This window comes from Lipophrys pholis, assembly GCF_963383615.2.
Source record: "Lipophrys pholis genome assembly, chromosome: 3".
Taxonomy (NCBI): Eukaryota; Metazoa; Chordata; class Actinopteri; order Blenniiformes; family Blenniidae; genus Lipophrys; species Lipophrys pholis.
In genome coordinates, this window is record NC_137627.1 from 5434632 (window position 1) to 5578810 (window position 144179).

Consider the following 144179-nt stretch of genomic DNA (forward strand, 5'->3'; position numbering starts at 1 on the left):
GACAAAAAAGTCGGCTGGATACCTAGTCATTAACTTCGATTTACAGTGCTTGAACGCAGAGTTTAATAGATACATCTATGTACTGTATATACTGCAGGTTTTATTCAAATTACAATGCATCTGATTAAAACATCAAATATACAAACATTGTTTAGGACAGCAAAATAGAAGAATTCAAATAGTCCAGTAGTTGCTGAGTTGTGGTTAGTCTCTCACACACACACAAAAAAAAAAAATTGTATTTTTTTTTTTCCAAAGTTATTACTCTACAATTTTCCAAAAATTAGCTTTTTTTTTTTTTTTTCTTTCTTTCATTCAAGTACTTCATTCCAACACAAAGTTAAAACAAATAGGAAACTACTGTATCTACACAAAGTTTCTATAAGATGGGGAGAGAGAGTGACTGCCTGGACCACCGCCTGCCGCGTTCATTCCTGAGAAAAGTCCCATTCAGTTTCCAATAGACACTCCCAGCACTTCTCGGATCTACCGGCTCCTCTTTACTCATTGGTCCTTGTTGAATGGGGGAGGGTGAATTCATTATAAATAGCACAACACTATCAAGGTCAGCAGATTCATCACAGGGAACCAAAGTCTGCTCTAGAAATACTCAGAGAAATGAAGCCGTGTTGGGTTAATTTCACACTTTTAACATAAATGCATGCAAAATGTCATAAAAGCGTGGCAAGCAATGATACACGAGGTAACTGAACCACCTTAAATTGGTATGAGTCATCTGTATGGAGACGAGTCGGATTTAATCGAAGTGATTCAAGATTCGTTTTCAATTCACATTAGTTGTTTTCAAGCTGCAGTATGTGCATTTTCTAATGCTACTTCTGTGCACTGGGTGGCAGTAGTGAGTCAATGCTGAGTCCATTTCACCTATTTTTACACTTTGATCTTTAGTGATTATTAAAAGATTCATTATTATTCCCGAGAGGATTTGTTAGGAGTAACTCACTCCACCTTGTGGTAAAAAGTGGTATTACAACCTGGTGGTTTCTCAGCGAAGGTCTCACAAGATGTCAGTTGCCATTTTCCCCACAGCATTTCCATTGTTTAATCCATTTTTAATTATGAAATATAGCAAATTAGGTCAACTTTTAAGTATTTTAAGTGCCAAAACCTTCTGATAGCAATCAAAAAGTCCCAAACGTTCAGATCTTTTAAATCTTAGTCGGTTGTTGACACTCTCCTGCCACAGTACATGCGCTGACGTTTTTAAAATGAGACTTTTAGGTTATATTAGTTATATTCAGCTGTTGTATCAATCCTTTCCAACTAAAGGTCGCCAACTTTTTTGCCGTTTTCATTGGATCTATAACAATAACTATTACTATAATAAATCATTGCGACAGCTATGAAGCCGTGACAAATTTGGAGTTAACAGTCCAAAGCAAACAGCTTGAAGCCAGAACACTATGGGCTCTTCAAATAAGAAAATAATGCAGCAATTACCTAAACGCTAGCTTTAGTTGCTTGATACTGAACGTGAGATAAGCCAAAGGGAGGAATGTCTTGACCCCATCGGTTACTTCAAAGAAAAGCTCGGTGAAAGGACCTTCCAACGTTTGAGAGATTTAATACTGGACCCTTGGTTCTGCTCAGTCGGACTCTGATCACGAACACACAAGCTGAAGGACGGAGCGTGAAAACACTGGTCTGATTCTGGATTTGAAGCAAGCGGAGTCTTAGATGCTGATCTTTGAACGCAGCCTCGGTGGCGGAGGCAGTGACTTCCCCTCTCCATCGGGACTTATGTCTTATCAAAGAGTGAAAATCGACTAACAGTCAGGTAACCCTTGGCTATTGGCAGGGCTTCGTAATACAAACAGATCATTTCAAAACTTCAGGTGGATGGAAATGTCTGAGATGAGGGATGCGGGGCGGGTGGGAGCCGTCTGTGTGTGTGTGTGTGTTTATTTTATCATTTAAGTATAAAAGCTTGAGTGGACATTCAAGTGTTTTTTTTTTGAATGCATCCAAACATGTAACCAGAAAACACCCGGAGGTAAACAAAGCCGAGTTATTGAGCTCAAGAGGTAGAGACCAACACGGTGAATCCTTTATGTACATATTCACACGGTGTTGCTATGATGAAATAATGAACAATAACAGAAAAAGGGAAAAAAGAAAAAAAGAAAAGGCTTCTCTTTAGATATATCTACAACTCTGCTGTACACACAAGTTACAGTTAACATGACTGTGTATTCTGTGAGTCGTTTACAGGATCCGGTTGTCTCCTACACCTCCTGGCCGCAGGGTAAAAATCAAGAAAATATATACATTTTGTATGCAAGTTTTAAAAATAAAATTAACTTCACAGCCTTTTCCAAATGTGCAGGCTAATACAATTTCTATACAGTGGTACTGGGTTGTGTGTTTTATTTTTTTTTCCTTTTTAGGTCAGTGTGTAGATTTGCTTCTCTATTTAACATATATACACAATCATACTTTGAGGTGAGAGGAGGATGCATGCCATAGGACACAAGGACAGTAATAGAAAACAATTCTAAAAATATATTAAATAATTTACTTCAGAGCTCTTTTTCTTTTCTTTTTAATTTTGTCGTTGACAGTGTACATGTATGAGGAGGAGTCGGGGGGGGGGGGGGGGGGGGGGCACACTTTAACACTGGATTACCCGTCAGGGAAACAAAAAAGGTGAAACCATTTACATTTATATGCTACTTGTTTCATGTCTGTGATGAGCTGCTTGGATTGGTGAAGTGACGAGTTGGTCTTTAGATTCAAGTAGACAGAAATAAGAATCAAACACCCTTAAAAGAATGATATTGCTGGTTTGACTGCTCCTTTACCTCGGTCGCTTTTCTTTTTCGTTTTTTGTTCGCTCAGCTTCTCGGCTCTTCCTCTAAGCTCAACGTGACACTTCTTTCTCACCTGAATTCTTGAAGATCTGGGTCTTTATTTCGAGATGACGCGCAGCTTTTTTTTTTTTTTTAACCAACTCGTCGATTATGAGAAAACTAGTTGGGTCGATTAAAAAAAAAAAAAAAAAAAAAATACAGCATGACTGGTCCAAAGTAGTGATACTCAGACGTACAAACGTCTTGATCCCCCGAGCCGGAGCGAGAATTTACGACGTTGAGTAGCGATAAATCAACAAAAAATAAATAAATTCTTTGTCTCACTATCGTCCTACTACGTCTGGTTCATGCACTCAGTGCATCACGATCGAATTTTATGCGTTTGTCCTCTTCACAAAACTTTTTTTTTTTTTTTTTTTTTTTTTTAATAAAGGCAATTTATAGTCCAGTAAATCCAGTATGGTCCGTAGCTAATCCGGTAAACCTTCGTTAATGTTCAACTTGGTCACAGCACATCGAGTGGTCAATGATTTCTCTGGGACACGATGCAAAGTTAAAGAAACACTCATGTTGGGTCTTTAAAGACGGACCAAACGGAGATCCATCAGTAAACACCTCCACGTGACAAGTTCTTCCATTTTTCTACAATCTCATCCGGCCTTTTCTAGAAAAAAAAAAACCCACGTTGGTCCATCTTTGGATTGATCAGGGAATTATGCCGAATGCGACACTATTCAAGCAGGCTAGTTGAAGGTGGAAAACCTCAGCGTGCAAACCGGCGGCGGCAACGCACAGAAGAAAACCAACACGTCATAAGAAGACTGAACTGAGGATTCTCTTGATGTTTGAGTTCAGATTTTAGCAGAAAAAAAAAAAGCAACTTCTTGCAGCATCAATATTACTCGCTTAAAATTATTTCCAAGGTTTAATTCATTATTTCATAATTTTTTTAAATAATTTCTGTGTCGCTTTGCCGATTTAGGCATCTTTTCTGGTAAAAGGGACGTCATATTTTGCTCCAAAATTGGTTAAAATTATTCTGCTCTAGTGCACCCAGAAACCATGGTAGACAATCTGTTTAATCCACGAGCCGTATTCACAGATTGACGGGTTTTCAGATGCTTTTCTGAGGACGTGATGCTTTTTTGTTGCAGTACGATCCGACAAACATTTCACATCAGATTCGTGTTGCATAGACAATTTTTTTTTATAAAATAGCATGTTATGGTAAAACCAGGTGGTGTCGTGGCGAGTCTTCTCCTTCCATAAAGACAAAAGTGTCTATCTGGCTTTTCTGTCGGCAGTTTGTATTTTCTCCTCACGGTTTCTTGGGGGTTTAATTTTCCCAGCGACTCAGTTTTCCTCTCGCAGGACAATAACTTGCATTTGAGGCAAACTGGGGAAGCTAAATTACTCGTAGGTGTGAACATTAAGCTGGGATCAGCTCCTGAAATGGATCGATTATGATAAAACCAGGGTGTACCTTTGCACTCAGCAGGAAGAGTTTGACTCTCAGAGACTGAGTATTTCTAAAAGACTCGGCGTTCTTGAGATGCACTTTTCACCGTCATGTAACTTGTGCTGCTTCTCAAATTCATTCCAATTCCCCAGTATCCTCTTTATGACATGCGGCTTTAGTGGGGGGTTTTTTGTTTAGTTTTTTAAAATATAATCGCCGACTGATTTCTACATCATTACAGTCTGTTTTCATTTGTTCGCCGTAAGAATAAGACCCAGATTTTAAAGAATTGAGGATCCTGACACGAGCCGGAGTTTCCCTTCTCCTTCTCTTTGGGGTAAGTTTCATCTGAGTGTGTGAGGAGTTCCCTTTCTGTCCAAGCAGGGACTTCAGGAGGCACACAAGTAGACGACACACATTCTTTCATCAAAAACAACAACAACAACAACAACAACAAGACGGGTTTCAGTTTGCCCGCAGGCTAGTAATGAACTGGAGTATGAGCACTGGGATTAAAGGCTGGTCAGAGGAAGGGGCCTTCTCGATGGTGTGGTCTGGATTGGAAACGGGACGTCGCTGTAAGTCGGAGCCAAACCTTCACCTTCGACCCTGAATGATCTTTCCTGAGACAGAAATCACTCTTCTCTACGTTTCAGGACTTCAGCCACAATAATAATAATAAAAAAGAAGTTGAATTGAACCAGGCGTTTCTTCATCCGGAGGCCTCGTGTTTATGCATCATCACTGGACTCGCTGCGACACGGCTGGGGTAAACATGGAAAACTTCACGTGTCCCGATATTAGGCCCCCGTTTACACGACGGAGATTCAAGTGAAAACTCATCATTTTGGCATTTTCGTCCCGTCAACACGGCAAGGCTTACACAGAAACGTCGTAGTTGGCGTGCCAGGCCACGAGTTGGCTGTTTGTTTGTTTTTTTACAATGAAACCACACAAAAGGTGTGCGGAGAACAAATATACTCTGAACAACGGCGAGCACACGGACATTCTTATAGACGGGCGACGGAGTTGTATTGTGACTCTCCACTATAAAACAACCAAGTCCCAGTGGACTCTGGACTGGGAGACACGACACTCCGGAAGCCGCCATTGTTTGTTATTGTCCACCTACTCGCGCATGTGCAGAACTATTTACCGTGGTGTGCATGCGCCGCAGCAGCAGCGTTTCAGGACAGTTGAGTTTTCCACCTTGACACGGTGCATTTTCAAAAAGTTCCAGTTTGGTAGGAAGTTTCAAAAAAGTTGCATTTTTAATGACGCTGACCATCGGTGTTGTGTACATGGAAACTCAAAATGCAACGAGAGTTGGGTTTTTTTGCGTTGTCGTGTAAACGGGGCTTTAAACCAGATCTTTGCAGGTATCGTCTATTTTTGCTTTGTACATAATCTCTTCTAGTGTATCTCTTCTAATAATTTCAAGTGAGCAAGTGATACTTGTTGACTTCATGATGCTATTTTGGAATAAAAAGCTTCGATTTTACAATAGAAGCTTCATATTGAAGATTTAAATAAATTTAAAATTCATTTTCAAAGGTTTTTTTGGGCTATTAATTGGGAAAGTACACCAATAATTGGTTAAAAGCAGTTATGCCATTCAAGAAGGGAGATAAATATTAAAGACACACATATCAGCCATAACTTTATGACTACCTGCCCAATATAATAATTCTTTTCTGACCCACCGGGACACGGACTCCAGTACTTTTAAGTGATAACAATGAAAAAATGTCAAGATGTCCAGAGCAAAAACAAAACAAAACAGTGATGATGCATAATTCCTACACAAGTCTCACAATCTTTGGCAACCTAATTATTTTTGGGAGGGGAAGGGACAGCTTCAAACAAAGCTTTCCAAAGGTTATAACATAAATGTGGGATAAGTGGGGTATCTGACAATCGATTGTCTGAGGAATAAGCAACGTGAGCAGAAATTCATCTTCGAGGTGAAAGGAAGGTGTTTCAGTGCAGGGAAGCAACAGTGTCTAAAAACTAATCGGCTTGTGATCGAAAGGAATTTTTTAAAATACACATCTTTTAAAATTAGTATTAGTATATATAGCAAAACAGATGTACTTCATCACCTAAGAGTTAAACCTTATCTACCTAGAGGTGACTAAGGGTTTGTTTTAAACATTCTCATTTGGTCTAACGGAGCGTTCGGACTTTTTGCATACCGACTGTTCAAACAAACAACTCCCCGCCCCCCGTAAAGCCATCGAGCAATGGATTTTCTCTTCATTTGTTCCATATTTCAGCAGACCTGCGAGTCCCCGCTCTCCAGTGAAATGCTACACAGATGATAGAAGACTTTAGAGACGCTTTTCTTGTTCCCACTTTAGCAGCTTGTCGGTTGGAAAAAAAAAAAAAAAAAAAGACGATGACACACAGCGGCGGCGGCGGTTATTCCCACACCAGCGGAGATGGAGGCATTTCAGACGGCTGAGCCACGGTGGAGCTGTGCGAAAAGCAGGCCAACAAGTGGGTGAAGTTAATATTAGCTGCCCGCCTGCTTATTAGCTCAAGGCATTTGTTGTTTGAATGTCTGGTGGTTAACTGGTGCCGCATTCCACACGGCCATGTTCAAAGCTTTGGTCGATTTATGAGCTGAAACAATTTGTCTCATACTTGAATCGACCAAAGCCATAGCTATTTATTTATTGAAAGAAAAAAAACACAGAATAGATGCATGGGAAAGGTGAAAACCACTAAAAACTGCCCTTTTTTTTTTTTTTTTTTTTTTTTTAAAGGATTGAAAGATCTAATGCAGGGGTGTCAAACACATACAGCCGCACCAGTGAACTGGTGCCATAATAACCCTTAAATTTAAACTTTAAAGTCTTCTTCTGTTGAGTAAAAATACAATTACAACCAAAAACGAGTCCAAAATACAGAGGTAGCGAGCTTTCTTTGCAGCATCACTGATATCTCAGCTCGGATCTTAGTGTTGCTCGTGTTCACTTAAGAGTCTTCAGAAATTTAGTTCAGAAAAATGACTAATAAAAATAAAACAATGTTGTCTTTTAAACTTTGACCATTTTTTTTAGGGAGCCTCTCGCGGGGCCGTTTTTTGTCCCACGGCCCTGATGTTTGACACCCCTGATCTAAAGTGAAGTCGTGGATGTCTTTGACTTTGACACGGGATTTTAAAAAGACGCTTTTCTAAACACGCCTCGTGTTGACCGACTGCCCTTTGTGAAAATCTCAAACTGCATCACAGGACCTTCATGTTTCTCTTATAACTGTTGCTGCGTGGCTCTAAAAGCAGGTAGCGATTGCACTAATTCAACCTGAACAGGACAAAGTGTTCTACAACTGCTACAAGAGCTGCCTGCTGAGTTTGAGTTTTAGAGGCGTCGTTATGAATGAAACACTTCTTCTGGGCTACATCTGCTGTGGGGTTCAGCCCTCTGCGGCCTACAGTGGTGTCGTTATTAAGTTTGGTAGGGCTGCATGAAATCCTCCAATTCCACACACTTGACAGAAATTCTGCAACTTTTCCTGCAAGAATGTTTTCACAAATCTTTCCGAGATTGTTTTCCCCTTTACCCTGTAGCCAACATGTGTATAATATTTAGAACAGTCAGAAAGGAAAAAGTGTGAATAATCATGAGTTATTCATAAAATTGTGGAATTATCTCATTAAAAATCTATTTGAAATTCTATGTTTAAATTTGCAGAACTTGAATACACAAAGCATGGAAAGACAATTTAATGTTAGAAATGCTTTTTTTTTTTTATGTTGATATCATGATTAACATTGAATTTGTGATATATTGTGCAGTTCTGATGCACTTTTGTTTCACAGCATGATTCAGGCCATGGTATTGCTTTGTGGAGTTTGCATGTTATCCAATGTGCACGTGTGCATTCTGGTCTGATTTCTTAACTTATGCTCAACAGGACAGCCCTCGTCCTATCACTAAACGGCAGTTGGAAACTTAACTTGGATAACCTGGTTAAAATAAGTAAATAGACAGATGAATGGACGGCAAGTTGAAGTTCTGTGCAAAGCAGCAGCTGTCATCTTTTGCACATATTTTAATCAAAGTGAAATATTGAAAAAAAAAAAACTAATCTGAGATGTCGTTATATCCCCTGCCAAGCTCAAAAACATCCACAGACTTTGTTGTGAAGGCCTCACGCGGCTCTTTAGATCTCCGTGTGAGGCGTCATTAAATTAGATTACAAGTAAAACACATTGATGAGAGCAGTGAACCAAAGCAACATCCAGAAACTCTCCAATTCTCAGATCACTAATGTTATGTATGCTGAAGTAACGATATCTGATACACAAATATACAGAAGAAAAGAAGATGTTACCTGATGAAGCTTTTGAACGCAGCTGACTGAGGGTTTATGCAGAGTGGTACTCGACTCCCCTTCTGCTGTTCCAAAATGAACTGATGGATGATCTCTGTGAGGGAAGCACAGTACATCTTACTGATCTCCAAATTAAACTCAGACACGTTAGACACAGCGACTTCAAAGAGGCTCATTTTCTTAAATGTCTTGATGGTTTCAGTGAGTGCCGCTTCAGAGAGAATCGTATTTCCAGGAGCACGTTCAAGTTCTTGTCAAGCACGAAGACGAGGAATGAATTCCTTTAACAGCTGGGGAAATAAAATGGATCCTTCTCCATCAGTGATCGACGCTACTTCATCTGCCGACCAGACAAATAGGTATTAAATTATATATATATATAAAAACTATGCCCATTTACACGGAAAAGGCAGAAATGATAAAAACGATGTAGTTAGCATGTTGGGCCACCAGTGGGTGCTCTTGTTTGCGTAGAGAACAATATGCTGTAAACATTGGCAATGGGAGAGACAGTACACAGACAGTCTGTGGACATTGAGACGGAGCCCGGGTATTTCATTCCCTCGTTTCCAAGGAAACAGAGTCCAAGCATTTTCAAAAATTTACGTTTTCAGTGACTCTGAGCGCCGTTGTCGCATAAACAGACACTCAAAACGCAACAACAATTTTCTGTGTTCCCTTATAAACGTTGTGTAAACGGGGGCCTTAGTATCTAAACCTACACACAGTTTGAAGATAAATAACTCCTGGTTGACCTGCAGTATTTTTCCAATAGAAAATGTTATTTCGAACAGCTGATCCCGATTTGTTAGGCTTTTTTTATTTATTTTTTTTAATACCAGTTACGTTGATGTTCATGCAGTATACCTTACGTTTCCCTCTTTTTTCCTGCTGTTGGTTTTTCTTATTGCTTGTAATAATTCTGTTATATAACCCTTTGTGTTGCAGCAGCTGTGAGTTTTGTCTCTCGAGGTTGCAACTATTTATACTGTTGTTCGCAATGCGAGTAGCCTGTAGTAGTGACACTGTGTCGTCTCTGCATCTTATTTATGTCTCCTTACTTCTTGCACAGTGAACTTGTAGTGATGAAATGTGTTCACGGGTAATTCTTTTTTCTTTTTTTTTATAAGTTTTAAAGACTCCTCATGAGCCAATGCAATGATTTGCACAACACTTTTCTTGTTCAGTTGTCAACAGCTCCTTTCCCATCAGACTCTCTCTGGAGGAAGGTAATTACAGCAGCTCCAACATTATTCAGATCGACTATGACGGCAGCTCGTGGCCGGCGGACGTGCGTACCTTTGACGTGTCTGACAGAGCTCAGGTTCTTTTCAAACCCGTCGTCAAACTTGGGGTTGGTGACCGGCTCGAAGTCGCTGGTGTAAACCCGGCCGGACGACGTGGTGTAGCAGCATTTGCACATGCACGTGTGGTAGCGCAGTCGACCCTCGTCCAGGTACGGGTGAGCCAGGGCGTCCTTGGCTGAGATCCTTTTTGACTGGTCAGACACATTAGAAAGAAGCGATTTACATGAAACGTGGCGCTAATGGCACGCTGTCAGGAGGATGGCTGCGAATGAATGACGAGTTTATAAGTGTTAATGTCGGTCTGAAATAATATGCATGAAATTAATTTGTGAATGAGGTCAGATGAGGCGGTACATGTGATATGCGCTGGCTTGTAAGTGGCAAAGATTAAAATTAAAAAAAGACTAAGCAACTAAGAATGCAAAGCTAATTTCATTTGATTTGCAGATTATCGAAGCTTCAAGGACTTTTCAAACCTTACCAAATCATATGTAGGAGGGTCTCTTCCAGATTTGGTGATAGCTAGATTACATTTAACCGATTCTAAAGTAAAAACAAAATCTCCTCTGTACTTTTATGATTTTTCCCTGGCACATCTTTGACCTGTAAAATCCTTCTTTTGTCGTGAAACACTTGTGTACAGTCTGTGCGCCGTCCCACACGGAGGTGGCGTTGCACTGCGGTGACTCTGAATGGCTTTTCATTCATTAACAACACATAACGCAAAGCGGCTGCGGTGACTCACCGGATCAAACACCAGCATCCTGCAGAGGAGGTGCACCGCCTCGTGTGTCGCTTGGCTAGACAGTGTGTAGAGAACAGGAAGTGATGGCTGCAGACAAAACAAACATCCAATCAGCTTCACAGTGCTTGAAAGAGCAAGGAAAATCCATTTATCTGCTTATTAGACCTCATGGATATTCATTCCAGATCAAAGTCTGAACTGGCTGCCAGCTGCCCGGAGTGCTGCATCGATGATGTTCAGGATTTGTTGCTTCAATTGAACACATTCGACAAAGTGTAATAAGGTTTTATGCATAATCATGGTTCCTCTATGACTTCTAATGCACATGGGACACCAATGCTATTTAGGTTTTTGCATAGCGAGAACCCCTCGAATCTCTCCGATCTCCAAATATAAACATAAGTGGGACCATGAGGATGCAGACATATCATGTAGACGAGGGACGGGCCAATTAAATTTTATATTACCCAGTTAATTGTGACCTAACATGTGTACAACAACGCATATATAAACATCCCTCCCTCCTTCGGAAAATCAGATCGGCACAGGAATTCCTTCATCCAGGTGGAATACATTTTAATTCAGGTGCCACATATAGTTAAATTTCTTCTCGACTGGGCCAGAGCAGTGAATTAGTGCCATGTTTGCGTTCGTCATTCACTCCAGCCCTCAGCATCCATCATTAAATTAACTATGCTCAATAAAAAACTGATTATCGTAATTTCCGGACTATAATTTCTCCACATGCGAGATAAATAAAGGGATATCTTATCTTATCTTATCAGCCGCTACTTTTTTCACACGCGATGCAGCGGCTGTTACATGCTGTTTTGAGCACCTCTGCTTCTCCAAAACTCGCTCTAAAAGTGATATTTCTGCTCTTCGCGACCTCGTCTTGTGCTACTTTCCGTGGTCAGGAACTCCAGCAGCTGACGGCCGTGAGTGATGCGTTCAGGTGCATCACGTAAAGCCGCCCTATTGGATTACATGGCTGAGAAATCTTCCTCCTCAGAATCACAATCAGCAAATAACCGATCAAATACTTTATCAACAGATATAAAAACCCTCGGTGACCCTGTCATGTGCGGCCTGTAGATGTACCCTTTTTTTTTTTTTTACCTTTTTAAAATTTTACGGGTGCGCTCAATAGTCTGGAAAATACGGTACCTGCTTGTGAGGTCCTCTGAGAATGTGTGCACGAGCGCCTTCGCACGCCGTCCTCATCGCCTCCATGGAGGGAGTCCCCAACAGGTCAGTGATTAAATCCAGCTGCACACAAACACATTACAGTTAAACATTACAAGAGAAAATAGCGCGGTGTTACGGTTGGATTGGCTGAAGGAACAACCTGCTGGATGGGACTCTGGGCCTGGAAGAGGATGCGTCGACCCAGAAGCTCGGCGAAGATGCAGCCCACAGACCAGATATCGATGGAGTTGGAGTAGTGGCGGCTCCCCATCAGGATCTCTGGAGCTCTGTAGTACTGCGTCACCACTTCCTGAGTCATGTGCCGTGACTCGTCCGACTCCTCCACTCGCGCCAGGCCAAAGTCGCAGATCTTAAAAGGCGAAAGCATTCAGAGACTCCTTAGAGAAAAGCCACCTCAAAAGGATAAGTTCCGTTTTGTCCATAAATGTAAGGTAACTCGCACCAAATTTAATTTGATCTTAAAAATCTATTTTTTCCTATCAAAAAAAGCTCTATATCTTATCTAATGCACTAAATGTCTTTAGAATACATCTACTATATAACTCCCATTAAAAACTAAAATTATCTTAAGGATTATAGACTAAAACTTTAGCTTTAATAGTACATCATTTAAAATTGCATGAGGATAAAGCCCCTGTCACAGAGCTTAAAACACATAATTCCAGCAAATGTACCTTTTAACATGTTTTATAATTGCAAAAAGTAATTTCTGGTTGAATGTTAGACATCCTGATGTCTTTCATATTATAAACTGTTAGAAGAAAAGCAAAAGAACAGCAAAAAGAATCACTAAGAGTTTATATTTGAAATCTATGTTGAGTCTTCAAGCCTTTTTTTTTTAGATTTTAATTCATCTGTATTTCACTTAAAATATGTTTTTTATAAAACATAGTCCAGGAGTATCAAAATAAAGCCCATGAGCCAAATTTGTTCAAACTGTGGATGTGTACCACTGAGCCTTTATGCCACATGCTGTATATGAACCATCAACTCCAGACTGTTAAAGCACTGTGAAACCGAGACAAATCCTTCATGACACGTTCTCATCAAACATGAAACACTTGACGCTTAAACATGCTATTTATAGCCGGAGTGTTTCACCGAATTTGCACAGACTTCTCTTAAAGTGACGGGCTGGAGCTCGGTGGATTTTAAGAATCGGCGCTCCTAAGCTCACGTACCTTGAGCACACAGTTGCTGTTTACCAGGAGGTTGCCAGGTTTGATGTCTCGGTGGAGAATTCCAGCTGAGTGAAGGTATTTAAGTCCTGGAGATGACATGCAGACAGTAACAGTGCGTGAATGCACAGGAATTTATCACGAGTCAAAGCAATACATTCTCATTTTGAAGGGTAGAAAACACTGTTCGAGTTGCTGCTATTATTGGACTTGTGCAGGAGTTCAGAGGACGGCAGCCCGGTCAGTTCTTAATTGAAAAACTAAATACTTTAATGGGATTTTCCCACAGGGGGTGGCAAGTCACACCAAGCACTGGAGCCTACTCCAGTGTAAAGCTTTTCATGTGAACCTGCATGCACTTCTTGACCGTTTCATTCAGTAAATTAGCAGCTGACATAAAGAAAAGCGCTGGGAGAGAAAACGAGTGAAACTGAACTGTAAATAACAGAAATTCCGACACGTCTTCCTAAACTAACAAGGGCAGAATGTCTCTAAAACATTGTAATTATTATTATAGGCTCATCCCCATTAATGGAAATGAACGATATTCTCAACTTTAGTTTTGGAAAGAGCTTCTGTGTGGATAGACCCTGGAATATTGAAGTCAAGCTATACATTAACCGATGAAAACAACGACTGTCGATTTTGATTCTACGTTGATCAAACCATGACCAAGCACTCCTACATATACAAGGAAAATATGGCCAATTAGTTCATGAAAAGAGGTAATTATGTATGTAAGATAGGTTTAGTACATCACATGGGGCTTATCTTTTACACAGGAGATGTGAATTATACAGTTATAGAGTATTTACTGTTAATATCTGGTTTCAATGATTTCAAAACAAACCCTCCTTTAATTCTAACTTGTGAAATCATCCTGCAGGCCGCAGAATGGGGGAAAAGCCGTTACATGACCACCTGTTAGTTGCCCACGTCTTGTTAAATTAGGGCCATCCTGTTCAGATTCGACAGCGTTCATAACAGCTTCCCTGCAGACACCGAGACTCATTTTGGGATCAGATATTCTGCCGATGGGCTGAATTTATTAGCAGCTGTGTGAAAATCTAAACTAATTACAGAATTCTGCTCACAGTGGGGGGGGGGGGGGGGTGTTCTTATAATTTTGAGATATTCAAATCTAAAAATGGTTGGCCACACACTTTCATAATCTTTCTTATAGAGATCTTGAAGATTTTTTCCATGACTGGCATAAACATCAACCGCAAACAGGACGGCGTAGTTGAAATATCACTTCATAAGGTTAATTTACACCCAACCTGAAACCCTAACTTGACAGATTTTTAAATGCTGGAGCTCAATGGATGATTTTTTTATTTATTTATTATTCTTAAAAGATTTATGAAGATTGAAAGAGAAATATTAATGGCAAAAAGTCTGTTTCATGTGTCGGCCAAACGATCAAATAGTCCAAATTTGTCATAAAGCACTTTCCCCTCCATAGTTTTCACTAAACAGTAGTAATTAGAAGGACCTACCTCGTAGAATCTGATAAAGAAAAACTTTGGCGTGGTCTGAGCTCAGAGGCTGCGGTGATACGATGATCTTATGGAGGTCACTTTGCATCAGTTCAGTCACCACATAGCTGGACGAAGACGAGTTAAGGTTTAACAGCAGCAAGAAACACGGCACAAACGTGGATCTAACTTTGTGTTACTTCAATGCCGAGGTCGCTCTGAATGAGACTCGTATCAGACACCGCATGAATTAGCAGGTTTGCTCCATTTCCCTTATGCCACCAAGTGTATTATTTTCAACCTTGAAGGAAGTTAGAAGTACACTGAAGTGGTAATTGGCATATTTTCACACAATTTGCGTTGCTTTGGGACCAGAAAGCGCCACAAAACAGGCTTTAATCGCTGTAGTGTGCAAACACCCACAGTTCCAATGTGCAAAAGGAAATCTACAGTGTTGTTTGTCTGCGCGGCCTCGGGGCCACATTAGCGGCAGTTTGCTTCCCTCGCCTTAATTCCATCTTGAGTGGAAGGTGCTGCGATGTGAAGGGAGATGAAAAGAAGAGGAGAGCTGGAAAAGGAACCGTGGCGAGGAATAGAAAAAAAAACCCAGAGTTAGTGCTGCTAATCGTCAGTCTGCTCATGTCAGGCTGTGAGCGGATGGTTTAGAAACAGAAAGAGTGATCAGGACAGTTTTACACACCAAATATCAGTGGCGCCATTCACATTTCGCAAAAGTCTGAATGTGTATTTAACACGAAACCATACCGTTATTTCAATATTCGACAAGATCATTACATGTCCATGTAATATTGTACGCTGATACAAGGAATTACTCATTCAAATATAAGTTTGAATATATTAGCTAACTGATGTCAGTCGGTGCAGATTAATTAAAAGGAGTCATCATCCAAAAAAAAGCGTGAAAACACACATCATGGTGTTGGACCTCATTTGAAACGCCTGAAAATTTGGAATTTGAAAGTGGCTGAGTTTTTTTTTTTTTGTTGTTGTTGTTTGGGCTCCTTGTTCAAACCAGGATGTATTTTAAAAGGAGACTACCCATCATGAACATCAGCTGCTGCTGGATTCTACAAAGCTTTAAATAGTCTTTTTCCCCCCCTTGAACAATGACAATAAATTCTATTTCGAGCACAGCAGTTGTAAATAAGTGCTCGCTAATCGCACCATGAAACCATGCAGAATCGGTTTCTCTCCAGAGTAGAAACACTAATACTTGCCAACACAAAACTAGAATTTTTAGATGGAAAACAAGACAAGCAAAGTGTTGCAATAGTGATGTTAAAAGAAAACGCTATGTGTGATGTAATGTGGTCCCTGCACTGTTTCTCTCCAAACTTTTTGAAAACCTGATCTGAAATGACAGAAGGCATCCTTTAGTTTCCCTCTGGAAGGGGTTGGTGGTCCAACACTTCCTCAAGACTACCAGCATTGGAAGGTAATTTGATTAATTTCTCCAAGTGTTTGAGAGACCACACTCAGGAGGGTTAACATGAGCCGAACAACATCACTGTGGACATACTGGAGATACTGCATGAACAACAAACACTGGTAAAACTCACAACTTCAGAAGAACTCTCAAACTAATTTAACTCATTTCTGCTTTTGAAATATGATAGAATATATCAGCGATTCAACTGCTTGCTCCCCTGCATGGTGTCCCTAATGTAGTGGGCCAGTGAGTGCAGATTCACAAATCATTCGGCCTTGGGTTTCTGGTTCCTTGAAGTCTCAAAACCGCAGATTTGGTGCAGAGATCCAGCGTCACCTGTGAAGTCCTGCACAGCTTATTGCGTTTGGGCTCACCAGCAGATCCGACAGCTGCACTCTAAAGCTGTAAAAAGACACTTTGCCTCAGCTCACAAGGTTCTCGCTCTATTGTAAATCAGCGAGTACAAACCGAGACTGAAGTCAATAAACCCCCCCCCCCCCCCCCCCTCCTCTTTTTTTTTTTTTTTGTTGTTTTTTTAAAAGCAGGCCTCTCTGTGCATGCACCACTGAAGCTCGTAGTGCTAAAGCTTTCACCTCTGGATGCACGAATTAGCCAAAATCCATGCAGCACTTTCCCCATACGGGACGCTAAGCCGCTTCGTTCTTTGTATGAATAATGAAGCAAGCTCAATAAAACTAATTGGAAGACAACGTTTCAAAGGGCCCTAATGGCCGAAGAGTGCTCGGCGTGCAGAGCGCCTCGGCCAAAGAGGAGGAAACTACCAAATGAGTCGATGAGGGACATATCCCGGCTACAGAGAGTCACAGCGAGCGCTCTCTTCGTAAACAGCATGTGATCGTTAGTGTGGCTGTTTGGATACCAGATCATGGATGTTAGATTATCGAGAAGTGAAACGCTTGCTGCAGTTGTGAGGCGAGCGAACATCTCCAACAAAGAGGTTTGTTTTCATTCGGTGGAAACAAAACAAAGGATGAAGACTGTTTTTTTTCCTGCCTTGTTGAAGGGAAAAATACAGAGTGGTCTCTAAACATAAACACTCCCAGACAATAAATAATATACTTCTAGTATTAGGTTGGGGTTAACCTACCCCGAACCCTGGATTTAGCTTGTGCCAATATTATTCAAAGGTCTTGTGACAACGACTGAAAATTTTACTCATTTGGTAAGAAAATTCAGTAAGAAATATAACATGTATTACAAGTAAATGCTAATGTAATGAAGTAAGTGAATTCTCTTCAGTTCTTGAAGGATATATACAAGTTTCTATTTGTGGTTCTCAATAATATATCAAACCATTTCAGTGTACATATAAATATGTAATTACACTAAATAGCTTTAAAAGTTTAGTCATTAACATACAACTTTATCAGTTAAATGCGTCACGATCAGTATTTATAAAGAAACAGTAGTGATCAAATATTTGCTTATTTCTAAATGCATCTGTTAATGCTGCTGAGGGTGAGCAAAGACTATCTGAACCTCATCGAACTGTCAATAATGCTAAAGCCATCCTGAGGGGATCCTGAGGGGAAGTTTGGCCGAACGCCGGAAATTCAGAAGTTTCAAAGTGTGAAGACATAACTTATTGATTTAAAATTCTAATGTGGACCAAAACTTGTGAACTCCCACTCCTATACATGAGTACCAACATGATATGATCCAAGACGGAAGACATTCTGCAATATGTTGTATTAAAAACACTACAGATCATTTGCTACCTTTTCTTTGTAGATAGACTCCCTCCATAAGATGTTCTGCTCTACAGATCTGCTCATGTACATCCTCACAAAGTGCCGTCGCCACAGTAAGCCAACTTCTTTAAGCGACTTCAACTTAAATTGTGCAGATATGGTCAAAACTGAGCTTTTGGTTGAGCTCCTAAAAAAGCCCAAAGTGCAAAGCCAAACTTAACTCTGACATCAAGCAAGAAACCCTCAGAGCGGAATTAAAAGGGTTAAAATCATAACTGCAGCAAAAGGATACATTTCTTCAAAGTAGTCGATGTGTGGAGGTTGTAGTATGTCCAGAGCAGAGAGCACCTGAGGATCAAGTCAAAGCAGAGGTCAGAAATAATTCCCTTCGATTTCTGCGAGGTCGTCGTTTGGCCTCGACTGCGTACTTACATTTTCATGTTTGAAGAAGCACAGCATCTTCAGCTCCCGGAACACCCTCTTGCAAGAAACAAGGTTTTGGAAGACATTGGGCATCTTTTTGAGAGCGACTCGCTTTCCGTCTCGGGGGTCCGTCACTGACCTGGACAAGTTGGACAAACAACATAACAATTTCCCGTTAATGCTTTCATGAGGCCGAGTGAATTTGGCCCCTTTTGTTGTCACGCAGCGACGTCTTGGTATTTGATTTGGTTTGGTTTGTGTTCGCGGTGCGAGTCAAGGCGAGAGTGTTTGTTTAGTAGCTCGTTATGGTTCTCTCTTTGTTTTCCCAAAATCTAAGAAATGCCTGTAAGTTACACCTTCTTTCAAAATGTTTTGCCTCTCTTGAGACAAGATTTGGGTTTTGGTGCCGATTTGAGATATATTTTTTCAAGAGCTAAGCTAAAGTAAACGTCTCGATGTGCGAGTGCTCTAGAGCAACAAAAGGGCTTCACAGTGACATTAAGATGTGTGTAGTTATCAATACTACCTGACAATGTTCAACTGAATCATACAATGTCTCTTACATAAGCTTTCCACGAGAGAGAATTAAAAAAAAAAAAGCAGTCAAAATCACTCTGTAAAATAAAAGTATGAGTGAAAATCTGAATTTTTGAAGAAATAGTGACAGAGTCGCCATCTTGGATCACTTAATTTGGTGTTAAATCATCAAATAAAACGACAAACCAAAACTCAGAAGGAGTCTGATAGAGGGGAGTGGCAGGACAAAGTGGAATTTTTTATTTTTATTTTTAAATCAGTCATGTATTTCTGCGTTCGCATTACTGTTGACTTCCACTAGGTTTCATAAATAAATTCTGCTCAGATAACGTGATAATGCGAGGGACTTCCCACTGTGACGAGATAATAAATGACCGAGCCTGTACATGGTCTCTCCTGTTTAAAGTTCCTTCCAGTTTAGTTTGGGCAGATTGACGAGCTTCAATGTGGCTTCCTTTGAAAACCCAACTTTAGGTAAAACCTGAACAGCTACCGATACCTCAATGAATGTGAAACGGGAATAAAGGTTGCAACTTTCTCATCATCCCGATATGAACGTGCATGTTTTACCAGACTGATTAAACTTGTTTCCATGTGCTTCACATTCATGCTTCATCTGTCAACGTGTTTGTCCAATTAGAAAGAGCCACTATGTAGAGAAGAGTCACTGAGGCCGAGGAGCGCTCGGAGAGAGCTTAGTGAGCGTCGGGATGGTGGAAGGAGACACTATCAAGGAAAATCTGGGCGACGGACAACTCATGCGCTCACCCCGGGCAAGGCTACGCTGCGGGACTCGACATAATTAGCAGTCGTTTCAGGATACGCTTGTGGTTACACCTGGAGCAAATCGATGTTTCCACTCTGTGGACAATATGGTCATTTTGGAGAGAAGCCACATCAAGACACCCACAGAACATCAAGCTAGAATGGAAATTTCCCACACAAAAGGAAAAATTAAACATCTCATGTGGTCAGCTGATCATATCTCAATTCATGTAAGAAAAAAAAAAAAGAAAGTTTGTTTTTTAAAAAGCTGCGGGTGGGAACAGCAGACATCCATGTGATGGGGGAAAAAGAAACTTGTTCCAGTCATACTGGCAAGCAGAAATGTATTATACTTAAATAACCTAAAGACGATCAGACAGCGCTCTGACTGTCGGGCGAAGCCAGAAAATACCCTGGAGTGAGAGAGTGACCAGGTGATTGACAGATCAGGCGAGTCAACCTCAACAACTGCAATTGGCTGAGTGCCGGTCCCGCCGATTAGTGGGAGAACCTTTAAGAGCAGGAATCAGGAGCTGGAGGCCTCGTGAGGAACCCGGCAGGTGCAAGAGTAACTCCACCCTGCGCACAGCTCTCTGCGGCGCAACCTTCAGTGAACCTTCTCAAATAGGATCAGTCGGAGCAAACAGATGGCCGTGGACTAAGGCCCCAGGTTTCACTGAGACGGTGATCCAAACACACCAGCGATAAGCTCGCCGGCTCAAAGCAAGGCAACTCCAAAGAAAAAAAGAAAAGAAAAAAAACAAAACACCCAAACAGCAGCACTTTTGTACGTTTAATCACGAATTACTGGACGTACTTTTACTGACGGTAGTTTACAGATTTGCAATGTTTCGATCCACTAGTGTAATGACTGGGGACTATTCAAAGATTTGAATATACTACCCGTGTTTTGTTCCTTCTTGTATTATTTTTACGTTTGTGAGGTGACCATTAGCAGTTTGAAAAGTGCCCAGAAATAAAATACATTATTCCGATCTCAAAAAATGAATAACTGGATATCGCCACAGCGACCGATTTAACATAGCTCACCTCCTAAGCAGGTCAAACGTGTGGAATGCCGTCGTGATTATTGGACAGTTATTAGAATTAACTGCAGAAAGTGGTGATAAAATGAATGGCAGCATCTCGCACTCTCCTCATGGAGGAGTCGCAGTTCAAAGCCTTAGTTTAGAAGTTTAGAAGATTGTAGAGAGATCTTGAGAAGAAATGCTTGATGTTTAAATATGTCATGTTAAATATCCCTCAATTATTCAAACCTAATCTGGAACCTGTGGTCCCACATATGTGGATTTTATGGCGCGAGAAGGAGAAGATTACGTAAACGCATTTTTAATTTATAGACATAAATGTCAATTTCATGTTCCGGTTGTTCTTAGACAATGTTAAGGACAGGATCAAATGTCTCATTGTCCAAATATTTCAAACAAACGGCAGTTTTGGTGTCCTTTATCATTTCCTCTACCCGAGCTGTGGCCTCGGAGTGAGACGGAGGATTTACAGGATCAGTGGACAGGGACGAGAGTACGGAGCCGGAGGCAGCTGTCAAAGTCAAAAACTTTTATGCGAACAACAAACTCACACTTTGTCATGTCACATTTTCCAGACGCGACCGTCTTTTACAGTGAACAACACGTCGCAGAGCGTGACCCACAATCTGATGAGAATTTTCATGTCGACTACTTTGATATAATGCAACTCAGTTCAGGTTGCACTGTACTTTGGCAGAAAGCTCTCGAAGCGTCCTCAATGCAGCTTGGAGTCACGGAAGTTTACCAGCACAATTCGCCAGATCATCGTGCTTTTCATAAAATTCATTCTCTAAGCACCTCTTGTCCCTTTAAGTTGATATTCTACATAACCAGGCTTTCTCCTTCAACTCTAGTGGCTGTCAAGCTCTTCAAGCATCATGACCAACTTGAACATGCAGGTTACAGACAGTTCACCACTGAATATCAGGATGATTTAATATATTACAGACAGCCATATTGTACATATTCTGTACACTGTGACAGTGGATAGAAACCTGGCCAACCAGCATGGATCATATTTTGAGCAAAGCCATTGCTCCCAATAATCTTCTAGTCTTAACTCTCTGACAACCTTTCAGACATGTTGAGCAGCTTCAACAAGCATTTCATACATCTCGATGAACTCTTCAAGGTAAGAAACCAGCTTGGTGACTGAACTTAATGACCGCAGATGGTTTAAAGCTAAAACTGGTGTCTGTTCGGTATGTAACTGCTACTTTCACGCTCTTCGTTTAAAGCTCTTGGCTCCAGCCTCAATGTTTCCTAAATGACAAAAGAATCTTGGAAACATCTAAAAATATGCTTCACAGTGACGTCGTTTTAAAAGTCCCAGCTTTGTAAAGAAGCTGGCCACTCTCGGCGGAAACGATGCATTTGTTGGGGACTGTTTTCAGGCGTGGATTAATCCTAATTTGGTGCTCTAGTGAGTATTTGGGACAGCGGGACAAATAAACTGCAGTGTGTGTGTTCGGGGTAATAAAGGGCCATGTCAGCCGGTGTAACAGGGCGGCCCGCTGATGTCTCTTCAGTTTTGTTTTGGTTTTTTAGGAGGGGGGGGGGGGCAAAAGTGAAGCTCCGTGGAGCGGAGAAATAAGACGCATCAGGCTTTGCGCAGCATTCAGCTCCGGTTTCAGATCTGCACACAGGACGTGAAGAAATCAGCTCACCCGAGTTATCATTTAAAGAACTTCAAAACAAATACAGAAAGGCTGGTCGACCACAGCAAACCTCTCAAGTTTAATATAATTTTGCCATTTAACTGGGCATTTACATAACTGTGTGCCTGACCAATCTAAAAAAAGACGCAAATGGCAAAAGAAAGAGTGAGCAATAGAGAGAAAGTAGGAGGGAAAGTGAGAGAAAGCTGCATGTGAGGAAGAAGCTAAAGTGAAACTTGTTTTACGTAAGACAGAGTAATTCTGTGCTGTGCGTGTGTGGTTCACTGAACTCAAACCGAGCGCAGAGTGCGATAGGAGAGACTGAAACGCAGCTGTAGTGTTTGTTTATTAGGCCGCATCTGACGGCAGGTTCATACCGGAAAAAGATATTAATCTGTCTGGAGCTGCTTGGGGGGGGGGGGGGGGGGGGGGGGGGGGACGACGACCCGGGAACACACGGCTTTCTTTACCTGCCGCCGAAGCCAAAAGCAAATTTCACACAACCGTATTCCTAAAATAGAATGAGGACTGAGCACAAAATATAAAATGAATAAAAATCTAATTTTACAAGAAATGTGGGGTTTTTGACTCGTAAAGTCGTCACCATACTGAAATGACACATCGAGTCAATTTCCACAGAGTGCCAGAACAAAATACACGTCGATTGGTACTTTCCGGAGGGCGTAATCACACCTAAGTAACACTTAAAGTCACTTAAGAGCAGCAGCAACATTTGTATGGGACATTGTGCCTCATGGTTACAAGAATAAACACGTTTGTTGTGTTCTGAGACGGCTGCCATTTGTTTGGGTTTTGGGAGACTAAGCTACGAGAGGACCTGTCCGTCCTCAGCCGTTTTATTATGTTCATTACAAATGTATTTCTGTCCATATCATGGACGCTTAAGGACAATTACTAAGACCCCGTTTACGCAACAACATTTTCAAGTGAAAATGATCGGTTGACGCAACAATGGTGTTCGGCGCCAATGAAAACAAAACTTTTTGAAAACAGCTTCCAAGGTGGAACCTATTTAAAATGCACCGACTCTGTGGAAATAGGGGAAAGTAACATTTCCTCCAGTGTGTCAAGACTCCCAGTCTATATTCTCCTGGGACTTGTTTCACTACAAAAACAGCCAACAATACCAACTCATGGCCTGGCATCCTAATCACTTTGTTGTTAAAACTTTGCCGTCTCAATACCAAACTTTGTTGAAACTTTGCTATGAGCAGTAAATGCTTGGGCCTTACTGTAACACCGACTTCTTCCCTGTAAAAAACGTCAGGAGACCGAGTACAACTCTGGCACCTGAAAGGAACACTGTGTCCTGAAAAAGGCAAATTACTCTGTCAGGTTCAATGTTTTTGTACCGATTATATATCGTATCACAAGATTCTTGCCCACAAAAAGACTATGTTGTTAACATTTCCTGTTCAAATTGAGATTCTGTATATTCCACCAATCGCAATACCATACTCTACATCAAGAGCAATCCACCGGATATTAAAGAAATAGAGAAAATACAAAACAAGGCAGAAGTCCAACCATTTGTAGGATTATTGAAAAGTTCTGTCCAGTTCAGGTCCAAAGACATCTGTGGTTTTTTTTCTTTTTCACTGTTTTCATCACGGTCAGCATCGCACGGCACAATAATAAAGCTATAATTGTCAGTTTTCACATGAAGATGGACTGTGAGGAATAATTTAGCTCAAAACAGGCATGAACCCATGTGTAAGGATCAATACAACTAGTGGTTTGATTGTAAAGGATCCCAAAAAAAAAAAAAAGGTATGAATATTAAAAGCTCATGAAAAGATATTTGAACAAAGGTGATTTATGCGACGGTTTTCCAAAGAAGGCAATATAACTAAGACTTGATGGTCTTCAAAACACAGACGCCTTTATGTCATAACTTGAAGGCTGTGCTGAGTTTCCTCTTGTGTTACAGAAACTGACAGACGCACAGTCGTGGCAAATTCTTCAGCTAATTGGCGTCATTGGTGACAGTTATTGTTCAAAAAGAGTTCAAAAAACTGGATGACTGAAAGCTTTGGCTACATTTCGACTACAAGACACCAAACATCGAGGTGCTGCCTTGAAAAGCAAGTCAGCACGTAATTAATATCATTGATAATAGAAACAGTTGGGAGTGTGGAGAGTTGGAAATGTAATGGTTATTTGCAGTACTGCAGCCAGCCACTGGGGCGTACCCGGCTGACTCACTGCATTATTCCCTGCTATTTATACACCTGTGATGTAAACAATGTGGGTTCCTCACATTTTTATTTTTAAAACGGCCATGATGCTTTTATTAGAAAGGAAACGCATCAAACACATGGGATGCATTCACTCTGGGCAGACAGGAAATGCAAGAAGAAGACCTCCTTATCTATTCTCGTTCAGTCTCCTTTGTTTCGCCGTTTCTTGCCTTCACCTCAAGCATCCTCTCGTGCTCTCCCCTCCCCGTCTCTCGACTTGTGTTTTCCTTGCTAATCTCCCTGCCCAGTGATCTTACGTTCCTTGGCAACATTGCAAATCCTCGCGGCTACATTCACCCGCATGACAGCTTGTGTGTGAATGCAGGACGGTTGCACAGGTTTCCTGACAGACAAAAAAAAAAACTACCTTGTTATTGTGCGAGACATCGACACAAGTCCTGTGCTGCTTTGCTTATCGTGCTCCTCCAAACTTATTCAGCCTGTGCTGACGGTGACTCGATCACAGATCGCTGGTGTATGTTTGAGAACCACTTCAGAGATGGATCGTACTGTTCAGCTGGATGGATCCAGTTTGTCAGGACGACTTTTAAAAAGAAACTAGAAAGTCAGTCCCGTGAAGCGACGCAAATTCATAATTTAAATTTTACAAGACGCAGTCTATGGAATTCAACATTTAAAATATGTGTCATTATACTGGAAAAACCCTTATAGAAACAGATCCAGAATTGATTCTTCTCAGGATTTCCCCTTTCAGAAACTATTTCCTATGGACCAATAGTGACAATAAAACTTTGGAAGAAAGATGAAGCACGGCCAGTGAGATCATGGATTACTGAGTTATCTGCCTTGATTCCCAAGATAATAGATTGGGTCATTATTTATATCATAAAAAAAATAATAAAAATCATAAACCCAAAGATTAAGAGTGAAACATTCATTTCTCTTTTTCCTCTTCAAGGTTTTTCTCTCTTCTTCTACTTTGTAAATACACTAGAATTTGAAGTATTTCAGTATTTGGTACCAACACTTCCTTCTGATTAACATCCCATTATGAAGCTTGAAACTAAACGTTAATGTTGAGTAAAACAAACCTTCAAGACACGAAACTTCACAACTCCTTGGTAGCATCTTCTTTTAGACTAGAGAACACCCACATCATCCAAACTCAAAGAAAAACCAGTTCTCACAAGCAAAGTCTGCACCCCGACAGTCATCCGCCTCTCCTGCTGCATTCAACAGGTGGCATGTGTAACATTTCAATAAAACGACTGGAAACAAAAACAGGAAAAGCAACATTTGTGATCCCATCAAGGAAATCTCTGAGGTGTAAAGGGAAGTTTTAACCTTAAGTTGTTTCTATACATGAAGACTTTCAAGTTAGTGGAAAGATCAGTACATGATCAAAAAAAAAAATCTAATGTAAAGTGGTGAAAAATGTGCATGTTTTATAGTGTATAGTTTAAACGGTTTGCAAAAGATACATACATACATACTTAAGTAGTACTTTTCTATATTGCTTCAATGGGGGGGGGTGTTAAGACTGTGGTATTTATACTGTTATTATTAATTCTACACCTTTCCCCCATAAAGTATCTTCAGTCTACCATAGAAGAAAAAGTGAGAGATGCACAAGTTGACGAAGTGTTCTAACGGGCTTACCAGACCACCCCGAACGCTCCGTAGCCGATGGGCCGGTCGGGCTCGATGTCCAGCTGCGGCTGCAGGTGGTGCGCGTGCGGCTGCTGGTGGTGGTGGTGGTGATGGTGGTGCGCTTTGACGGCGGCGGCGGCCGCGGCTTGCACCTGCGCGGGAGCCGCCGCCGCCGCCGGCCCGGGGGCCTGCCCGGGGGCGGGTGAGGGGAAGTAGGGCTGCTGCTGGCCCGGGTTGAGCATCACCGCCGCGGCCGCGGCCGTGGAGGTGTGCTGCTGGACCGTGTGCACGGCGGCGGCGGAGCCCGGGTGCTGCAGGTGATGCTGGCCGGCGTGGTGGTGGTGGTGCATGTGGGGGGGCGGGAGGTGCTGGAGCTGGTGGTGGTGGTGCGGGTGATGCGCGGCCACTGCCGAGGAGCCACCGTTGTACGCTGCCATCATTTTTGGAACATTGGCGGCAGTCGCGCCGCAAAGAGCCATGCGCTGGGGCAGAGACTGCCGCTCCTCCCGAGTGGTGAGGCTGGCTACCAGGCTGCAACACTCCGGCTGGTGAAACTTACCAAAAACATGCAGGAGACAGATTCAGGGGAGGAGGGAGGTCTGGATGATCCAACACCAGCTACTTTGACTCTATGGAGAGAGAGAAACTCTTCGGACGCGCGTCTTTATCATAATGCCAGCAAGGATCTGACCCACTTCCTCTAAATTAATTCTCCTGCCTGCACACCATCAGACTCCGACAGCCCGGGGCGAATGACGGGAAGCTTATCGTGAGCATATGCAGCTATGACCACCCCAATTTAAGATCTGTGCTCAACTCAAAGAAAAAAGAAAAAAGGAAAAAGAAAAATAACCCGCTTCCCCCCCCTGAATAAATAAAAAAAAAAAATGTCGGTGGCCCTAGATGTCCCTCATGTTAGAGGTGGTGCCCCCCTCCCTTCTCATGAAATTCAGCAGTGAGATCTGAAGCATGTCACATGGAAAGCACGACATCCATCTTTCTTCAAAGAGTCCAAGTTTCCCTCCGGTCCGGCGCCCGGAGGAGCTCCGTGCGGCTCCCAAATCGCATCTATTAATCCCAAACTGATTGCCCCACCATCACCTCCTCCTCCTCTTCCTCCTGATCGTCCTCCTCCTCCTCCTCGTCTTCTTCTTCCTCCTCCAGCAGCGGCGGCACCTCCACCTTCCACCGCTTCAGATGTGCGCGCAGGCCAGACAGTAAACAGGGCTAATCTCCAAGCCGTAATTAACGCCGCTGATCCGGTGCAGGAGAGGTGTATCCCAGCCCAGGCCACGACACGACAGCGCACGCAGGCAGGCAGGCCCAGGCCTCGGCCATCCGCTCCACAACTCACATAATCAACACCGCCGCTGCTCGGAGCCGCGCGCCGGGACACAAACCCCCATCACGCTGCTGACGGAACGGCTCAAAACACGGGGAGAGAAATCCGCGCTCGCGCTGCCGGGCAACTTCATTCCACCCGCCTCCAGTCCGTTAAGTGCTCCCGCTACACTCTGCGGTGTCCTCCCGCGGCGAACATCCAGAGAGAAAGCTTCTTTTTTTATTTTATTTTTTTTAAAGAAAGTTAAAAATCCAGTGGACGCGGGGTGAAACCCCCCCGGTCAGCCCGGGAAGCTGCGGGAGGAGGCAGCGGGGTTTGAACCTGACAGCTCCGAGCTAGCTAATAAAGGAGTCCGCCGCGTCCAAACAGCTAGTCCCGGCGGGGGGTCGTGCTGTCAGCGGAGCAGGGAGAGGAAGCCGCCCCGGGACTCGAACCCTCCACACTCGGGGCCCACGACGCTCCGGTGCCGCTTGACACGGGAAAAAGTGTTGATCACACGGCAGCTGAGCCGAGCAGTGGATCCAACATGGTTGAACGCAGCCCGAGCTCGCACGGCGGTGAGATTATGCAGGGCGGCCAGCCAATCGCAGGCCGCGCAGCGCTGACGTCAGAGAAATCTCCGCGATTGACGGGGCGAGCAGCCAATGGCGCGCCGCGGCAACGGGTTGACAGCGAGGTTGACAGCTGCTCGGAAAGGCCCCGGAACGTCCCCCAGCGAGGCGCTGCATAACAAAACTGCTCAATCCGGGCGAACATGAGGAGAACAAGTGCAACGCAGCGCGGATGTTACGGGAAAGTGACACCGAGAGGAAGTTCAGACTCAAGACTGCGTGCATCGAGGTTTTCTGACAGGACTTCTCAATAACTTCACATTAAAACCACAATCACTCTTTGACTTTGCCTACTGACACTCAATATCAACTAATGCACATGATGCATCACTGGTATATGTAGTGAGCAATAGTTACACACACACACACGATATCAATATAAAGAAGGGGAACTTGGCTTTACAGGTTGTGAATTTATTATTTAGATTAAAAAAAATAAAAACTATCTTTTTTAAATTACAAAAATAAAATCCAAACATAAATTACTCTTATGCTTGCTGTTATGTGCTCCAGTCCAGTGAAGTTTGGATGTTCTCCATGTGTATGACATTGGGGCATTTCTGTATGGTGTTTGCATGTTCTCCCTGCGCATGGATTTTCTCCCACGGTCCACGGACAAGCATTTTAGGAGAACTGGCGCGATTGTCTTTCTGTGTCCAGTCTTTAATTTACCTTTTCTCAGATTTTGAGAGGCTCACAACAGTGTTCAAACACAATTTCTGAAAAGTTCATACCAATATTGGAACGTATTTTTCCCAGTTGGGTGTCTCTCTTCTTGTTTTTATTTCATACCTTCTTTGCTCCTCTAAAATTGTATTTTGCTCTATTCCAGTACAGGTCTGTTGTTAACTACTCAGATTATCTCTGTCTTTACTTCCCAGAGACTCTGTCTTCATATCTTGTTTTCTTCAATGAATTTTGTACTCTAAATAAATACATCGCGACAAAATTCACTCCTGTATAACACCACCAGAGGACGCCATAACGGCAAAATTATATAGAGAACGCTCATGGCCTCGAGTAAATTACTTTAAAGTTAAAGAACTTCCTCACTTTGTTTCTAGTATACGATTTGTGTTTTATTCATTCACCAGTAAAATGATCGATGTAATAGTCACTGGAGTACTTGTGTCAATGGTGACCTATCCAATTACACGACTGACATGTTGGAGCCTTGAACTACGTCCTAACCAACGATTGGATTTTGACTCCACCCAATTCTCAATATAGAAATATTAGTCAGACATTGTAATATGAATTTAAATAATCTTTCATATTATAGAAAATATTATGTAGCGGTTGATCAGAATGTCTCAGAAAATGTCATCATCTTGAAGTACACATTTTGAAATAGCGTAAGTTATTCAAGACTGAATAAATAAAGAGTTTAGGCGGGTTTCTGCATTGAAAATATACCTGCTGATCAAGCACAACGTGTCTTGAAAAACACACAGCAACTTGGTAATCTTGAAAGTTCTCAGGAGACAGCAAAGATGAATGACTATCATATTTTTTATGTTGTCTATGGTTGAATTTTAAATACATGAAATGGGGGGGAAAAAAACACATGGTTTGCAAAATATAAACATTAAAAACTGTCAATTTGTGCAGCAAATTCAGCTGAAGAGCAAATCATCTCGTGCAAAAAGAAGCTTCAAAAGCCACCAAACTGTCGTCACAGGATCTGTAGGCAGCATCATTCAGCAATTCGAGAGATTGGATAAATTCTTAAAGTCTTAAAAGCAACTATTACACAATCCAACCAACCATGACATAAATATTTAGAGAAAAAAAAATAGTCTGTTTTGGGTTTACAAGGTATTGAGAACATTACTTCACAGCTTAGTTCAGACAATATACCGAATGGAATTCCACATAAAATGACACAAACAAAAAGTACAGTTGGTGATCCCAGTATACAAAAGGCAGATCATGCGTGATCGTATTGTTGATGAGTAAGACAGTGAAGTCCCTGACCTCAGATAATAGTCACACTTATGAACATTAATCTCTTTAAAAACAATCTCATAAAAAACAGAACAGAAATAAAAATGCTCTCGGATGTTGAGCTCATCTTCCTCTTCATGATTTTGTCATTTGATTCTTCGCTCATCGTCATCACAAGAAGACATCGGTTGTTGTCTTTGACGGCTGTAAAACAAACAACATATACCCGTTTATTTACAGTAATCGCATGCAATTCACGCTTCAATTTGTTAGACGTGTATATATAGTTATTGTTGATTTCCCATGCATGTGATACCATAACGCGAACACGTTTCACATCCATATCTGTGGACCGGTTTTAGCACGAGTGTTCAAGATATTTGGTTAAACATCATATGTAACTAAACCAAAACCCTTTGCAAACCTGTCATCACAATGGAAATATGCCACAATCAGGCCTGACAGCCTGTGCTAATGCTCACAGTCAGCTCTGTCCCCGGGATAAAGAGAGACGGCAGCTCTGCGGCGCTTCAGCCGTTTACATGTTTGACAAAAGTCACAGGCCCAGTGAAACTTCTGCAGTTATACTTTCCTAATTTTATAGTAGCAGTCGGGTGATGGTACAGCACTGCCAAATGTATCGACAAAAGAGTACAGAGTACTATTCCCAACACGGCTCATACCTGTGTGTTTAGACTTCCTGAGTTTTGTGTGACACCGTGTGAGTAGAATCCTTCTTGGCCTGATCCCACTGAGTGATCGGTGGCGTTTCCCCTCGGCTCTCCGGACAGCGCAGAGAAAACTGCTCATGGAACGACAGCGGAGGGATGTCTCTCTGCAAGAGGACAAAGGTGAGTTTAAAGTTCTTCTGGAGGACAACACTGGACACATTCAGTTTACACGAGTCAACTTACTTCTCTGTAAAATTCTCTTCCAGGTATTGAGATAGTGGTAAGGGTTACTTCGTTGCCACTGAGTCTAACGGTTTTGACGATGTCTTCATGCAGTGCAGTCTCAACCAGCTCCCCGTTGATGGCCAGGAGCAGGTCTCCGTCCTCCATTCCTGCAGCCTCAGCGGGACTCCCCACATCCACCTCCCTCAGGACATGAACTACACCCCAGGGGACAGGACAGGACAGAGGCTTTACGTCGACTCACCCGGTTATTATTACTGACACTTCTGTTCGGGGTTACATGTATTTTTGGAAGTCTTGACACACCGGTGCTCAGATTGTTGGATTTATTTAAAAAAAAAAAATGTAATATGTAGTTGTAAGACTATATTGACTGTAGATTTACTTGTTGGGGGAAATAAAAACTAATCTCATGTCTGTAAGGAAATGCTTTGTATCTTTGACCAGTCTCCTGTTGAAAGTTTCTAGATCTTCTCCTTTATTTTCGTTCTATAATAGACAAACACTTCCGCTGTATGATTCTGAACCTCCGCATCATAAGATAATTGGAGTCCGGCAAAGAGACTTCTGTTCCCATGTGGAAGGGGCAGGTGCTCCAAAACGATCGGGAAATAGTTGGTTTTTTTGGCAATGCGTTGCCCATTGCTCAACTGTAATGTTCACATTGAGTTTAATAAAGTTGTCTGAGTGATATATCTCTTTAGCTGTACTTCAGTAGCCTGTTCCCAGGTCTCGTTCAGGCTTTGTTTAGTTTATAAATGTAGATTCTGGTTCATGTTTGGAGTTGAAACTGATATCTGTGTTTGAGTTTACTAACTTCCCTGCTTTGTTTATGTGTGGCGTCATCAGTAATCGGTCTTGTCCTGCGCGTTTGTTTGTCCTTGATCTCGTCTTGTTCTGGTCTACGCCTGTTTGATCTAGGTTTAGCCGTGAAAACAGAAAAAACTTTTGTTTAGTTTTGAGTGTCCGTTTGCACGACCACAGCGCTCAGGGCCACTGAAAACTCAACTTTTTTGAAAATGGCTCCAGAGGTGGAACTTTTTGGAAACTTTTTTTTTTTTGGAACGCTGCTACAGGGCATGCACATCGTGGTCACAGTAAAAACTATGGTTCTGCACATGGATGACTAGATTGAAAATAACAGCTATTGTTAATTTATAGAGCATATTGTTCACTCTGCATGTGTGTATGGTTTCATTACAAAACAGTAAAGCGCCATCTAGTGCTCTATTATGGTAACTACACAGTTGCCAGTTTTTGCGCCATTTTCTTGTAAACAGACATAGTTTCTTTTAAATAATGTTTTCACTTAAAGCATTGCCGTGTAACGTTGCCTTGCACGGCCTTACCCTGAGAATAGCACGATAAACAATAAAATGAGTTTTAACTATCTGTTACTGGACTGTATCTCGGGTACATCATATTGTCGATAAAATATATCTTTCGTTTGTCTCTAACTATAGGCTGAGTCATAGCTTCTCTTTGGTTGAAGAATGACACGCTGTGTTAAAATAATCTCTCAGGACCACACGATCTTTTCAAAAAGACATTGTATCTGCTGTTCAGCAACCATTTAGATGCTCTGCTGTTTGTGTGTGACACGTGTTTTTGGGAAATTAATGTGTACACCATGTTCAGGTCAACTTTGGGGTTTCATTCTTTTTTGTGTGTGAGTGTGGATATATGGGAAAAGAAAGGAATAAATACATGATAAAACTAATGTGAATTTTACTAAAACATTTTTTTTTACATTCCTGAATGTAATGTAAATACAATTTACACAATTTGAAATATAATGTGAATGATAAAAAGTTGTCCGGTATACTCGTACCTATCCATTGTAATGACACCAGCTTCTCCTGCCTCAACAGAAAGCCGTATCCGTCGGGTCCTTTCACCATGTGTATGGTTTTAGCAGTGTGCGGGAGGCCGCTGCTTTTTGCCAGTATGGGCAGGATGGGCATTTTTCTCCTGGCATAGCAGTACTGAGTGTCACTGTCCACAACCAGCACCGTCACCGAGCCCCCGCTCCTCTTCAGCTGGGAAACAAACCAACAAACCAACACCACACAATCAGAGGCACGCTCAGCTTGATGAGGCAGATGTGAGAAGATGTGATGGAGATGGATTCACACAGTTCTGTTGAGGGTGGTGTGTGGGAGCGTCGACACCGTGACTCCATTGATCCACATCAGTCTGTCTCCAGTGAGAACTCCAGCTTTCTCCGCCGGGCCGTCTGTCACCGTGCTTATGATGAACCGGCCTTTCTGACCTGGTGGCACATGCACACTGACATCGTAATCCCGGTCGTTGTTATCACTCTGCAGTTGTAGGACATTGTTATGGTTCGTTACTGGATCGGCTGCAGCTGATCTGGTTTGTGAAATTGCCAGACTCAGATGTTCTCATGACGTTCTCATGGAATGCTCAGAATAGGCTTTGAGTTGTTTTATTAATAGTAAAACTTACTTGCATAATTTTGTTACTTTTATTTGTCTCTCATAATAAAATGTTTGATTAAAGTGCATAGCTGCGTTATTTTAGCTTCATTTGAGTGCACATGTCTGTTTTTGAGCGTACAATGGGCATAAATGAGTCTATGGCTGACACTTAGACCCCACAACAATGTTTTCAGTGAAAGCATATAATTTTTCAGTCTCCGATTCACAAAAGTTTACAGTTACAGTGCGTTTACACAGCAACGTTTTGAAAATGATGCCCATATACACAGAAATAACAGATGTAGTTTTCATGTAAGGCCACTAGTGGGTGGTGTTGTTTGTTTTTGTAATGAAACCACTCACCCATGTGGGCAGAGAACAACATGCTCTAAACATTAACAGTGGTGAGTACACAGGCATTCGTACGGACAGACGATGACGTTGGATTGCTATTCCCTCAACTGGAAACGTACAAGAATTTGGACTGGGAGTCATGACACTCTGTATCCATCGAACTATTTACTGCAGCTTTACTGTAGCAGCGTTTCTTCCATCTACACTGGGATGCAGGTGGTTTTAGTTACTGATAAAGAGTCTGCTAAGAGAAACAAGACGAGAGTCAATGATTTATAATAAGTGGATCATTACATCTTGAGTGTTTTTTGTGACACATTTTCCAGCCGCAGTGTCTGATTATTAACCTCTAAATGCTCAGTTTGCTGTGAAACAGTCAAAGCAGTGTAAGGTACCATCCACTGGGAGGACGGTCATCCCCAGGCTGTGATCCGAGTCCCTGATAACGTGGCACAGTCTGGGTTTGGACCAGCCCTCTCCTTTGGAGGCTTTAGCCAGAGCCTGCAGATCCACACCTGAACACACTGCCTGGAGGAAGAGAGATCAAACTCAATTACTTTATAACACAGTACAAGAGGTAAGATTCGTTATGTATTTTCAGTATCAGCATGTGTGGTTAAAAGTCAACCAATGTAATTATATCTAATAATATAAAAGCGCCTCATGCTGTACCTGTTCGTACTCTTCTCTCCTCAGAACCAGAAGAAACAAGTGCAGGCCACATGCTTGTATCGTCCTCGCAACCTGTAATATCAAAATCCATTCATGTTTTTCTACAAACCAAAGTTGTTGTTTTTTTTTCCAACAAAAGGTACTAATGTTTATAGAGCTGTGATTTTCTGACTAATAATAAAAACATTCTATGTCCGATTGTCTTTTTAAACCTAAAAGCAGATTGAAATACTTAGTTATTTATTAATTTCACTTTCAAATATTTATATGTAACTTCATTTACAGCCTTTTAAAACAATAATAAATCATTCTTACTGTTATTATTTTGATTATTATTATTGATTTAAATTTCTTTTTTCTAAAAGATGAGGGCTTTTATTTTACGGGTGACTCTGGACATTGTTGTTTTAGTCTGTCTACTCGTGCAAGCACAGAAGAACTGTTTACTACAGCCGTGGTGCGCAAGTGGAGTCCCAGTGTTTTCAAAAAGTGACAAGAGCTGTTTTCACAAAGTTGCGTCTTCAGTGGGTTTGAGCACCGTTATCTTGTTTTTGCTTGAAATTGTTGTTCTGTAATCTGAAATTGAATCTTTAGAAATGTAAATGATCAGACTGAACTGTGAGTTCAATCTTCTCGACACAATATAAACAGTAGTTTTGTCACAAAAAGCTCCAGGTCCATTATGTCACTGTGAAAAGCAAATGAACGGGACTGAATGTGACTGGACACCGACCCTGGAGAAGTCCACGCTGTCCACAGACTCCTCGTTGACCTCCAGCACTCGGTCACCGTCTCGGAGGCCGCTCTGCTCTGCGGGACTCCACGGCCTCACGTCCACAATCTCGTACAGGCGAAGCGGCCTGATCGAGTCCATCCGCAGCCGGAAGCCGAAGTTCTGATCCTTCAGACGCTTCAGCTGGCAGAGCCGGGGAACCACACAGGGATCGGGCTCTGCACATAGAGGGGGAGGTTAACGTCGTCCTATCTTTTTAAAATGTTATGATGGTTGTAGTGTGAGTCAGCCCTCACCAGGGTCATCAGTGATGACAAGCGCTGGATTATCAATCCCTTCCTTTGGATTGAAGATGAAACTAAAAGAGAAATGAAGATCAGCTTGACACGGTATAAAAACCTCCACAAACACCATGGATTAAAGCAATTTTCTTAAAACTGGAATAAAGACACCAAATCAAATGTAATGGGGGGTGATGGATGACTTCAGTAAAATTTTTATTACAATTCTTCTTCACTATTAAATAACTATCAATATACGCATCATTTCAGAAAAACATTCGCGTTACACAGCATTGTTTTGAAAGCAGTGTCTGTTTACACGGAAATGGCAGAAACGCTGAACATGATGCAGTTTTCATGTTACGTCACTAGTGGGTGCTGTTTGTTTGTTTTTCTATTGAAACCACTTTGGTCCACCTGCCATTGTTATTGTGCACACAACTGTTGACAGAGTCAGAACGTTTTCAAAAAGTTGCACTTTCCTTCGTCTACACGGAGATGGAGTCGGAGCGTTTCAGAAAAGTTGGGGGGGGGGGGGGGGCATCATTGTCGTGACATCTCATTGTGTTATGAGGGCAACTGGACTGACGTTTTGGAAGCAGTTTTGCAACAATCCGTCTTTAAAAGCTTCAAGCTCCCATTACATCAGGATACAATAAGATATAGTCATGGAACAAAATCAAAGAAAGGTCTGAAAGTACTGAAAGGTCTTGTCTGTTGACACAAATGGACATGAACAACATTTGCGCTCTCGACATTCCAGTTTCCAGCATCATGAGCAGAGATAAGGCTCCCTCCACATGGAGCTTACAGTTCAGCTCTTATCAGTGCTATCAAACTTTGGCCATCAATGCATGGTGCTGGCAACAAAACGTGCTGTGGCATGCTTGCATGTATCTTTCGCTCCACGAGTGATACTGAGAATCAGAGTGTTTTCATTGCTGGCATTCTGTAGATTTCTCACAGAAAGGCCATTTTGTTGGAGGAGTAAAACTCACCGTGGAAATTCCATCGCATCCTGGCAGCCTGTGGAGAAGACGGCAACACTGTGAGTTACTTGTACTTTCTATTCAGCCGCTAATTAAACAGTTCACTCCTACAAGTGTATCTGTTCTCTAAACTACTGTTTCCCTTCCCTTTTCTCACATGGCCTCATTCAAGAAACCAAACCGTCATGCAAAGACGCAATGTTTGCATTCAAAACGTAGTTTTTCTGTGGTGATTGTGAGCCGGAGACCAAGGGAAGTAATATAACCTTTATAGTAATTACCGGCCTGAGTAATTCACAAACTGTTGATCTACTGGGATTTTGTACATGCAACAGAGAAGAGTGCGAAAGAGAGGAAAACATCCAGCGAGCAGCAGCCTTGGTGATGTCAGAGGACAGACAGGTTAGAGATTATAGAAAGACAGCAGTCACTCATTGAACCAAGGAGAGGATATGTGTGCTTTTCCAACAAAGTGAAGCTTGAAGCTACAACAGAATATAAGCACACTTTAAAGGCCGCAGCCTACGTGACAACGTCCTTTGTGAGCACAGTGTACGATCTTAATGGCTACTTTCATCGGGATAACGCCCCGCGTCACGAAGCTTAAACTCAAACTTATTTCTTAAACACAACCACGAGTCCTCTGCTTTCCAATGGCCTCCACTGTCAACAGATCTCAGTCCAATACAGCTTTTTGTTCATGATGCGGCTTGAACAGGAGATTCGCTTTATGAATGTGCAGCCGAACAAGTCTGCAGCAACCAAACGGGCGAAAACGCAACTTTTCTGAAAAAAAAAAAAACGCAAAAAAAAACAGAGAAGTTCTTGTGTAAGTGGGACCTAAAATTGACATTTTCTGATATTTCAAATGTATTTTTGTTGTTGTTGTAGGAAACTGAATTTGCTCTACAAAGACTTCATACACTGTTGAGCATCAAAGTTAGAAGGAGCAGATGGCGGCGGTCCCCCTCCAGCCCCCGTGTTCACGCTGCGAGAGGAAACGGAGACGGTGGACCTGGCACTGATTCCTGAAATAAAGCACTGAGTCATCTACTGGAAAAGACAGAGCAGACTTCTCTTATCTTCACAGTTTGTATCACACTCAGTGACTGTACTGATCCCTCGTGTACTGTATTTGTGAGAATGGACCATCTGGCTGTTTGCAAACACAGAGATTCAGACAGAAACGTAGCAGATTGTCTGAGTTCAGCGTGACTCATCCTGCACCCGTCCTTACTTACACCAACATTTTCTGGCAGCTCGCAACCGAGGAGATGAAAATTAATCCAGAATGAGATCGACTTAGATTCAACAAGCCGTGCGTCACTTTTATCACTGCCAGGTAGTTCACGCCGGGTTAAACCGCTGCGTTCATGGGAATGATGATCTGACATAAAGGCGAGACGAATGCAGCGTGAGCATCGTATCCTTATCAAGGAGCGTCTACAGAGGACTCAAAGGTGATCTTCGTTAGGACAAGGGGACATTTCCACTGATTGGGCTGATTCTACAAGATACAAAGTAGTGGTAAATAACTCAAAACAATGCTGACGGATAAACAATCATGAATGAATGAGTGTGAGAGAGGGCTTGACGAGACAATGGTGGAAACACTCAGGCACGGAGCACACAAGGGCAAAGGTAACAAACAAGAGACAAGATGAGGACGTCAATATGATTACATCAAGAGATAGAAACAAAACTAGGAGTGAAACAAATCATACAATGTAAACAGACGGCATGAAACAAGGACACGGGCGACAAAACCAGAACCATCAACACAAGGAATGATAAGAGGATGATAAAGAGATACAAGAATAACAACAAATAGAAGAGTCATTAAAACTAAGGCCATGAATATCTCTGGTTCGTTCACTCTGGGAGAGACTTGGAGTTCCCCAAGAAGAGTCGGAGGGAGGAGGTGGGGGGTGGGGGGTGGGGCTTGGGAGGGTGGGGGGTATCTGAGTGACCCCACATCCATTTTCCATTACTACTTTATCCAAGTTGGTGCAGATTGCAACTGACTGAACCAAGGTAGGATGGGGGTTGTGTAGAGTAATCAGAAAGTTTACTCAAGAACAAGTATTGTTACTTTAGCAAGTAAGAGTCGACATCTAGCATGAGTTGAGTAAGAGTCACAAGGTACTCAAGTACTGCTGAGTAATCTTCACACATTATTTTCTCAATTCGGATGTGCAAACTTCCTTAAAATGGAAATCAATACATCTTAATGAAAACACACAGTCATGAACCTTAAGCAACAAGAATTTGGTGATAAATACTCTTATCATACGGAGGACTATCAGTGACTTTAAACAGACGCCCAAATCACAACAAATGTTTTCTGTTTTCTCCTGAAGGTTTTGTGTAAATGAGGCCACGGAGTCACCAGTTCACCTCAAATCAATCTTTTTATGACTGGAGTAAAGGCTCATAGGCACAAGGGGAACATGAAAACTCCCCAAAGAGGAGGGGGATACTCTCACAGCAGAGGCGAGAGAGCCAAACACACCACCAGTTTGGCCCCGAATGAGCCTTTCATTGGTACTCTGGGATAAACAACAATGAAACCAGTCGATCTCCATTCCTGAGTTTGATACTCTGAACTTTGAGAGAATACTTATATCATCAGTGAGAACTCTTCGGAGTATTTACAATCTAAAATTATGACGCAAGAGACATCAAGTGGATAGGGTAGTGGTGTGAATCATACAGTCCGCCGGATGGTACAATCCAGTCTGCATAATGCTAAAGGTAACAGCTATTTCTGATTTATTTATGATGTGGTGGATCTTATTGCCAGCAGAGGATTTACCAAAGATTACACAAGCATCTCAAATTAAACAATTTTAACATTTCCTTTTTTTTTTTAAGGTTATTATTCTTTGACACTGGTCTGGTCACCTTAAGATCAATTTAGGCTGTATGTGGCCATTGAACTAAAATTAGTGTGACACTCCAGCTTCACTACATTTGCACTCAAGAAGAAAACCCGGCTTGTGTGTTCAACGTTTCCCACAGCCCTATGCAAACACGACACAGAAACCCTTCAGATTCACCAGCGATGCAGCCTTGGAGAGGCCGACGAGCAGATTATCTAAAAAATTAAAAAAAAAAAAAATAAAAAAAAAAAGGGAGTGAGGATGGGCAATGTTTAACCAGGAACAAAAACAACCGCAGCCACAGTTTGATTCAGTCGTCCAACAGAGGACTTGTAGGAAACAACAAGCCAAAGCGATGCAGCAGAAAACAAACGCAGTTTACCTTCAGTTGAAACTCAAACATGAGAGACTTAACCCCGCAGTCATGAAGACTACTAATGGAGACTGACACCAGAACTAAGCAGCACAGGAGTCAGAATTTGAATAGACAAAGCAGCATAAGCCTGAGAAGCAGAGAGAGAGAGGGAGAGAGAGCGAGAGTGGAGAGACAGGAGCTTACCTGTGGAGGTCCTCATGGAGTCCTGAGAGGAAAATGTTTTCCCCCTTGGAGAAGCCGTGGACGGACAAAGTTCAGAGACAATAAAGGGAGTCCGTCAGCAGGTGAGATGGCGACTCCTTTCTCCACGGCCGTCTGGGTTAAACATTCACTCACTGATGTGTGCTGAACGGGACACTTTGTGATGGGAAAGTGCTGCACTGTTACAATGTCGCTTCGAAAAATCTCGGCAGAGCGACTCGGCTGCCGTCACGATTCAAGCCGACGGTCGGCCTTTTGGAAAGATGTACAATTCGTATATTTGCATATAATTAATGAACCCACCTTCACAATGCTTGAACCAGTGCAGGGTTGTAGTCAAGACCAAGGCCAGGGCATCTTGGATTACCAAAGTACCAACGACCAAGAGTGCACAACCCCAAGTCGTACACTGCATGGAGGAACCTTTGTTTGGACGCCACAACCCTGCATGGTTTGTTTTCACATCACAAGAATGGACTGTGCTCCTCTGGAAGAATAACGTCTCTTACCTAACAAGTCTTCATAAACGGTCCGCAACTGCTGTAACTGTCACTGTTTCTTTGAAAAAACAATACATCCTCTTTGGAGACTTATTGAATCAATAGAAAAGAACTATATCAGTGAACTTTTGACCATCGGATCCCAAATCTGAACTTAGGAAAATGTCATTAATGAGCTACCTGACATTTTCATGCTCCCGTTGGTTGTCAGAAATAATAATTCATTACAACTACGCAACAGTAAATAAAACATTGACTTTTTTCTTTTTTTTTAGTTTACATAGTTAACATTACAAAACAAAACAAAAAACATGCTGGGTCCAACTCTCAACAGAAATCTGGACTTTTCCCATCAACTGTTTGGTAGTTTTTAAATGTATTGCCGGCTTCATATGGAAGAAAATCATTAATGAAGTGAAGATAGAGCATACAGGTATCTCACATGTGAACCATCATTAACAGGGAGACGACAGCTTGCATCATAGCATTTATTGTTTACTCCGGCTCGAGCCGGTTCACTGCAGCACACAAGACACACAATGATGAAAAATAAGGCAGCAGTGCACCATTAGGAATCCATCCCATAATTACTCGTCACCAAATCCTTTTTAATTGAACATTTTGGACTCAATCTGGGTGACAGTGCTCAGACTGCCTCCCCCGTGACCCGGAAACGGATAATCTGGAGAAAATAGATGGATGGATGGATGGATGGACAACCGACTCCGTCTAAAATGTTTCCATAAGTGTTTGTTTTTTTAACACACAACCACATCAGCTCGAAAAAATGGATAAACATTCCCCTCAAAGAGGCATTTAACTTTTTTTATTTTTACTCTCAGGGTCTCTGATTGCAGAATAAATATCAAACTCTGGACATTTGATGCCCGGTTTGGTTTCCTGAGAATTTCCTGTGCAAGAAGGGAGACAGAAATAAGGGTAAATACGCAACAAGCGAACGTTATGATGAAGGCGCTGAAATAAGTGTGCAAATAAACAAGACATTTAAACCTGCTCAAACCAGCAGTTCTGCAGACAAACACTACATTAAAGACGAGAGATAAAGCAAAAATCCTTTTTTCCGGTCTCTGTTTACAGTTTTAAAGGCAGAAAAATCTGTATTCTATTCCGTTTAACAAATAAAAATTCTTAAATTTGATAAATGTTCTTATTTTGAGGGAAAATGTCAATGAAAACAGCCTCTTCTGAGCAGAACTGAAACACAGAGACAGGCTGTGAGAATGAAGATATTTCAACAAGAACAAACCACACACACACAGATGTGATTAATGGATCACAAAACCAAGCTTGGATTTGCTGCAAAACAGCAGAATCTAGATTTTCAAGCTGCTTTTATGGCTTTGTGAAGGCGAAGGATGAATATCGGTTGAAGAAACACAAAAACCTGTAAAAATCTTTCAGTCAGATCCATCGGACTGATCCCCGAGTCAACAACAATAAACCAGACTTTAATTACTGTCCACACTTTTCAAAATGGGTTTCACCAAGCCGAGTTCCCACTGAAGGAGTTTAATTTACTGTGGGTTTTAGTTTAATCTTTTTAAAGGTCAAACTAAAGCCACACACAGGTATTTCTGCTCGCTCTCCACCAGCTAAGTGCATTTTCTCATTTCAAACCCCGATTGACGTCAGATTTCTTGAACCACACTGGTTCCAGGCGTTGCAGCCTCGCGGGCGAACAAACCGAATGTGGGCGTTTTAATACGGCCACCCTGCTTCAAATCTGCGCTCTTTTGTCCGGCTGCCACAACATGCAGCTCGATTGTCACACATTACAGAACAACACTGGCTCAGATTTATTAACAATTTACAGAAAAATAACTCATTAATTCCATTTAAAAGGGTCCTGAAGGATAAGGCGGATGACAAAGGTTAACAGGAATTGAAAGCCCTTTAAAAAAACCAAAAAAAACCAAAACCCACACTCCTTAGAAGTTGTTTATAATTCTAAATTTGAATCTAACGTTTTGGCAATCTCAGAGAGGAAATCAGCCCTATATTTTTTCTCCTTCTCTTCTTTTTGTTCAGCAGTTTAGACTACTGGAACTTTGGCGTATGGCCTCGAGTATGATTGAAAACTACTCCAACAGCACCACCTTGTGGTGTCCTGAAGCACTGCAAAACTGTTCCGGGAGTCACATTAACCAGAAGGATCATAGAAAAACAGGAACGCTGGTATTCGCTATATGACCATTGGGAGATAATCTAATCCAGACCAGCTCAGAGCAAATAATCTACTTGTTACAAAAGTATATTGTCTAATTTTACATCATAAACTTTCATATTATACATTAATGGTTTTTTTAATTGCCTTTACTGTGATATGTTATGATAATTTCCCTCATATTCATGCTTTATTATGAAACGCTTCTTGTTGTTGAGATGTTTAAACATTCTCCCCACAGAAATGTCACATATGTTAAAGGTTTCACTATTACTTATCGAACTTTCTTGAAATGATGACGGATGAAACACCCAGTGGCCGCAGGATTCTTGTCACCACTCCTGTAATGTCTCCCGCAGGATTCCACAGTTTGAAATGTTGCACCTGTCCCGGTCATATTCTTCTCTGGGATGTTTGGGTGGGGTGGGGTGTGGTGGGGTTTACTTGCTGAATCACTTGGATGGGAAGAGAGAGTCCTTCTCAAGCATGCGTAAAGTCCGCCGGACACCTTTCTCCACCCTGCGGAAGTGCAGCCGCTTCCAGATGCTCTGCTGCTGCTGGCGGCCCCACTCCAGGTCCCGGAGGAAGACCTGCACAGAGGAAGGACGAGTCACTGACAAACACACATATATCATCCCTCGCAATCTGTGTCACTACACTAATGGATCAATGCTAAATTTTCAGCTACTTGTCAGACCTTCCGCCTTCACTGGATGTATGGAAAACGTCACCGTTTCCATGGCAACCACCATTTTTCCGGTCAAAATACATATTGGTTTTGGGTGTTTACACGCATGTTGGGAAGGGGAGCACTGTGTGAATGAATGTATATGAATGCAAACTTGACATTTTGTGTTTATATATGCAAGTGTGTATCTATACATATATATAAGTCTTCTATATTAGATAACATTCTTACTGTTATATTTACATATATAATACTATTTTTAATACAGAAAGATAATTCTAATATATAAGTATTAAATATTGTAGAAGGGGTAGGATTTGATAAGTTTAGTTCTTCCTACCTAATCTAATTCTTAATTTGACAAGATGGAACCAGAAACCAGAATAAATAACTAAAATACAAAATGGTTCAAATTAATCTGGTAGAAGACAATAAAAACTGTATATATATCTGGAGAGACTGGCCAACTAAGTGGTATTAAGTTACTACAAGATGCTAATTCAAAGCTAATGTTAGCCTTAGTGGGGTATTACCTGGTACCATATTTCCGAGACTATAAGTCATTTATTTATTTGGTTTGGCTGCTCATGTCACTTAAGAAGCAACTTAATATGTCAAAATATACAGGTACATACCATCTACCACCACTAGATGGCAGCAGAAAGCTTCCGCAGCATCACAGAAACATCCATCACAACTGTATTTGATTGACGGAACAAGGAAAGTGTGTGCAAAAAGAAAAATCTACACGGCAGGATTTATTGTAAAAAATAATAAAACGTGAGAGAGTGTTCAGAGTGCGTGAGAAACTGTTATAAAAGCAAAATACAGTACTGGATTGTTGTTTTCTTTGCTCACGTCGTGTTTATGTGGAGTGTACCTGGAGCTGCTGCTGGACGCGCTGGCGGTCCCAGGACGAGGCGTTCTCCCGGATCACGTCGAGGATGGGGTGCCAGTCCTTGGAGACGTCCGAGCCCTCAGTGACGGAGGCCAGGACCCTGACCCGCCGGTCGCTGCCGCCGGGGCTCTTGGGAACACCCCGCACGTACAGGGACTGCTTCCCCACGTCGCTGAGCTGGTTCAGGTACAGACTGCACATGGAGAATCACAAGGACCCTCAGGTTTGACACTCTGATATCATCAATATTCGATAGTATTACAATGAGCTGTTTTTAGTTGTAATTTTCCACAGATGTCCCAAAAAAGTCAGCAACTTCTATAAAATAACCTTTTTTTTTGTCCTGACGCATTATTATGCAAAAATGGTATTAGAACATATTATGGGAGATATAAAATCCCAGTGACTGAGTCAAAAATTAAGTCACATCTGAAGTCCATGAACAACAGGGCAAACAAAGGGAGGGGAAAAAAAATTATAATATATATTATATATGTATATATTTGATAGATCTTGATCTCTCCTCACTGACATCACAGCCTGGAGAATAAGTCCAACCAACGAAAGGAACTTCCATGTCTTTGAAATACCATATTGATATTGAAAAAGACTCCAAGTTCTATTTTTCTTTTCCTACGCCGTTATTTTCTTTTTGTTAAGGTCAGTAAAGTCAATAAGGTCTTCCACCTTAGTGCTCACAGCAGATAAAAAGGATGTTACACCTTCAGGCCACTTTCAAACAAATAAAAATCATCTGGAGCTTCAAAACGTATTTATCCTTTAAACCGTGTTCAGCTGAGCATTCTTAGCGGTTTCAGCATCGTTTGCCTTTTTCAGGAATCAAACTACCGACCATAGAGCAACAATATGTTTGATAGGCTTCCAACAGTGTTTTCTATTTGGAGTGGAGGTCGATACAGTCTGAGGTCTTCTGAGGTACAAGTAATGAATAATATATATATATATATATATACACGATCTGAACACTGAAAGCATTCACAGACAGCCTTATGTATTTTGGAATACTCATAAAACCATAAAGCCCAGACTGTATATTGACAGATTTATGCTTTTTGTTCATTTTTAAGTCTCTTTCACGATAAAAACTTCTTTACTCAGGTTATCAGTTGTTGTAATTATAACATCAGTGACACACACTGAAGAGATTTATGTGATTATCGCTAAAGAAGATTATGGCACAACAAAGTGGGAGAGGAGCCGAGTTCACACTCGGTTCTGCTCATTAACATTAAATAATGACTGATTATCTGTAACAGATCCTGTAGTTACTTCCACGTCTCGGTAACGTGAGCCGTCATACAGACCGAGTGAATCCTGGCTAACAGAGGTGAAACTTAATTATTAATTAATCTATTTCTGAGTACTAGATTTACTCTATTGTGTCTATTAATTACACGGGGCTGCATGAACATGTATGTGAACTGTAGAACAACTGCACATATCCCCCAAAACGACAATGTGAAAAAAAGTATTTTGAGTGCACCGTAAGAGAAGCCCCATTCAGAGTGTAAGCTCTTACTGCACGGTGTGAATGCTGGGGTGCTCCCTGCAGGCGTCCACGAGGGCGAGCGCCGCGTTGTCCCCGATGTTGTTGTAGGCCACGTTGACCTCCTGCAGGCCCGCGTGGCTCTGCAGATTCTCCGCCAGCTGCAGCGCCGCGCGGTCGCCCAGGCCGGTGTGCATCAGGGACAAGTGGGTGAGGGACTGGTTCTCTGGGAGGGCCTCCAGCAGGGTGAGGGCCCCCGAGTCCAGCAGGGGGTTGTCGCACAGTCTGAGGGCAACACGCAACGGTCAACACGAGGTAAAGGCGTAGCGCCGTCTCGGGCGATTCTAACAAATTACTGTTGCGTCAAACTTGCAAACGAACGTTCAGATTTTATCTGCCTGTTTTGTACAAATCTTAAAAAGCAAGAGTGACAATTAGATTTGAGCAACATAGCACATAAAACAGATCATCAACATAAAAAAATAGTTTTTCTACCATCTATCTTACATCGTCTTTAGAATCAGTCGAGGAACAAAAACGTACTTAGTTTCATGTCACATAGTGACTAAAGAAACCAGGAAATATTCACACTTTATGAGCTGCGATATGAATTCAAAGCAGAACTGAAATCGTTTTGTCAGCTGTGAATTCATGTTTCCGGGTGTTTCTCGAGCCTGCGCGCGCGACTCCAGGTGGTTCCACAGTTGCTCTCATGTTTGAGCGCTGGGTTGAAGGCGAGGATTGAGCGGTGGTCTTACTGTAGGAATTTAATGGAACTCTTGGGATCTAGGAGCAGATCTCTCAGCAGGATGCAGGACTCAGGACCCAGGCTGTTAAACTGCAGGCTGAGGACGACAGAAACAGGCAGGTGCAACAATCATGAACACACACACACACACACACACTGCAATCACATGCTGGATGAGCAACGTTGCTGTTTTCGTGCCTTTTTCATATAAAAATATGGACAGTCAGTCATCATATTCATTATTAAGGATGTATACAGCATACTTGTTTTTACTAATTTATTACATGATCGGCATGTTATTATTGACTTAATTCCAGTCAAAATGGCTAAAATCATTACGGTATCAACAATATTTGTATTACTAATGTGGAAATGATTATATTAGAAGGTGAATCAGAATCCAACATTATAAAACTAAATCTCTGTAGTTTTGGTTTAAATTACAATGCAGCTAATTGAGCGTAAAAAGGAACATTTACATCTTTACACGCCTTTTTGTCATCTATTTGACTCATTTAGATTGAAACTGCACTCCACAATGTTAATAACACATTCCTCTGTGGTGATAGGAACTGCGTACACACATTTATACACACGGTCTACATGACGTAGCAGGACTGCAGGCTCATAAAGGCATCATGTCATTACAAGGAGTGTTTTATAGAGACGATAATCAAACAACCAAAGTCCAAAATGCAGCAATATCAACCTTCACCTCATGCATTTACTCACTTCTCTCCATTGTCTGTGGCACTGATATAATAATTAACTTCATATATTTACTAATCAACAAAAAGAATGACAGATTTACACTTTTGTTTATTTTATATCTGAAGGTAAAAGGTTTAAATCTCCCATAAAGGGTTGCAGCAGTGATAAATCCAACAATGTGATATTACAGAATTGATCTCGTCAATACAATCCCCAATTCCAAAATAGTTGGGACATAGCATCAGTTCTGTAACACGTAAATAAGAACTGAAGACGGTGACGTACATGGTGGTGCAGTGGTTAACACTACAGCCTCACATGGCAGGAATTTCTTGAATTTGTTTGCCGTTTACCGGGGCAATGCGGTGTGGAACCGGATGGCTCTGTAGCTCCGACTAGTGGCAGGTAGCAGCATGACAAGCAACGATTTATTCATGGATAAATAATGAGACTGCCTATTTTGAGTGATTACTTTAATAGTAAATGGTGATCTTGAGTTGATCATAGATGTAAATGGGACTGTCACTGTGGGACAACGCAATGATTTATTTTTTTTAATCCTATGATAAAGTTTAGACACAGAGAAATCTATTGAATTATCATAAACACGCTAATTTTCACTCTATTCAATCAGATCAGCTGCAACCTGAACTTTACTAAGCCAGTATTACATCTTTACCGTTTCTGAACCACTTACATTCAACTGTTCAAAGATTGATTGTAATCTTTAATCTGATCTTCTGGGTCCTGCATAGATTTCATAAAAATCCAACACACGAGTTATTTGAAACAGAAATACACCAATCAGCCGTAACATTATGACCACTGACAGCTTGTGCAGCAACCAATATTGTAATAATGACCGATAATGTCATAAAGCATACGTCAAAGAAAGAGCCTGTATTGTGAAAACATTTTGCCAATAGCTTAATAACAACTTAATTTGTAAATAATAAAAAAATTTAATTTTAATATGTAAATTTCAGAAAATAAAATATTTTTCTGTTTTTGTGCAGTTTGCTTATCAAAAATAAGCAAAATCAGGATACATGTGATGCTACTGTCTAATTACATTTAAACATTAATTGCATTTTTGCCCAGTAATACATTATTAGTTGCTACGAAGTGCTACGATCAAGAGAAATGAACATTTTCTACTGGAGCATTATAAGCGGAAAAAAGGAGGAAAATGTAAGAATTTGTTATGGCTGATTGGTTTACTTTGAATCTGGTGCAACGGTGGTGGTAGTATCACACATACAGTGTTGAACAAAATGCAGAAAGACATTTGTTCTGTGTGTGTGTGTGCATGTGTGTGTCTCACTTGAGGGTGTGTGTGTGTCTGAAGGCAGGCCACAGCATCTGCAGCATGTCGTGAGTGAGTAGACATGAGGACAGGTCCATCTCCTGAAGCTGATAGCTGCAGGAAAACATCAGCACACACGTTAAAAGAACAAGAGCAATACAAACCAACCCCAGAGTATATTATCAAAACTGTGAGCATCCGAATTCTTATTTTACACATTCATAGTTTATGCTTTACTAGGAACTTTAAGTCAGGTGCCATGAGACTGATTACTAATTCTAAGTTATATATTGGAGATGGCATTATTTTTTACATATATTACATTTACAGCATGACGATCTCTGCCGCATTGGTGGAGTAAACCCAGTTATCAGAGTAAAAACTGCTCCTGGTGAAAAATACTTTGTCAGGAAAGAACATGTACTTATTTCATGGAAGTAACTAGAATGTTGTCGATCTTGTAAAATGTGTCTGATTTATACAAGAACAAGCACCAATACAGCTCTTTGTGTACCAGGATACAGTGAGGATGACTATTCAAATGTAGAATTGCTCGCTCGGTATGTGAAATGGTGGATCGCCTCTCTCACATTGTTGAGTGAAATCTGAGGTTTACCTGGGAGGCGTGCACGAGAGTACCGAACTCAGCACAAAGCACTTGAGTGAAGTCATTCGAATGTTGGCGAGGCGAATGGATCGTATTGTGGACAGAACCTCTGCAGTGAGTCGGGGGTTCTGAAACTCGTAGAGGAGGACCAGCAGGTCCATCACCTCCTCCGCCGGCTGAGGCTTGCTGAGTTCTAGCGCCAAGCAAGAAGAAGACCGTCGTTATACACCGTACGTTTTTACTCTTCAACAACAACGTTTAATCCGACTGCCACTAGTCGGCGCTGCAGAGCGCTCAGATACATAAAGACGTTTCACAAAAGTGTTCTTGAAGTGATAACAGAAAACTTTTGTTGTATTTTGGGGCCCATTTACATGACATCGGCGCTGGGAGCCACTGAAAACGGAATCGTGTAGATAGGGGAAAACACAACTTTTCACACTGAGCTACAGCGCATGCACACCACGGCCGTATTAAAATAGTTCTTCTGCACATGCACAAGAAGATGAACATTAACAATAATGGCGGCCTTCAGAGTGTCATATGATTCCCCGTCCAGCTTCTCCTGGGACTCGCTCGTTTTATAGTTGAGAGTCACACATAATAGCAATCCAACTTCGTCCAAGCCCCTCACTTACCGTCATCAAAAATATTGAGGTAAAGCAACAGTAACTCCTCTATTCTCTATAAGAAGACTGAAAAGAGCACGTCTCACCTCTGACGAGGTGATTCCTTAGGGCACGTGTGATCTGGACCACAGTGGTGCTCTGAATGCCGCAGCCCAGTTGCTGGAGAAGAACCCGGTTCCCATAATGCAACAGGCCACCCATAAAGATGGGATAGAGTTCAAAAGGCTGGCCGGCGGTGTGCTGCTTGGGCTGCGGGCCGTGGACTCCCAGAAGGTTTTGCTCCACCTGATCCAGGACGTCCTCATTATGGCTGTCCTCGGTGCGGAACATCTCAGATGCCATCGTTTTGGCGATGGTGCCCTTGTTGTGGCTGCTGAATTTGTCGTAGAGCTTCGGGAAAAACTTGAGGAGGTTGAACACAGCGAAGATTCGAACGGGGATGAATTTGGAAAGGATGCCGACGATGGCGCCGACATCCTCCCCCGCCTGACCGATGGCCGTAGACACTTGTTTACCAAACTTTTGTAAAGCCGACTTGTTCTCGCCCCGAACCACGTAGAGAGCCGCCAAGTACTCCTGCATGGCGGGGACGGCGAACACGTAGCGCGTCTCATCCGTCTCACTCAGCTCGCCGGGAAAACGCTTACTGCTCTCTATGCAAGGGGTCAAGAAGAAGTCCAACACGTCGGTCCGGAAGACGGCCAGCTGACGCAGCTCCTCGTCCGTCTTGGTCTTCCCTCCGATCCACTGCTCCAGCTCCTCTTCAGAGAACGACGTGCGGCGGTACGTCACGCCGTCGAATGCAAGTTTACCAACAGTCCGTACGACGTAGAGCATTAGAGAGTTCTTTTGCTCCTGACTGGACATATTTGTCTCCGCTCCCGAGCCGAGGACCTCGCCGCCAAAGTTGAGCCTCAGGAAGCTGGTGTAGATACCGGTGAGCGTGCGGATGGGGGCGTTGGCGTCGGTGAAACGCAGGAAGTGCAAAGTGGCGCAGGTGAGCCAGCAGTAAGACGGCAGGAAGCATGCTGTCGCCAGCTGGCTTTCTCTTTGGAGGTTGAGGTAAAGCAGCTCTATGAGAGCCTGGGCCTCGTTGTCGCGGGAAGGTTGTCCGCTCTGCTGCAGCAGGCGGCCTGCAAAGTACGCACGTTGGCGGTCCGGGTCGTTGAAGCCACAAATCTGTGCGTAACGACTCACGTACTTCTCAGGGATCCGGTCCAGAGCTGACAGTCTGGTGGTGACCAAGATGCTTGCCTGGTGGACATAAAACAGACGTCTCCATCAGAACCAATTACCAACTCTGAAACCTGAGACCGAGAGGCCTACCGAGTGGGACCTGAGCAGCAGCGTGGACAATCACACACCAATCAGGTCTAAGTTGGGCCATGAGGTAATATACGAGTAAAAAAAATAGAACATCTAGATTTAAACTGGGGTTTCAGGGTCTGGAGCTTTTTCCACACAACACGAGGAGAAACACCCTGAACAGACCCTCAAATCCATTATATACATAGAATCAGTCTCTTTCAGCCATTTTGCCCATTTTTTTTCCTTTCTGGTTTTAGCGGATTTAGCTACTTTAAATAGTTTTAGGGATTATAGCAGTTTTAGCCGTTACAGCTGGATTACCTTTCTCTAGTGGTTTTAGCTGATTTGAGGTTTTCAACATGACTTTTTTTTGTGTGTTCTCCAATGCATATCGAACATACGGGTAAACTTTGAGAATCCTTGGCAGTGAAAACAAATAAATGTCCATGTTGAATGAAAACGTGTATTTTTTTTTATAAGAACTTGCTCACAACTTTAAAATCAACATGTTTCATTTTAACAGGAAAAAGCCTCTGACGATGCTTTTCCACGTGAAGATCTCAGAACCAAAACAAATGTCGCAGAGAAAAGTGCAGCGCAGATACAAACCCCTGCCTGTGAAGGTGGCCGGAGGCTCTCTTACCTCAGGCAGGAGGTACTTCCTCAGCAGGTTCACCACCAACACACTCGGAGGCAGCGGCTCATGGGGATCGCTGCAGAGCTCGGTGGAGCCGATCCGGAAGTCCAGGTGCATCTTCTCCATGCCGTTGAAGAGGAAGAGCACATCCTTGGCTTGGTCTCCTTCACCACTCAGCAGGGGGTGCTTCTTCAGGTGGAGGTATTTCCTGCTAACCAGGTCCCTTAAGGAGGCCGCCCTGAACGAACACAACCGGCGATTCAGTGGCGCGATGAGAATTATGGTGAAGAAGAGTCCACTCAAAAACGAATGCGCAAACACAGATATTCCTCACTTTCTCACACAAGTTTAGTCATTCATTCTTCTGCGTTGCCCGTCTAGAGGCCACTTTGACTTCTGGGTTCACTTTCGTTGCAGTTCTATGACGTAACCTAACAATGCTGAGCTGTTTAGATTTCACTGCAGGAGTTCAGAGGCGTCTGAACAAAAATCAGTCGTCACTACTCTCAAAATAAAATTGAAGCAGGTCAACAAGACTTTTGATGGTATCTCTTGGAAAACGTTTTGCTTCTTATCCAAGTAGATTCATCAGTTCATGCTGCTCCTTTGAAACCAGGCTGACATTAGTTAATCATTCAGAAAAATATCAAGGGACTGCAATTATACTAAGATATCCACCCAGGAAGTCTGGACTCATACAGCAGATATTTCCAGTCATTCTATCTGTAAAGAGCTCTGCAACCTCTGTGCACAATAGGCGTTTTTTAAAAGAAATAAAAAATTTCACCCAATAAAATTTATGTGGAGCTGCAAAAGACCTTCAAAATGAAGATAACAGTCTTTGAACTTAAATATAAAGTTTGGTTAATTATAGCGAAACACTGGATTTTGGCAATTAGGAAGATTAAACTCTATTTTTTTTTTTTGGCAGATTTTAACAATTTTAGCATTTTGTTTTTTTTTGTCGTTCCAACAGTTTTAGCTGTTTATCTAAATTGGCTGAATAAACCCAGGTTGCGTCTGTTTTATCTAATCCTGAAAAGGTTGCATTGCTAAACTATTGTGCCACTGTGTCCTCGTGATATTTTCCCCACGAGGAACTGATGAGAAAACCAACACAACAACAACAACTAATCTTCCTCTGATGTGTTTCCCTGAATAGCAGGTTAATTCTTACAGGATGCATAATAATGGCACAAAACATTAAAAATAGAGGATAATAACAGCTTATTAGGTCCAACAAGAGTATGGCTCCATTTACAGGAATTACGATTCAAGTAAAAAAGAGTTGGTTAGATCAAATCCTATTCTATTCAATTCATTTGCTCTTTACCTCGATGAGTCACATCTTGCCTGTCAGGTTTTTCTCTTTTTGCTAAACCCTTAAGTACTTTTGCCGATTGCACTGATCACCCGTGTACTGAACACAACAAATGAACTCTGTGAACTCGAGTCTTGCCCCGGCCTTCCAAAGGAGGAGCTCGAATGAGATTTAATGGTGAAATCACTTTCAGTTTCACTTGTTAATAAAAACTCCTTCATGGGTGAGCTTTCTTTCCCCGTCATAACTTTAGTTTAGTTTGTTGAACTACGTTGTTTTGAATCTGATTCTGAGGATTTTTATATCATGCATTGAACATTTATTGTGTTTCAGTTCTAAAATACCAGTTGCAACTTGATTTGCGTGGCGCTTCCTGTCTTTTGTCAGGACATGCTCACGAGAGAGATGTTTTTTTTGGGGATTCAGTGTGACATTTATAGTCCAATAAACACTGAATGAACGAAACTAAATTAGTAAGTGAATCAGTTTTCTTAAAGTTATGCACCTCCTAACATCCTGCTATTTCTAAAACATTTTTTTAAAGTTGTCCCACCATAGTGATATCTGATATAAAGGTCGATTCTGTGTTTTTTCAGAAATGGGGAGATAAGAGTGTATTACATTGCGAGTCCACGTATTTTGTGTGTCGGTAAGAGAAACCAAACTTACTTTGACAGCTCACTGAGGTCCTCGCAGGAAAAAGGCAGCAGCAGCTTGAACTGGGTCAGCGTGGTCCCCTGGCACCAATCCAGCACCAGCTTTCTGACCACTGTGCTTTTCCCGGTGCCCACGGCCCCGTACAGCAGCAGGTTGAGCCCCCGGCCCTCGCAGTGGCCCTCCGGGGGCTCGAACAGCTGCTCCACATTGACGGCGGGGCTGGGATCTGAGTGGGTATGAAGAGGTGAGCAGAGGTGTCCTGCCCTCTCCTCAGTCTTCCTCTCCAAGATGAGCGGATCCACGTGCATGGTCTCCGGCCTGAACAGCCCTCCGAACTGCTTCTCCTCCTGAGGAAGGTGGTTGAACCACAGGAAGAGCTTCCTCTTGTGGATCTCTATTGGATCTACAGCACGGAAAAGTAAAAAGAAAAGTACCTTTACTAAATGTGGATGTGTTGCAGATGCATTTCTTCTAAGGGGACGACACACTTTGTGATTTCAGCCGTCTCAGACAAAAGATGGAGGCAAATTTGTATTACAGAGGCTTTGTTTACACAGTGGATGATATACTATACAGAAGGTGTGTGGGTATAAAAAAATAAAAGATGCGAACTTGATATTTTGCACACCCTCACGGGACGCTCCGAGGATCCTGCCTGACAGGAACAACACACACTGTCCACGTAGTGCATAGAGGAGTCGGTACACACTCTCTGACATGCCAGACACATCTATTGACTTTAGGGTTAGGGTTCACCGGAATTGTTTTACGGACGCTGGCAGAACAACTCTGACCCTTAGAACTCAGAAGGTATCCTGTGGTTTCAGGTACCGAGACAAAATTCACTGAGAGATAGGTCAGTGCATCAGAATTCCTCGTCCAGCAGTTTCCACAGACGCTCCAGTGGGTAGAGATTCGGGGGAACCTCACGGCCTCGGGAAAACCTTGAACACCGCGTTACGTTTTCACCCTGTCCTGAAAAGACTTTGCTCCTCCTGAGAGACGCCACTCCCACCAAGAAAGAGTGTCGATCAGCAGCAATGATCAGAAGATCCTTAATGGGTCCAAAGGGTTCTTCCCAGAACATTGTCCGAAGCGTTACATTCCCTCAATTGCTGCTATTGTGTCTTCAGATAATGTTGATAAATATAACTCAGGCGAGTCTATCGACTTGCGCCTTAAAATATTCATGTGCCATGTGTAGAAACTTGCACACTCCCCGACGCTCCTCCAGTTTCTTGAATTGTCTTTGCTTGACAATCTTGTCCATGCTGCAGCTGCTTATGCACCTTTACCTCAAAAACTTACAGCAAACAAACATACAGGAGCCTGTATGTTTACTTCAATGTTAACAAATGCATACTGGGATGTTTAAGATCAAATGTGTTTGAGTGAATAACGAGTCTCGTTGGTCCCTGAACCTCATTGAGCAAATAACTGGTGGAGTACATTTGCATTTTTTTGTTCCAATTTCATGCCACAACTGTAATTATCTTGTCATATAACCAGGAAGGCAGGAAGCTTTCATGTCTTTCAGATGAGATTTAGGACTCGTATCGAGTTGTGCACCTGGTTCTGAAGGGGCGGAGCAGAAGGACCTGCAGGGAATGCCCGTGACTGGGCAGAGGAGCACGTCCACGTTCCTCTTCCACCTCCATAGGGGGACGACCGGACTCAGCGACCTGAAAAACACAGAACCATGCTTGCCATCTTTGCATTCGCCTCATTAGACAGTGAACAACTCAACGTGGTCGTCGCTCTGCCTCACATCAAAGACTATCGTGCAGGAAGGGCTGGTGTGAGGCCGGGTGCAGGTTGTAGCAGGTATTGTGACATACCTCCAAGGCACTGACATTCACGCAGCAACAACTAATTAAGTCTCTAAACCCAAGAGGTGGAGATGGGGATCCGAGAAATAGGAAGTTTACCTGAAAGTCTGAAGGGCATTCGTGCCAGGAGAAAGAGTCAATGGAAGTATGAATGATTGTCTTTTTGGGGTTCCACACTGAATATTCTCAGAAAGGATTCATTCATACAACCAGTGTGAGGCTTTTCCACTCAATGGCGACTTTTTAAAAAGGGTCGACGCACCAACTACAATCAAGAAACTTCACCGTCGCTTATACCACGACCCAGAAAAGTTGGGACATTGAGTAAAACTTTTTATCAAATGAGAACACAACAATGTATATTTTGCATCTCAGATTAACAAAAGATATTAGCTTAATAAATTCAATTTTGAAAATAAACTACATATTTCACAAATTGCCAGGCTGTTAATGGACTAAGTATTAAACAAAGATGAGAAAGTCCCCCCCCTTTTTCTTTTGTCTTTGGTTTATGTGTCAATACTTCTGTATTACTGTTAATACTACGTCTGAAAATGACTACTTCAGAATTTTAAATACCCTCCCTGTTTTCCTGTGAAGCCATTTCAAATTTCTTGTGACTCATCTTGAATCAAGACGTGTTTACTAATTCTGTGTACCGTAAATGCTTTTTCCTAAGCCCCGCCCCCAACATTATGACCATTGTGACGAACAGGATGCTGTGAAAGAGTCTCGTCTTTACCAGCAACAGCAAAAAAAAAAAAAAAAAAAAAAAAACAATAACCCAAAAACAACAGATAATGCCTTCAACTGGCGAGTGTGTGTGTGTGTGTAAGACGCATTCAGGCCCCGTTTCCACCACAATGTTTTCAAGTGAAAACACGAGAGAGCCACTGAAAATGAACGTCCACGTACTCACCATTGCTCGTGTTTATAGTGTATTGTACTTTTAAGTACGTGTGGCGTGGTTTCTTTACAAAAACAATTAACGCCTCCAACTGGTTGTCTGGCATGCCAACTACGTGGTTTTCAGCGCTTCTGCCGTTTCCGTGTCAACAGACATCGTACATGCGGAACTTTTCTGAAACGAACGCGCACTAGCGCAAGCATTGTGGTGGAAACGGCCTCTTATTGTGATTTCTGACTTCAAATGGGAAAAATAATCCGTAACTGGGTTTTTGATTTTAGGAAACTGAAGCACTGAGCTGCTCATGTGGTAGCTTTGATCACTTAAAGATATTTATTAATATATATTTTAAGCTTTAAGCAGCTTTTACAGTGAAGTGATGTTAGATCATACATCAGACTTATTTACACAGGGATAAACTGTGCAAACAGTGGTTAACTAGTTTTAATGGTTCGACTTCAAACAAACCTGCTGCCAATGACAGTTTAGATGTCAGTTATGTAACCAACATGCTGCTAAAATTACACAACATAATTCATCTTGGCTCCGGGCCCTCTTTTTTTTAATGACTCAGCAGTTGCTTAAAATTCTACCTCACAATCAAAGCTTTCCTATAAACTATATGTGTGCGTGTTAGGAGATGATTTATAATAACGGCTGTGGAAGAATAACTTCCTTTAATGGCCAATCTTTTAAATCTGTTTGACTCTATTAGTTAAGCGGCGAGTTAAAGGGTAAGGAAGTTTTTCTGAATTGGAAAATCAGCAAGAATTAGAGATGACGACTTTACCACTTTGTGGGACGCGTGCAACTTTAAAGAAACATTCAGCAGCGCAGCATTACAACAATATAAGCAGATGTTGGTATCAGTAATGAATAGCAGACAAGCAGGAAAAGAATGAATTAAGAGAAAACTTCAAACAACCCACTATTAAAAACACGATTTCTGCAGTTTATTTCCACATAGTTCATCTCTTTGTCTGAGATTATATTTATATAATATATATATATAAATAATTTTTTTTAATCATGGAACTTTTAGAGGAGATGCGCCATCCAAGTTCTTATTAAAAGGTCAAATGAAGAAGGCCCCTTTGCCTCCCTCGTTTAAATCTTGGCTGAAGGATATCATGTCTTTTCTCAAACTGGACAAAATTAAATTTACATTGAGAGGGTCTTCCAAGAAATTCTACATAACTTGGAGACCACTTATTGACTATGTGGACGGTCTTCCTGCCACAATGTTCTCTGGGGCGACTGCATAGTGTTGCTGCTCCTCCGCTTGTCTGCCACACGGTCACACTGGGATCCCTTCTGCTTTCAATTTGAATGTAGATGTGAGCACAGGGTTTTTGAGCTTCCAATAAGTATGTAGTTCACTTTATTCTTACTTATTTTTAATCTTCTTTTTTTTTTGTTGTTGCTTCTGTTTTTTTTTTGTTCTTGACTGAGAGAACTGAGGTCGGTTTGGGTGATGGGGTTGAGAGAAAATGATACTTTCATACATCTTTTTGGTGCACACTATTGTACTATGTTCTATTGTTCGCTGTTTTGCATATTTGTATTGCACAATTTTGTACTTCAATAATAATAAAAAAGTTGAAACATAAAAGGTAAAATGAAAAGTTACTACAAACTGAATTAATGACTTGCACATCCGTGACGGCTCCATTAAAGGTGATTATTTACAGGTTTTAGAGCAACACAGTGCACCCAGATGACAGGAAAGTCGGGCTGCTTTCAGTAAAACGTCACAAGAATGTGGTTTCTTAGTGGAAGAGGTCAGTTTCTAAAGTGAAATAAAAAGCTGCCACCAACACTACAAAATAAGACACATTAGGAGAGAAGAAGAAACTATGATAAGTGAGGCTGTAATGCAGTACATTTCCATATTCATTTTGTCTGCAGAGTTACACGACAACAGCTCTTGTGTCTTTTATGTGGTTTGTTAAATTTTGTTTGAGATTATTTGGTATGTCAGTTTGTCCATTCTATCTAAATTAGGTCATTTTGGTGTCATTTCTGAACTCTTTAGGTCAGTTTTGTCTGTTTTTGTGTCAGTATTGGGGAAGTTATGGCTTAGAGGTTAGACAAGCAAGTTTGTGGTCACAGGTTTGAATCCCTGAGCAAGGCCCATGACCGGGAATCCATGTGAATGTGTTAAACACGGAGAACAAATTTAGTAAAGTAGTTTTTCTTTCTTATAATGGTCCTTTACTGACACATTTTTCACATTTGAAAGCCTATTTTTTTTTAAATTTCAGTTAACCCATTTTTTATCTGAATATAATATTATGTTATGAGGAATTTTACATGGTTTAATTCTCTTCGTCAACACATTCGTCGGCACACAGAACAGCCGATTTACTTGTCATTCCTCAGAAACATCTTTATTCTAATGAGCAAACAGCAGAGAAACACCGTGTCAATAGTAAACCATAAAAAAAATAGGTCATTGGTCTCAAGTGACACTCCGCTGTGGGAAACGAGACGCCTGATCCCATCGTTACAAACCCCAACACACCCGACAAGAAGGGTGAGCGTGGACAGCGACACGTCATGCAACAGTAAACAAACATGGGCTGATTATTCATACTTCACGCCTGCATGTAGAGCGTATTCCATATGTGGGGTTTATTGGGTTTTCTGGGCTGAGTGAGGTGGAAGCGTGTTTTCATCACAGTTCCCTCCCGCCGCATTTACAGTGTTTCAAGTGAAAACACAGAATTATTGTCATTTTGCATTTACTCAGCAAGCTTTTGACCTGAAAAGTGTCTTCAACGTCTGGAATCCAATGACTTTTAAACTGAATTTGGAAGAAATTACTGTGTTGTGAAGTAAATCATCCGAACCTGGTGTAAGTTTCTAACAAGCTGCTGGTTTGTTGAGGACCGACTGCCCCCGTCTGTCGTCTAGACCTGCTTTCATTCACGTTTAGTGTAGCCGGAGGTTAAATCTAATCTAATGCTGACAGTGCGAAAAAAGGCCAACGCACACCCTGGACATGGTGACGTCGGACCACAAAAGACACGAAATCATCCCAGGACATTCATAAAGTTTCCAAAACAATGTTGATATTAAAGCTTTTAAAGGGGCTACTTCTAAAAAAAAATTTTTAAAAAATACAGGTTTGATGAAAGAATAATGTAGATATTTTCGGTTTAATGACTTAAGTGTGTAAACTGTGTTACTTTAACTCACTTTTATTTTAAATTTTTTTTACCTTGTTTACTGTTCTACTATTCTGCACCAACGTCATCAAAACAAATTCTTTGTATTATGTTAACTATACTTGCCAATAAACACGCTTCTGATTCTGATTATGCCATTAATAATATATAAAAAAAAACAGTTTGACAGTTTAAAATTAAACTAATGTCACACAAACAATATGGGTGTAATGCGGTTCTTGCTCAAATATTGCGAGAGGTGATCAGACACTGGAGGTACGTCATTAAAAAAAAATAAAACTGTCCAAAATATAAGAACAATGCACCCAACAGAGCCAAAGAGAAGTTCTCCAATCGCCCCTCTAATTCTGTGTTCACACCAATATAGCTTTCTGACTATTGCTCGGGGGGAGTACGTCCTGTCGCGTCATCAATTTACTAAATAGGTGTGATCCCAACAAGTATTCAGCGTCTCCATCCCAGATTGAGTGAGTCAGTGAACACGAGTGTCCTGCACTGGTTTGTCACTGACCTGTGGAGCAGACTCATCGTTGTGTCGTTTCGGGGACCGTTCTGTAAAGGAGAAGAAGAACAAAGTGAAACAAGAAGTGCCAGATGGAGAATTGCATTTCTCATAATCGCGTCAACATTTGGCATCTTTGCTTGAGCAAATCATCACCTATTCCCTGTCGTATCACCTGATTTATGCATTTATCTTAATACCATGACGGAATGATAAGCCGTCCTGTGTACTTTTTACTTTTGTATTTAACATTGTATTGTAGAGCAGGACTACTAAACTCAAGTAATCTTTATGTCAGATCATTTTTTAACAGGAAATGGTGATCTATAGGTCCATTTGGTCATTCTAGATCCTTGTGTGATGGTTTGTTTGTATACCTAGTTTATAGTGTTGAAGTATAGAATTCACAAATTCTTGTGAGTTCCCCTCGAAATGTCAAACATACTTTAGTTCCATACAGCTCAATTTCATCTTGAGTTGACCTGGACTTGCCAAATAGTGCCATGATAACCTTTAAATTTGAACTTTAAAGTTTTTCGTTGTTGTTCTGGAGAGTACATGTGAAGAAAAAGTCTATATTCTCACAAAGCCAAACAATTTTATCTCAGCGTTGCTTTTTGTCTTGTTCTGAATCAAACTGATGACAATACGCATGCACAATAGAATTCACTCCTGTCATTATTATATAAAACAAAACCACAAATGAATGCAACGTTTGTTTGGACGGTTTCAAAAAGAAGAACAGAAACATTTGAATCTTTCAGGGAAGTCGTGCACGTTGAATCTGATAAACCTTTTAGCTTCTGTCAACCAGCCTGGTGGCAGTAAATATTCAAAGTGTGCAGAGGATCTGGATCAGGATCCAGGAGCTCCAGGGTCTGGATCCAGGAGCTCCAGGCTCTGGATGCAAGAGTTCTAGGGTCTGGATCTGATGCAGGAGCTCCAGAAGCCCCAAGATCTGGATCCAGGAGCTCCAGAGGCTGGATGCAGGAGCTCCAGGGGCCGGATCTGATCCAGGAGCTCCAGGGTCTGGATGCAGGAGCTCCAGGAGCTCCAAGGTCTGGATCCAGGAGCTCCAGGGTCTGGTTCCAGGAGCTCCAAGTTCTGGTTCTAGGAGCTCCAGGGTCTGGTTCCAGGAGCTCCAAGGTCTGGTTCCAGGAGCTCCAGGGTCTGGAACCAGGAGTCCCAGGGTCTTGATCCAGGAGCTCCAGACGCTCCAGGGTCTGGATCTGATCCAGGGACTTCGGGTCTGGTTCCGTTAGAAGCTCGAGGATAAGACCGAGGAAAGGCTTCGATCTCCGGCTGCTCGGTTCTCGTCCAGAAGTTCCCCGTGCGGAAAAAGTGACATGCCCCCTCACACTCTTCTGCCCTCATAAACACCCCGGCGGGGGTATTAACAGCCCTGAAACGTGACATGACGGGAAATGAATCGACCTACCGCACAGCTCGTCCTCTTCTCCCGTCGCGTCCGGACGCGGAGGTCAACTCATTGGTTCATTCAAGGTTGTGTGTAATCAGCTCGCCGGGACACTGTGATCCACACAGAGAGAAAGAGAGAGAGTGAGTGAGTGAGTGTGTGTGTGTGTGTGTGTGTGTGTGTGTATCTGTCATGAGTTCCGTGCTGTGTCTGCTCACAGACCGCGAACCACCGCTTCGATCTGCCCCGCTGCCGCCCCTTCAGAGTAAAAGCCGTGTCCGGAGTGTGGCGACCGGGTGACTACAAAAGACCGTGGAGGGGAAACGTCCGGAGGAATAAAGAAAATCTGAAGAGATCAGAGGGAAAGAAATAATGATCGAGTCAAGGATTGCAGAAAAATAGAAAGAAGGAATAAAAACAGGGAGGGAAGTTAGGGAAACAGCACCCCCTTCTGGGTGGAAGATTAACCTCACGTAAACGTTAATTATAGAGGAGTGTCTTTTCTTTTTTTATTCTTCCACCTCTGGTTGACCCTTATTTATTTATCTATTTATTTTGTCTTGAATACTAAATAATTCAAAGTCTGAAGTACTAAAATACACTTATTTGAATCCCGTGCTCCGGTAAGGGAGCAAAGAAAAACAAAAAAACAAAAACGGAAGTAAACAAAACTGCGTTAATTACGTAAACTTGTGTAACAGGTTAACTGTTTCAAATCAATTAATTAAATTAACACAGCACGAGCCTCGATTTAATCCAATTGTAACCTAAATGTACTTGCGTTTTAATCACCGTGACGAGATTTTTCTAAAGTTGATATAATATAATATAATAAACTAACGTCAGAGACGTGCATTAACACTCTGCAAATTCAAAATGACAGAAATTAAATATGAAAGAAAAGCGGGATTAATTTACAAAAAACGATTATTATGATTAGGGTGTGACTGATTAATTTACTGATTATAGCCGTTAAAGAATAATTGGCCAAAAGACCAATGATGAATGACACTGTGGTGGAAAAGATCAAGACCAACACAAAGAATGAAGAAACTTTCCCACTGAGGGCCGTCAGAAAGGGCCCCAATGACTCGGATATGCTACTCTAAGTTTCCTGATGGAACGTTTACGATGTACCGTTCACACACAATGAACAGAACTATTAGTGAGTATGTGAGGCAGCTGGGGCACCAACTGGAGCAGTTATATTTGCACTGCACTGTACCAAAATTCACCTGGAGGCACTCTGAGGCAACCTTTTAAAAGCGAGCGGCGTGTTCGACCCAGCCTGTCCCAAAACTCAACTGGGTAAACACAAAAGGTGTTCGTGTAAAAAAACAAAAACCCTGAGTTAGCAGCTATAATTCTGAAAAAGTCCATGTAGTAGAAACTCTTGGTCACAATCTGTCCGTGAGGGACTGATATAAAAGTTTTCTATCCCAGATGCAATCATAACGTACTTCAATCGAATGTTTTCTCTGAAAGTAAATTTAAAAAAATCAAAAACATTTTGGGGATTTAGTTTTCTGAGGAAAAGTCCTCATAATGCAGCTCATGTCTTTTTTTTATTTTATTATCCCTAATCAAATACCATTGCACTCCTCATTCAAGGGTCATTTCCTGAATCCAGCACAATCATCCCCCTGAGGTTATAAAAATATAGATGTGAACAGTTTGTTTTCTTCTTCTACAGGTCGGTCGTCAAGCAAAAAACGTCTTGAATAGTGTTGCCGTGGTGAGATGGGGTTAAAAAAAGGCGTCTGAAAAGAGAATACTGAGGAAAACAGCATTAACGGCGTCTCCATCGGCTCGGAGTCCTCGCTCTTAAATCCATTCTCAGGAGTATTCAGTTTAAAAAAAAAAAAAAAAAGACATTCAGTTTTGCAGGAAAAACTAAAAAAAAACAAAAAGTGATCGAGCGTTCGATCCAAAATTCAAACTCTCCCAGTTGAAGAATATTTTCTTTTTACATTTTTATTTTTTTCTGTTCATGCTGAAGGAATTTGCTGACTCAGATTTCATCTGAATCGAGCGTGCTGCTGTTATCTGCTGTTCTTCGACTTGCGGAGCCGGATGAAGAAGGTGGCGACAGACTTCAGGGCCACGACCTTGCCCTTATTCTCGGCGGCGTCTTTGGTGGCCTCCCACTTGAAGAAGGCCTCTTCTGTGACGACGTCCTCATCGTAGAGACAATGGAATAATATCCGCAGCAGGTCTGAAATGCGAGAAGAGACACCTCCGAGGTTACATGTTGTAGAGACGGTCTAATCTTAATGCAACAACGTCGAAACATCAAAACACAGCTTGAATTCGGCTGCTGTGACGTTGTGATGTAACTCATCTGGAATATATTTGCGAGAAACAGTCAGCTGCTGTTCCCATGTGGAGCGAATCACAGTAAAGATCACTTTACCATGACTCAGTCGATCACTGATACAAACATTTAAAAAGATATCGACAAAACAAAGAAACTTCAAAGTACGTCATGTATGATTTTATAAACTCTTCAGAAATATTGTCGAATTAGTGAGTCTAATATCTGTCTCGTCTTTAGTCAAATAGCTTAAATTACATTCATTTGGTTTCCTAAATTACAGGGGAAAAAACAACACATTTTATTGGATCGTTCCTCACTGCACCCGAGAAAGTTCATTTCAGGTCAGAGCAAACCGTCTGGAGACAGTAGCAACAGATGTGATGATGAAACGGATGCAAATGTGTTGTTTGGCCCAGCGACTGGAAAGTTTTGGGTTTTTGAATAACTGCTGAAATCTACGCTTCGATCCCACTCAGTAATTCAAGTATTTGAAATCACCTCAAACTCTAACATGTAGCCGCGAGCAACACTGGCCAAGCCAACATGAACTGTATTCCCAGTCTAATACTGAGTTTAGACGACATCAGTTTAAGGTGAAAATGCATAATTTTTGTGTTTTCGTTTCATAAAAGTTTCACCTTTACATGACAACATTTTGAAAACCTTGTCTGTTCACACAGAAAGGACAGAAATACTGAAATGTGTTCTGCTTACTGGCGCGCGACTTCAGCTCCACCATGAGGGCCTGCAGGGCGAAGAGAGCCTGCAGCTCCTTCTGCTCGTCCTGCAGGTATCTCCTCAGCAGTCCGGCTCTTCGCACCATCATAGAAATGTCCAGCTTGTACGGTTTCTTGCCTGCCAGGGAAGAGTTTGTTCTCTGAGATCAGTAGGAGTGAATTTTTCAAAATCAAAATCATCTTGGTGGGGAGGTGACTCACAGGTGATGGCGGCCTGGCAGACGCAGGTCATCAGCACTCTGACGAACATGTTGGAGGTCTGCTGCTCATGCAGGTTGGCCTGCACGCACGCACACGCACACACACACACACACACACACACACACACACACACACACACACACACACACACACACACACACACACACACACACACACACACACACACACACACACACACACACACACACACACAGTTCTTCGTTAGGTTTTTTTGTTTTGTTTTGCTTGAGTTGCTCTGTTATGTTTGTTGATTCTTTGTGTTATTTAATTTTGTGTTTTGTTGCATGTCTAAACTAAATTAAACTAAACTAAACAGTCCGTGAATGTTCCTAATTCAGCAATTAGTTTTTTAGAACTCATCATTCAGTCGTGTTTTCAGTGGCTCTGGCTCTTCAGAGGTGGATAGAATTTATACACAGAAAACTGCAAAGTTTAGGTTTGCAGTTGAGGTCAGGAGCCATTTTATATACAGTATCTGATTTCAATAAAGTCTGATCAACTCAAACCGATCAAAATGTGGGCACCAACTATTGACTAATGTAACATCAGTAGAGTTTGAAGAGCAAATCCGTCATCGGACTGTTAATTAAGTTTAGAGACTCCATTGAACAGCACATGAGAGAGCATGACAAGCTAACGAATGCTTTAGAAAAGTGGATAACTCCGGGAATACTCGTGATCTAAATCGCACTGAAACGAACCTCCACCCAGTCGATGATCTTCAGGTTGTCGGTTTTGTCCTGGAGGAGTTTCTCCAGCTCTTCTCTCAGCTCTGCGGCGCTCAGCTCCTTCGCTGGACTCTTCTCCGACTCGTCGCACAGCGTGAATTCCACCTTCTGCACAAACAGAGCAGCAGCAGCACCATCACTTTTATATATATTTCTGGACCCTGAGGAAACGTGTTGTGCTATAATGAACTTGATAAAACATTCACGCCCTGGTAGTAGCAAATAATGAGTTTGATTTCGGAGATTATGTGACTTTTAACCAGAGATTTGTTCAAAGTATTTTAACTGCTGCCATCTCATTGTGTCAAAGAAGGTTTCAGATGACACTTTTGTCAAAGAAATTTCAGGTTGAATAAATGTCAACATTGTAAGAACGCACTCATACTTAACCGGGTAAATATAAAGTGAAAAATGTGGAGCTGTGAGTTATTTTGCTATAATTTGATGAGGTCAAAGTGAGCTGGCAGTGAAATGAGTCCGAGACTCCGGCAGTAACACCCAAACACTTTCTACTCACCTGTTCCTTCACAAACGTGCTGACGTCAACGTCCTCCGGGAGGAAGTCTTTCCACTGGAGGCCCGCCTCTCTCCACATAGTCCCCGCCTTTTCATGGCTCTGTTTGGCGAGACAAAGGGATGACTGAAGGGACTGTACATCATGAACAGGTTCAATTCTCATTGGAACATCAGATTATCATTTCTAAAAGCAGCGCTCACCATTCCTTTGCAGAGTACATTGAGGATGTGGGCCAGCAGGACTCCGGCTTTGCCCAGAGGGATCAAAGGCTTTGAAATCTCCCTGCAGACCAAAGAGCTCACATGAGTTCAACCCCAAACCAACCTAAAAGTCTCCTTCAAACCTGCGTGTGCATGTGTGTGTGTGTGTGTTTTACTGGACTGTGTGGACCTGACCTGAATAGATCACCCATTGGGATGCCCCCCTCTTGCAGCATGGGCGTGGTCTGCTCTGCAAGGTAGAGCCAGAATTGGGGGATGTCTATGGCCATGTCTTCAGCCACCTCCAGGATCACCTGAAGCCTGAACACACAAACAAGAAGAAGCCTTAGTCTGTAGAATTACTCTGCATGTAAGCACACGTTTGTGAAACCAAAAACTCATTAATAATACCGGAATAAAATGTGAAATGTATAGGAATATATTAGAAATGTTAGTGATGTAATTGAACTTTGCTGTTGCAGTGCTAATGTTCAGATCATAAACACAGACCTGAAATGTAAATTCAGCTGCCTTCAAAATGAAGATGTAAATATACAGACATGTCAGGCGGCAGTGTTGTGATCCAAATTCTCAGTAGTTCCAGAGAAGACGTGTGTGTGTGAAATAGGAGGTGGAGCCGAGGCTCTGCACTGACCCTTTGTAGTACTGCTCTGTGGGCAGGATGCCGGTCTTGAGGAGCTGGTGCAGCAGCAGGCCCATGCGCTCCCGGGCGATGGCCCTGCGCTCCAGAGTCAACTCCAGCCCGTCCCGTACAAAAACGAAGAGCAGCTCCGTGCTGTTCAGCTCCTGAACGCACTGCAGAGCCTCCTGTTAAGGGAACCACACGGTCATGAAGCATCAACCATCTGTACACAGTGTCTCAGTTCTGTGAGTGATTACGCGGCTCAGACAACAGACAGCCGCTGGTTTAGAGGTGGTTTGAGGCCATCGTGTACCTTCATGTCGTTGAGGTGGAGGTACTCGTCGATGATGGCTTTGGACTTCTTCACCAAAGCCTCTTCGGACAAGGCCGGCTTGGTGGGGGTGGGGGTGGGGTTGGTGGGAGTGGGTGTGGGAGTGGGTGTGGGGGGAGGTGGAGGCGTGGATGGCGTGGATGGCGTCTCCCGCTTCACTGTTCAAACAGAAAGAAAACAAACGTTCAGTGGAAATTAAAAGAAGGACATGGCCGGCAACAAACTCATTTCTGTTACAAATTACTGATTGGGACTGAACTAGATTCTGTGTTTTGTGGGTTTTACTTTGTCTTTAATTGTAACTTTGCACACACTCAACTTTTCTGAAATGCTGCAACTGCGCATGCAAACTACAGCCGTAGTAAGTAGTTCTTCTACACTTGAACGAGTAGATTGACAATAACTACAATTGCAACTTGGATTTTCTGTGTACTCGCCATTGTTAATATCAAAATAAATACTATCTTGTGTCGGATATTTTGCTTCAGTGGATACTCACTTATACTAAGAAACTAGACATGAATAATTCAGATTTCTCTCTGCTCTTCACCCACCATTCTCTTTGCTCCTGGCCCGCTCTCCGCGGCCACGATCGTCGGTCATTCTCGCCACCCGGTGGGTGGGATTGTCCGCACCGCGCTCCTCTCTCTCACGGTTCCGCTCCGCATTCCTCCGGCTGAAATTGGAGTTGGTGACCTGGAGCCGGTTTCCGTCCCAGCCAACCCGTCGCTCATCGCGCTCGACTCGGTCACAGTGCTGATTCCAGCTGTTTCTGGAGTCAAAACAGCAGCAGCGCGGGGTTAGAAAGGAAAATAATTTAAGAAACAAGGACTGTGTTGGTTCGGTTGGTGTCAACGGGAGTTGGCTGTCGCTCACCTCTGAGGAACTGTTCTGTCTGAGTGCATCCAAGAACTCTGCGAGGTCGGCGACTGCTGCAAGGCTGAGAATCGGTTCTGATTGCTGGTGGCTTGACGGCTGCCTGAATCAGAGACTGAGGGGGAAAAAACATTATGACAAGATGAGTTTCACACAATCAGATTTTGTGAAGAAAATCACGAGAGGAGAACAGCCTAGCAGAATCTGCTGGTTTGGCACTGGTGCCACCGCTGCTGCCCTTACCCCAGCTACCCCACGTACCTTTACCTCCGGAGACCAGCAGCTGATTATTGGAGTCAAGATGTGGAGCCTAAAAACAAAAGACGGTTCTTACATTTTTAAGATTTGATGCTGTGATCAACAATAGACCCAGTTAGAAACTGTATTCCTCTCCTACCTTGGTGGTTTTGCTAGGGCGATCGGCATCGATGGGATGGTTCCTGGAGATGGGCACTCTGTTCCAGCCTTCGTCCTGGGTAAAGTGACCCCGGTCCTGGTTGTACGGCTCTCTGCGACCTCCAGGTCGCAGGGGTCCTTCGTCCTGGGTAGAGTAACCCCGGTCCTGGTTGTACGGCTCTCTGCGACCTCCAGGTCGCAGGGGTCCTTCGTCCTGGGTAGAGTAACCCCGGTCCTGGTTGTACGTATCTCTGCGACCTCCAGGTCGCAGGGGTCCTTCGTCCTGGGTAGAGTAACTCCTGTCCTGGTTGTACGGACCTCTGCGACCTCCAGGTCGCAGGGGTCCTTCGTCCTGGGTAGAGTAACCCTGGTCCTGGTTGTACGGACCTCTGCGACCTCCAGGTCGCAGGGGTCCTTCGTCCTGGGTAGAGTAACCCCGGTCCTGGTTGTACGGACCTCTGCGACCTCCAGGTCGCAGGGGTCCTTCGTCCTGGGAAGAGTAACTCCGGTCCTGGTTGTACGGATCTCTGCGACCTCCAGGTCGCAGGGGTCCTTCGTCCTGGGTAGAGTAACCCCGGTCCTGGTTGTACGGACCTCTGCGACCTCCAGGTCGCAGGGGTCCTTCGTCCTGGGAAGAGTAACCCCGGTCCTGGTTGTACGGACCCCTGCGACCTCCAGGTCCTCCCTGGCCCATCCAGCCAGGTCCTCTACCATGCTCCATGTTGGACATGAAGGCCTGCTGGACCATCATCTGCTCCCTGTGGTCCTCCAGCTCAGCCTCTTTGTGGATCTGGTCGATTGTCTTTGGACCCTGGTCGGCTCTCCGGGGAACCCAGTTGTTCTGAGGTGGGGTGGAGAAGGTGAGCAATGAGATCACAACAAGAAAACATAAAATCCAGATAACAAGAAAATGCAGAATTGCCTTGCCTTTTGATGTTTGGATATTAAGATTTAAAGTTTTATCGATATTATTAATATTAGTACTCCTATTTGTACTCCTATATTAGTACTCCTGTTTGATTTTCACTTTCTTTGTTTTCATAAAAAAATCTAAAATGTATTTTAATGTTGGTAAAATGAAACAAATAATGCAGTAGTAAGGAGTAAGTCAATATATTACAAAGTACATTGAAAGGGTGGGTGTTACATTGCTTTTCAAGGAAATCTAGTTTATAAAAAAACCAAAACACAGTTATCTGAAAAATATGGATTGTCAATGGACATGTGAAATTGTGCTGACGATTTCAGTGTCTCATATTCATCAAACAGCCTCACAGTTCAAGCAAATCAAAAGAAAATGATCTGATATTATCAAGAACTGCTGGGTCAACCATTTTCAGCATCCGGCACCAAAAGGGAATCATCCAGAACTTTGGGGGTTTTTCCCGGTTTGTGAACTGGCAGGCTTTTTCAGCTCAACACCTTTTGGTCCTAAAGTCTACACAATGACACTTGAAAAGTCCCGTAAAGTAAGATGCTTCTCTCGTGTTTGTCAGTGGATTTACCTGCCGCAGCTCCAGAACATCTTGCAGCATGAAGAAGATCCTGGACGAGGTCTTCTTCTCCTTGATAATCTTCTCCATGTGGTGGAAATACTGGTCCATACGAGGCTGAAAATATCACATGAAGGATGTCAGAATCACTTAGTACAAAGTCTGTGAAAGCATGAAAGACGTGTTTCTGAAAAAGGTTAACTGTGTAGCAGTTGTTTGGCACAAACCCTGCAGTACAAATAAGGTCCGATTACCAAGTGAAAAAGACTGGATACTGAGGATGATCAGAATTCCAATGTGAAAGGGGAAAATAACAGTTTTAGAGCTCTGGACTCAGCACACATCCGTGACCATCCTCCATAGTCCCAAATAATCCACTTCATTAATCGGTGAGTTTGTAAAAACATGCATAAGTCAACAACTATATGAGTGGTTTTCAGGACATTTCAATGTATTTTGCACCAGAAGGTTTCAATAAAATTGGCTTTATGTTGATATTGTAGTTATTTTTGGTAAGAATTGTTTGGTTTTGTGAAAATAACGTCATTTTCATCCCGTATACTCTGTACTACAACAAAGAAAAACTTCAAAGTTTTAATTCTAAGATTATTGTGGTACTATTTTACTAGTCTATTGTCTCTATGTTTAACACCCCTGCTCTAGATGGTGATCCAAAAAAAACCCTAAAAAACAAGTTAGAGCTGCACAATATCAACATGTGCAATATACACATTACAGCATTGATATCCCACTATGGAGTTTACCAGTCCTCCAGGGAATTGTCTACATGGGGACTGTGACTGTGCAAGTGTGACGTACATTGGCCTTCTTGATGTCGAGGTCTTTCCCGACAGTGGACAGCAGTCTACAGAGGCACTCCAGGGATTCCTCGTCATGGTTTTTCAGCAGCTTCACAACACAGTCGTGCATGATGCCCTCTGTGAGCATCTGGACCTTGAACAGCTCGCCGATGAACTTCATGTTTCCCAGCGAGCGTCTCCGGGCCTTGTCTTTAGTGTCTGTCAGTGCCTTACGGAGCAGCTGCTTCTCTTCATCCTGCCGGGGGAAATTACACAAGAAAGAGGGAGGATGAGAAACGCTGCTGGAGGTTTACAAGTCCAACATCACAACCTGGATCTGTAACCTGAGTAAAAATGTGTTTTCTGAACTCAGAAGTTCAAATAATTGTACTTTCATGTCATCGTACAGGATTCAACATTTTATGACTCAGAACTTTACCCCTGAAGCAGCTTCCAGCTCTTTCTGCTTCTTTTCAATGATCTCAATATCATCCTTGTCCTCCTGGAACTCCTTCTGGCATCTGTTCAGTAGCAGCTTGCGGAAATTCACATTGGCTCCCGACTTATCCGCGGCTTTGACTTTAAGCTGGAACGAGCAGAGAAAACGTATGTGAGAAACTAAAAAGACAAAAAAGGGAGCAAAGTTTATTTGGGTCAAAGAAACTCCTCAGGTCCTCATCCCATCACTTCCATCAGTGGCACAGACACGTGGCTCTAACTCGAGGCCATCACTGGAGCCCAACTACACCGTATAAGATACTCAATTAATGAATGCCAAGTGTCAAACTCAACACTGATTTGATCCAAAATATTGAATTTCAATCTGATGAACCATATCTGTGATGACTAAGGCGTCCCTCACCCCGGTAAGGCCGTGGCACATGTTGGCGTAGGTCTCCGAGAAGCTTGGCTCAGAGATGGCCTTCTCAAAGATGAGGTCGATGACGCCGTTCAATCTCTCCTCGGTGTCAATGGTGAGCGCCGTCATCCTTTTCATCAAGTTTTGGAACATCTGCGGGGTCAGCTTGTTAAGGATACTGCGGACCTGTCTGAACATTTCCTGGGTCTTCAGATTCTCCGGGTCGATGTCCACCACCACCGCCGTCGCCACATGGTTGTGCGTTATCCCCTTTACATTGGACGGCTTCCAGGCCTTCTCTGCCTTGTTGAGCTCAATGTCGTTATTGAGGGACAAACTCATTATGATCTTTCTCCTCTGGGGAACGTCTGGCTGGATGTTCTCTGTATCCAGCTTGTCTTCCTTGTCCTCCTTGGTCAGCTCTGCCTCCTCTGGGGCAGGAGGAGAGGCGGCAGGGCACTGAGGCTCCGGGGCTGGGGTGGGCTCAGGCTCTGGTGGGACCACCACCTGCTCCTAGGCCAGGAAACAATGTTGGAAATGTAAGTTAACACAAATATCATCTTAGGAACCAACATTTTGAATCTTCACTGTGATGCCAATACTGATACTTCATGTTTTTCAAAACAAGGGAGAAAAATATTGACATTAGTCCTTCTATGATGTCCATGTCTGATGTATGTGGTGTTTGCACCTTATCTAGGATGACGTCACCGATGGCCGGCAGACTCAGAAGAATCTCGCTGTTGTATTTCTTCGTCTCCTCTGGGTCGACGGTGGTGGACGTCTGGGGGGATTCTGGCTGGATGTTCACTGCATCCAGCTTGTCCTCCTTGTCTTCCTTGTCCTCCTTGGTCAGCTCTGCCTCCTCTGGGGCAGCAGGAGAGGCTGCAGGGCACTGAGGCTCCGGGGCTGGGGCGGGCTCAGGCTCAGACTCTGGTGGGACCACCACCTGCTCCTAGGTCAGGAAACAATGTTGAAAATGTAAGTTAACACACAAACTAAACTAAACTAAACTGAACTAAACAGTCCGTGAATGTTCCTAATTCAGCAATTAGTTTTTTAGAACTCATCATTCAGTCGTGTTTTCAGTGGCTCTGGCTCTTCAGAGGTGGATAGAATTTATACACAGAAAACTGCAAAGTTTAGGTTTGCAGTTGAGGTCAGGAGCCATTTTATATACAGTATCTGATTTCAATAAAGTCTGATCAACTCAAACCGATCAAAATGTGGGCACCAACTATTGACTAATGTAACATCAGTAGAGTTTAAAGAGCAAATCCATCATCGGACTGTTAATTAAGTTTAGAGACTCCATTGAACAGCACATGAGAGAGCATGACAAGCTAACGAATGCTTTAGAAAAGTGGATAACTCCGGGAATACTCGTGATCTAAATCGCACTGAAACGAACCTCCACCCAGTCGATGATCTTCAGGTTGTCGGTTTTGTCCTGGAGGAGTGTCTCCAGCTCTTCTCTCAGCTCTGCGGCGCTCAGCTCCTTCGCTGGACTCTTCTCCGACTCGTCGCACAGCGTGAATTCCACCTTCTGCACAAACAGAGCAGCAGCAGCACCATCACTTTTATATATATTTCTGGACCCTGAGGAAACTTGTTGTGCTATAATGAACTTGATAAAACATTCACGCCCTGGTAGTAGCAAATAATGAGTTTGATTTCGGAGATTATGTGACTTTTAACCAGAGATTTGTTCAAAGTATTTTAACTGCTGCCATCTCATTGTGTCAAAGAAGGTTTCAGATGACACTTTTGTCAAAGAAATTTCAGGGTTGAATAAATGTCAACATTGTAAGAACGCACTCATACTTAACCGGGTAAATATAAAGTGAAAAACGCGGCGCTGTGAGTTATTTTGCTATAATTTGATGAGGTCAAAGTGAGCTGGCAGTGAAATGAGTCCGAGACTCCGGCAGTAACATCCAAACACTTTCTACTCACCTGTTCCTTCACAAACGCGCTGACGTCAACGTCCTCCGGGAGGAAGTCTTTCCACTGGAGGCCCGCCTCTCTCCACATAGTCCCCGCCTTTTCATGGCTCTGTTTGGCGAGACAAAGGGATGACTGAAGGGACTGTACATCATGAACAGGTTCAATTCTCATTGGAACATCAGATTATCATTTCTAAAAGCAGCGCTCACCATTCCTTTGCAGAGTACATTGAGGATGTGGGCCAGCAGGACTCCGGCTTTGCCCAGAGGGATCAAAGGCTTTGAAATCTCCCTGCAGACCAAAGAGCTCACATGAGTTCAACCCCAAACCAACCTAAAAGTCTCCTTCAAACCTGCGTGTGCATGTGTGTGTGTGTGTGTTTTACTGGACTGTGAGGACCTGACCTGAATAGATCACCCATTGGGATGCCCCCTTCTTGCAGCATGGGCGTGGTCTGCTCTGCCAGGTAGAGCCAGAAGTGGGGGATGTCTATGGCCATGTCTTCAGCCACCTCCAGGATCACCTGAAGCCTGAATACACAAACAAGAAGAAGCTGCCATCAGAGCTAATTTAAAGGTGAAAGGAGGAGGAGGAGGAGGAATCAGGCTTAAAAAAATAACTCTTTAGGAACTTATTACTAAACTAAAGCCTAAAGTCAAAGAATGAAATGATCTGGAGTAATGTCGATCACAGAAAGAGTTGATGATTACTCAGTCTGATTGACCTTTACTTGTTTCCATTTCTTTCAAAAATGAAAACTCTATCCCCGTGGAAACAGAGGGGAAAACACACTTTCTACTCAGCGTGCGCACCACGACCATAGTAATTAGTTCTGCTGCACATGCGTGAGTAGATGGACATTAACGACATCGTTTTTGCTGTTTCCAAGAAAACTGACATAGTTTTCAAAACACTGCTGTGTAAATGTGAAACCTTTCTGAGACGAAAACGTATAAACAATGCCTTTTCACTTGCCTTAGTCTGTAGAATTACTCTGCATGTAAGCACACGTTTGTGAAACCAAAAACTCATTAACAATACCAGAATAAAATGTGAAATGTATAGGAATATATTAGAAATGTTAGTGATGTAATTGAACTTTGCTGTTGCAGTGCTAATGTTCAGATCATAAACACAGACCTGAAATGTAAATTCAGCTGCCTTCAAAATGAAGATGTAAATATACAGACATGTCAGGCGGCAGTGTTGTGATCCAAATTCTCAGTAGTTCCAGAGAAGACGTGTGTGTGTGAAATATGAGGTGGAGCCGAGGCTCTGCACTGACCCTTTGTAGTACTGCTCTGTGGGCAGGATGCCGGTCTTGAGGAGCTGGTGCAGCAGCAGGCCCATGCGCTCCCGGGCGACGGCCCTGCGCTCCAGAGTCAACTCCAGCCCGTCCCGTACAAACACGAACAGCAGCTCCGTGCTGTTCATCTCCTGAACGCACTGCAGAGCCTCCTGTTAAGGGAACCACACGAAAACACACGGTCATGAAGCATCAACCATCTGCACACAGTGTTTCAGTTCTGTGAGTGATTATGCGGCTCAGACAATAGACAGTGGCTGGTTTAAAGGTGGTTTGAGGCCATCGTGTACCTTCATGTCGTTGAGGTGGAGGTACTCGTCGATGATGGCTTTGGACTTCTTCACCAACGCCTCTTCGGACAAGGCCGGCTTGGTGGGGGTGGGGGTGGGGGGAGGTGGAGGTGGAGGCGTGGATAGTGTCTCCTGCATCACTGTTCACACAGAAACAAAACAAAGGTTCTGTGGAAATTAAAAGAATGACATGGCCAGCAACAAGCTCATTTCTGTTTCAAATTAGTGATTGGGACAGACTTTTTGGCTTGACTGATGCGCACATGAATGACAAATTGCTAGCTGAGTAGTGTGAACGATATAAGATTGTTGTTTTGGAATGTGTCAAGGTTCAGGGACCCACCCTCTTTGAACTGGAACTTCTTGTCAATAGTGGATGTCTGGGGGGATTCTGGCTGGATGTTCTCTGCATCCAGCTTGTCCTCCTTGTCTTCCTTGTCCTCCTTGGTCAGCTCTGCCTCCTCTGGGGCAGGAGGAGAGGCGGCAGGGCACTGAGGCTCCGGGGCTGCGGCGGGCTCAGGCTCTTGTGGGACCACCACCTGCTCCTAGGCCAGGAAACAATGTTGGAAATGTAAGTTAACACAAATATCATCTGAGGAACCAACATTTTGAATCTTCACTGTGATGCCAATACTGATGCTTTATGTTTTCCAAAACAAGGGAGAAAAATATTGACATTAGTCCTTATATGATGTCCGTGTCTGATGTATGTGGTGTTTGCACCTTATCTAGGATGACATCACAGATGGCCGGCAGACTCAGAAGAATCTCGCCGTCGTATTTCATCGTCTCCTCTGGGTCGACGGTGGTGGATGTCTGGGGGGATTCTGGCTGGATGTTCTCTGTATCCAGCTTGTCCTCCTTGTCCTCCTTGGTCAGCTCTGCCTCCTCTGGGGCAGGAGGAGAGGCGGCAGGGCACTGAGGCTCCGGGGCTGCGGCGGGCTCAGGCTCTGGTGGGACCACCACCTGCTCCTAGGCCAGGAAACAATGTTGGAAATGTAAGTTAACACAAATATCATCTGAGGAACCAACATTTTGAATCTTCACTGTGATGCCAATACTGATACTTCATGTTTTCCAAAACAAGGGAGAAAAATATTGACATTAGTCCTTATATGATGTCCGTGTCTGATGTATGTGGTGTTTGCACCTTATCTAGGATGATGTCACAGATGGCCGGCAGACTCAGAAGAATCTCGCCGTCGTATTTCATCGTCTCCTCTGGGTCGACGGTGGTGGACGTCTGGGGGGATTCTGGCTGGATGTTCTCTGTATCCAGCTTGTCCTCCTTGGTCAGCTCTGCCTCCTCTGGGGCTGGAGGAGAGGCGGCAGGGCACTGAGGCTCCAGGGCTGGGGTGGGCTCAGGCTCTGGTGGGACCACCACTTGCTCCTAGGCCAGGAAACAATGTTGGAAATGTAAGTTACACAAATATCATCTGAGGAACAAACATTTTGAATCTTCACTGTGATGCCAATACTGATACTTCATGTTTTCCAAAACAAGGGAGAAAAATATTGACATTAGTCCTTATATGATGTCCGTGTCTGATGTATGTGGTGTTTGCACCTTATCTAGGATGACGTCACTGATGGCCGGCAGACTCAGAAGAATCTCGCTGTCGTATTTCTTCGTCTCCTCTGGGTCGACGGTGGTGGACGTCTGGGGGGATTCTGGCTGGATGTTCTCTGTATCCAGCTTGTCCTCCTTGTCCTCCTTGGTCAGCTCTGCCTCCTCTGGGGCAGGAGGAGAGGCGGCAGGGCACTGAGGCTCCGGGGCTGCAGCGGGCTCAGGCTCTTGTGGGACCACCACCTGCTCCTAGGCCAGGAAACAATGTTGGAAATGTAAGTTAACACAAATATCATCTGAGGAACCAACATTTTGAATCTTCACTGTGATGCCAATACTGATACTTCATGTTTTCCAAAACAAGGGAGAAAAATATTGACATTAGTCCTTATATGATGTCCGTGTCTGATGTATGTGGTGTTTGCACCTTATCTAGGATGATGTCACAGATGGCCGGCAGACTCAGAAGAATCTCGCCGTCGTATTTCATCGTCTCCTCTGGGTCGACGGTGGTGGACGTCTGGGGGGATTCTGGCTGGATGTTCTCTGTATCCAGCTTGTCCTCTTTGTCCTCCTTGGTCAGCTCTGCCTCCTCTGGGGCAGGAGGAGAGGCGGCAGGGCACTGAGGCTCCAGGGCTGGGGTGGGCTCAGGCTCTGGTGGGACCACCACTTGCTCCTAGGCCAGGAAACAATGTTGGAAATGTAAGTTACACAAATATCATCTGAGGAACCAACATTTTGAATCTTCACTGTGATGCCAATACTGATACTTCATGTTTTCCAAAACAAGGGAGAAAAATATTGACATTAGTCCTTATATGATGTCCGTGTCTGATGTATGTGGTGTTTGCACCTTATCTAGGATGACGTCACTGATGGCCGGCAGACTCAGAAGAATCTCGCTGTCGTATTTCTTCGTCTCCTCTGGGTCGACGGTGGTGGATGTCTGGGGGGATTCTGGCTGGATGTTCTCTGTATCCAGCTTGTCCTCCTTGTCCTCCTTGGTCAGCTCTGCCTCCTCTGGGGCAGGAGGAGAGGCGGCAGGGCACTGAGGCTCCGGGGCTGCAGCGGGCTCAGGCTCTTGTGGGACCACCACCTGCTCCTAGGTCAGGAAACAATGTTGGAAATGCAAGTTAACACAAATATCATCTGAGGAACCACATTTTGAATCTTCACTGTGATGCCAATACTGATACTTCATGTTTTTCGAAACAAGGGAGAAATATGTTAACATAAGTCCTTATCTGGTGAAATAGTTCTTCCTAACTTGAGCTTTTTCACTGTGAGTACACAGATATGATTCAGGTCTTATAAAGTGTGTGGGCTGTATTTGAACCATTCTCGCTGTGAGGCAAGAGACAACCGTTTACTACGGTCGTGGTGTGCATGTGCAGGAGCAGTGTTTCAGAAAAGTTTTCCTCCGTTTCACTCTGAGCAGAGTTGTCATGTAAATGGACACACAAAATGCTCCAAACGTTTTCTGTTTTCACCTGAAAACAGTGCTGCGTAAATGGACCTTGATCTCTAGAACCCTGCAAAGGGGATCCGGGTCCCTACAATTGAAAAAAAAAATGCTTTGGAAGATTCATAATCTATATGAGCTTACTTTGACCCTCAATGATGAGTCGACAGTTGAAGAAACTACTGTATTGCAATGAAAGATCAAAGAGGACCTCAAACGTTTCAACGTCTTTGTCTGTAAAACCATCAACATCTGTATATATAGAACTATAGAACTATTTACGATGGCCGTGGTGCAGTAGCAGTCTTTCAGAAAATTTCGTTTTCCCCATTTCCATAGAGACGGAGCGTTTTCAAAAACATATTCAAATAATGTAATTTGTGTAAGCTTGAAGAAGCAAAATCACCACAAAACTCTTACCTGTCCCGGCATGAAGTAGGTGGGTCCCAGTTGTAAGATGACGAAGGGTAACTGCTGGGCGATCATCACCATTTGAGATCCAGCACCTGCCTGGTCGACGTGGGTGGATGTCTCCGGCTGGGGACCGCTGCTGGGTGAGACACCCTGTGTCCCGATGCTGGCTGGAACACCCTGCGGAATACCCAGCGGAACACCCAGCAGAACACCCAGCGGAGCAACCAGTGGTAAGGTGGCGAAGGGTAACGGTTGAGGGATTTGAGATCCAGGGCCTGCCTGGTCGGCGTGGGTGGATGTCTCCGGCTGGGGGCCGTGGTTGGGTGGGACACCCTGTGGCCCGCTGCTGGTTGGAACACCCTGCGGGTTGCTGCTGGGTGGAACACCCAGTAGCGGAACACCCAGCAGAACACCCAGCGGTGCAACCAGTGGTAAGGTGGCGAAGGGTAACGGTTGAGGGATTTGAGATGCAGGGCCTGCCTGGTCGACATGGGTGGATGTCTCCGGCTGGGGACCTCTGCTGGGTGTGACACCCTGTGGCCCGCTGCTGTTTGGAACATCCTGCGGGTTTCTGCTGGGTGGAGCACCCAGTAGCGGAACACCCAGCGGAATACCCAGCGGAACACCCAGCGCAACACCCAGTGGTAAGATGGCGAAGGGTAACTGTTGAGGGATTTGAGATCCAGGGCCTGCCTGGTCGACGTGGGTGGAATTCTCCGGCTGGGGGCCATGGTTGGGTGGGACACCCTGTGGCCCGCTGCTTGGAGGCAGATGGGCCTGGTTGTAGAATGGCTGCGAGGAAGGAAGTCAAAGAGAGAAAATACAAGAGAGTTAAAAAGGACAAAACAAAATGGAAACAAGGAAATTACCAGGACCTACCTGCTGGGGCTGTTGTGTTGGGTTCATTTCCAGTGACATCAGTGGAAAAAAAAACATAACAGGAACTGTGGACTCCACAAAATATTAACAACTAGGGCTATTCCTTCTTCTGTTTATACTTTGAAAGACCACAAGATTATTGATGTCCAAGCAAAAGCAAAATGGCAGTGTAGAACAGTGTTTCTGAGACAATCACAAGCAAATAACCTCCCAAAATATGAAAGCACCTGAAACGCAATGTGTAGTGACACGAACTGAGCCGAAATGAGTTACACTCTCAGTATCTTCCCAACTTGCTTTGATGTTGCTTTGTTCTCCTTGCTTTGTTCTCCTTCCTTTGTTCTCCTTGCTTTGGTGTCAATTTGATGATGTTTCTTTGACTTTGATCTTCAGAGGTGCCTCTTCCATCCGCTTTGCATGGGACATTTCTTCCTAGTTTTTTGGGATTTATTCGGAAACGGTTAAAGATACAAAAACCATACAACACAGCATTCATCTCATGGCAAAAGGCTGCACGTTTTGTTCTTTGAACTGTTCAAATCGGTTAAAGATTGCAGGAGATATAGCACGGCGGCAGAATAATAGTAAATATAATATAAATGAATAAAATATCAATATTGTGTAGAGTGGGTGGAATTACGTCTTTTTTTTGCACCTAAAAATTTTTCTGACTACACAGACAGAGATGTTCGGAAAAAAAGTCGGACCTGAGGAGGAGGACTGGAGACTTGGTTTTAAAGACTGCACAGATTTGACTCATAGATGCCAATTTGCTTCAGTGTCAGACTTCAACAGAGCGAAAACTTCATTTGAAACAATAGTTGTATGCTCTGCTCCACTCTCCACTTGCAGGATACCCTGTGGTGGAACTGTGTTTGCGATGCACTGTCCCCTGCACTTTGGGAGCGGGAACTGCGTGTAATATAAATGGCACACATTCTTATGCTGATTTCGTGGGTCTAAATTCGGCACGTCAAGCCTTAATCGAGAATTATTAAAGGAGCAGTGTGTGTTTCCAGGAAGATTAGGTGCAGCTGTGTCTATTGCCACGGAGCTGGCACCTGACACTGACACAGCACCTGACACTGAAGAGCAGGGGCCTCATCTATAAAACGTTGTGTGGGACTCCTACTAAAAATGTACGTGCGACCAAAGCTGAAAATGACATGCGACCCAAAAAATTTGGATCGGTAAAACTACGTACGCACACCTGCACGCACTTTCCTTTTATAGATCCCAGTCCACCTGGAAGGTAGCGTAATTCAGATCTCGCTGTCAACACGCCCACTTTCTACCATAAATGGTCAATGCAAAGTGCCTCGTCAATATTTTTGCATCTCAACCAGCCTGTTGATCGCCGGCATTTAACTATAAATCTTGATTGAAAAGATGAAGAAAAGGAATTTCACGGAGAGTGAAATAGTCATGGTGGAGGCGGAGGTCAGGAAAATGATCTTATTTGGTGGTCACAGTCGTGGCTTCACTAATAAAAGAAAAAAACAAATCATCCACTGTACATAGAGTGAGAACCACGGAGAGATCTGTGGCTGTAGGGGTGGAGAAGAAGAATCTAATCTGAAGGTGGAGGCCAGAGGACAGAGACATCATGGGATCCAGCACCCGCGCACACCGCTGGACACCAAAACAGCCCCTATCCCAGAGTGTGTGTCAGAGTGTCGGAGAGGGAAGGAGACATTTTGTTGGAGACCACAGCAGACTGCCGTGCGTAATGCTGCACTGTGGGTGTGGAGTGCACCGGTGCTGGAGACAGACAACCTCCTCGTCTCCGCTTCCAACTCCAGAGTGACTGGGGATAAAACACAAAGTCCACTGAGCACTTTTTACAAGTCCCTGTTAAAATATTTATTCTATACATTTAATAAACAGATAAAACTGTACTTTATCAAAGACTGCAAATTATTATTGATGGTGAAGTTGAACTTTTTTCTTTTAAATACTCTAGGTTGAACTGGACTATATCCACCTTACACTACTGAAATATGATAGTCTGAGTGAATGAGTCAACAATACTAAGAACTAAAAGAATATTTCCAGCCAATGACGGTTTAAAATTAAAGGGTGGTAATATTGTGCTTTTACAGTTTGAAGAAGGTTGTTTTAAAGACGTCCTTAGGAGCTGATAAAAGTGCAGTCAGAGCAGTGTTTGGGTGTCCTGAGCAGAACTGTAAACATTTACACAATCGACAATGGAAACATAGTGACTTGAGATTTCAGCTTTTGAGGGCGAAATTGGTCAGAATTATAATTAAGATGATTTTGTGTACTTTCCCTGTTATTAATCAAAAGAACTGTTACACACCCAAAACATTTGAATTTCCCACAGAGATGCTCTAATCATCCTGAGCTCCTGCTCCCACTGTCACTGTGGCTTGGCCACAAATTGCACTGTCAGGATTACACCTGCTGCACAATATTGACTATAATATTGATATATATAACTATAACTATAATATACAATATTGGATTCAATTCTCAGAGAGTGGGAGATGATAATGTGAAGGATTTATTAGATTTCCCATCAAAACACATCCCCTTTGAACCACCCATCAGACTTTATGCACTGATTTTCTGCTGTTGAAAGAACAAAACTGGACTTGGACATGTTATACAGTATAATTAAAATAGGGCCCAGCAGGTTGTGTAACAGAAGCCAGCCATGAAAAGAAAGGACCATTCTGAAACTCTTAACGTTTAACCCCTTTCACATTTTGTAAAAAACACCAACAATTATTTTTATGAAGAGAACATTTTCTAAAACGAAAAAACAAAAGTGATGCATTTTCACCTCTAATGTTGTTGTGTACATGGGGCCTAAATATCACTGCCTGTGGCAAAAGTGACACAAACCCATTAAAAGTGCACAGTCCTCAACTTAGTCTGGGCAATCAAAAACACTTTTTTTGTTGTCTTGTGCACTGAATAAATCATTTTCAGCTCTTCATTACAGTGAAAAGTCCCTTCTGGTAAATTGGAATGATCTGCTTTGATAATAGACTTGCAAATAGGTTTTTGTCGTCTCATCTTCCTTAAATTGTAAGACACCAAGAGAAAGACACGCCGATGATATAAAGGAGGAGGAACCCTCCCTTTTCTCCTCCCTCCTCCGGGCCAGGGTGAAGGAGTGATCAACCTAAAGTTTAAACACACACACACACGCACGCACGCACGCACGCACACACACACACACACACACACACACACACACACACACACACACACACACACACACAGTTCAGTGCTGAGGAGCCGAACCGGGGCGTGAGGCTGAGGTACGACTGAAACAGACCTGCATCTCTGTGTTGATTGTAATTTTGTTCCATGTTTGGATTCAGGATTGTCTTTCTGACCTCAGTCCTCAGCAGAAACCTTTTAAGACTTTGACAAATTTGTTTGATTTGTGTTTTCAGGCAGAAGTGAGACATTGAGACCTCGAGAGCAGCTCAAGAGGACTCAAAAACGGTCCTATCTCAGGACAGAGCTCAAAGTGTGAGGATAACGCTAAACCAGACCACCCCACCACCATCCTGTAAACTTTCCCCTCACAACCCTGGCTGAGATGGGAGACCTGTGTCACCCCTGAACTTCCTCTCCGGAGGGGGAGACCGTGTGTGCAGCTCTGACCTGGTACGAGAACACTCTGTGGGACGCCATCGGGGAGGTCCACCTCGACGTCAGCTCTTTCAAGGTGCGCATGGAGCGTCGCCTGGAGGAGACGGCCAACCTGAGCCCTCGGGCGAGACGTGGCTCAGCTCCAGCAGGAGAACCGACGGCCCAGGAGTCAGCTGGAGACTCTCACCCGACAGGGTCCCTGTTGAACAACAATCACAGCGGCAGTCAGAACCACAAGAACCACCTCGATGACATTCAGGAGAACCATCAGGAGATCAAGGAAGTATTCTAAGGAAAGGGTCAGGCCCACACTCAGAGCCAGGCTCATCTCCACATCCTCATTCCAGCCCTCCGTCGCCCCCCTGCTACCTTCTCCTCTTCCCCCACCTCCAGCAGTCCTCCTGGTGGCTCCAGAGTTTCCTCCATGGTGACAAGTCCGGCGTCCCGCAGCAGCCCTTCCGTCACCCGCTTCTCCAGCCGAGCCACAGTCGCTGTGTCCAGCAAGACAAACATGACTACTGCCCATTTAATGCAACAAGCTCTTCTTCAAAAACATTTTTTCTTTCTTCTTATATATTTATATACACTTATCCATTATTTTCAATGGAGTTTTTGATCATAAATTGAAGTTGTTGGTTTTTTTCTGTTAAACATTGATCAAAAATGTAAGTTGTAATCTCACACCGCCTAATCCACCAATACCCAGCGACAATCAGCAAATTAGTGAGTTCAGCTTTCTTCATTAGCTACCCATCACTACTAATCACTTTCATTATACAGAAATTCTTTTTGTCCGACATAAAGAGGGAAAGGGTATTTTAGGGAACAGTTTTCAACCTTTAACTGGTTTTAAAATCCACTATTTTTATCTCGTGATTTCAAACCACTTACTGCTTTAATGACATTTATTTTTGTGCGCAATCTTCATCCATTATTGTTATTATTTGCCAGCTGTCTGAATTATACAGTAGCTAGTTTTCACCTCAGCTGATTATCCTTTTCATTTGCTCAGTAGCTTTCAGTCGGGCCTAATTTCAGAATCTATATTTCAAATATGTGCTAAAAGATATCCAAACCTTAAAAATGAAACAAAAACAAAAAATATTAGATTCATAATATAGAATAAAAAAAATTGACTTTCTTATAACACTATCATATGCTTTTCAAAGAAACATGACCGAACCCTAAAACGTTAATAAACCCTGAGCAGTGCACTGGTCTCTGCCACTTTGTTTGTGACAATATCATTTTGCAAAAACATGAGGATTTCATCCTCAGGGCTCATGAGCATGAATGCCTCAAGTTTCTTCTGGGTCAAAGTGCTCCTGAGTCTGTTTTAAATGAAATGTACTGTTGAGAAACTTCTCATATATTGGAAGTACTGCTTGATTGTTCACACACTGTTACAGCAGCTCACCTGTTTCTTCCATAGTGACGGGATCAATCCCCTCATCACCACTGGCTCTGCTTCTCACGCTAAATCACTTTTTAAAAATGATCTCAATTCTCGGCACAAATCTCACCTTTATACAAAGTTCAGCTCAGTTTCATTAATGTAGAGCTGAATCATTAGCATCTCAGGACATTTCTCATATGGAGCAAGTCTCCATCATACTCTTTATTATATTGAATATAATAATATTACCTGTCCTGAGATCAGTCCTACCTGCTTGGTGCTGCTGGATCTGGTTTCTGAGGAGCCAACTGACAAAATTTTGCAGTTATGTGGCGTTGCATCGTACTATAATTCAAATTATATAATTGCATGTTATATGCCACAAAGTCACAGAATTCATCGACTTGATAATGTAAAAAAAACAGTGGTTTGAAGGCAAAGTTAAACATCTTACCCGTTCCATCGTCATTCGTTGTTTCTCACCGTAAGCTTCCGTCCCCTTCATTAGTCCACTTGGAAACAAACATGGCGGACCGTAGCGGTATGACTTACTGGTCTGTATTCTACAATAGAATAGAACTTTATTTCTATAGCACCTTTCTCAGACGCGAGTCACAAGGTGGTTAATATTGTAGTTTTATCGTCCATATCAGTAGTTTTATAGTTGAGACTCACCCCTGATGCGTCGTCAGTTCATCTCAGGTTCTCTCCATTTTCTTCAAGTTTATTGCTTCTTGTTCGCTGCACACGTCTGCGTGGTTTCATTACAAAATTAAGAAACAGCTCCCTCCCGTGGCAGGGCATACTAACTACATCGTTGTCAGTGTGTGCTGCTGCAGTGTAAACACACTCCTTTTTTTTTTTTTAACGGATTAGGTGTTGTCACATGAAACTTGTCGTGTAAAGGGGGCCATAAAAAAAAGAAATGCCAGTGAAGCCAAAAGTCCGAGTTCGTGGAAAGCCGACACATTTTTTTTTTAAACTGCCTGAATAACTTTGACGTCATCACAGTTTATCTCTGCCACTATTGATTCTGATTTGTGATGCTCCCTGGTTTCCCAGTCATTACCAAGACTTGTGTCTTTGTTGTCCCATTCAGTAACTGAAACTGCTTTTAATGAGGAAAAAAAGTATTTTTCTGTCTTCTCCTCATCATGGGTGTACGATTTTTGCGTAGAGAAACAAAAATCTGTCAAGATTCTTTAACTTGTTTTTGTGATTTTATAAAAAAAAAAAAAAAAGAATGACCACATTTCAGAACACTGAACTATATTTATCCCTATAATACTGTACGTCATCATGCACACGGGCAGGAGCTTGTACAGTCATTGTGCATTCATCAACACGTGCTAATAGCACCATTTATTTGGTGATATATTTGGTAGGGAAATCGTATGTCAAGCTGTTGTTCTTTACAAGCACTTCAAAGCTCCTCTGCATAGGTTGAAAGAAGGGAAGGAGTCTGCAGAAGGTGTTATTTACTTCCAAACCAGACGCTCCTGCTGTGGAAGGTTTGACATTTATGAGACCAGTATTAATGCTGTCATTTTTATTTGGCGCGGAGCTGTTCTGTGGTGAAGCTCAGTATTTTGTCTTGGTGTAGAATCAGCACCGATGCAAATCTGGAACACAGTACACACATGTGCGGTCATATAAACAACCAAGTGCAGTAGTTGTTCTTGATTTTAAAAAGCCTGATTTTGTTAAAGAATGCTATTTTTCAGGAGACACAGCTCACCAATTGATATTAATTTTAAGTGATTGCAATATTTTTTATTACAACTAAACAGTTTTCTCCGTGTACTGCCTGCCACAAGCCAAAGACATGCTTGTTGCAGTAATTGGTGCCTCTAAGCTGCCCTTAAGTGTGAATGTGAGTAATTGTTTGTTTCTCTGAGTTTGCTCTTCGATGAACTCCGGAAGTGTTCACAACATTCGATAATATGATGAATGTGTAGAAAAGATGGATGGATGCTGGTGTGTCTCGGCATTTTTCATTATTTCAAGAGGATCTTAAAAACAATGATAGAACGTCAGTCCAAAAGAAATCTTCTATTAGATCTAATCCTAATGACATACTCTTCAAGCAATTGATTAAAAAAAAGATAATGTAGTGGGTAGATTTAAAATGATTTGTACTTGCCAAATCATCTTTAATTATCTTAAACTGAAGGAATGTTGTTGTGTATGTCCAGCAAGAATAACTGAGTAATTGCCCACCAGTTTTCCACTAAAGGGGCAATAAAAGCCTCGACTGTGTTAGGGTACTTTTTCCATAGTATACATTTCTTAGATGAAACAATGACTACACAAAAAAGATGATGAAATTACCCCAGAAATACACTTAACCCTTTATAGGATAAGTAACCATATTTGGCATCATGTCAATTTCTTTATGTTTTCCTCTGAATGGTTGGCGCAAGGAAATACTAGAATATTCATCAAAATACTTAAGTTGATTTTGTTTTACTGCCAATTGTTGACATGGGCGTTCAATGTCTCAGTTGTGTTTTAGTTGTGTTTCTTAAGATAAATTTAATATAACAGAATTTGACCACTTTTCATTAATAAAACATCTTATCTTGATTGCAAAATGTATCAACATTTTTTTAAGCAAATGTGCTGAAACATCAGTAATGTACACTTGAGATTTTGAGAAATTGAACATAATCCTTGCATGTCTGATTTTTTCACAATTCAGATTATCGGAGCATTACTGCCCTCTAGTGGATGTTGCAATTAACAACAGCGACGACAACAACAACGCAGCATCATTTTGTGCTGTATTTATTAAGTTCATTTTTGTGTAAAGTAAAGTGAGAACTTATAAAAAAAATCTCGATGTGTTTCTGTGCTTTAAGTTATACTGTCAGTGATGCACTTACATGTAGAACATATGGAATAATCAAGGTTTACAGTTTCGGCTGATCATGAGAGTAAATCAATGTCATTAACTATGGTATTGTTGTTTTTCAGATCATTTTGTTTGTTTGTGGTTTTGCTGTTGTTGGTTTTGTTGTCTTGTGTTTTTGTTGTAAGTTGCACATATTCAAGGTTATTCCATGGAATTTATAAAATAGCCATACATAAGCCACTGGCCTCAGCCTATTTATTATTAACAGCATTTATCAGTGTTTGTATATTATATGTGTTCATATGACCAGAAACAAACTATTCAATCATTAAAAATATGACGGACACGACAGAAGAAAAAAAAGTTGTTCAAATGAACGTGATAAAAATCAAAATCAATGATGAATGAAGCAGAATAAAAAAAGATTCATATTTTTATTATTTTTTTGAATTCATTAATTTATTTCAAAATGAACATATTGAAAACAATAATAACCGACAAGAGCGAATAACAAACTGATTTTATTTTACTTTTCAACATCTTAAAAACTACAATGTCTGTTGTGGCACGAGATAAATTACATTTCATATTAATATTTTTTAACTGAATGTCAACTGAAAATTAAGCTATAATACAGGCAAAATAAATACACATAAATTATTATTATTATTATTATTATTATTATTATTATTATTATTATCCGACGTCAACAAAGTTAAACCATGACTGCTGTTGTAGGGTGATTTTAAAATTTTATTTTATTATATTTCATTTCATTTGAAATGACTCATGAATATTAAATTTGATAGACGTTGGAATGATGTGATGTTGCGAAATAATAAAAGCGTCGTGAGCTCGTGCGGCAGTAGAACGCGTACATCGTGACGACCCTCTTTAATCTGCAGCGTGCGCGTGTCCCTGTGGTGCGCGTGCCCGTGAGTGACGCTGGCTCTCCTCCGGGCTGTCGGCTCCATTCTCCCGCAGCCTGCCTCCGCAACAACACCGTCTCGGTCCTCCGTCCTCACAGCATGGCATCCGAAGAGCTCGCTCGGAAGCTGCAGTCGCGGCTCGCCGCCACAGCGGAGGCCGAGCCGCTGCCGGACGAACCCGAGCGGAGCCCCGTCCGGGACCGACCGCAGGAGCCCGACCGGAGCCCCGTCCGATCCAGACCGCAGGAGCCCGAAGCCGCCTGCGGCGACTCGTGCTCCGAGCTGTCCGCCAAGCTGACCCGCCGGCTGGACATCAACGACGGCACCGCCGCTCCTCGGGCGACCCGCGTCTTCAACCCCTACACGGAATTCAAGGAATTCTCTCGCAAGCAGATTAAGGACATGGAGGCGATGTTCAAGCGGTAAGGTCGACGCTCTCTTCCCCCCTCCGCCGTCTCTTTGTTAGTCCGGTAACGGGCGCTCCGTCACTAGGGGGGTTTGCGGCTGGGTGAGCATGCCCGGCTCAGTCAGCCCGTGATGGGATTAAGCTGCTCGCGCTGCTGACGTGATGAAGCCTCCCAGGTGTAGCTGGGGGTCATTATCCCGGGGAGTGACACTCTCTGCCGGGCCCTGTGCGCAGTTAGCCGCCGCTCGCATCCTGCGGAGCGTCGTGATCACAAGATGCTCTGTTGACTCATCACCGAGAAGATCCGCATCCCTTAAAACAAATAATTAACTAAAACTTACAAGCAGATGAGTGGCTGCGCAGTCTGACAGGATTTTCCTGTATATTCATGCTCATAAAATGTTGTTTTTTTTTTGTTTTGTTTTTTTGAACGTGATTGAGCCACATCACTACATGTTTCAGTACCACCATCTATTACGTTTCTCTGTTATTTTGAACAGTTCATGTACTAAAGAGGGGAAAGGGCCATAAAATAATTGTCTTTACAAAAAAAAAACGTTTTTCATTTTCTTAACAAAATGCTTGCTTTCCCCCCCTATAAATACTTAAAGGTTATTTACCCCTATTCTGACTTTTCCCCCCCTTTTTTTCCAATCTCTGGTGCTTTTAGATCACAATTAAGTGCTTAGTTTGAGTTTTTAAAAAAATCTGACACTTGTTCTCGGAATTCCAACGTATGTTATTGGAATTCTCTTCTAAGTTTGACTTCCACCCCTTGGGAAGTCAGAAACTCGACCTCGGAATTCCAACTTTCCCTACGAATTTAGACTTTATAAAAAAAAATAAAATCTGTCCAGGAATTCTGACTTTCTTTTTTCCGAGGTAATTATTCTATTTGGCTTTCAATTTCGTACTTTTTGTTTAGGGCATAATTTAATAATCAACGGTAATAATTCTGACTTTTGTCAAGTTCTAATGTTTCCCCTCGGCATTCTGTCAATCTTTCCTCGGGATTTTCAGCATGACTAACACAATAAATTTCTCGGTTCAATACCGATAGACGCCCATAGATTGTGTGGTCATTGTTTGGAGTTCAGAAGAGAATCTGAGTATATAAAAATCATTCTCTTCATGCTTCATACAGTTTGTTCTGATCCAGTGGAGCTGGTGTTCCATCACCTGTCCAGGTTTTAATAAAGCACACAGTGATGAGTCATTCAGCACAAATACAAGTATTTTATTTATTTTTTTACCAACAATTAATACAAAATGCAGCAGAAAATTACGTGATGATTAAAGCGCACCAAAAGATTCCCAAGGAGATAAAACGTTTATACATATTTTTCGAATGTACCAAGTTTTTTCTCTCTCTGGTAAATGGTCACAGAGGAACGGCTGGATTCTCTGGTGGTGCACACTGACGACATTGTCATTCTTACGTTGCCATGGTGCATCGGACCACTTCTCATCTTGTGCAGTCAGACGTATTGCCGACTGACTCAGGTTTATAAAAGCCGCATCACTCAGTTTAGTGGATATTAAACTAATAAAGATGCTGGATTAACCTAAAGCTCAGTTTTCCTGAAAACTTCTGCTCATGAGGGGAGGTTTGCTGAGATAATGTTTTTTGAGTAGAACCTCTTCCTAACAACAGAATAATAGATTTCAGAGAATCTTTAATTGTGCGAGGAACTATAGAGGTATGTGTAACCCTTTATGAAGAAAGGTTGTTGACGCGCTTGAATCGGGTTGATAATTTGAAAGAAAAAAAAAAACTCCTTAAAATCAGTATCAGTATTGTAATCAGTAAATAAAATGCGGTTTAAACTTCTGAGTGAAGGAATATTTATTCATTTCATAGCACAATGTCACAGTTTTATAATACTGTGTGATTAAAAAAAGAAAGGAAGACTCCATTGATCGTCACAGATTCAGTAACCTCCAGTAAATAAGGTTGAGTAGAACCAACTCCTGGCCCAGATGTCTTAAGCCAGAAAATCTGAATAATAAGTCTGAGCATGTTTACTAATGATCTAAAGAAATAAGTATTGTGATCTGGGGGGGGGGGCTTGGTCCAGGTGTAAAACTGAGGTGATGAGCTTTAGATGTATTCACTCATTATCACGTCTGCTGGCTTGGATTCAGGATCCATCCTCTCTGTGTTTGTAGCGTAACAGTTTGGCAGCGAGATGCAGGAGTGGAAGTGGATCCGAGGCTGTTTATCATGACTGTCATTAAAATTTACTGTTGGCATCATAAATTAAAAACATCCCTCTTTCCACCTCAGTTGTGTTGACCTGGTTTGCTTTATTTAATTCATTTGAGTGATGCAGAGATGACTAAGCTGGTGTTTTGGATCTTCTGGTTTCCAGGTTATTTTGTGACGGGCTTTTGGCCTCGCTGGACGCTTTTAGTTATAACTAAGAAACTGGAAACCTCGTTGGCAACTCGAAACTTTATCAAGAAGGTGACGGATTATGGTTTGCCGTGTTTGTTTTTGAGTTAAAAAATTAGCTTTAAAGACCAGCCCAGTGATAGCGGACGAGGGGAATCCTTTTTAAACAGAAGAATTTGAGTTGACCAGAATTCAGAATTATAAAAACAGACATGGCAGGGAATTCATAATCCCCAAATGCTAAATGTGTCTCATGCCCACACCCATTTTAAGGACGAAGCAAACAGTGAAGTGGTGAATTGAAGATGGATTGCAGAAACAAAATTTGAGAAACATAACAGAATGATAATATCACACATTTATTTAGTGAAGACCACCAAACCCGAGACCAAGACTGCTGACCAACATTAAAACACTACAGTTTAAATCTCACATCTCTTGCAGATCAACATTATAATATTTAAATAAATAAAAAATAATCTGAAATTATGATCAGACCCATCATTATCCCGCCAGAGTTCTGAGGAGGCAGGATAATGACAGCTGATTGAGTCACATGTTACAAAATAAGAGTGTTTCACAGACACTAATCAATCATTTTATTGGCATAAAGCATTACAATAACCCATTCATCCAAAGAAACGGAACAAGAGGATTATAACAAGTATAAATAAATAAAAACTATGAATACATAAAATTGCAAATTGGATAAAAATGACAAATCTTAACAAATACATGCAAACACTGTACAGTTAAGGCCAATCTGACCAGAGTTCTGACGGAGTGCGAATCATTTAGCCTGGAGTAGGTTGGGGGGGGGGATTTTGTTGATTGTTGGTTTGAATATAAGCAGCGATTGTTTTTATCGTCACGTTAGGATGTCGTATTGTTCAAGGTTTGTGTGTTGGTGGTGCGTTTCTCATTCCGGGGATAAGGCGGCCTATTGTCCGGGACGTTTGGTCCGACGCGGACCTCGCTCCACGTGACGGCCTCTTCACTGTGTCACATCAAGGCTCCATTGTTTCTCCAAGAAGAAGTGACCACGCCAGCTGAGAATGCCTGTTTATTGACCCTATTGAAGCTCCTTAGATTTTCTGAATCTGAAGACATTGCGCATGTTTTTGAAGATTGGTAGAAGTGACTCGTTAGAAAAGTGACTCGTAGTTTAAAATGTGCAGACAGCTGTATTATTATAGTGTTGGTGGACCACATCAGCAAAGCTGTCAGCACTGTGTGATTCATTCATTCATGTTCCTACAGTGAGTTTGAGAGTAAAATAAGACAAGAAACAGCTGAGATACTACCAACATCTTCTTAATGTTCATGTAGGGCAGCAAATCCATCACAGCTAATGTGGATGATTACAGATTATCTCAACCAAATGAGTAATGGGGTCATGAAAACGCCAGTCACCGTAATGATTTTATGTTCATTTTAACTGTATTCTGTCACTGTTCTTTTAGTGGCGATTACAGAAACGTATTGATTTGTAGCACGTCATTGTGAACCCTAATTAAAGGTAATTATCATTCGCGGAGGATTGGGCATATCCCAGCTTTGATAAGCTCATCATGCATTAGTGTCTTGGCAGACAAATGGTTTCATATAATCCCGTGATGTCGATGCAGCATAAAGCTGTTATGGGTGAACAGATGACCCACATATGGGTCAAGTAAGATTTTAAAGATTACTTTGAATTGATAGTGCAAGAGACTTGTAAAACTTGTTTTAATTGATGCAACAAGTTTATTTGGAGTATTTCATCATGTCATTTTAAATCTCGTGATTTTTTTTATTTCCATTAAACTTAAATTATTTAAAAAAAATTCTACCTACAGGATATGGTAGCATGAGAATAATTAATCTTTTAACACTATATGTGTAAAAACATAATAATTCTAACTAAATGTATTACTATTCTTGTGCAATATCTTTATTTAAATCAGGATTGTAATTTATATAATGTATAAGTTATTGATATTTATCCAGGAGTAACGTATACACATCATATCAAAAACATTCATAACCTTGTATCGTATAATGTTGTAGCATAACCTTTACTCAAAATTTAATGGATTGGTCCTTGGATGATGACCAATCATCCCTGAAGACATTTGTGCGAGTAGTTTTTGCGAAGAGTTGGTAAAACACAAATAAATACACGTGGACATAAACATAACCTTCGCCCCAACGTTTGTTGGTGAAGGTAAACGTTGGTTTTCATGTTGTGCCACTAGTTGGTGTGTAATGAAACCACACGCGTATGCGCACCGAGAACAATGCGCCATAAACAATTGACAACGTTGAGTGCACGGACGTTCATATGGACAGACTGCTACTGCAGGTGACTCTCAACTATAAAACTACCAAGTCCCAGGAGAATATGGACTGGGTGTCATGCCGCTCTGGAGGCTGCTGTTCTTGTTGTTGTCCATCTACTCGTGCAGAAGAACCACTTGTCACGGCTGTGGTGCGAATGCGCAGTACCAGTGTTTTCACGGAGATAGAGCATTTTCAAAAAGTTGTTGTTTATAGTGGTTCCCAGCACCGCTGTTGTATAAACAGACACCCAAATGCCACAAAAGTTTTCAGTTTTTACTTGAAACGTTGAACCTCAGACTGGAGACGGGTTGAACTGACTCAGTGATAGAAAATGCAGCTCATGTCACTGACCTTTTAGGTCACCATGTTTCATTCGTCTGTTTGCTGCTTAGTTTGACTGAGTTGAAGCCAAGACATTCCAATCCCTGACGGAATGAATCCATTCTCATGCTGTAAAACAAATAGCAGCGACACCCTCCACAGATCAGTATGCATGCGAACCGCAAAGATTTGTATCTTAATAGATTGAAATAAGATTAACACAATGGCCATTGTTAGAAGTCCTGCTTCAAGCAGCATTAAATTTAGCCGACAATGAGAGCCCTGTCTGATAGGATACAAACCAGTCAATCAGCAAGTTGTCAAAATTCCTGTATTTCTTCCAAGGTGAGTGACCTTTTACTTGTGGTTGAGCAAGAAAGGTGTGAAAGGTTTTCCACATTTTAGTTGAAACTACTAACCACCGTCACAGTGCTCTTATCCTCGGTCACGTCACTAATGAAAATTAGCAGCCAGCTTTTCTTCTCTTTTCTCACTTTCTGATAAAACCTCGCCCAAAAGGCAGTCGCAGCATAATGACTCACGACATGTCTTATTGTCTGCCTGGCCATTATAGTTGCAGATGATGCACTTGGGTTATCTTTGCTTAGCAACAATCAGTAGAACGATGCAGCTGGTCTCTGACCACACATTCTGTACGCACACTGCAGCAAAAGTGCTTTCGTCAGTAGAGCAAACACAAATGAATCATTGATCTCCTTTGACCTACAAAAGTAACTAATATTTAATATATAAAATCACTCATATGTCTTGAGTACCGGGCAGTGAGATCTATTCAAACTAGTTACCGAATCCTTCCAATTCCTTCTGCACTGTCCGGGTATGCCGCTGGCTCAATCATGCTTCGGTTTTCTGGTACTGTGTCAACTCAGTCAGGGGTGTAGCCAGTGTTTCAGTGCCTGCTCAATTAGTTGGACATGCAGCTCATTCAACGACTATTTCCAAAGACGCTGTTGCTGGTGCCTTAATTTGTTGGTCGACCATAAACGCATAACGTTGACGAGTGGTCCCTGCTCCCAACATCTTCTTCCATATCCAGCATGCATCAGTTGCATACTCTCGACTCAAGCGGCCACAGCCATGGCCCATGTCATACTCATGCTGAGGATAGTCAGTTTTATCTCTTAGCTTAGTTTCAGGACCTCGGTACTAGATCCTGCTGCTGTTTTAGTTATTAAATCTTAGGACTCGATGCCGCCTGTGTTTGCACCAGCTATAAAGACAGGATGTCATCAGAGCTCAGCATCTGCCTCAGACCCCCCCAAAAACTTAAATAACTTGTTTTTCTATTTCTGATAGTTTTCTGACTGGTTTTGTATTTGTGCGCTTTTGTGATGGTCAAATTTTCCAGATTGTGAAGTTCGAGTGTGAGACTTCAGTATATCTACATCCTTCATGTCGCAATCTGGAAACATGTGACCACAAGATGTGTTTGTATTATCAGAAGCTGGAGAATTCTTGATGACAAGCGCTGAGGTGAAAACCGTTTTTTACATTCAACATGGGACCTTAATTTTAATGACTGCTGATGATACTGATGCTCTACTACATACTTGTCAGTTTGGTTCATGGACATCCATAGAAACTGAGTGAATATTCATGAATAAGTGAGTAGATGATGTCACTGCACAGCAGGAAAACCCCCCCTTCTTAAGGGCATGTTGTTCTGTCTTGAATGTATATGTGCATCATTCAGCCGAGTGTATTTGCAGTGTGTTTCATCTTGCAATGACTTCTATTTCCTGTGACTGGAGTGAATTTTCCCCAGAAAAAAAGTCTCCTCTTGTTTGTCTTGTCAGAGATTCAGTTACCCCTGTCTCAAATCTCTTTAGTCTCATTTCCTCTGCTGCACTGATCCCATTCACACAGAGACCACATTCCCATGCGGCATCCAGGGCCTGGTGACCCACTTTTCCTCTTCACACAACTTTTAGCTTAAAGTCGTCTTTCTCTTTTCAGCACTTCATCAAACTTGGTATCATAAATGTTGTCATGGTTTCACGAACATGATTGAAAAGAAGTATTTCAAGCACGTTCCCCCAAACCTTTCCCAGACTTGCCCGTTTGCCCTGACTTGCGTTCACCAGTCAGATTTAGCTTTTTAATAGATTTCTTTTTGATTGAGCCTTGAGGAAAGGCAGCAGCTTTTACCCTACTTTGGTGTTGTCTATTTTCTGTCCCAGCCTCTAAAAGCGCTCGGAGCTGAGTTGAATGGGTCATAATGGGGGAGAAGGAGAAGAATGCTCGCAGAGAAAGTGAGTTCCCCTGTGCCAAAAGCTCAGGCATCTATAATTAACAGGGAAGCTGCAGAACAATGAGGCTCAGTTCACTGTTGCAGCCAACATGGCCTTGGTTCCCTCTCAACTTGAGCATTAAGCCTTCAGAATGATGCAAGTTGTGGCCTTGAACTGCACTTTTTCAGGTCCGATCCCAGAATGTAGTCTCACGGCTGCTAGTTTTATCCACTGAAAATAAACACTGGACAAATTCCTCAAGTTTGGGGTTTTATTCTCCCTAACGATTAACCTTTGTGTCGCGGGGGGGTTGTAATCTCAGTCTGATTGTGCCACACATTAGCAAGGCCTCCAACCGAGAGGATTTAGTGTCTCTTTTCTTAAACAGTTCCTTGTTATTGCCACCTCCAGACATGTGAAGGTCTTATAGTGATTGCTGCTTTCCGAAAGCAACGGTGCAGAATTGAGTAGATGAAAAAAATGAACAAGGATGACATTTTCTTTTTCGTTTATTTTCAAAATTGAAGTATTGAAATTGAATCTCTTGAAAAGTTCTAGAAGTAGATGCTATTGGTCTGAACAGATTCTAAACAAATCACACACGTTCAGGCCGTGCAATAATCATTTGCATTCACAAGTCCTCCCTTAAAAATGTTTGTACCCCCTTAGAGGCCTACCACTTTGAAAAGTTCAATTTATTGAGAATAAGAGTTCCTGGAAGATTTCCATGTTTAAGAAAATGGAATAGTGACGACCTAAACCCGGTTTCTGGAGATGTCTTGTTAATAAGAATTTATATGGTCATGGTGACATTGGCCTTTGATCTGAGACCACCAGAACCCTAACAGTTTATATTTTCGAACTTTGAAGAGATTCCTTCACTGCCTTCTGAAGAATTTGCATGGATGAGAATATAACATGGACAGCTCAGATTTCTAAAACCTTTGGCCCGACTTGACTGGGTGGAGGCATGAAAACAAACACAAGACGCATACAAGTGTGATGATATAACACATTACACCCCGAACACTAACGGATCTTCTGCTCGTGGTCAGATTTCAACAGGGAACACCCTGTCTTCGCGTGCCTCTTGCATTCCTGTGCCCCCACAAAGAAGAACCAAACCAGTACAGGATGCCTCTGTGTCCCAGGACAGGGACGCCATGCCAGGAGGAATCCCTCCCCCTGGCTGTAAGCAGAGCGTACTACAGTTTCAGGGCAACTTGTGATTATGTGACAATTATTCAACTCCGATCAGGTCACATAGTTCTAGCTTTTATTGGGCAATACTGAAGCATTTATCAAGACCATAAAATTCTTCTGTTTCTCCATTTAAAGTGGAGTTGATTTTGAATTAATTGGGAGAATTGTGATGTGGCTTCACATTTGGAGTTGTGTTGTAGCCCACAAGCACTATAAGTAATCTGAGCTTCATCTTTTTTCTGGCTCCACCCTTATATTCATGCACAAACCATACATCTCTTCTTACAGCCAGGTTTTCACAGACCAATAGAGAACTATAATCTCTCCTCCAGGTCATGAGCCACCTGTAGAGCCTTGTCCCAGTGGACTGTGTCAGGTACGCGTCCAATGAGAAGTTAGCCAGAGGAATCCAAAACCCTGAACTATCTCAATAGGCTCAGTTTTAATGTTGAGAAGTGGTGGTTCTACTTTAAACTCCTTTCAAATGGCCGAAATCTTCAGCCGACCAGTAGGGTCTATTTTAGCGTTTTGTTTTTGCAATATTATATTAGTCAGCCAAAGTTCTTGATATGAGGGAAATGTTGAGATGGAGACTCAGCAGTGTGCAGAGATCTTTAGCTTACAACTCCGTTTGCAAAGAATTTTCCCCAGGGATCGATAAAGTGCTTCTGATTCTGATTCACTCTTCAATCTGGACACGTAGTACGGTGATAACATCATTCTGTTACAGCTAATGCTCGTGTTAGCCTGTGAAAGTTCTCATGATCACTTCATCCATAATTTGTGAGTTTAACCGCAAGATATTTAACTCCTGAGTTTCCATCCCCAGGTAAGATGCCACTCTCTGGCTTCCACACCCTCCTTACCTTGGCCATGCCTTTGGTCTATGCTGATCTCACAGAGTTTACAAACTTCATGTTCAGGGTGTTCAATAAAACAATAGGTCAGAGGTAGAGTTTTTAAGACTCAAAAACACAGAAAGTCATAACCCTCCATGAGGCTCATGATGACACACAATAGAATTTATTGTGACATGTTTCACAAACTGTCGGATCTGGAAAGACACAATACAGCACTACAGGACTCTCAGCGTCCTCGGGGCAGGTGGGAGGGGGAAAAAAAGACATCTCTGAGCATAATTACATGTTGCCGTCGCTCCTAACAACACACTCGAAATGTGGCTCCATCTACGCTGTTGCATAAGTGACATTTTGATGCCAAATTCTCCAGGAGGTGTTTGTTGGTGTACCACTGTTTGGAGGAACAGAATCCTCATTTGACTGTGATACATTTGCTCTCATACTGGATGATTTTGTTGAGTTCTTGTTGAATGGTGTATTTCTGTGCAGTGTGGTTTTATGATGTGATAAGTGGGTCTAAAAAATGGCCAGAAAACCCAGACATCACCTTAACCCTCTACTGCTAAGTAGACCTTATTTGGTAGCTTCTTCATGCTGTCTGGTTTATTTCAGCCTAATAATTGCACATTGACAACAGTCCTGTAATACTGTTATGTTGAACATTTAGGGCTATTCGTCACCATCGGGCTCTGACAAAGCACCTTTCCCTTCCAGTCAGTTCATCAGATTGCTGCATTTAATTTTAAAATATATTTTAGTAAGAGGCCAGTTCTTTCATTGTTTTATCAGGCTACAAATTAATCAAATCTCGTCTCACATCACCAAGCCATAAGGATGGCCAAAGGCTGGAGTAACCTGGCATGTGGTAATGAGACAGTTGCTGTTTATGCCCCAAGTGGATCTATGTCAATTTCTTGGACCAGCATGGTTTCAAAGTTTGATTGGTCTCCATATTCACATAATTGGACTTCAGCTCAAATGATCATATTTGGGATTCCCTGGATTAGCACATTTGCCCAGCTGTGAGCAGTTCTCCTGGAGTTATTAAACATCATGTGTGAAGTGACTGTGACCTCATATATTACCTGACATTAATTTTGCTTAAAATGATCTGTTCACGCATTGTGTGTATGGACAGATGCAATTCTCTGAGGTTCTGTAGGTTGGATACATTGATGAGGTAGTAATTCTAGTTTGTTCTGTTAAGATGTCTAACAGCCATTTGTCCTATGACTGCACCTACTTTATTCTGTTTTCCGATGGCCTTTCGTGAGTGGCGTCTGGTCTTTAGAGCTATATTGTTACTCCTTCAATGCAAAGGTTGTATCGTGGGTGTTATAATGGAGAATCGAAAAGGCAGGTCTAAAAACAGCCAAGGTGCTTCAGATAAAGACTGGCAACTGGGAGCGGGACCTTTGCTTTATGGGGACTGAACTTTGTGTGCCATTTCTTCAACAATCCAAACAAATTTGTACCTTGGATGGAGTTTGGTGTATGGAGTAATTGTTCTCAAAGAGGGAGGAGGTCCTCAAAGCCTTTGTCATGAAACAATGGTCTCAGTTTTGGGCTTGCCAAATTGACCCCGATCGTGGGTCAGCAGGCCCGACAGTTGAATATGTAATCACTCAAACTCTCGCTCACACATGCAGCTGCTGAAAGCTTCTATAAATACCCTTCCTATCAGACATAAGCCTCTGTGAGCTCTGCCATCGGCTCATGCAGTTGAAGATAACAGCTGTCAGACTGGATGCTGCACTGTTGTGCAGTCACGTGCGGTCGTGACTGAGGTGAAGAAATAAACTTCCACCTTGGAAAGCTGCTGCTTTGTCCAGCTGTCAAACATTGACAGACCGAAGCTCGAGGCATTTAAGGACAACCTTCTCATCAGCGCCAAATGCAGCCACGAGCTAGAATCGAGTATCACACTAAATAGCAGGTGAAATAAGAGTGAGGAAAGGAATGAATCACTTCATTCAGTCAACATACCAGGTTGGATAATAAACGCTGGTTGGCTCAGTGGGAGCTGAAGCGATTGTGTTCAAATCTTTGGTAAATTCAGGAGGTCATTGAACTGATTGTGTATTTCAATGCAAACACACAATGTGGTGTCATTGACCTATTGGCAAATGACACTCAGTTTTCTCACATTTCGGGGCCGAGTGTACCTAAAAATGTTTTCAAGTGAAAACTGAAACTTTGTGTTGCTTCTTGGGGTTCGATGGTCGTAACCACTCAAAGCGCAACTTTTTTAAAACGGCTCCCAAAGTGGAACTTGTCAAAAATGCTCCAAATCCATCTCTATAGAAATAGTGAAAAACGCAACCTCTTGAAAATGCTCTGGCTCCGTAGAAAAGGCTGAAAATGCACCCTTTCTGAAACACTGCTCCTTCGCTCTGTTAGTTGTTTTTATTACAAATACAACTAATAGTTCCAACCTGTGGCCTGGCATGCCAACGACATCGTTTTTAGCATCTCTGAATGCAAAACCTTTCTGAAACTAAAATGCACAAACGATGCGGTTCCATGCCCAATACTTGATTCAAGGCACTTACTTTGTATTTGACACCTTGCCTAGTCATCGGCTGCTCTTCAGCATTTCAGCTTTCACACAGCCCATCCCAGCGTGACGGTGTAAATGATTTGTGGTTTGCAGGTACGATACCGGCAGGGACGGCTTCATCGACTTGATGGAGCTGAAGCTGATGATGGAGAAGCTCGGAGCGCCTCAGACACACCTGGGCCTCAAGAACATGATAAAGGAGGTGGACGAAGACTTTGATGGCAAACTGAGCTTCAGAGAGGTGAGAGAGGCTCTCTTATTGTGGTCCGAAGAGATTTGCATTTCACCTACTGACATTTGAAAAGGATTGGAACTCAGCCCAAGGCAGCGCCTTTAAATGTGTAACCTCACAGGATCTGTTTGTTCGGTTTTCTCTTGCAGTTCCTGCTGATCTTTCGCAGAGCAGCAGCCGGAGAGCTTCAGGAGGAGAGTGGGCTGATGGCTCTGGCCAGACTTTCTGAGATCAACGTCTCCACCGAGGGGGTGATGGGGGCCAAAGACTTCTTTGAAGCAAAGGTATGGTGACGGTTCTTGACTTTGTAGAGGCACCTTTGCCTAAAATATCATTTTCAGTCTCGGTGTCAAAATAATGATAATAATAATACTACATTTACTCACTGCATAAAAGACAAACAAGCCAACAATGCTTGACATTTACTGATCAGCCACAATGCAAAGACTACCTTCTTAATATTGTTAAGCACATGGATGGTACCTGACACTTACAGGCCTGGGCTTCACAGGCCTCTCTGTTTGATGATCGATGTCCATTCAGATTGATTTCTGGGTATTAAGAGGTCAAATTAATACCTTTATCCCTTTGTCATGTTCCTCAAACAATTCCTGAACAGTCTCTGCAGTGCAGCAGGATGAAATGACCTTCTAGAAGATGTCATCAGGGTAAAAGGTTGTCCTTGATCTGCAATAACAGTTTCTCCCACATCACACTTGGATGATCTTTAATTAGAGTGTCATTGTCACACAGAGTGCCAATACCCGCTGCCACTGGGAGGGACGATACAGTTGGTTTAATAAAGTCAATAATCACTGAGGTGGCCATTTGATTCTTTGGGAAATTTGCCATCTCTCTTCCATGAAATAACATTCCAGAAAAATCTGTCCATATGCTCATATCTCAAGCTGTTTGATTCTAGAATATTTCTAAAATATAAAGAGTGTTGATAGATTTGGACTTTATCTTTCCATTTTCTGAGATTTAATTGAGGCATCAAAGAGTTTCTTGAACCTTTACATCAAATAAAACCAATAATATAATAATACATATGTTTATCACTGCATTTTTCTCAAAATAAAAGATCTTTGTCCCTTTTTAAACCATTTGATTACATTTTTTACCAAGTTCTTACATTATTGGCTTCAATACATTATCTGTTGTTTTAGATGTAAACGCTGCCCACCAGGAACATTCCCCAAAGACTTTAGCGATGAGACTAATGAGATGCTCTGGCCCAATGTGGCAGCCATCACGATTTGGTCCTTGTCAGTCACTCAGACTTCAAGAGCTCAACGTCTTCTATACGCCACCACATTCCCGGTGCCAGTGTAACAGGATAATCAACGGTAATCTCTTGAGACATTGAAATTAATGACGTGGCCGATCAGCTGTCCAGCTGCTTCTAGGTCTCATATCTATAAAAAAGAGCTGCTGCCTGAATAAAAATGTTCTTGCCTGCTGTGCATGCTCTTAAGATGATGTGTGAAAAGATGCCATTTTGAAGGTAGAAGCAGCTAAATTCCCTCTTCTGCTCTACATACGTGCAAAAACTGATATATTTGAAAACGTCACTACCTTGATACTTCCAAGGCTGATTGCATTGGGATGAGTGTTTGACATTCACTCCACCAGAGAGGGCTGCTCTGAGGCCCTAAGGATGTTTTTTGGTACTTCCAGGTTCAGGCTCTGTCTCAGGGCAGCAAGTTCGAGGCGGAGATCCGGGAGGAGAAAGAGGAGAAGAAGAGGCAGGAGGTGGAGAAGAAGCAGCGACAGGCCGCCTTCAAGCAGCTGCAGTCCACGTTCTGCTCATGACCGACCCGCCACGTCAACAACGCCACAATCCTGACCTGCACAAGTCGGTGTTACTGACGTTTTTAGAAATGGCGTCACCCTCCACTTTAACCCAAGTCATCGCTCACAATGTGTCACCTCATAACTTTAAAAAAAAACAAACATAGATGTGTTAACTAGGCACTAAACTACTTGAAGGTACCTCATAGCACATCGCAGCCGAGGTTCAGTCATTCCAGAGTTTCTGCAGCTATTCCGTAGAAAAATTATGAGGCACACGCACTGCTTCACAAGCGTGGCTCCAAACTCATGGGAGTCTCATTGTGTGTTCCCGTGGATTTGTTCCCTCATGTCCCTCTGTGCAGGAAGTTTGAAGCCCGAAGGAATATCAGCTCGTGAAGAAGTCTTCGTCATGTGAAGTGTTTGTTTTTTTTAATTCTTCTGTTGCAGTCTGATTAAGATTCGTGCCACACCTTGTTGTTTTCCTCTCGCCTCGTCTACACAGTTACTTTGAGCGTCATTTAGTGAACTGCTACGCTACATCTCATAATGTTATAGAACTAAAGTAGGAATAATAAAACGGTAAACATAATCCTCACATAGTGCAGAAACATTTTAGAATTTTAGCTTATGGCTTCGACTCTCAACCCGGCAGCGGCTTGGAACAGCTTCTGATACAGATTTCATGACCGACATCATCCCTGTTTCACCCGATGTGCACAAAATAGCTCATATAAATGAGTCCAGCTGAAAAGCCATAGAGATTTATCTGTTAAGAAAACCTTTTTTGGAAGATTTCTCAGCGTACTGGAGGGTTCCATGTGAGTATTCTTGTGGTGTTCAGTCCAGAGCTGGAGTGGAGGTGAGGTTCCCCCAACCTTTATTAGATAATCAGGGAATGTGGCCGTTCTGCCAACACCCATGTAATCTTGTTTATGTCACGATACAAACAGAAAGGGTGAAAGTCTTGATTTGTTTTATTTCTGAGTGAGTTGATGGTTACAAGTTTCAAAATGCGAGCTTTCAAAGTTGGGATTGGTGTTTTATTTCAACATTTTTAATGCTCCTTCTCAGTCGTTGGGTATTTTATTGATGCAGTTTTAATATTGTCCATGCCGATTCGCTAAGTTCCAAGATCATTTGCTGTGCTGGCCTGACTCAGCAGTTTGTGGATGAGAGAGGGAAAACAGCGGAATGAAGCATTGCTTTTGTAATGTTTGTGTTTTATTAAATGTGGGAGTTTATTTCATATACTCGTAAGAAGCACAATTTCTTGTTATTTAATATTGTTCTGCTCAGCTGAGTTAGTTTTCGATGTGAAAACATTTAATCTTCACGTTAGTTTTTCTTCACTCGGGTCAATTGGCACCGTCTCCACAGCACCCTCTCTTCACTGTAGTCTTCACCGTGTGTGCTCTGATGACTCTATTGTTGCTTCTCCGCTCCGTTGTGATGACCTTGTGTCTCCACTGCAACCTCTCCCCTCTGCTGCTGTTTAACTCTTAGTCTCCACAGCGTTCTCTCTTGAGCATCGTGTCTGTAATTATTATCTTCTGCATCTGGATCGATTCGCTTTTAACTCCTCTCTGCTATGCACTGACGCCCCGTCTCCACAGCAGCCTCTCTGCTCTACTAAATACTCTGATATATCCAGCTCAGCTGGAAAGAGGCGCCGACATCATAGAAATCATAAGTTATCGGTGAAGAAGTTCTGAAAAGAATAATACTCCAGCTCCTGACTGAATACTCCTGACTGAACACTCACATTTATTTTTTAAATTCGTTCCTCACAAAGAAAGCGAGTACAGATCGTTCCCTGATGAAAACTCATCTTCGAAGTGTTTCTGCCCCGGAGTTGCGTCGGTGGTGCTGCGGTGAGATGGAAGCATGGCCGCCTGCGTCAGCCGAAACTCGTAGTTCTGCGAGGACCTCGTCTCCAAGTGGCCCCTTGCAAGTAGATCAGTCGTCAAGTCCATTTGAGTATGGTGCAGTCTCGCGTTATGTTGTTCAAGCGCATGCAGTGCATGCAGTGCAAGTCTATATGCTTAGAGATGTTAATATATTTGAAAACAATTTAGCTTATTTTCTGTGCAAAATAGATGATACAAAAGTATTAAAAAAAATTAAATAATTATCCAGACATGTGACCGAAGAGGGTTGGGAGTCTTGACGAGAAAAAAAAATAAAATCGTGGCCTGTGATTTTTACCTAAAGGGGAGATGATATTCCTACTTAAGCTGCGGATGCAAAAGTTTTATCAAGTATCAATCATTTTGTATAGAGTTTAATGATCAGTCTGTCTGGATGCAGGACACTGAGCAACCAAAAGGTTCGGAAACCTATTTAAGACGGACAATTTGATCAATTTCTCACTGTGACAAGAGAGTTTATGTTTGGATGTTGTCTATTTTGTCTCTATGTGATGTGGGTTTGAATGAGTCATTGCGTATTTCTCTTCCATGAAGCCACGACACGTTGGTTAAAAAAAAAAAAAGAGACTTGTTTCAACTTTTATCTTTTATCGTCCCAATACGGAATATTTCCATTTCATTCATTTGTAATATACAAGCAAGAGCTTTTGCTATTTTGATGATGTCATGATATGATTTTACTTGACAAAGCTCTGCTAGGACACATTAAACATTGTGGACTCGCTCAACTCTGCTTCTTAAACAAGTTCACGTCAGGATAATTCCCAGGCTCAGATTTCCGTTCGAGTGCAGACGCATGCGGCATTTGGACCACTCGTAAGATCGCTGCAAACTTTGCTGTGTCGGTCTGATGCTCCAGTGAGCGTCCAAACGTCGGCTCCTGTCCAGCTGTCCACTCTCACTTCACGTCCAGCGTCAGAGACACGAGACACATGCACATTCCTCCATGATGTGTTCTCAGGAATCTCCACCAGCTGTTCCGCAGAGCATCTAACAAAAAGCACAGTGTGTTCCAAGAATCAAGTCTCATTAACTGGGAACGTGGGACAGGTGTTTCTAACGGGAGGTTAGCATGAGCACCGAGGTGGGACTGGGACAAGCACGATTCTTTTTCTTCTATCAGAGAATCACTGTCGGTCTAAAGTATTTTGTTCAGCGACAATGAGGATGTGTTTGGCTTAGAATGAAGACTGGAAGCGGGGGAAACCACTCGCGTGGCTTTGTAGTCTGTAAAAACGTTCCGAGCAGCATCTGTACTCCTTTAGATAACCGCAGTCTGGTGCTTGTACTGGTGGTTGGTGTGAATCTGCAACCAATTGAATCCTATTTAACTTTGAGCAAACTTTAGTTGTACTGCTCCATAAAAGAGTTGAAGCTCCACTAAGGCCTCTACTCTGACAGGAAGTCACAGTGGACCTCTGCTCCTGGTGCCGACATGCACTGAGGTTTGACAACACGATCTCTTGGTTCCTGTTGCAGGACACTGGAGCGTTGTCATTGGTATTAATTGGCGTACTGCATGAAATATTGAGGAAAGGCGCGTGAATTGCCACCAAATTGCGTCCAGTAATGACGATTCTGAGGTCTGACACAACTGCGTATTGACTCATTTAGTCTTTTACATCGAAAATATTGTCTGAAAAACAAACTCCAACACAAACGATGACTATTTCACCCAGCTACTCGTTGGTGATCCACATGATTTGACTTCATTCAGCTGTAACGTTGGTCGTCTTTGAGACGCTTTAAAGTGTCCCTACTAGGTTTTGAATCTTGGACAGCCATGCTTTCCACTTCCTCCTTTATTCTAAGCCTGATGAGAGTAAGAGAAAGTGTTTCTTTCTTTTAAAATGTTTAAAATGTTCTACTCCCGCACAATTATTATAATTCCTGTAAAGTACCAGCGGACCACAGTCAGTCGTCGATTGAGCCAGAAGTCGAGAATGAAATGTTCTCACACTTACATGTTTTTTACATTAATTTTTTTGTTAGTGTGCAGTGTTACTAACCGTTGGAAGAAATGTGCTGCACATTTGTAAAATGTTTTAAGCTTATTAAATACATGTAAGGTTGACGTTCATGTCCAGAATCTGCTCTGTTCTGACCTCGAGTGCGGCTTGGGTCGGAGTTTGTTCGCCTTTATTTGCATTCGACATCTTATAAATAAAATCGAACATTCAATTGACGAAATCACTGAATTCTCTTCTGAGGAACCTGAAATCGACTCACGGGTCTGAGAAGGCAAAGAAACTCTGATCCAAGCTTTGTTTACCGAGAGGCTCAGTTTGTGTTTCTGGTAGTTTTCTTTTTTTTTTTCCCCATCTTGTCTGAATTAATGGATTTTAAGTTGTAGCATGATCTTGTTGTCGGATAACAAACTACTGTATGCATCACATACCTTCTCCAGTTATTGTTGTGAAAATGGAATATGTATTTTTTCATGAATAAAATAGTCTATATTGTTATTTGTTTTATTAGAGACTTATAAGTTGCCAAATATAAAAAGTCAGTGAAATATATTTTTGGGCACTTGTAAAGATATCGTGTTGTTCTACTCCCTGTTGGAATGGAAATGTTTAACTTGATTGCAATAAAGGATAAATAAAACCGATATTGACGAAGAGTTCTTATTACTTGGTTATTTTTTTTATTTACTTTATGGACACTGATATTCTACTTTTGGAAGTGGGGTGGGCAATGCTGGGCCGCAATCCTGCATGGTTTCAGTGTTTCCTCACGTCGACACAGCTGATAATAACCATTGGCTTGTCTGCAGACTTTTTGCAGAACTTCACCATGATGCATTCATTAAAATCAGGCATGTTGGAGAAGAACAGCATTGAAAACATGCAGGACTGTGGCCCTCCAGGACCGGGATTCCTCACCCCTGCTCGGGGCTCCTTGCAGCATTCAGAATGTTAACTGTAAAAAAGGGTTTGTATCTGTTTACTTTATTTGCATACCAACCTCCAAAGGGCTCAAAGGTAAATTAGCTGAAACAGATAAAATCGCTAAAAATGGTTTCCAGAAAAAAAAAAAAAGAAAAGTGAAAGTGGTTGAAACTACTAGACTGAGCTGTCAAAAATGGTTAAAATTTTACATTGGTTGGTGAGTGGTTCAACTTAAACAGCAAAAAATGTTAAGAATGCCTAACTAGGTTAATCGCTATAGATCTTTATATATTCATATTCAGTATAACCGTAAAGAAAAGGGAAATCCCTTTGAAGAGTTTAGTGTTTTGTCATCAGCTTAGAATGGCTGCAATTAAACAAGATTCATGAAATTACATCATTCTATGTTTCTTTTGTGGTGTAATTTAGAAGTAAAAGACAATTTTAGCTTCTTCTTAAGTAATTTTTTTTGTAGGGGTGGGGGACACACACCGGGTCTCACTGTGCCAACCACAAACGTAATAACGTCACTTCACATTTCTTTTGTTTCGAAAATATTTATTTCATGTAATGTACACTGTACAACGGCACTGACGCATGTGAGATATGCTGAGACCTTGTCCGTCACAAATCACAGCTTGTGGGACATTTTCCTCACACATGTCTGAAGTTGCTACATGATTTTCTCCTAAACCATAAAGATCAGTGGTTCCGAGACTGGTGCTCATTAGAGTGTGTGCTTGGCTTCACTGTAATGTTTCAGGAAATCAGAGTTTGTTGGGTCTGCTCTGCCAAAAGAAAACAGCAAAGGTGTTGGGAACCATTGATATAGATGATTTAGCGATTCTCCCTATATCACAAGCCTTTAAAGGGAAAAAAGTCCAAATGCAAACACACATTCACTACTCCTCCTAGTGTCCTTTTCTACATCTACACACATTTATCATTGGAGAAACTGAGCGTCATACATGAATTTGTGCTTTGTGCAATGATTTCAGCTGATTTATTCTCACAACTAAGTCTACAGATCAATCAGCAGTCAGTATCATCGACCTATCAGCTACCGAGGCGTAAATCAAGTCGGTCAGTCTAATGTTACATGGATGTTTGTTCCAGGAGGCTTTTTTTCTTTTCTTTTTTCTCTCGCCTGCTGTGATTGTCGGCTCGTGTTGATGAATCCTTCAGTTCTCTGACATTAACAGTTAAGAACTCGCTGATCAGCAGCGTGAATGTCTCATTCAAATAAAAAAAATTAAAAATACAGATGACAGCAGACTTTTCATTTCCTTTAGCAGCATTCTCAATCCTCTCAGTTAAACTTGCTGATTACGTGTCCAGTTAGAAAACAGATAAATCAGTCCCCTCACGTCTAAAAAACTCACCCCGGGTTTATAAATCCAGTGGTTCAGTGAAGTTAGCTAATTTGGTGATGCTGAACACAGTTGGAGGCTGAATACTACAGTTTTTTTTAAACATATGAAGGAGTTCCAGACCCCCCTTTTCCATTCCAATTTCCAAAACGTAATACAATAATAATAGAACTTTTTTGGAAAAGTCATTTAACTACATTAAAATGTTCTGTAATTACAATATCACACACATATTCCATACAATTTTGCCATAAATCAGACCATCTGGTAGATAACAGTATTTTTTGTCGCCTGAACCATAATCATCATCCTTGACTTAGAGCAGGGGTCTTTGGCCCTGGTTCTGGAGAGGCCCTGGTTCTGGAGAGATCCTTGTTCTGCAGGACCCCTGTCCTGCATGTTTAAAGTCTCCACCTGCTTTAACACCTCTGACCACAATGGAGGGTTCCTTAATTTGTTTTCTTAAGCAGTTTGGTGATACATAATCATTGGATTTAGTTGTCTTTTAGCAGGGAGAGGACTAAAACATGAAGACAGACCATCCAAGACCAGTGTAGGTGACCCCTTGAGTCCCCTTGAGTCTTGAGAAACTGGATAATGTTCACACCATTTGCTTGTTGGGTATTCCAACCAACACAACAGGGACAATGACGGATGAAACGTCTCAATCAGAACTGGAAACCTGATTTGAACTATGTATGCCGCACTCGCTTTGTAATTAGAAAACCTTATTATTCCCACTCAACTCTATTTTCTCTGACAGGAGTTCCACAGTTTCGACACATTACTCCAGCAAACTCGGTTTACCTTACAATGAGGACTGAAGTCCACAGCAGTACCAGAACTGTACCTTTGATTTACACTTCAATTTGAAATTTTCAGACATTAATGTAGATTTAGCAAACTCAATGAAATACGTCCTAATAAAAAAAAACATCTGCTTGCATCAGAAATTTCCCTCTATGAGACCCCTCCCCTCCAGCTTCCTTACTCCATCCTGTCACTGCCGTCACCATTGATCTGCACCACACAGTCCTTGTTCAAAGGCTCCTTGGAGTGAGCTGTGTCAAAGTGGTGGGTGCTCACCATGTACCTCCCCCGAGCATCCAGCCCCAAGGCGGGCACAAAGCGACGGTCAAACTGGATTTCCTGGCGCAGGTAGGAGGTCCTCTTCTGGCACGAGTCACCAGTACCCTCCTGCAGGGCCGACAGGAAGACCACCAGCTCGAAATGGTTGGATGTGCCCTCGCAAAGAGCTGGATAGAGGGGGCTCCGGCGGTCCAAGGGGTGGTAAAAAGTGAGTGGGAAAATGAAGAAGGGGCAAGGTTGCTGACCCAGGTGGTCCAAGTTGAAGTCCAAAGAGGTCTGGTGCAGAGCCTGGCCTTCCTGCTCCTCGTAGAGCACAGCGCTCACCCTCACGTCCACCAGGGGTCGGTGCAGCAGGTTGGCGGCTCGAAGCATGAGGCACTTCTGGCCCTCGTGATGCCCCACCAACGCCTGGGGGCTGAACTGGATGGCTCCTGCTCGCTTCTGGGGACGCGCAATCTTGGCCACGAAGGCCCCTGAAGGGTAAGACAGTGAGACTTTAGTACAACGAAATGAGGAGCTTTTATATGTAAAGCCTCAGTTTTTGATTTCATGCAGTAAATCTGCTTCTCGGGAAAAACAGTTGTGCAAGTCAACATGACTGGCTGGCGTTCGGACGATGAAAAGGACTTTGGAATTAATTTAAGTTCATGATTTGGTGTTTTTTTGTGGTTTCCAGGGTTTTTTGAAATAGACAATGCTTAAGATTCTCATCTCTGCACCTTATAAAACCAATCAGTGGAAGTACTGAAGGTTTGTCTGCACAAAACCACAAAGGTCAGCTTTTTGTAGCTGTAAAGAATGAGTACTAAGACGGTTGTTGAATTACTATCTTGTCTATATATATATATATGACAATGTCATCTTATTGGGGGATGAACCAAAAATAGTCTACTTTGTCTAGATACTCCAGTTAAAAGAAACTATCCACAATAAAACTTTACAAAATTCTACCTAAATACAACACTTGTGTAAAAGTTATTTACTTTTCTACTTTTAGTTTTGATAACAAATGATAAAGAATATTATCTCGTGGCTCGGTTGGTACAGTTGCAGGTTTGATCCCCGATCCATCCATATTTTGAAGTATTGCTGATCAAGACACTGAACACTGGGTGGTTTGAGCAACTTCCCTGGCAGTTTCCTTCATTGGTATGGTTGAATGTGACTAACAATGTAAAGTGCCTTGTTAATCAGTGGAAAATGTGATGCATTAACATTTTTAACTGCGAATACTATAATTCACCCAGCGCCTTCTCACTTCATCCATCACAAAGGATGCAATACCAAGATCTTTCCAGTAGATGGCACAATTTATCTTTAACAGAAGCTTTGAATGAGTCACCGTTTCCTGCTCCCTAAATGTTTCAGTGCTTCATGAAGATTGTTGGCATCAAAATCAGACGGAGCAAACCGCCTGTCATCGCGTATTTAACCTTCCTTTTCCTCTGTGTGGTATAGTGTTCAGGGTATTAGCTGGGCTTTTTTGGTGAAAGTTAACACAACTAATGTGGTTGGAAGACTGTCAGAAAGGGATGAAACAGTCAAACAAATATCTAATAAATAATTCCTTTTTCATCTCTCGTCTAAGTTCTGATTTCAACCTTTGCGGTAGTACCTGTTATGAATGCTTCCAACATGAGCCCCAGCAGCATCTGCACCGCCAGCAGTGCTATGGCGCTGGGACAGTCTCCACTGGGGAACATGGTGCCATAGCCGATGGTCAGCTGCGTCTCCAGGGAGAAGGAGAAGGCGGCGGTGAAGCTTGTTATGTATTTGACGCAGACCACGTGCCCCTGTGGGGGGGCGTCGTGATCCTGCACGGCCAAGTCCCCGTTGAGATGGGCAAGCAAGTACCACAGGCAGGCAAACAGCAGCCAGTGAGCCAGGAAGGACACACAGAAGGCCAAGAGGACCCATCTCCAGCGCAGACCCACCAGCAGCCCCCACAGGTCCTGCAGGGCCAGAAGCCAGGCCCTTCCTGAGGCCCTGCGCCAGGAGCCTGGTGGGCACAGAGGGGGGCGCAGCGTACAGTGTCCGTCTTTGGTGACCAGGCGCTGGCGAGGTGGAGACGACAAGAGAGGAGAGGAGGAGGCCTTGCCGCCCAGAACGCTGCTGTTGGATTTGGTCGTCATGGTTGAAGGTGAGGATGATCCTGAAATCAGATTTTAACAGACACCAGGAAGATGTTATAGGCTGTTATTGATTATACATGAGCAACATCAAAAGCATTTGAAATCCATCCATCCAATCAACACTGTAACAAGCTCCAGAGCCCTTCATCCTGCAGAGCCCATTAGTTCCCCCACAACACTAACACAGACCTCAGACAATGATCATCACTTATTCCCACGATTCCAGTCAGTAATTCCCTAAATCTGCACGTCTTTGGATTGTAGGAAGAAACTCAGAAAGCACCCGTACACAGAAAAGCTCAACCTATCATTCTTTTGCCATAATTTTACTGCCAACATATTAGTATTCTGGTGTACTAAATTCTGCCCTACCCATGCATTGGACTCGATGTTATTGATTAATGCAACTATTTAGTGATCCTATTTAAATATGACATGCATATGAATAAAATGGAAATGAATCTGTATGTTCGAAAACTAACAACAATATGTTATCAGTTAAAGTCAACAAACCCCATCAGTGTTTATTCATATAGCATCCTGAAGAAAACAAATGTAACTCAAAGTGGAATACAGGTGATAGAAAAAGACAGCAACAAAGAATAGCAAATGTCTGGTTCCAGAAGAGATGACACAGATTTTTTTTTTTGCATTGTTGTTTTTATGCAAGTAGGTGTTTACAACGTACCTTCGACGTGTCCTTTTATCAGATGATAAAAATACACGTCGGGTGATTTTTCTCACAAATTCGGAGGAACCCAATTGAAATAAGTCAAAGGTATGTTGTAAGAATCTACTTGCCTGAAAAGAAAAGAGCAAAAATACTTTTCGACAAACAAAAGGCATAGTGAACTGAATCGATGCATAAATCAAACTCTTGGTCAGCGAAATCTTAAATATAATCACATTTTGTTTGTTGAAAAAACAAAGGAGCTAAACATAGTTGCCAGATTTAAAAGGCTAAGGGCTACAGCTAACATCAAACTAGCCTGATTCAATCTGCTCAGAATTCGTTTCAGCAAGACGTCATCAATGTTATGAATCACACATGAAAAAAAACACGAACATTTGATGAAGGATGGTTTGGAAAAACTTTGAGTTTTGAACTTTTCATTGAGACCGATGAGTAAAACTGTGTTTATGCTAATGTAGCTTCCCCTATGATATTTCTGACAAGCTTTAATCCACCGACACTCTGAAAGATGCTGGCGACTGTATTTAAAAACCTCAGCCTCACCGACAGCCTTTCTCTACCATGTAAGTGTGTGTGTGTATCCTCAGTGTTGTTTATGGGTTAGCTCCGTTATCTCTGTTTGTCCATGAAAACGAGGGAACAAACGAAGCATAATGAACATGTTTGACCACATCAGTCCTCTAGATAATGAAATATATTGATTCCTGCTATAGTTTTGATTGTTTTACTGTTTAGTAATCAAAGTCACTCCAAATAAACAAAAGTGGCAGTCTTACTGTTGCGCCTTTCACTCATCGACCTGGTCGCTTTTAACTCAATGTGAGACTTCGAAACTGTAAACTAAGCTGTATCTACAGAATCCCCATGTGTCTAATTTGGCAGATGTATGTGCAGGCAGTCGCGGACAGGCAGACAGCTAGAGTCCTGTCCTCTCCAGAGTTTCTATTTCTATGTCAATATTGTTGCCAGGAGATTAGAGCGGGTCCCAGCTGGGAATCTGTCTGAGGAACACAGCGACACGCTGAGTAGGAATGCGTCTTTCATCTGCGGGGAGCGTTAAACTTACTGCACTGCGTGGCTCTCCACTTGCCTTGCTTGCCAATTACAATATACATTTGCCATCATTGAGCCCATGCATTTGTTCAGCACCTGCAGCTTCTCTTCATGCAGATACTGGGAACTTTTGATGCACACACTTAAAAAAACTAAAACCAACACAATGTATGCAAGTAGCCACATTATTATTAAATCATAATTGTGCTCGTCGAATTACATTTTTTTTTTTTTTGTGATGATCTGCGACCACATTGTGTTTCACGGCTGCTTTCCAATAACCTGACGTGGCGGTGATGAGTGTGCAGGGTGAATGTGTGGCTAATTCGGTTAAAGGTCCGGTCTTTGTGCCGAGGCTGGAGGAAACAGCAGCATGATAACATTCATCACGGTTGTCACATGAGAACCACGTGCTGGGCCGAGTCCTTACTGCTCAGGACGTCAGCCTGCCCGTCATCACTGGGTCAGCCAGTCACCACTTCACCCACTGCAGCACCAGAACTTGAAAACCCGGCGAGGGTATCGCCATCAGCTTCATGTGTGACCGTTCAGGCCGGAAACTGAAAACTCAGAACGTGTGTTACTGTATGTTTGCTCCGGTTGTAGCCGAGGAAACGTGCTCTTGTTGTTTGGATTTGGGAAACGATCCTGCAAACGTGAGTCTGGTAAATAATCTCTTGAATGAGTTTAGTATCTTGTGTTCTTTGGAACGACTCTCATTTACGTCAAAGCCAGTGTCCTATTGAACGAGGATGCGTGATGGTATTACCATCGACCAGAGGTGTAAATCTCATTTCTGTTCAGTGGACACATACTCTTTGATCTCATGGGCCAGCCAACCCATTTACAAATATATTAAGAAATCCACATTTTTGTCATAAACTACATCCTGAAAACATCTAACAAATTAACTGACAATTACTTCATCACACATGAACACTTTTTAAAATAATTAAACAGCTGCTAAGCCATTGAAATACTCCTCATGCGAACCGGGTGCAGTGTGCAGTTAACAGTGACACTGTGCTTAACTTCTTAGACGTTTCACAGTTACATAAAATGTTTACGTGGTTAAAGAACAACCTCAGTAAATACCGGTTTACACAAACTTTCAGTGTTTGGACTTTTTGAAAACGGCTCCCAAGGTGGAGCTTTTTTGAAAACACTCCAAGTGAGTCTCCGTCTCTGCGTAAACGGGGAAAAACTACACTTTTCTGAGACCCTGCTACTGCGCAGTATGCATCACGGCCGTCGTAAATAGCTCTTTTGCACATGAGTGAGTAGATGGACGATAACAACAATGGCGGCAGAGTGTCATGACCCCCAGTTCATATTCTCCTGGGACGTAGTAGTTCTAGAGGGACCGTAATAGCAAGCCAACCTTGTCGTCTATCCATACGAATGTTCGTGTACTCGCGATTGTTAATAATTAATGTGTATTGTTCTCTTCAGCCATGTGGTTTATTTGGCAAAAACAACCAACAGTGCCCACTAGTGGTTTAACATGAAAACTACATTGCTATCGGTTGTTACTGCTGTATGCTTGTAAGCGGACGTAGTTTTTAAATCATTGGCATGGAAAAATACCAAACTTTTCTTTAAAAAAAAAAAAAAAAAAGAAGCTAAAATTAAACTTTTAAACGAGGCCCAAATCACTGTTCATTAATAGAGTCTGGAGAAGAATATTCGACCCCGTGAGATGAAAAAAAAAAAAAAAAAGCCTCCGATCGAGACTGTATTGTGATACAGGTTCTGGACGCTGAGGTAAGGGTTGGTTATAAAAAAAACTGTATAAGAGGCCAATAACCTGGTTTTTGCTGTTTGATTCTTTACATTTTTCAAGTTAGAATTTCTAAGAATATTTTAACTGTTAATTGTGATTTAAGAAATATATTTTTTACACTGCAGTACATAAAAAAAAACCCTGCTACTTTTAGATTTATTATTGAATTTTGTGAACGACAATGTGGTTATTTTGATTAAAAACTCTAATCGTTTCCTCGCAGTAATATTTTCTCCTTTTTGGCCCGCAGGCAGCATGTTTGACACTCGTCCCGCAGACGATGTGACAAAGGCCTGAGTCATGCCAAAAGTGGATAATCCCATGATGGAGTGAAAGCTAAGAACTGACCCACACACAGAGTCAACAAATGTACATTTTCTACTGAATCGAGTGGTTTGACGCTTGTGCCCACAGTGATCCCTCATCACTGGGTGATTCTATGAGGGAGAGCAAGGTCTCTCCATGAAAAACCGCCTGGTTTGTGGATTCTGCTGCTCCTTCGGGACAAAACTTTCTCAAAATGGAAGCAGCAACACTTTTTCCACTAAGTTTCATTATAAAAGTCCACCAGGAAAACTATCATACTATAACCAGCATAACACATTACACATATTTCAGGCTTATTGCTGAATTTACCAACAGAGCAAATACACTGAGCCTCAAAAGATAATCTTTTATCCTCACCAAGACGTTTACAGGCCTGCCATAATGTCAATTATTTGTTTATTGTTCTTTCTGATGACAGCTGGAATATACGAGGCACTCTTGCAATAATTTATGGTGGGTATGTGAGTACAATCGACTATTTTATCCGCACGTTTCAGTAAATTCCATCAGTTCAGTACAATTGATTCAAGCAAGAGAAAAGTTGTCTTTTTTTCTGTGTACATCACATATTTGTGACACCAAACCTCAGATTTGCTTTGGAACGGCGTAGAAATGACTGATCGTACACAACAAACAAGATGAGGCAGGTGTTCCTTTCTGTGAGTAGCTCTGGTGTACGATGATGCAAACAAACAGGACTTAGTGGAAAATCTGCGAGCAGCATGAGGTCCCCTGCAGGCTGCAGAGTATTTAGACTTTACTGGAGTCATGTCATGATAATGCCTCGTCATCTAATTCTGTGCTGTGCCTGCGTCTGAAATTGAGATTTTCCACTGGCTCCTGCCCTGGCCAGTTCTCCCTTGCTTATCTCATTGGAACGTCTCTGTTTAAAAAGGGTGAACTAATCAAGTGTTTAAAGTACAACTTTTTTTTTTGGGGCAGCTCGGAGGGATGCAGAGAACTTTAATTATGTCTGCAGCTGTTCACCTCTTTTATTCTGACTCTGTCGCACGTGTCCATTTCAGCTGGTAGAATAAGTGCAGTTATTGTAATTATGGAAACCGACAGAGGCGGTTTAATTGAAGTCATCTGACAAACGGTGTTTGGTATTATCACTGAGTCAGCTTCTTCTGTCTCTGCTTTCCTAGCAGTGATCGGATCCCAGCTGATCACCGCTACGCACCACTATACTTGAGATTGTACTCACCTCGAGCTGCAATCACGTCTGAGCACGGGGGCCACTCTGACCTTTTCACCTAATAGCTGGACTGGACTGAAATAAACCAAGCAGGGGGGGGAAAAAAAAAAAGAGGGGCCAAGGGCAAGTGGAGTGCCAGTAGGTCCTTGGAGATTTAAAATCCCAGGGCAGAGTAGAAGGGTAACAAAGCGTCGCCCCCAGAGAGGTTTTTGTTGGTTTGGGAGCCCGGGCTGAGCGTGGCGCTCTCTTGCTCCTCCGATCACTGGCGTCCAGCTCCAGGCGAGGATGATTCAGTTGGTCACATTACTCTGTATGAAGCCTATTAGTGTTCCCGGAAGACAGAAGACAGAGGGAGGGAGGGAAGGAGGGGGACGAACAACACCTTGTCACAGTTCATTGAAAGAGCTGCTTGTTGCTGGTTGGTGTCCTGCAGCTGCTGCTTGCGACCCTTCGGGTTTGCTGTGTGGACGAGTGGAATATACAGTCGACTTCCCAATTCCACAAGTGTTGAAAGACGCAACAGAGTCATCTGCAAATTGTTTAAAACGTTGATGTTCACCACAGCTTTCAGAAAAGATGTGACAGTGTATACTGAGGGGAAGAACTGCTGTACTTTTACAAACATTTCAAAAAATGTATTAAAAGGGACATTTGGTCAACCTCTGCCTCCAGTTTGGTCCGGAGACTCACATTCTTGACTTATATAAAATGTTCTAAATGAATGTGGGTAAAGTACGAAAATGTACTCAAGGTGAATTCTTATCTTCACTGAAACAGTCCGTTGACATGTTCACATGGTCATTCTAGTTCAGCTTAATTAAAACAACCAAAAAACCAACCGACCGACCGACCGACCGACCGACCGACCGACCGACCGACCGACCGACCGACCGACCAGACAACGAATAGCCCCCAAAAAACAACTAACCAAGCAACAAACAAACAAACACCCAACAACAACAACTTGTCAACTGATCAATGAACTAATCACATTTTATTTATTGACACACACGCACACGCACACGCACACGCACACGCACACGCACACGCACACGCACACGCACACACACACACACACACACACGGGCTAAATACAAACGCTATTCAAGTAATCATTAAATAGGTGAAGACATAAGTTAAACTACAATGAATGAATTTAAAGAAGATTTCAAAAACATTCGTCGTCTAAAATCCTAGAAAAACCAGCAAAGCTGCTCAGTCATGCTCACGCTGTGAGAAAGAAAGCTGATCATTGATAACAGTTTTCATACTCTACCTGGTGAATTTGGCATCTCGTCCTGGAGGTCTATAGGTGAATCTCTTTGTTCTGACTGCCGTTACAATGATTTACAGGACACGCCTCCCCTCACTGCATCAGACTGACCTGACCTGATACACAGTGTGAACTACTCCAATCCCCACATTGGGGATTATGGAGTTTTTGTATTTGTAATAGCAGTCTGGATCGGCAGAGCAGTGACTTCTCCACCTTTGCCGACCCACAAGAGTCCAAACATCAGATGACAGCAGCCGCAGGCTGAAGGCTGCAGTCACATCCACCCTGACTGAAGGTGAAGCTTTTCTTTTTTTGCTGTCTTTTTGAAACACACACACACACACACACACACACACACACACACACACACACACACACACACACACACACACACACACTTTCCTGAAGCTCTCCTTGAAATCTTCCGGCCTCAAAACACACTCCTACTGGGATTTCAGATTAACCTTCACACCAACCTTGTTCATTAACATGAATTCATCACCATAAATATCCAGAGTTAGTGAAACATTCCTCGAGGGACCAGAGAGTAGAGCTTCTTTGCTGGGAACGGAATAACAGCGGAGCCACATGACAGAATGTCAGCACTGATCTTTACACCCTCAAACAGCAGGGCAGCCCTGTTATTGGCTCTGTCAGTCCAACCAGCATGTTAGTCCTCGTCACAGATATGAGACTGGTAGAAGTCTGCAATATAACTCCTACAGTCGGGGTGCAAACATGGTGGTTCTACTGTGAGCATTCATAATGTCCATTAACTCGTCCATTCAAAAATCTACAGAAGTCAAATCAAACATGTTAAAGAGGAGGTTGAACTATCCGGACTCCAACATTTTCCAGTTTCAGAACCTAAAGTGTAAACATAAAGTAATGAGATTTTAAAAAGCCTTCATTAAAAAGGTATTTGCTGAGTCCAATATTTGCGTCTGCCAACCACGTAATAAAATGGTCTTATATTTGTCTGTCGGTCTGCTGGGAAGTCAAAACTACTGCACGGAATTTGTTGAAATTTTCCCCACTGATATATATTAGGCCTTTAAAGATCCCATGAAATTTTGGAGGTGATCAGGAAACTATATTTTATATTTTTGTTCTGAGTCCATATCAACCTTTGGCATCGTCAGAAATCTCTGATTGCTCTCGTTTCAGATCATTATTGTCATTGTCACATTATGTCATCATTTTGCAATGGAGGGAATCTGATTTTATAGACGCTCAGAACAAAGAAAATAACAAATATGCCTCGCACATACAGACTGCTCACTTTCTGCTTTTTCCTGGCTTTTCTCTGTCAGATCAGCAATATTAAACAGCATTGACATGCATGGAATACATAGATTGTTATACCGAGAGCAAGGATCCATCATAAAAAGAGTCTAAATAGACCAATCCCCACACTGTGGATTATGGATTAGTTTTTGTATTTGTAATAGCAGTCTGGATCAGCAGAGCAGTGACTTCTCCACCTTTGCCGACCCACAAGAGTCCAAACATCAGATGACAGCAGCCCCAGGCTGAAGGCTGCAGTCACATCCACACTGACTTTTTCTTTTTCTTTTTTTCTGTCTTTTTGAAATCCACACAACACACACTTTCCCGAAGCTCTGGTTGACTCTCCTACTGGGATTTCAGATTAACTTCTGAACACACATGCGAGCTGAAAGTTCACGTCAACCTTGTTCATTAACATGAATTCATCAACACAAATATCCAGAATTAGTAAAACATTCCAGAGTAGAGCTTCTTTGCTGGGAACGGAATAACAGCGGAGCCACATGACAGAATGTCAGCACTGATCTTTACACCCTCAAACAGCAGGGCAGCCCTGTTATTGGCTCTGTCAGTCCAACCAGCATGTTCGACTTTAGAGTTTAGTTTTTTTTCCGCAGGACATTTCATATCTGATTGACAATCTAAGCAGATCAGGCAGACGCAAATTAAATCTACATCCCTTCTTAGCCGGTAGCTGGATTCCTCTGGAGTTCAGAGTTAGTAAGAAACTAAATATTCGGTCCAGACGATGCACCAATGCAGTGGTTGCCAACCTCTTTAACTAACTTTTGTTTGCCTCTATAAGAAAGGCATCTTCTCCAATCGGCGATTTGTCATAACGTTACAGTCAAACGCTAGAGGACAGGTTCCTTTTCCCAAACATACCAAAAGCAGGACTCCTCAACAGAAAGGCGTTACACAATGGACTCAATGCCACTGCTATGCATCGCTTCAACCTTCTAGCAGGTTTAGAAAACAACGGTGGTTCTCAACATTCCTACTCTGATGACGGGTGAAATCTAGAGGTTGGAGGGTATGATTCATTTTTTCCTCTTATGTTTAAATAAAAGTCCTGCAAAAGAATAAGTGCAAGAAAAAAATTATATATATATATATATATATATATATATACTATATGGACTATAATTAAAACCATAAGTCAAAGCCACTAAGGTCCTTTTTATATAAAGGTGTAAACAAGTGAAATTAGAAAACTTGTTTTGTTTTGGTCGTCCGTTTATATGGCGATGGTGCTCGCAGCCACTAAAATTACAACTTTTTGAAAATGGCTCCGACTCTGTTTCCATGGAAACGAGGGAAAATGCAACTTTTTAAAAACATTTCAACTTGAACTCGGGAAGAAACTGGAAGGGAAATCCTAACTTTTTGAGAAATGCTCTGGAAACGGGGGGGAAACCTGACGCTGCCACTGAGCATACGTACCAAGGCTTTAGTAAAGAGTTTTTTTCTGCACGTGAACAACTTGATGGAAAATAACAACAATGACGGCCTCCAGAATGGCTTTCACTTTTATATTATTCTCCTGGGACTTGGTAGTTTTATAGTTGACAGTCACCGTAATAGTAATCAAACTTCATTGTCTGTTCATATGAGTGTCCGTGTTCTCGCCTGGGTCATAGCGTATCGTTTAGAGTTACTGTGTAAACAGACATTGTTTGGAAAACTTTGTCACGTAAACGAGGCCTAAATACTTCTTAGCTGTAACTGTGACTTAATGGACTGAGTTTTCTGGCTTTTGCTGCTTAATATTATTAGTTGACGTACTAAGTATGAGAAGGTGTATTAGAAGGTGAGAGCAGTGGCAAGAGTGAGTAATCTCGACTGCAAATCCAACAGTTTCCAGTCAGTCGGGCCGGCCGGCGCAGTGTTTGACACTGGTGTGGCCCCCCCAGCTGATGGCCTGCAGCAGCATATGAAACTGCTTCACTGTGACTTTGCCCTCGTTCTCTCTCATTAGTCTGAAGACTGAGAGATGGATCGTTCACCTACTGCTGAGAAATGTGTCACCCCTCGCTTTTCCACTGCCCCTCTCGCTCCCCTCACACCCTCTCCTGCTTGTGTAGTTTTTCTCCAAGGGGGCAAATTAAAGGAAAATCTGGAGCACATGCAGGGACATGAGACTGCCTGTTCCCTTGTGTCTTATTGACTCCTTTCTTCCTGTAACCAACCAAATTTGATATTAAAGCATTTCACTGGGACTGCGTAGTAAAGTTGAATCCATTGACTTTCTGGTCACGTGTGCAGCAGGAACAAGCTCAAAACACTCGCAATGCTGGACGACACTGAAACCAGACCACTCCTTTTCAGGGGGTCAAACTCTGAATGTGACTGTTCGTACTGGAGAAGAGACATGGAATCAGCGTCGGTTTCTTAAATGTTCCTAAAGAGCTGTATTTGTCATTGTGCTGCATGATTTCTTTTTCAATCCCCAACAAACGCGCACAAATCTGTTTCTGTTAGAAGGTGAAAGTACACTAATTTTCACTCATCTATCCATCTTCTATACCCAATACAAATAATGGCAAACCCACGTTCACTCATCTTAGAGTCGCAAGTTACTCAAACATAATTGTTTTTGGACTGAAGTGCCAGGTGATTTGCCATACGTGCACAAGGAGAACATGTAAATTCCTGGTGACAGTGTTGATCTAAACCCACTAAAATGCAGCCTTTTAAATGTATTTAAGAGTTAAGATTTGCTTTAAAATTGATGTTCATAAACAGAGTTGACTTAGATTTTTAATCTTAAATTGTGTTCATGCGCAATTCCCTTGGGGAAATTCCTCTTCCCACGTGTACCCACTCTATTTCAAAACAACCACTAAATAAATAAATAAAAAATATATAAATATATATATAAATAAATACATATTTAAACATAGAATAGAGAATGTATAAAATGTATGGGTGATTTGTACATGTAATCCATAATTATTATTATTTTTGTCAAAAAGAAGAAAAATTAGACAATAAATCCTCTCTTCTATTAGTTTAAAACTTTTTTTTTAAATTTCAATCAGTGATTCGGTGTGGATCAGATATCCACTGGGGGGCGCCAGAGGCCCCCAGGGTGGAAGCGGCAGGAGCAGGAAGAGGTCAGATTAAAAAGTATTTTCAGAATATTTATTTATTCAGTTAAAACAATTAAAATAAATAAATTGAGAGCTAAACCATTTTGCTGAAACACATTTTTATGACTAAATGTATTTTGTTATCTAAAGGTATGTAGAATGATAAAAAAATATGTTTCAGTATTAAACCAGTGCAGACTGAATATAAAGACGCTTGTATCGAGCATGAGAAGAGTTATACTTTTCATTGCCTGAGTATCCCAACAGCTTTAAACAATCATGGGGAAAAAGGAAATCTTGTTGGATTTGAATGGAACAGGGTTGAGTGATGAAGTAGTGCTACCAGGAGATGGCGCTGTTTACCAGGTCTGTTCAGGCCATGGTAACATTTCAACACATGAAATCACCAGTTTTACCAGAGAGGAGCCTATCAGGGAGGCTGTGTTACTTTGCGGGACGTATAAATAGTTAAACAGTAGATTAAATGTAGGAGAGCATGAGAACTGACTGCAATGAAGTATGAATCCCTCCAAAAATAAGGTACATTTTTCTACTTTTTTTTTTTTCCTTCTTGTAAGTTCACCCCATGAGCCTGTTTTGACAAGCAGCGCTGGCCATATGTTTGACACCCCTGACCTATAGTAAGTAGGGGATTTCAGCGACTTCATTTTGACCTCATAATGCAACACATATGGTATAACTAACAGATGCAATGGCAGATGTGCTGTGTGTTTCTTCACTGAACATAGAGGGTACAATCGAGTTTTACACATCAGCTTCTAAAATACTCAAATATGTCTCATTTGGGAACTTTTGACTCTTGTCAAATGACAGAATTAAGAGCCAGAATGAGGACAGATTAGATGCGACCGTGATACGCTATATAAAATAAAACAATCTGACATACAGACTATAAATCACAGTTGTTTTGGCGGTTTGGCTAACCATGTGACTTATATTTAGAAGCAACTTATAGATCATAAAATGCATGTATATATACCATCTGTGACCACTAGATGCCCCTGTGGTACAAGAGAATGATGCAAGAGTACCTCCATTCCTCCATTATGGGTGTACTTCACTAAGACAATTGTAAATAAGAAAGTAATTTAAAGTGAAAATGACAACATTTGCAGCAGAAAGAGTTCAGAGTGTAAGAAAATGTTACAGTGAAGGAAATAAAGAAGACTAATCGTGGGCTAAAAGCCAACAAATAAATTCACTGAAGGTTACGTCTGACACACCAGTGTGACGTACGTCGGGTTTTTTCTCTTCGTCACTCAATTCTACTTTTTTTTGACAGATGTGACTCATATTCTGAATACTTATAGTTTGTAAAATCCAGTAACTTGCTTTTTTCCAAGACTAAAAGCATGTAGACATGAACTTAAAAGTGGAAGTTTGCATTGTTGTGGCTTTTCTCCCTCATTCAGAGGTTCACAGGCGACTTTAGCTGCAACCAAAACATAGATTCTTCTTCTGATTTCCGATTGTTTTTCTCACCGACTGTAAATGGCTTACAGGTTGGAGGTAAAGCAACAAAACCAATTCCATATTCAGAATGTACTTTGTTTTATTTGCGGTGGTAACCTCAAACTTTTCCAAAACAGAAATGAACATTGCTGTGTAAACGGGATCTCAGTCTGCACTTGCACACAGGTTAATCTCATTCATCTCGCGTTGTGTCATATGTCAGACATTTGGCCTGCAGCCTGTGTGCCTTTGAGCCTGATCATAGAAACCACACTGAAAGACATCCCATTGCGCCGCAATTTCTTTCTCCAAACGGAGGCTAAAACCTGACGGAGAATAAGTAGAATAACAAATTCACAGATGAAATGTGGACAGTTTTTATCATTCTGAGCATTTTGTTGTGATTAAATTCACTTTTCCAAGGTAGAAGTAGAATGATGTCTACTAGACTGTCTTTTTGTAATCCAACTATAGTGATGTTAAGGTTGTTTTTTTTACATATGGAGTGCAGCTTCACTGTCTGTGCAGAGACCTTGCTCCACTCATCTATTTATTTAGTTGAGTGAACAGCATGCAGCTCACTGTGCAGCACTCCAGTATTACATCAAAAAGAAATACAAACTGTATATATATATATATATATATATATATATATATATAATTGTTTTTTAGGAATCGAGCAGTGGGACAGCCTCACTTTATCCCACCGAATTCTGCCGACCAGACGGAGGCTATTGATTTCTGCAAGACAGAGAAGACGAGAAAAGAAAGTGTGGAGATGAGAGGCGAAACAATAACAGTGAGAAAGTACATTCCTGCTACTTGAACAGAGAAAATCCAGAGTAAGTAACAAAAACATACCTCTTCTGTGTGAAATCGATGCTCCTTGCTGAGAGGCCAAGCTGCTTCTGGATATTTATCGTCTCTATTGCCTCAAATTGTGACATAGTCGTATGTATCTGTGGGCGTGTGTGCATGTATTCTTGTTTTATTCTCTTCATGGACTTTAGAGGAGAGCAAAAGGTCTGAATCCAACAGTGCTGCACAAGTACGTTCGGTTAAGGACGCGGTTTTAGGGCAGAGATGAATATTCTTGGCCCTGGAGCTCCACATTAATGCAAGTTTTTCTACTCCAGCATAACGCCTGATAACGACTCTTCTGTAGAATCTTGTGTGTTGAAGTGGGAATGTGCTGGAGCATGATGTAACCAGGTCCTCCACAGTGCTTCAAGTGGGGAAAAAAAAGAATAGGTGCCGATACTCAATTTAGTGACATTCTGTCAGTCTCTCATGCAAATATGGGACAAAAACATGACATTCAGTGGCGTGCACAGACATTTTGTGCTGCAGGTGCTCAGTGTAAAATAAGTTGCATCTTGTTGTAAGTAATTGCAGAAGATTGACCCAGCGGCACCTGGGGTCATGTAGGAATGGACAGGACAGGAACCTGGTTCAGTTTGCTGAAAATAATTTGCTTTGAATTTCCAGGACATTTAGGAGATTTTCCTCTGAGGACGACGTTGCTCAGCTGCAACGCGGAGTTACGTGATGCACCTGAACGCATCACCCATGTATTATCGGCATGAAGATAGTTTACCCATATAATTCCACAAATTAGCGTCATTGTTTGAGCCGCCGGGTTCAAAGTGTGTGAAAAAAGTAGCGTCATATTGTCCAGAAATTATGGAAAGTTCCTGTATGCTAGAAAAAAAAGTCCCGGTACACTGAGGGGTGAAATTTAAAAGTGCTGGTAGTGCGTCCCCGGCCCACTTAAAGCACTGCTCCTCCAGGAGGTTTTTGATTGTGCTCGAGCACAGCTGTAACTTTTTTCACTTATCTGACAATCATTCACACTTCTTTTAGTTTGATTACTTTAGAAAAAAAACACAAATACTAGACTTTCTTTGATTCACTATGGGTGAGGTCAGGTTACACCCCAGGCAGGTTGCCAGTCCATGACAGGGCTTTTTGAATATATGAGTTATAGTTGAAGGAGAAATCTAAACTGTGGAAGATGTGGAAATATGTGCAACTACATGAATGTAAATGAATGTCTATATGCTTCTGTGTCCAATAACCCTGACATTGAGATGTTCAAGAAATATCTGAAGCTTACTCAAAGATGTCTGAAAATTTCATTATACTTATTGTTTGCCTTCTATACAGATATAAAACTAAACATGTCTCCTTTACCAAAGACACACATTCACATGGCGTTTCATGAGTTGGCTAGCATATTTTACTATTTCCAAAATAGTAACAGGAAAACACTTGTTAAAGTTTGAACGTACTCTGGAGGCTCTGTGCTTCCTCCAGTAGGTTCATATACAATAGACGTCAGCAGTCATTTAAACCCACAGAGCAGTACGTGCTCATCGTGACTGATTAGATGAGCCATTCCTAACAGGATGTTCAAGAAACATGAATTTTATGACTTTGCCCTGGGGCCATTAAAGAACGCTATGGCAGGAAAACCTTGCAACCGAGAATCAGTCTGCCTTCCCTGAAGTTTGACTTACACCCTGTCAAGGATGTCTTGTCTGTTTGTTTACAGAAAACCTCAAAGTTTACTTTCCCTTGTCTCCAAATGGGACTTTGAGGTGGTTCTTTAGTCTTCCTTTCTCATTTTTCTGCACAAAGGCCACAAATCAGAAGCAGGTTTGTTTCCCTCCCCCTTGTGGTTTTTGTTGCGTTCGTGTTTTTCGTGTCTTTTTTTGTCTTTTAGTCCTCCATGTTTCTGGCCCTTGGTTTACCTTTGTGTGGTCTGTTACGTCTGGTTTCATATTTCATGTCCGTGGTGGATCTGTTTCCTTTCACCACCTCTCCTCCTGCTTCACTCGTTCCACCTGATTGTTTTGCTGTTTTGAACACATCTTGACAACAGTTCTATTAGTACTTATCATGAGCTTTTGTCACTAAACATCTGTTTATGTGAGAAAAAACCCACAACAAAAGCAACAACTTTCTGTAATTATAACATTAGCCTGATTTTGAGATGCATCCGAGGCCCGAAATAAATCTAAGCCTCCTTTTTTTTTTTTTTTTTTGGTAATTTGGAAAAACAAAATATATTTATTGGAAAATATATCAATTGACAATATATGGTCATGCATTCCAGTTATTTTTCACTTTTGTCTTCTTTCTCTTTCGGCCAAATGTTGGCTTCACAGGAGTGCCAAAGATAGCAATAAAGGGGCAGGGTTGTAAATCAATTCCCATTACGGTGGACATTACCTGTATATGAAAATAACTGGACCAATAGATATGCAGGCGTGGACCAAAGAAAAAGATGTGACTCAAATGACACTGTGAGTTTGAGCAACGGTCACGTTTGTCCTCTACCTCCGGGATGATTTTAGACAACTTTAATTTGGAAAAATGAACCCTGTGGATCACTTTAAACTGGATAAGTGCCAGCCGTGCACAAGATGAGACCGAGCCCGACCTACTCATCACCCCATCCCAACAATCTTCACCAATTTGAAGACCCAGCTCCCATGCAGTTTTGGAGTTGGAGTGGTCCCTGAGGTCCAGTATTCAGTTATACATTACTGAGATAACCCCTTCTACTTGGCGTCTCCAATGTGAGTTCCCATAACTGACGAGGGGGGACAGCGGGAAAAGCAGGAAAAGATTTAAAAATAAAATGTCTCACTTGGAATTACCTAAACAATGGCGACAAATTGACAAAACTATTGAAAGTACTTTCTGAATTCATATCAAGGAAACAAAGTTTTCCTTTGTTACGCCATGTTGAGAAAGCGGAATCCATATGCGAGGGGAAACACAGGTGATTACTACACAGTGGACCCAAACAAAGTCTGTGGGAGCTTCTACCCATGCGACTTTATGCTTCCTGTCACACTGCCACCTACAGGTTCGGTACAGTCATTGTCGCGCTTAACAAGGTTTTTAATGCAGGTTTGTGTTGGAAATGATCTGGTGTGAACAATGTTATTTTGAAAACGTACAGGAGGAACTATCCTGGGCTATGTGTACATGTGACCTCAGTTAATCACCCATACCTACTGCAATCTATTTGCATGAGCCTGCATCTCAATAAAATCAGGTACAGAGAGTTTTGAACATTTGCTGAAAGATTAAAAGACATTATCATTTTTCTGTTATTTTCGCCCATGATGATCTTTGATCAGTCGTCTCTTGTTCTTGTGCACATTGGTGTGACGAAGTGTATTTTCCTGCCAATGATTTCTTACATCCTCATCCAGGGCAAGTCTAAAGAAGGAGAAGATCAAACTGAACCCATTCAAAAAGCCAAACGAATGGTCGGAAACACGATCCTCTGTTGTGCTAATGAGACTCCAGAGCCCGCGGTCAGCTGGGCAGGTCCAGTTCGTGTCACCGTCGGTCAGATGAATTATTTAGTTTGTTGCGTGTGTCAGTTGGCTGAGGCAGCGTGGGGGGGGGGGGGGGGGGGGGGGGGTGACATTGAGAGCGTTTGTTTTCTCATCACTTTCTTAGTGTTCTGTGTGTTTTGCTGCTGTTCTGTCAGTGTAATTGGAAGGAAAGACTATCCTTGACTCCTTTGTTCTCTTGTCTACAGATCTGGCATCAGACAAGCTTTAAATCAAACTTTGCTGCTTCACATTTAAAAGGAAAATAATTTGGAGTTCCCGTGTCTCTTCACATTCACACGTAACAACACCAGCTGAGGCTGTTGATCAAGGGCATCAAACATAAGGCACGTGACCCAAAACGATCCCCTCAGGAGGCCCCAATCCGGTCCACCTCACCACCAAGCAAATTGTCAAAATTTCAAAGAAAACATTGATTTATTTATTTTTTTTAAACAAATTTCCTAAGAGTAGTGGACACGACACAACACTGAGACCTAAGCTGACAATGTTATATCATATCATATTTTGCACTAGAAGGTATTATTATAATTGGCTTTATGTTAAGATTGTGTGGTTATGTCTCTTGACATTTGCCTTGATGGGCCAGTGTCCTGTCCAGGAAGTACTCCCACCCCAGCCACACATGATCCCAAGGTTGATAAAGCCAATATTGACAGTGAATGGATTTCCTGTCGTGTCTTGTTATAAAGGAAACAGCTGTTGTTACACTTCTCCATAAAAGTTAAGTTGCTATAAGACATATAGATGTAAACCGAACACATTAATGTGAAATTGAGTTGATCCTGCATTTACCTTGTAAATTAATGGTTTTCACTCATAAAACACATTTTCAATGCTTCATCAAACTGATAGGTGTGTGACCATTATTGGGAGGAGTTTGGGGTCTGGTGTTCCACCCAGGGAGACGTCCACACATGGACAAAACGGGTCATCGACCCGGCATCCTTGGGATTCAAAAGGTGACCGACCACCATCCGATCCACAGCCGCATGATGATGTATCATTTAATAAAAGACTTTGCATTTAAAAATTACATTATATGAACTCTTAAAAATATCAGCAATCGATTTAAAACATAGCAGAAGTTGAGTGATGTGGAAGAAAGAAAAAAAAGGTTGAACTTTCTACAAGATTAAAAGGAAGACTCAGCATGACTTTGCTTCTACTTACAGTCAAGTATCTCAGCGTCTCAGTGATTCGCACATGATTTTCTTAGGGATTTTTCACACATCCAACATTCTTTTTGACGGTGTTTGTAGTTTTAATCGAGTAAGTTTCATTCTCTATATTTCTCATGTACAAAGATTGTACAAACCAACTGGCTTTTATGTGTTTTTAAAATTCAAAGTGACTCAATAGAGGGTGAACTAACCTGACGGAACATTCCCATTCCGAATAGACTACATTCTGGTGAAATTAAAATGACTTCACTTGCCATTTGACGTTCACTTGTTTGTGTATTTGTCATTCTGTGTCCTGTTCTATTTCCTGTAGAAAGACATTTAATCAGAGTCTGGACATGCTGGAGTTTCTGCTTCGGTAAAGTGTGCTTCCAGTAATTGTTAATGGTTCCGTTGTAATGCTCAAAATATGCATCCCGGCTGAAACACTGTACACGTGAATGGACACTGTGGTTTTGGTGGGGCAGACTTAGTACAAGGGCACTTTGCACCTGCAGGGGTCTTGCAGGACTCACATTATTCCGTGGACCAAATGAGAACAGCATGTGCATTAGAAGCTAAGCAGCGGCACTGTGTTCCATGTTACGGAATAGCAATGGAATGTTTTCAACCCATGCATGCCTGGACATCATCAAAGTCCCACCAAGTGTGCGACAAATGGCTTTGTTGTAAATGAATCTCCATGCATAAAGCTGAAATGTATTAAACGGAAACCATAATTGCCAAGTAAGGAAAAACTCAAGCGTCTCATAATCACCACGTACCCGACAAAGAACTCCAAAAAATAATAAAAGTCCTGAGAAGGTCAGTGTGACTAATTTCTATTAGATGTTTTACAAATTTTTGATGTGACCCATGTTACGCGGCTTAATAATTTGAAATGTTTTATATGGAAACTCATTGTGGGATTTTTCTTTTCAACAAAGAGTCCAAAAATCCAAACACAGACAAAAGACTGAAGCACAAAGACACAGAAATCACAGGGACACAAACAACACGGATGAACCAGCAAAACAAGACACACACAAGAAAAGCCCAATATATACCAAAGCCACCAGGTGAAGACAATCACACACTCAGGCACAGGTGAAACACACCAGAGCAGGGAGCAGCAATCAAGAAGCCAAGCAAAGTCAAGAAACCAGAGACCAGTTTGTCTCATTCTTTCATATATTTGGTTCTTCTAGCATGAATAAAATGGGCTATTTTCTGAAAAGTTATGCTTTCTAACTTTCATTAACTAATAGTAGTTTTAATATATAAAAGCTATCATGGATTGTCAAATGATTACTGCACTGACTACTCGCTGTATGCTTCAGGTACCAGCAGAGTAATACAGAGATCTTGATGATTCTCTCAGCTTGTATGAACGTCCAATCAACTCATATCTGTGATATAATGTTCAATGTGAAGGTTTCATTTCTCTTATGTGCTGGTGGATCATGTTTGATCAACATTTGGCTCTTGTTGCTATTAAAGGATTTCAGAGAGCTCTGACTCCACAAGCATCTTGTTTCAAAGGCGGCTAAGCTCTCGGTGCTGCGGCTCGGAGGTCACACTGACACTGCCAGACTAGACCAGGTCTAGACAAATCCCCCAAACCCCCCGACTTCCTTCCCCACCGCTGCAGGAATGTGGCCCATATGGCCCGGCATGAGGTGCAGACGTGTTGCTTTGACACGCTCGTGTGTTCAGAGACTGCTCACATATAGCGAGAGACGTGTTTACAATAACCAGCAGTTTGGACTATTCTTCAATATTATAATTAGTTCACCTCTTTCCTCAGGTGTTCCCGGTCCAACTCTGTCGGTGACTCTCTCTCCTTTTTCCACCAGAAATGAAAAAGCCTCATTGCTGATTCTAATGAAAGCTGTGTAATATGACCCCAGGCTCTCTCCTCTGATGTAGACACTGGTTCTTTATGTTGCTGACAAAGCTTCCAGCCTGACATTTGGTCGTGATTGAAGCGATGTGCTGTGCTGACGGAGAGCGAAGCCCCTTTGTTGAAACTCTGTGATTTTAATGAGGCATTACAAGCTCAGGTCGTAACCAAGATCAATGATGCTCATAAAACATCCTCCTGTAGCGTTCATGCTGTGGTACACCTACTGTGAAAGGATCCTGCTGAGATTTATGTCGGGTCATATGATGCTGAATCCGATGGAAGGGGCAGAAATGCTTGTCAAAGGGACGACGAGGCACGAATTTGATCAGGAGAATAATGCTTCCCACATGACTCCTCTTAGTTATGGCTTTTCTTTCACAATGGACAACAACACTCATGGACTGTGCAGTATTTAACTCTTCGCATCGGCCCTGCCCAATGTGCCCAGCACATCTATTGAAGCTCGTCCTCATATTACTAGAAAATCCTCCGTGCGACAAGCAGTGAGGGGAGTGTGAACCATTTATCTGTTTACAGTGGCTCTCCATGTTCTTAAAATATACATATGAAAAAAAAAACTGGATTGAAACCGAGTTTCAATTAACAAACAGCACAACCACTTTCTGTTCCCTCAAGATAACAATCCACCGTCTGACCGCACAACATTCTGAAACACCCACGGGGTGCACGGATATATACAGCTGTGATTTAAAAAAAGAAAAACAGCCAAACAATTGTTTCCGTCTGGAATGATTATAAACACTTGTGGTGTGGCTGGAGAAAGCAGAGGAGACAGAAATATGTGATGATCAAGCTGGATGTTTAAGTTAATGGAAAATAGAAACTGAACATTAATGTCTTTATTGCTTTTGTACAAGAAACTAAAGTGTAGTCCTAAAGGTGTAAAATCCATCTTTAAAAGGGACACAGAACGTAATGCTTATTGTAAAATCTTGTGGTTATATAATTTCAGCTTATGTTTAAAGTGCAGAATCATAAATATTTAAATACGTCTGGGGTTTATTACAGATTTGGCTTTAGCATAAAAGCAGCAGGTGAATGATCCCAGCAATTCACACATAAGAAATCTGGGGTTGGAGGCGTCTCTGAGTAGGTGCTGTGCCTCCCTGAAGGAGTGAGAGTCATATAGTTTACTGAGGGAAGGCAGAAGACAGCCTCTGATTGCCGGTACTGGGTACTGGTGATGACCCTTTGGAGCAGTTTGGCGTCTGGCAAACAGAACATAAAGGCGTCCGGCACTTTCTCCCGAGGATCCTCAGGAAATACAGCCTCCGCTGTCACTTCTTCATGATGACTGTTGTGTTGCCGCTCCATCGTCCTCAGTGTGCAGGAAGCCGATGAAAAGCATCTGAATATCTGTCTTCTTCACCCTGTCGTCAACAGTAATTGTCTTGTTGATTGTTTTGTTGTTTTGTTTGCACCGTACTGGCAGCTCCTCCCTGTAGGTGGTCTCACCCCCCCCCCCCCCCCCGTTCTTCCCGTGTGTCTGCTGTTGTCTGGACATTGAATCGAGCTGTGATGTCCACACTGACTTTCCCTTTCCGAGTATACAAGGCTTTGTCTTGCGTAACTTAGTTTTGCAGGTTTAATCTCTCTTCCAGACTCACCACCGGTAAATATGAAAATTGATGCATTGCCATAAATTTTGCTGAGCACAGTCAGGGGATGTACCCGACCGATTCTAATCACCAATCCTGGCTTCAGTGCCACGAGAAGCAAGAAAACAAAATGGTGTTGCTGTCAGGAAGCCTCAAACCACAGGAATGTTGCTCATTCCATCAGGCACTTTGCAGCCTCGATTTCAGACGAATTCTTTACAGGGTAATGCATTCTTATGTTGTATCATACAAAAAAAGTTCCGACATCCTACATACTTACACACGACCAGCACACCGCTTGAGTCTTTCCCAATAAGTAATTCATCACTTTTCACCCTATTTTACCTGCATGTTGCTTTACAGACGGCAGGAGTGAATCATCAGTGCCAAGAAATGTATGTCAAAACCTGGTTATTGCCTTAAAGGTAATTATTAATATGTTGTTTTTTTTTCCATGCTGTTAAAAGTCAAAGGGAATGAAGGAGGAAGTAATCAAATTGGAAAAAAAAGGCATTAGGGCTTGATCTGGGTAATAAATGAATGGAAACCTATTTGTGGTAAAAAAGAGCAGCCAAGGGAGACTTTGCCAAACTGTAATGTGTGTGTGTGTGTGTGTGTGTGTGTGTGTGTGTGAGACAGGGAGACAGAGAGAGATGTTGGGTCAGTCCTGAGCCCAGTGAACCAGCAGGAGGTTGGGTTGCATTATTTTTCATCATCCTTCTCTCATCTCATATTCATGTGCACCCGCCCACCCCTGCAGCCTTTAGCTTGAAAGACAAAACTTCCCATACATTCTTCTACGGTTTTCTTTTTATTAAACACAGTAGAATGTGAGGATTAAAAAAAAAAAAAAAAGCACCTACAGAAATAAAACCAACACAAGTGCAGTGTTTTTGTTTCAGAAATGTTTTTTTGGATTTACACGGCAACGTTTTGAAAATAATGTCCATTAGTCCACCGAGTTCGCCTGGGTCTGTGTGACGTAAATATCGTCCTTCACTCCTGTGCACAAGGGTCTGTGGCGACCCCTCTGGTTGACCGCGTGCAGCCGCATGGACGGCGCATGCGCCGGAGCAATGGAAACCAACAACAGCAATGGACGTCTACTGAGTGCTTGTCTGAGGAGAGCTGCCGGTATCCCCATCTGTACAATCACAATTTAAAAGAATGTAAAGATAGACAGATGGCTTAGAACACCTGGAGTTTAAAAATAAAAAAAACTTTAGGAAAGGAAGGATGAGACGTGCTCACCGACGTGAACCTTTAAATGTAGTATGAATGGAATCCACGGTCCACATGGAAGTCAATGCGGTCTGTAGACGCGCAACGCGGAAAGCATGGAAGGGTCTAAAGGCGTCTTTTCGGAATCTCTTCTGTTGCACTTCTTTTTTCCACAGCTTCGACTCTGTGACAGATCGTCTCCAATGTCGTGTTATTTTTCTCTTTCTGACAAATTCAGATATGTTTTCTGAACTCCCTTGTCGGTGCCGCTCCAGAGGTGCCGAAGTGCCACTTGTGGCCCTTGAGCCTCGAACCCGATTCATCTGAAGTGAGTGAACGAACACAACCATAAACTTCTCCTTAATGCAAGATTTTACCTTCACATAGCAAATGAATTGGTTTACATTACCAGGTTTTTTTTCTTAATTTAGTGCAAAAGCGACACATCTGTTGAATGTAACTGTATGGATAGACCCAAGACCCCACAACAGTAGTACAAGCTTCACCTCCCACGCTCCAACACATGCATGATTGGACAGAGTGCAAGTGTGTGCAGCCTCCGGCTGTGACATGCTGCTTCTCCTTGTGACGTCGACCCTGCTGCCTCAGAATGGCCCCGGGGCATTGTGGGTCTTGAAGTCTAAAATGCTTCACATCAAGCTGCACCGTTGTGCAAAAATGGTCTTCGTGATGTTTTAGATTTTATATTCTGAGTGCACAACTGTACCTGTTCAAATGTCCGACACACTATTCATATTTGAGTTGTTTGGTGCAGCGGACATCCAACCAGCTGCAGGATAGGAGCAAATGTGTCCAGTGATCTGAACACGCTGAGCAAGCAATGTCCATAGACGTCCAGGACACGTCCGTCCATCCAGGCCGTAATCTGGACACCTAAGACACCCAGAATCAGTCGCATAATTTAACAATTTAACAATTTCTAGTCTTTCTTTTTGGTGATAATTTGATTAGGCGGTTGGTCAAATACATTGTAATTGGAGGTTTTTCTGTTGTAATGTTGTATCATTCTGTGGTCATACAGTGACATCTAGTGGTCACAGATGGAGTGTACCAGAATATTTTTCACATATAAGTTGTTCTTCACAGATAACTAAAAACAAAAGTGGGACTTATAGTCTCAAAAATATGGTGATTAATCTTCCTTGGTGTAAATTTTGTTCATTAACATGATTGAAAATTGCCTTGTGGTTGTGTTCCTGTTCAAAAAAAACTAAACAAAAACCACCCTAACCCTGACGACAGAGATTTGTGCCGTGTATGTGAATATGGGTAAACAAATAATAAAGAACTAAATTATTTTCAATCCTCGACTGCATTCACATGTATTTTTTCATGATGTACAACCAGCTGATGCCTGGTTTTCTCTGTGCACAGACCAAAGCTCGTCTCTTGTAGCCGCAGAGCACTGGTGTCATGTCAGGCTGTGGAAGTTTAGTTGAGCCTCATTGATTGGTGGAAAACTGCAGCGGGCAGAGTCTCGGGTTTAAAAAAGCACTATTGATTTGCTGATAAGGGTGCGGGGGCTGAGAGAGCCTATCGGCATGGAGCAGACGCTGTCGAAAGCGGGCTGGGTCATGATCGGAATGAGTGCTATTAATGGCTTCCAACACAAAAAACTAAAGTGGAAATACAGTCCCGGGCAGAAGTGCTTGCCATCAGAACAAAATAAATCTAGTGGAAAAAAGCACAATCATGTTGTTCTCTGCTGCATTTATTTGGAGAATAACTGGAACACTGTTTTCCTGGGAGCCTGGGAGCATTTTCTGGAGGGCAAATGAATCTGTATATCTGTCAACTGCCCTGCCTGGGATTCTAGGGACATGAAACTGTCAGTGAAGGCCTGTGGGTGGATTTTGTGTGCTATTTGGACTCAGTAAACATTCAGTAGAGAAACCAGTGACACCTCTGCCTCTCTGATTTAAGTTATTTAGTGTGTGTGAAGGTTAAGCACCAAGTCAAACAAGGTTTTTATCATCTACTTTTGTAAACGATGGCCCAGAACTGTCAGTAACAAGCGGCTTCACTAATATTCTCTGAAGTATAGCCACATTTCACCACTGTTTGCTCCATGGAAAACAGTACCAAGCAGCTTATTCCCCGGCTTTTCAAGCTGCACTTTGAGTGTTTACAGCAACAAGCAGATCCTTCATGCTCTCAAGTGAAAGCGGCGATACTTGGAATAGGGCTTGTTGCTCATGTTGGTCTATATTAAAAATGAATCATAGACTTATAAACTGACCAAATTCGTCATCCTTTTACAGAAATACTCTTTGTATTTTCTCTGGAGTAATGAAGCACCATATTTAGATGCAGTCAGAGAGGTGATTTTGGGCTCTTTCAAGGGAGCTGCATCTTATGGACCTGGCTCATTTTCCTATTTCATTATTTTTAAGAAGCTTTGGCCTCGGGGTAACTCTTTTCACCAAGGAAATAATCACTTAGAGGAATGACAAGGTAAGTTTTGAATCATTCGCGTACCACTAATAGATTATATTGATGGGGTATCTGAGTTGGACTCTCTAATTTCACTGGGCATGTGTGGACAAGGACAAGAGGAAAGAGCATCTCCTACACTACTGCTCTTGTGGGGTCTTCTTGGTCTGTAATGGTCTGTGTCTGTCAAAAGTGGTCGGTGGAAGAAAAAGCAGTGGACCACTGACAGGTCAGCCGACGATCACCGAGAGAAATCTGGTGGGGAGTGAAAACTGGAATACAGAATAGAAAAATGTCAGAGCATATGGCCGGTAGGGCCGTGGTGTTGGGGTAATCTGTCTGGGGTTATAAGAGGAGACATCAGGATTTCGTTGAGACTTTCTCCTTTATCCAAGTGGAACTCTCTGCTTAGTTCCTGCAGAAAACCTCTGCAGTGAGAAAGAGAAATATAAACATGCTATTTTGAAGGCAATGAAGGATGTGAACTGCAGGAGCGCTTTACAGTTGTTTTTTTTAAGGCGCATGCGCACACATGGTTGCAAAACATGTTAAGAAACTCAGCACAGACCTTTTGTTTTTTCGCTGTCTGGTTAAGATCTTTCTGCCTCTTTTGCCCTGATGGACTTGATTATGTTAAAGTCTGTACTGGGAACACACCATCAGTTCAGAACCCCGGTGTTCTTGTTTGAGGTTATTTTCCTGAATTTGGACTCAATTAGAAGTCTTCCTCTTGGTTAATTAACTGATATATATGTGTATGCGTGTTTAACCCGAGCAGGAATTTCCGTTTTGTAAACTCAAATAGACCTTTTTATCTGATCTATTCAACAGTTGAATTTACTCTTCCTTATTTTTTCTTTATCTTAATTTTACAATCGAACATGTTTGAAATACACTTCAATGATAATAAATGATCAAGTGGTGAAATTCTGATGTCTTAAATCAAGGGTGTTAAACATAAGGCCAGTGTGCCAAAACTGGCACACATGGGGCTCCAATCTGGCCCAATCACTGAGAAAATGATAAAAACAACAAAAAAGAAGTCATTTGGCTTCATTAAAATTGGCTTTATGTTGAGATTGTAGAAATTTGGGGGAGGTTTTGTGAAGATAAAGACATTTCTATCACATAAACGCTGTGATTGACACTCTTCACGTGAACATTTATGTTGAATGTTTTTTGCTTTGGCAGCATTACACTACCATACATACAAAACAATTGAATACATCATTACAATACAAGAATCGAGATGATATGAGAGTTTGGGGTTAAACTGACAACCAGGAGCTTGTTCCAGCCTTCACAAGTTAGAATTCTTTCGATGCTGATTGATGTTCACAGCAAATAATGATGGAAAGAAAACCGTAAATCCCACAGAGAGAATATTACCTTCAGGAAAAGTCAAAGGTAAGAACAAAATCTGAATAATGTAATGAATCAAATAAATGCAGTATAATCAGGGTTAAAGTATATCTGAGCGTATACCATTTTTAAAAAGTCGTAAAGTAAGAAAAAAAACCCTGAAATTCCATCAGAGCATCTAAATATAGACGAGTCCGTTCACTGATTTCTGACTGCTGCCGGACAATTTCCTCATTAGTCTCTCTCACCGCCACTTGGAAACACACACACACACACACACACACACACACACACACACACACACACACACACACACACACACACACACACACACACACACACACACACACACACACACACACACACACACACACACACACACACACAGAGTTATTTCGTGCACTGGTGAGAGAATGTGGTCAAACACTGCAGCTTAGAGCAGAGCTGATGTGGTTGTAGCCGATAGTATTGAGAGACGAGTGTGGCCGGCATCCCAACATGTGGATGATCCAAGCCCACGGCAGGAGGACGTGAAGGAACTCGGCTGTGGAAAAACTAGAAACTCAACAGAAAGACTCTCTCTGTTGAGGTTTTCACCTACATCTTTTAGATGGATGGCAAGATTTTATGCAATTTGGTGCTCATCCGTCAAATGGTTGGCAAAGTGATCAACAAAACAAGTCTTCAGTTTTGAGTATTTTTCTTTTATTCCTTCAGTATGGTGTTGTTTTATCTTCAAAATGACATACAGCCAAGAAAAGCCATTTAAAAAGGCAAATCTTTCCAATGTGCACTGTGCAGGCATGAGCCATTGTGAACTATACTTCAAACATGCACGTTGTATTTTGACATTACTGTTAAATATGATCTATATTTTAATCATAAAACTGAACTAAACACAACTTCTAGAAATACTGGGGCAGAGTATCAAATGTATATGGAATCATAAGGATGGGAAATTCATTCTACTGACAAATAAAGGCTGTGTTGGGTCTGTAAATGAATACAAAGATCTCTGCTTGTTGAGCTTGTTGAGTATCTTGAAAGTGAGTCAGTCAGCAGAAACATAATTTCAACATGAAAATACATCAGTCTGGATGTGAAAGTAAAATATACTAGTTTATTTATTGTAATTTTCGACACGATGTCACATAACTTTCAATTTCACTAGATTAAAAACTGTCCTTAAGTTCAATGAACAAGTGTCAATATTTAAAACCTACAATATGTTCCAATAATAGAAGATGTCTGTCCGTCTCAGTGTCTCAATGGAGAGTAAACAACCCTTTGTTGTCTAGTTGAATTCATCCCTGAAACAGACCTGAGTGAAAAATCTAAATGTATCATCTTTAACCCATCCAGCAAAGTCTGCATATGGATTCAAACCAAAATATCACAAAATGGAATCACCAAAGTGTGACAGAACCTTGAACATCAAAATGACTGTAAGATATCATGATGTTCAAAGCTTGAATTGGGATGTTTGCAGATTGAACTTGAAAAGAATCGAGGCTCATTTTGAAATCAGAGTCGGGCTGGCTCATGTTCAGGAATGTCTTTCATCAGCTCTTCCTTTGCCAAGACTTTGGAGGCACGGGGAGGATAAACTGTTATAAAAGCGAAGAAGATAAATCAGAGAGAAATGTTTTGCACAATGATTTGACATTTATTCTCATTTAAATTATAACTCATACTATTCAAAATGTTTGTTTTGTATGCTATATATATTGAAGGTTTTGAGTTTCTGAATTTCTGGTAACATTATCTACGAAAGGTTTGCACATAAAATAAGATGCACTTTACAATTGTTGCCTTCACAAATATGGAATATCGGTCTTATCTACCAGATTGTGCAACATACTGAGAGGAACTTATGGTAAATAAACGTACAAAGCACAATGTGATTTACAATGTCTAAACATTTTGTTTTTTTTTGGATTTGAGTCATTTAAAAACATTTGAAAATAAGATGCAAAAAGCTCAGATGATGCAGTTATTAAGAAGATCTCTCAGCTGCCTTCACACCGCTTTTAATAATTTTTCTTTTGTGTGCTCACGGCGGCTCAGCGTTCACATTGAGAACTCTCGCGAAGAAACAATATTGTCCTTGTGTAAACAGGTTGTAAAACAGACAAAACTCTAATTTAAAGACTCAATGCCAAAGTGTCTGTTAACATGACGAAGTAACTGGAAATGCAATTTTTTTGAACAATTCTCCCAAAGGTGGAACATTTCTGAAATGCTGCTACTCAGGAGGCTCTATATAGGATCTTAGTCAGCTTCGTGTGAGAAGCCTTTTGATATGTGAAACCAGAGACTAATAAACAAAAAGTTATCCTTTTGTCTTCTGCTCTATTTATGTGATGTGCAGGTTCACTTTGACATTTCAACAATCAGAACTGTAGTAAATTGTTGTAAAGTTTAAAAACAAAACCCACTTGTTGGCATTGGGGCTCGAGGTGTAGGTATGTGTGAGAGTGAGAGTGAGAACGGCCTCACAGTGTCTGACTGTGTGGACACTTTAGGTCACATTTCAGGTTTGCACTCTGGGAAATGACAGGCCACCCGAGCTTCATAAAAACTTGATTGTATTCTGGAGAAAGCTGAGAGTGCTAACTGACAGCTGAGTATGAGAGAAGCCCGGCTCGCATTTATCTTCCCCTCCATACTCGTCCTCACAGCTCCGAATCAGTAAAACTCCAGCAGCACACGCTCAGCCTCCACCCACCACCTACTTCAGCCTTTTATTTGATGTTTTCACGAGCTTGTTCGGGTGATTTACACTTCTGCCCCTTCCAGCGAGGCGGTTTTACAAGACCCTTCACTTCTCTTGTATTGACTTCTCGTTTTTAGGTTTCTTTCCTTCCTGCCTCATTCCTTTCCTTCCTCCTTCCACCTGCTGACTTCTTTTTATTTTTTTTTTATTGAATGTCACTTGAACCCTGCAGGGTTTTCCCTGGGTCTGGATTGCTCTCCATAAATTCCACTCTGGCACAGCAATCTCCTGAAGCTCGCCGTGCTGCCGTGCATGTGTTGTCGTGATTCAGATTAAATTAAGCAAGAAGTTAAGATAAAGACTTCATTCATCAAATTCAGTGATCAAAGCAGCTCCACAATGCAGAAAAACATGGAGGAGCAAGAATGAAAGACTAATAGACGTTAAGAAATAAATATTTTTGGGGGAATATTCTGCTCTGAAATAATTAAATAATAATCAAACATTATATTAAAGCAGTATGAATTATTCACAAGAAAAACTACAGTAATAAGAATAAATGTTAAAAGCACACAGCAACATAAAATAAATAAACACATTTTTAAAAGAGCAACAATATACATATTGGTCAGTTTACGGTGAATTATGTTATTTTCTTATGTAAAAGTATATTTATTTCCTGAAATGTATTAATTGTCAAGTTTTGATGACCAACATTTTGCAGGGTTTCTCAAACATAATAACTATCTAAATAGCTGTTGGTCTTTATATATAGTCTGCAACTATAGATACTCTCGTCGTGCCACTCTGGAGGCCGTCATTGTTGTTATCATTCATCTACTTATATGTATATGCAGAAGAACGTTTTTCTAAAGGTTCTACCTTGGGAGCCCTTTTCCAAAGATTTTCAGTGGGTACGAGCAATTTTTTTTAAATACATTGTAGGCATTAACAAGGAATATAAAACACCTGACAAACTTAAAACTGTACATATTTACAGTTTTTACAGTGGGTTTATTGAGAAAAGTGTTAGATCATGTTGGACCAGAGTTGTTGTTCAGTTTTATTGCAGTTTTATTGGTCCTTTTTGGATGGAGGCTGCAGCAGTCTGACACTGAAGAAGCAGATTAAAAACTCCCACAGTGTCGTCAAGCAAAAGCAAATTACAAAAGTGAAGAGGAGTATCAATAAAATCTTAATGACACACATCCATATATTGTGGCTCTTACTGTATAGTATGACTAAACTTTGAAATTCTGTTACTGATCCAGAAACCTCGTGTTTTGAATCTTGTGAGATGATTTTGCCTTTTACCTGGGGGGGGGGAAACTTCTAGAATTATCTTCACATGCTGAAGAGGGTAGATTTGGAGAAACAATGTTTTACTGTGAAAAGAAGGCAACAATCATGGTCACGATTTATGAGGCCGTTTTGGGCAGCCAGTGTGAAATCTGTGTTAAAGTTGTGAAAGTTGTTTATTCAGCAGTTCCTTTATACTGTGACTTTTATAACATCACGCAGCTTTCACCACCTCCCCATGTGGATCGGATCGTAAACCATGCAAAGATCTTCACAGGGAGATGTAAAAACTGACGGAGGCCCCGTTTAAACGACAGCATTTCAAGTGAAAATGCGTCCTATTTTGTGTTTTCGTTTCAGAAAAGTCACGTTTTAAAAATGATGTACACCTACATGGAAATGGCAGAAATGCGGAAGTTGATGTTGTTTTCATGTCGGGCCACAAGTGGGTGCTGTCTGTTTGCTATAATAACAATATGCTATAAACATTAAAAATGGCGAGTACACGGACATTCGTATGGACAGGACCATCATGTTGGATTGCTGTTAGTGTGACTCTCAACTATAAAACTACCAAGCCGTGTATCTGACGTGGTGTAAGTCTATTTTGTGCACAGTGTGCCCCCCCGTACAGATTGCGCCCTGGGCGGCTCCCCACTTCGTCCATAGCAACCTCCAACAACCTCTAACTATGTGTTCAGAACGCACCACCATGCCAGGTTAACTGGCGACTCGAAATGCATGTGTGTCTGTCTCTTCATGTTCGCCTTGTTATATCAGCCGGGATATCCTCCAACGCTTTTCTAATCGCCACTGTCATAAATACTTTGGCCATTGGGGGCAGTGCCTTCCGCTCTGGTGTGATTAATAAAACAGAACCTTTAATCCAAGAGTGAGGATCAGTGTGCAGGAGCACAGACTCCTGTGTTTTCTCAAAGTTAATGTTTTGACTGGACGGGAAGAGGAAAAGTCAAGGATCATGAAAGTTATCAATATATTCATATCTCCAACATATATTTTCACCAGAAAATCCCACCAGTAACTCTATTTCGTGACCAATACAGTAGCAGAGCAGGTACCCGCCGCACTTCGCTGCTGAACAGCGAAAAAGGAGGCCCCATTTTCAACACCCTACCGCGGCCCATTTGTCCTTGAGAGAAATGATCCACTTCTGAGTTCACAAAGCTATTCTGGTTATTGAGAGCAGTTCCAGACTTTAAACATCTCTCTCTATCTCTCTCTCTCTCTCTCTCTCTCTCTCTCTCTCTCTCGCTCTCCTTGTTTCGAGCGAGACATGGTGAGACAGAGATTCACTGGTACTCTGAGGACGAGAGGAGTTCATAATGAATATGTATTCCTGAGAGTGGATGAGGAGGAATCAAATTAGGCCGGCCCGTCTCTGCTGACACACTGAAGGCCTGACCTTTCCCACTGATGACTGCTGGAGTTTGTAGTCTGCAGCGCCCAGAGAAACTGTGCGTGTGAGGGATCTTTCTCCCGCTAATATATCCTCCTGGATGACGTTGTGCCATTTTCAATGTGTGTGTGTGTGTGTGTGTGTGTGTGTGTGTGTGTGTGTGTGTGTGTGTGTGTGTGTGTGTGTGTGTGTGTGGTAAATCAGGACTATCCGGTGAGAAGGAAAATGCAGGGAAGTGGAAAATCACTCTGCGAAAAGAAGGGAGCACGGAGGGTGGGGAGGAACACACGGTGAGAAAGGAAGATGTAAAAGAAGAGGGAATAGAGGGAAAGAAAGACAACACAAAGGCCAGAGGGAACAGAGGGGCATTGTTCTGAATTTAGTGGCCCCTCACTGTGAGTTTGTCTAGTAGGTTAGAGTTTAAGTAGCCATAGACAGGCGACGACATTTGAACCCATCTAACATTCTGATTTATGACAAACCGTCTTGTCCGGCATGATTTCTCATTCTGCAGACAACCGAATGCTAAATAACCTTCTCCCTGGAAAAGGTTACCTCCTTATATTGGCTGTTCTTTCAAGCCATCCTCCACTGAAATATGACC

General features: G+C 42.1%; 6 protein-coding genes across 7 annotated transcripts; 1 reads left to right on the forward strand and 5 right to left on the reverse strand.

The window, feature by feature from the left end:
* Positions 1–5852: 5852 nt before the first annotated feature.
* On the reverse strand, positions 5853–26571 carry nlk2 (nemo-like kinase, type 2). Its single transcript, XM_080459819.1, has 11 exons — positions 26024–26571; positions 18143–18272; positions 18003–18058; positions 14570–14676; positions 13074–13159; positions 12032–12241; positions 11851–11952; positions 10684–10770; positions 9931–10129; positions 8632–8725; positions 5853–6766 (listed from the first exon to the last, which is right to left on the reverse strand). The coding sequence occupies exons 1-11, from the start codon at positions 26491–26493 to the stop codon at positions 6712–6714; spliced, it is 1596 nt and encodes a 531-aa protein (XP_080315945.1). The 5' UTR covers positions 26494–26571; the 3' UTR covers positions 5853–6711.
* A 2891-nt stretch (positions 26572–29462) lies between these two features.
* LOC308107946 (Na(+)/H(+) exchange regulatory cofactor NHE-RF3-like) lies at positions 29463–39873 on the reverse strand. Its single transcript, XM_080460557.1, has 11 exons — positions 39740–39873; positions 36308–36335; positions 35325–35386; positions 35029–35246; positions 34296–34367; positions 34019–34151; positions 32964–33100; positions 32660–32867; positions 30829–31025; positions 30598–30749; positions 29463–30118 (listed from the first exon to the last, which is right to left on the reverse strand). Exons 1-10 carry the CDS (start codon positions 39753–39755, stop codon positions 30606–30608), a joined length of 1215 nt encoding a protein of 404 aa, XP_080316683.1. The 5' UTR covers positions 39756–39873; the 3' UTR covers positions 29463–30118; positions 30598–30605.
* Positions 39874–40729: 856 nt separating this feature from the next.
* Positions 40730–61562, reverse strand: nlrx1 (NLR family member X1). 2 transcript variants are annotated; one of them, XM_080459957.1, is made up of 13 exons: positions 61528–61562; positions 61327–61418; positions 59898–59938; positions 55029–55141; positions 53472–53862; positions 51488–51719; positions 49623–50790; positions 48917–49100; positions 48319–48414; positions 46294–46380; positions 45569–45820; positions 44011–44221; positions 40730–43032 (listed from the first exon to the last, which is right to left on the reverse strand). In XM_080459957.1, the coding sequence occupies exons 3-13, from the start codon at positions 59912–59914 to the stop codon at positions 42895–42897; spliced, it is 2889 nt and encodes a 962-aa protein (XP_080316083.1). In that variant the 5' UTR covers positions 59915–59938; positions 61327–61418; positions 61528–61562; the 3' UTR covers positions 40730–42894. The 2 variants fall into 2 exon arrangements, with proteins under 2 accessions (XP_080316083.1, XP_080316082.1); XM_080459956.1 differs by having other exon boundaries at positions 61327–61540.
* A 1785-nt stretch (positions 61563–63347) lies between these two features.
* Positions 63348–78482, reverse strand: LOC308107360 (eukaryotic translation initiation factor 4 gamma 1-like; the record flags this gene model as incomplete). Its single annotated transcript, XM_080459680.1, is given in 30 exon segments — positions 63348–63520; positions 64337–64477; positions 64561–64639; positions 65283–65417; positions 65827–65925; positions 66027–66108; positions 66222–66347; positions 66682–66854; positions 66983–67158; positions 67555–67772; positions 67877–67991; positions 68057–68186; positions 68274–68385; positions 68932–69113; positions 69778–69882; positions 70585–70821; positions 71005–71151; positions 71428–71784; positions 71786–71883; positions 72136–72379; positions 72836–72970; positions 73381–73479; positions 73581–73662; positions 73776–73901; positions 74657–74829; positions 74968–75107; positions 75311–75512; positions 76118–76357; positions 76962–77210; positions 78417–78482. Coding segments are annotated over 30 exon segments (4641 nt in total).
* Positions 78483–88104: 9622 nt separating this feature from the next.
* On the forward strand, positions 88105–104980 carry efhd1 (EF-hand domain family, member D1). Its single transcript, XM_080459477.1, has 4 exons — positions 88105–88520; positions 100511–100658; positions 100799–100933; positions 102330–104980. Exons 1-4 carry the CDS (start codon positions 88198–88200, stop codon positions 102462–102464), a joined length of 741 nt encoding a protein of 246 aa, XP_080315603.1. The 5' UTR covers positions 88105–88197; the 3' UTR covers positions 102465–104980.
* A 4642-nt stretch (positions 104981–109622) lies between these two features.
* Positions 109623–111856, reverse strand: kcnj13 (potassium inwardly rectifying channel subfamily J member 13; the record flags this gene model as incomplete). The annotated part of the gene is made up of 2 exons (XM_080459975.1): positions 109623–110197; positions 111340–111856. 2 exons carry the CDS (start codon positions 111854–111856, stop codon positions 109623–109625), a joined length of 1092 nt encoding a protein of 363 aa, XP_080316101.1.
* Positions 111857–144179: the final 32323 nt, after the last annotated feature.

Bases quoted from the DNA above. Each gene is read 5' to 3' on its own strand.
- nlrx1 (XM_080459957.1), bottom strand. The intron at 51,720-53,471 runs GTAAGTTTGGTT...GTGTTCGTTCAG, and splicing joins GACCTCAGTGAGCTGTCAAA to GGCGGCCTCCTTAAGGGACC. The intron at 49,101-49,622 runs GTGAGACGTGCT...GCTTGGCGCTAG, and splicing joins AAGGAATCACCTCGTCAGAG to AACTCAGCAAGCCTCAGCCG.
- efhd1 (XM_080459477.1), top strand. From the start codon at position 88,198: ATGGCATCCGAAGAGCTCGCTCGGAAGCTGCAGTCGCGGCTCGCCGCC. The intron at 100,659-100,798 runs GTGAGAGAGGCT...TTTCTCTTGCAG, and splicing joins GCAAACTGAGCTTCAGAGAG to TTCCTGCTGATCTTTCGCAG. The intron at 100,934-102,329 runs GTATGGTGACGG...TGGTACTTCCAG, and splicing joins AAGACTTCTTTGAAGCAAAG to GTTCAGGCTCTGTCTCAGGG.
- nlk2 (XM_080459819.1), bottom strand. From the start codon at position 26,493: ATGGCTCTTTGCGGCGCGACTGCCGCCAATGTTCCAAAAATGATGGCA. The intron at 14,677-18,002 runs GTATCCTTTTGC...GTCTTCGTCCAG, and splicing joins ATCGACTACTTTGAAGAAAT to CTATGTGGTGACTGAACTGA. The intron at 10,771-11,850 runs GTACCGTATTTT...TTTTGTCTGCAG, and splicing joins TCAGAGGACCTCACAAGCAG to CCATCACTTCCTGTTCTCTA.
- LOC308107946 (XM_080460557.1), bottom strand. The intron at 35,247-35,324 runs GTGAGGGCTGAC...CTCTATGTGCAG, and splicing joins TGTCATCACTGATGACCCTG to AGCCCGATCCCTGTGTGGTT. The intron at 34,368-35,028 runs GTCGGTGTCCAG...TTGATATTACAG, and splicing joins ACAGCGTGGACTTCTCCAGG to GTTGCGAGGACGATACAAGC.